This window comes from Antennarius striatus, chromosome 11 (genome assembly GCF_040054535.1).
Source record: "Antennarius striatus isolate MH-2024 chromosome 11, ASM4005453v1, whole genome shotgun sequence".
Lineage (NCBI taxonomy): Eukaryota > Metazoa > Chordata > Actinopteri > Lophiiformes > Antennariidae > Antennarius > Antennarius striatus.
Genome location: NC_090786.1, coordinates 9,930,951 through 10,053,963, shown reverse-complemented (window position 1 = coordinate 10,053,963; position 123,013 = coordinate 9,930,951). Strand labels below are relative to the sequence as shown.

At 39.2% G+C, this 123,013-nt stretch overlaps 8 protein-coding genes across 16 annotated transcripts; 4 read left to right on the top strand and 4 right to left on the bottom strand.

Moving 5' to 3' along the window:
• Positions 1-15,922: 15,922 nt before the first annotated feature.
• fas (Fas cell surface death receptor) lies at positions 15,923-21,737 on the top strand. Its single transcript, XM_068327109.1, has 9 exons — positions 15,923-16,102; positions 16,466-16,542; positions 16,993-17,127; positions 17,797-17,914; positions 18,080-18,150; positions 18,293-18,385; positions 18,529-18,581; positions 19,124-19,142; positions 19,992-21,737. Exons 1-9 carry the CDS (start codon positions 15,969-15,971, stop codon positions 20,273-20,275), a joined length of 984 nt encoding a protein of 327 aa, XP_068183210.1. The 5' UTR covers positions 15,923-15,968; the 3' UTR covers positions 20,276-21,737.
• Positions 21,738-22,013: 276 nt separating this feature from the next.
• Positions 22,014-25,270, top strand: itprip (inositol 1,4,5-trisphosphate receptor interacting protein). Of its 3 annotated transcripts, XM_068327108.1 has the most exons (4): positions 22,014-22,180; positions 23,472-23,499; positions 23,602-23,634; positions 23,737-25,270. In XM_068327108.1, the coding sequence occupies exon 4, from the start codon at positions 23,779-23,781 to the stop codon at positions 25,264-25,266; it is 1,488 nt and encodes a 495-aa protein (XP_068183209.1). In that variant the 5' UTR covers positions 22,014-22,180; positions 23,472-23,499; positions 23,602-23,634; positions 23,737-23,778; the 3' UTR covers positions 25,267-25,270. The 3 variants fall into 3 exon arrangements, with proteins under 3 accessions (XP_068183209.1, XP_068183208.1, XP_068183207.1); XM_068327107.1 differs by having other exon boundaries at positions 23,602-25,270; XM_068327106.1 differs by lacking the exon at positions 23,472-23,499 and having other exon boundaries at positions 23,602-25,270.
• Positions 25,271-25,347: 77 nt separating this feature from the next.
• Positions 25,348-30,322, bottom strand: LOC137603543 (glutathione S-transferase omega-1-like). The gene is made up of 6 exons (XM_068327110.1): positions 30,217-30,322; positions 27,634-27,742; positions 27,328-27,550; positions 27,127-27,228; positions 26,878-26,984; positions 25,348-25,966 (listed from the first exon to the last, which is right to left on the bottom strand). Exons 1-6 carry the CDS (start codon positions 30,242-30,244, stop codon positions 25,816-25,818), a joined length of 720 nt encoding a protein of 239 aa, XP_068183211.1. The 5' UTR covers positions 30,245-30,322; the 3' UTR covers positions 25,348-25,815.
• A 715-nt stretch (positions 30,323-31,037) lies between these two features.
• Positions 31,038-45,854, top strand: cfap43 (cilia and flagella associated protein 43). The gene is made up of 38 exons (XM_068327518.1): positions 31,038-31,117; positions 31,304-31,557; positions 32,013-32,109; positions 32,211-32,378; positions 32,527-32,671; positions 32,792-32,936; positions 33,063-33,145; positions 33,303-33,434; positions 33,548-33,664; positions 33,768-33,845; positions 33,950-34,098; positions 34,199-34,302; positions 34,546-34,695; positions 35,157-35,320; positions 35,487-35,657; positions 35,757-35,887; positions 36,496-36,652; positions 37,605-37,703; positions 38,589-38,666; positions 39,024-39,149; positions 39,241-39,345; positions 39,611-39,727; positions 39,847-40,035; positions 40,134-40,340; positions 40,445-40,528; positions 40,680-40,760; positions 41,082-41,210; positions 41,299-41,418; positions 41,658-41,765; positions 41,986-42,072; positions 42,153-42,241; positions 42,391-42,544; positions 42,834-42,946; positions 43,080-43,239; positions 43,362-43,526; positions 44,983-45,063; positions 45,162-45,315; positions 45,398-45,854. Exons 1-38 carry the CDS (start codon positions 31,089-31,091, stop codon positions 45,571-45,573), a joined length of 4,896 nt encoding a protein of 1,631 aa, XP_068183619.1. The 5' UTR covers positions 31,038-31,088; the 3' UTR covers positions 45,574-45,854.
• A 1,428-nt stretch (positions 45,855-47,282) lies between these two features.
• Positions 47,283-48,329, bottom strand: sfr1 (SWI5-dependent homologous recombination repair protein 1). The gene is made up of 3 exons (XM_068328186.1): positions 48,037-48,329; positions 47,585-47,920; positions 47,283-47,486 (listed from the first exon to the last, which is right to left on the bottom strand). Exons 1-3 carry the CDS (start codon positions 48,196-48,198, stop codon positions 47,298-47,300), a joined length of 687 nt encoding a protein of 228 aa, XP_068184287.1. The 5' UTR covers positions 48,199-48,329; the 3' UTR covers positions 47,283-47,297.
• A 1,228-nt stretch (positions 48,330-49,557) lies between these two features.
• Positions 49,558-69,280, bottom strand: LOC137604084 (cilia- and flagella-associated protein 43-like). The gene is given in 37 exon segments (XM_068328018.1): positions 49,558-49,861; positions 49,958-50,038; positions 50,616-50,780; positions 50,903-51,062; positions 51,251-51,363; positions 51,626-51,779; positions 52,318-52,406; positions 52,487-52,573; positions 52,792-52,899; positions 53,102-53,221; positions 53,315-53,443; positions 53,755-53,835; positions 53,974-54,060; positions 54,610-54,816; positions 54,925-55,046; positions 55,150-55,336; positions 55,432-55,536; positions 55,647-55,772; positions 57,010-57,087; positions 57,715-57,813; positions 58,000-58,165; positions 58,312-58,442; positions 59,092-59,262; positions 59,423-59,586; positions 61,004-61,153; positions 61,398-61,501; positions 61,602-61,750; positions 61,855-61,932; positions 62,036-62,152; positions 62,266-62,397; positions 62,641-62,723; positions 62,850-62,994; positions 63,115-63,259; positions 63,467-63,634; positions 63,752-63,848; positions 67,856-68,109; positions 69,147-69,280. Coding segments are annotated over 37 exon segments (4,845 nt in total). The 3' UTR covers positions 49,558-49,702.
• Positions 69,281-71,714: 2,434 nt separating this feature from the next.
• Positions 71,715-101,497, top strand: col17a1b (collagen, type XVII, alpha 1b). 5 transcript variants are annotated; one of them, XM_068327088.1, is made up of 52 exons: positions 71,715-72,251; positions 72,342-72,553; positions 73,719-73,783; positions 75,975-76,025; positions 76,173-76,280; positions 78,069-78,350; positions 78,473-78,529; positions 78,656-78,691; positions 78,813-78,863; positions 80,838-80,984; positions 81,560-82,120; positions 82,357-82,440; positions 82,526-82,597; positions 82,705-82,863; positions 83,208-83,300; positions 83,376-83,420; positions 83,498-83,641; positions 85,849-86,643; positions 86,781-86,831; positions 87,028-87,054; positions 87,151-87,213; positions 87,473-87,577; positions 87,997-88,023; positions 88,165-88,209; positions 89,917-89,979; positions 90,484-90,519; positions 91,469-91,540; positions 91,644-91,670; positions 91,781-91,816; positions 91,916-91,951; positions 92,042-92,122; positions 92,265-92,300; positions 92,379-92,471; positions 93,603-93,674; positions 93,808-93,849; positions 93,996-94,055; positions 94,143-94,202; positions 94,445-94,504; positions 94,603-94,689; positions 94,799-94,837; positions 94,963-95,070; positions 95,147-95,266; positions 95,348-95,458; positions 95,927-96,061; positions 97,734-97,844; positions 97,956-98,135; positions 99,466-99,606; positions 99,701-99,898; positions 100,086-100,250; positions 100,359-100,439; positions 100,515-100,598; positions 100,687-101,497. In XM_068327088.1, the coding sequence occupies exons 3-52, from the start codon at positions 73,729-73,731 to the stop codon at positions 100,734-100,736; spliced, it is 5,442 nt and encodes a 1,813-aa protein (XP_068183189.1). In that variant the 5' UTR covers positions 71,715-72,251; positions 72,342-72,553; positions 73,719-73,728; the 3' UTR covers positions 100,737-101,497. The 5 variants fall into 5 exon arrangements, with proteins under 5 accessions (XP_068183189.1, XP_068183188.1, XP_068183190.1 ...); XM_068327087.1 differs by having other exon boundaries at positions 72,147-72,553; XM_068327089.1 differs by having other exon boundaries at positions 72,147-72,553; positions 73,716-73,783.
• Positions 101,498-101,531: 34 nt separating this feature from the next.
• Positions 101,532-121,226, bottom strand: slka (STE20-like kinase a). Of its 3 annotated transcripts, none has more exons than XM_068327092.1 (19): positions 120,638-121,226; positions 117,779-117,943; positions 115,523-115,571; positions 114,822-114,971; positions 112,819-112,891; positions 112,222-112,416; positions 111,907-111,988; positions 111,554-111,688; positions 110,219-111,406; positions 109,998-110,128; positions 109,524-109,647; positions 109,040-109,219; positions 107,449-107,541; positions 105,242-105,371; positions 104,775-104,899; positions 104,487-104,681; positions 103,954-104,079; positions 103,537-103,650; positions 101,532-103,389 (listed from the first exon to the last, which is right to left on the bottom strand). In XM_068327092.1, exons 1-19 carry the CDS (start codon positions 120,785-120,787, stop codon positions 103,243-103,245), a joined length of 3,552 nt encoding a protein of 1,183 aa, XP_068183193.1. In that variant the 5' UTR covers positions 120,788-121,226; the 3' UTR covers positions 101,532-103,242. The 3 variants fall into 3 exon arrangements, with proteins under 3 accessions (XP_068183193.1, XP_068183194.1, XP_068183195.1); XM_068327093.1 differs by lacking the exon at positions 107,449-107,541 and adding an exon at positions 106,339-106,410; XM_068327094.1 differs by lacking the exon at positions 107,449-107,541.
• Between the last annotated feature and the right edge of the window lie 1,787 nt (positions 121,227-123,013).

Sequence of the window (123,013 nt, the reverse complement as noted above, 5' to 3'; positions counted from 1 at the left end):
ATGGGGAATTGTTTTAAGCCTTATGCAAAGCAGCAATTTCCAGAGCACAGAACTGATTAAAGAGAAAAAATAACATTTATGGCCTGAAAACAGCCAGCCACACAAGTTGTTGCTGCTGGTTGACCAAGGTGTCCCCAGTGTGTTGAGCAGAGGAGGAAAAGGTCAACAGTCAATGAGAAGAACTCAAAGCTTCGGTTTGATGGGTCTGCTCCACTTGCAGAATCATACAAATGAAAAAGTAATAGGATTAACTACCATACTACTGTTATATGAGTGGCTAGACCCTGGCTAACGAATGGCCCAGTCTCCTGATAAAAAAATAAAACATGAATTAAACATATCTTAAAAATCCCGCCCCATCTGGAAGTAGGCAGTCATATAATCCCCATCTGCTCCATTAAGACCCAGTTTGTTGATAGAGACATCAAAGCCAACCAGTGCAGTGTCAAACACGACAGGCAGCTTTTGCAAGGCCTGACAGTAAAGGGCTGAGGGGAGGGTTATTGGAGGGGGGTGGGGGTGTTTCCATCAATAATGAATGTGCTGTGCTGGGTTGAGACCATAAAGATACCTCAGCTCTCCAAAGGCAGGCGAGACTGAATCAAGCAACGGAGGCTGACTAGAGAGCAGCTCTGGAGTCGACGTTTTTGCTTTTAATCGCTCTCCCTATCATAAACACCAATAAAGAAGCGGCATCTCAAAATACAGCTTTATCTGGAACATCACTTCCTCAAAAAGATGTACTGTATATGTGCTCTGTTTGTTTTCTCATAACATTGAGACCACATTGGATTGGAGACACAAATGGAGAAATTGAGATTCTGGGGAATCGTTGCTGTATGAGGGTTGCCATACCTCATTTCCTGCCAAAAAAAAAAAAAAAACCTGGTACAGTATTAGCTTTTAAGTTGGGGAATAAATAGGATATGAGTCTAGTTCTATAAAACTTGCCCCAACACTTTTGCATAGAACAGAAACAAGCCATCCTGGTTATGTTGTATCACCAGGGAGGTGATGGAGGGCTTGAGAAGCCAAAATAGTATCTAAAGAAGATGAAACAAAAGAAACAAGCCCAATCACTTCTATTTTGAAGGTCCAGTGTGTACCTTCAAGAGGAAATAATTTCAGAAATATATTCCTGTTTGGATTTGACTCTAATCATCAGAGAGGAATTGTTTCATTACCTTTTAAGAGAGCCCTTAGTGGTAACAGCTTCTTTCTAATCTCCATACAGTAGCCCAGACCAGAAAAACCAAATCCTGGCTCTTTCATATTTTTGCCCACCATCATGAACCCTCCTGGAAAGGGAGGGGTAACATGTTCTAATGTTAACCTAGTATCTTCTAAAACTGACTAGTATTAGTGTTTAAGTTGTGCATGACTTTCATCTTTTTCATTGAAGTTTATACCCATCCAGTGGGCATGTATTGAGGTACTTGGGGGGGGGGGGGGGGGAGAGATTTAAGCATCTTAATATGACTAAATGTGGAGGTGGGGGAGTGTGATCAGGGGTCAGTCTGGCCTACTAAGAGAAGATAAACCCAAGCTGGTAACCCCATTTCCCTTCCATCTGTTGGTAGCAATTGTAGAGCATGACTGCACTCACCAGGACCTGGCAACCCATCCCCCAAACCCTCTTTCTCTGGCTCACTGCACAGCTGTGTTGCGTTTGGATTAGGCCAAGAATAAAACAGGAAGTAGAAATTAAACAAAAGCTTGAAAACACACACACACACACACACACACACACACACACACACACACACACACACACACACACACACACACACACACACACACACACAGGCAGTGTAAGTTACCAAGGCCTCTGCTGCAACACAAGTGATAGCCTGTGGAAAAAAATGCACACACCCACATGTGTAGACCATCGCACTTGCACTTAAATATACTACAGAATGAGCAAGGTCATACTTTGCCTCCCACAGGCTCACATAAGTCCAGGCAGGACTACTGGCGCAACATTTTTCTCCATGCCCACACTCATGCTCACACATATGGTCTTTTTACATGCAAAGAGCCTCTCCTTCCTTCTTCATGGTGGTCTGCTGATGAGGAAAACTAGCAAACGCTCATCAGTCTTGGAACATGCCAGTGTAATGATCTTAATATGGGAGTATTTTACTAATGGGAGTATGTGCAAACATAGTCATAAAGCATATGATTTTTGGATGAGATAAAGTTGCTCTGATTATTTTGTGTTCACTCTGATTATCAAGCTAGGTGGTTCAATAACACAGACATGTAAACACCTCCCCCCCCATCTTTTAAATGAATCCACTAAATTCAAGTTGGAAAAACACCCAGCGTTTGTTTGAACAAGATTAAGAGGAATAATAAAACAATTCCTGCTTTTATAAAGCTGGTTATTAAATTGGTTTGTGTTTCTATGATACAAAGATATTGGTTTATCTCTTGGGTAAAACTTAAAATACTTATAGTTAGCCTTTAAAAAAAAAAAAGCACCAACCCTATCCCTCGCCATGTGACGCTGCACAGGAACTATGAAGGCTGAAGTGGGAAGGAGAGGAGACGTGATTGAAAACATGCAACAGTTTATCTGGCGAGGTGCAGTTGGTGGAAATCCACTTTAGTGCTTCTCGTCATGACTTGGACCAACTTTTAATGAACATACTGTAAATGATTTCACATGTTACTCTACTGCGAAGCCCTGAGTCACCTCATGAGTCACACATACCCTGTGCGTGTGTGGATATGGATATGCCAGCATGCTCATCTGTGTGTGTGTGTTTATGTGTGTCTTCATGAATAACAGAAGCACATGGAAACATTTAGTGCTTTGCTGTCGCTACAGGCCCCTCCCCTTCCTAAACACACGCACCCACTCACACACGTACACACACACACATACACACACACACACACTGCTTGTTGCTGCTGTTGTGTGTGCCTGTTGTACTAAATTATTGTCAACATCAGGGGTAATGTACAAGGACCGAAGCATCTGCTTTATTATCAGACTCTTATATACGACAGGAATCTTAGCATGGCTGTCTGTGATTGTGAGCTGTGCTCCTGCTGAAGGGTTCTCATGTGAACTTATGCGCTTGTGAATATCTACATTCACACGCCAGAGTGTGTGCATTTATCAGACTTTACTCTGACAGGCTTTGTTCTCTACCTGACTTTTACCCTGAAATCTTAGAGCGGGCGTAATCCTCCTCCTCCTCTACCTTGCTCTCATCCCTTTCCATCTCGTGTCATCAGGAGGGTAATATGAGGCATATGGCTGCTGATGACAGTCCCTAATCCTCACGCCGATGACTGATAGTTACCCGCTCTCCCCTCATCTCCCGCTTCATCCTTGTAAACGAAGAGCAAGGGAGGGGAGATGCAAGCACATCAGCTGATTCTCTATGGTTAGCCTTCATGTCCTGTTGCTCTCTATCTGCCAGCTGAGAGTCGTCATCCGGAATGACTGATGTGAGAACGGCTGATGGACTGGACCCTTGTTAGTGTTTGTGTTGGAGAGAGTTAGGTAGAAACCCCCTCAGCTACAGTTACCCAGATTGTGCATCAGTGTCTTTACAGATGAGAATAAGGAAAGGAGTTGATGCTCATCTGTTTCCCAAGCTTCCATTCCCATCTGCAGAAGAGTACAATAATGTAAAGCTATTTTAAATTAAGATTAAATCCACTTTATTCATCCACACAATGGGGAAATTATGTTTTCCACTCCAGTTTTTTTTGTACATGCATATATATATGTGTTAGTCAGAGTACACACAAACATCATATACAGGCCCCTGAACACAATTCAGCAGTACGCAATGGACATTTCTGCTTTGTGTGTACATACTTGTACAAGCAAGTGACATATTTTCTGGGTGGGTGGTGTTAGGGTTGGTGGGGGGCTAATGGATGTCAGTCACAATGGTGGGTAAGTGTGGTCCATCTTTTCATTTAGGACCTGCCAGTCAACCAACAGTTCTACCAGCCAGAGCAGACAGAGCTTTTTAAAGTGCCTGTGATTTGACAGAATTCAGTGGGGGGAGATGGGAGGGGGGATTAGGATTAGCAGCTGTTTCCCTTCAAACACCGGGGTTGATACAGCACAGTTACACCATGCTGATGGCAAATTAATAGATGAATAGAATGAGCGTGTGCCGCTTTAGATAATGTGCTAAAGCTCCCCATTTCATAAAAAGTGAAGAAGGTGTCCTTCTCATGAACCCAGCTGTGAGGATCTCTTGTCACACACACATACTGAGTAGCAGAGAGGGGAGCAAAGGCATATTGCGGCCGTGAGAAAGGTTTAAAACATCATCGCTTTAATCTGGGAGCACAAAGCCAGATACAGATTACAGCTCTGTCTCTCAAGCGATTCCCCCACGGATCCGGTTTAGAAGACCCCGCTAACACCCTCAGAGACGAGCGCTTTTAACCCCAAACAAACACCAATAGCCATCAAATGAGAACGCACTGCAAGCACACACTTGTTATTCACATCCACTGCAACAGCAATGACCGTACCCATCCACAGCAACCAAAAACGCACATACACACACACACACACATACACAGAACCGTAGACAATCATAGATAAACACTCAGAGTTCTGTCGGTTCCACTTCAGGCAGAGACAGGAAATGGGGTTACACAGCTAACAGGTTTTGAGGAAGACATGACAATCGTTGGTGAGAGCACACAATCCCTCCATGGAACTGGGACAAGTTCTGGTTTTATTTAAGGGAGCAAATGCAGGTGTGATTAAAAAAAATCAAGGTTTTAATTGAGATCACTATTGAGATTATTATCATTATTATTATTATTATTAATATTATTATTATTATCATCATCATCCATCATGATTTAAACCATGTGCATGTTATACCTCTTGCACATGCATTTAATGTTTGTTTTATTCAGATAAAGTTTTAATTCTCAAAATTACCATGACCGGTCTTTATTGATAAAAACTTCAATCAGTAGAAAGAATTTCTACCTCTGGTATTTCCTGCATGTCTGTCTAATGCTAAACTTATTCAGTAACAAGATTGAAGTACGCTGTATAATTCACAGTATTTTCTTTAGAAATACACATCACTCATTTATATTTTAGTGGAAATATGCATTATTGAAAGCTGTCTACATTGAACAAGAACTTAACCTTAAAGTGAAACTGGAGCAAAGTGGACAGAAATGGAAAAATTGAAAAACAGGAGAATTAAAGGACATAAAATCGTAGCAGATTTGGCAGTGATTCACCCCAACAAGGACCTGAAGGGTGAGCCAGAGAGTGCATGTCCATGTCAAAGAAAATTGACAAAGACAAAAGAAAGGAAGAGGGGATAAAGCAACAGTATTGTGTTCCAACTTCAGTCTTCTTTTTGAAGTCAGAGAATAAAGATTTTTGGAAGTTCACCTTATCTAAATCGGCCTGTTCGACTCACCAACACTCAAAGTCATTCTCTGGTGTAACAGGCATGTTTTTTTATTTTGCCAAGTTTCACCCAACACTTTACCAAGGCCTCTGACTAATTAGTCTAAACCCCATTTGTGTCTTTATGTAAAGCTGATCTGTCAGAATCTTTTAACACACTTTACAATTGCCAAGCTCAACCACTCAAACCGCATGGAAAATGTCCCCACACCCTTAAATACCGGTTACATGGTCGCAAATGCATCTGTGTGTGTGTGTGTGTGTGTGTGTGGGTGTGTGTGCATGTGTCTGTGAGAGAAAGAGGCAAGTAGAGAAAGGGAGAGAGCACACCCTGATGTTTCCTGTCTCCAAATAATGACCAGTGGCTCCTATATGCATGTGTGCACTAATACAAGACAGCCTATGGTCAAGTTGCAAATCTTTACATCGCACACAACACAGAAACCTGCTGCGGGCTCCTGTGGCCCAGGTGTTAAAACACAAATGTGACACAATCAAATAAATGTCAGTAGGTCTGAGACGTGCACCACGTGTGACACTGAGCTGGAAGGGAGGAAGTTACAGTGTGAGCTAAAGTGAAAGTCGAATATATTGGACGGAGCTTAAAACTCCAGTTTTTTTGTATTCTGCATCCCTTGAAGACACTTGTGATTTAGGTTTCATCAGATTTGGGTTTTTTTTAACACAGTAATGGTTGTTTTCTGTGATGGAGAGGCATAACCGCACAATTTGAGCTTGAAAATTAACTCAGCATCACACCCTTTCCGAATGATACCGACCATGACAGAGACTTCCATCAGATAAAAGATGATAAAGTGCCTAGGTTTCCATTCATTTCCTCTGTGATTTCAAGAGAGTACATGCTCTATTATGCACCAACAATGCAAGAGTACAGGGTACAAACCAAATGCTTACAGCTCACATTACCAGGCTCTCCACCTGTCTGTGAACTACAGCTGGGGTCAAAACTGCACAAACCCTACTGTGCATTAGTGCAAAGACGCCATTTGAAGATTTATATTGGATCAAGCTCTTTAAACTGTTGTGTGATTTTGTCATTGCGAACAGTTAAATCTAAATTTAAATGTTACATTTTGCAATAAGGTTTAAAACATTTTGCCTCCAACTGTAAATGTGTAGTGTGTGTAGGTGTTCCTTAGTTGTATTTAAAGTTGATATTACGTGTAATTTGCATGTAAGTTAACTTTTGTGGTAAGTTTACACATACTCTTATATGTGTGCAAAGCCTCCAAGCACTTGCAAACATAACACACACACACACACACACACACACACACACACACACACACACACACACACACACACACACTATATATATATATATATATATATATATATATATATATATATATATATATATATATATATATATATATATATATATATATACACACACACTGTATATTGCTCACACACTGTAGGCTGTGTTGTACTGTTTGGGAGAGGGCCTGCTCTCGACCTCTGGTGCCATCTGCCAGTGACAGGGCAGAAATTCAAATCAGATGCAGTCAGATAATACACCATGTTCGCTCCATCCATTAGAGCAGCCTACAGAAATAAACTAGGTCAGACAGACCATCAGCCAGCTGTGTGTGTGTGTATGTGTGTGTGTGTGTGTGTGTGTGCGTGCGTGCGTGCGTGCGTGTGTGTGTGTGTGTGTGTAATAAGGCACATGCGCCTCTCTTTGTGTTGGGAGACAGCTATACATGTGTGGGGGATGGGTTTGGAGTTAGCAGCGAGGATTCACAACAGCCTTACTTGTGATGCTGAACACTGAACAGTCACAAGTAATGTGCAGACAAACGGTGGCTCACCCAGTCGGTGCTCCTTCATCAGTTTGAGACAGAGGAGTCACGTCTAGCTTGAAAGACAGGAGCCGGGTGACAAATAAAAGCTCTTACCCCAGGCTGAAATTAGCCACATCCAGAGTGCAACTGATAGGCAGCGTATTAAACTCCTGAAAACGAACCACCCAAGAGGGTGATGCAATGTAGAGGCAATGCTGGCGTAATATAGACAGATGCGTCCTCCTCTCTCATATCACTGCGACGCCTCTGAATTATGAATGAGGCCTGTGCAGTGCTTCCATGCAAAAGGCTTCTTCTCTTCATACTCACAACATGCTGTTGGTTTTTGTTAATGCCACAGTTTTTCATAGTCACTGTTGGTTTGAGCTAAAAATCTCAAATAAAGGTTCACACAGTATTTTCATGGTATTCTTAAATCCCCCTTGTCTGAGGGTGGAGTGAAGAGAGCAGATGGTGTTTAGGTGCTGATCTGAGACAATTAATTTGCTTGGTTTTGTATTTGAAGAAGTAATTTGTTAAAGGGAAAAATGATATTTTAATAATCCTGCATCTACTACAGTAGATGCTCCTGCATACGGTCAGCATGCTGATGCTGCAGGAGTCTCTGTTGTATTATTTCAAAGATTCAGGCTGCTTAAAAACCTGCCACAGTTAAATCAGAGTATATTTACTGACAAGATTAAGTAAACAGTGAAGCCTGTCGCTAGTTTTAAATGTGGTATTGCTAGAAAATTAATCTAAATTTAATTCACGCTTCTTTTACTCTTTACAAGTAATAAAAAAAGCAGTCATTTCAGCTGAATAATAAATGACTGCATGCCTTTCAGAATCATTTTCAAACGTGGGCCATCTATTTATAGACACTGAAACACTTCGTTCTCCAGCTAACTTTCCCTGTTTTCTCTCTTCCTCCAACTGATTTCAGACTCAGATTGTAAATTCGGTCACAAGGGAGGGTCAATGATTGTCATTTCCTGCAGTTTGGTTCCTCTTTGACCAAATGAGTCTCCACTCCCTGAATTCTCTCACGTTCCTCTGAGATATGTGGAGCCGCTTGAGCGACCGTGTTGTTAGCATGTAGGAATCTGTGTGTACTTACGCCAGTTTCTAATGTGACATGTGTCTGTAGGCATGTGATGGTGATGTACGAAGTTAGGCGAAAAGGTAACATGAGACGAAAAGGTTAATATTTTCCAGGCTAGTGAGTGGGCGGTGAAAGCTTTGTACGGTCATGAGTGTCAATGCTGTGTGTGTGTGTGTGTGTGTGTGTGTGTGTGTGTGTGTATGTGTGTGTTAGATAACACATTTATGTGTACTTTCTGCGTGGGTGAATGGGAGAAGTTTCTTCTACAATGTGTTTTCAGAAAATAGGTTTCAAATGACTAAAGTGAATGCATTGTATCCACCAGTGGGTTTGGTTTGTCTGTGTGCAAGAAAATGTGAAAATGCCAAATTTGTTGAGTTATTAGATATTTGTTGAGGATTTACCAATACATAAAGGACTTCTTATCACTATTAAATATGCACATGGACCTGATTTCCTGACAAAGCTGGAAAAATTAGTTGTAACAAACACAGAGGATCCCCTTCCACAGGTGCATTTAGTACAAGAACAAAGTTAGGGTGTGCCTGTTCTTGTTTCTTAAGCATGTCTAAAAAAAAGACATTTAAAAATAGCTAAATATATATAAGTTCATAGTATCAAAAGGCATGTCGAACAACTGTCGAAAAAGTTTCATGAATATCAATGGAATCTCTCTTCAGAGAGAAATCTCACAAAATGAGTCTTAATTTAAATTTCTGAATACAAGCTCCTATATAGGAAATTACATCACTTTAGGACTTCATTACTGTGTGTAAAAATCTTCTTGAAAAACATCCTGGACAGCTTTTAGCTATAAATCATGACAGATGGAGACATGGAAAGATGCGACAGGAGAGACGGCAAACCCATTCCTCTTTCCTCACTTTTTTTGAGAAGGATGGAAGTGGCGTACCCTTTTGTTCCGACAATACAAAATGTGTCGACCTTCACCTGCATTTTGTTGTAAAAGGAACAATAACAGTCAATCACATAGAATAACCCAGAACCAGGATCAAGATATTGACCTGATACACAATACAAACAGCTTCAAATCCACCATCAGTGCAGTGGCAGAGACCATTAGATATCCAGAGAAGACCTGCAGATGAAAAAACAAAAAACAAAAAAAAAATCATCTTAGACACGGCGTCCAGTTTCTGGATGTGATTCCACCACAGTTGCACCGGCCAGTGCTGAGGCAAGACCTAAATCCGTTAGAAATGGTAGGGTTGGTTGAGTGAGCAACAAAGTGAACCTCCTCCACCGACTCCTTTCGCAGAGGGATTACTGCTTTGATCAGTACGGATTAATATGAATGCAAATGATCATATCTAAAAACTATTCTTGCACGAAGCAGCTGTCAATCACTTATTAACTGTCATATGTCACTCATCAAGCTAGAATATTTTTTATTTGAGTAAGAAAGCACTTATATTGTGATTATGCAATTTTTTTTTTCAAATAATGCTTATTATAACTTTATGCTGATGCTGTCAGCGATGCCACAGCTCCAGGCGCCCAGGAGACTTTCTAATCAGTTAATGGATCCAGCTGGCTCCTCTTGACCAAACAGACCCTTGAGACTCTTCCCATGAGTTCTTAGCTGCTCACCCCAGCCCAGTCAACCTACAGAGGAAACTTACTTGGCCCATTCTAAGCTATCTGAGGCCAAAATGAGTCATGAGTCGTTATGATCATATAGGGAAAAGTGCTGACATTGTTGGAGACACTGCAGCAGCTACTCCTGCAGGCCTGCAACACAGAGATTTCAGTTGCTTAGCAAGAATTATTGCTTTGTGACTTTTACACCCCCAAAGAGTGGAGGAGTATAGCTAAAATGAACATCAATGGTAATAATTCAGGTAAACCAGTTAACTCCAATTGTGTAATGCTGGATATATGTTTTTACAGTTCCGTTTACATAAGCGGTTTACATATCTCTAAAAAGAGATGAATGAGTATGAATATATGGACTCATAACTCAGAGAATCAAGTAGTGGAACTGATCTTCGTCTGTAGGGTAGATGAGTCCAAATAGTGTGACAAAGTCAAGCATAAAGTGGAGGTTTGGAGTTTCTCCCTCGAAAGAGCCAGCTGTTTTAGACATTGTCTGCCTCCTATTTGTGTTATTTTCTCTTTTAGTCCCACCCTATTGTGTTTTGATGATGTGTGTTACATGCGACATTCTCACCTGGTGAGAGTTTACAATAATATTAGTTGACTTTCAAAAAAATGTGCATATAGATAAATAGATGCCTTATTAATCCCGGAGGAAATTGTATTGCATATATTATGCATATATTTGGCTTTTATTTGTCCTTTTATTTGCTGCTCTGTTCTGATCAACATCCTAACTGGATGTTTCCAATACTAAAAGTCCTAGTAAACATATATTGAAGGCAGGGGTGTCAAACTCATTTTCATCGAGGGCCACATCAGCATAATGGCTGTCCTCAAAGGGCCAGATGTAACTCATAAATGCAACTAAATTTAACTCAATGTAATGTAAAGTAAATGTAACTACTACTCAGTGTTACATAACTCTAAATGTATTACTTATTCAAGTTACAAACATTAAAGTTGCACAAAAATATGTTTGCTTGTTGGTCTGTTACATCATAAATCCGTTTAATTTGTCAGATTATGAAACCCAGGGAACTCCGTCAATCAAGGATCAAATTATCCAAGAGAATAAATAAAAATAACATAAACCACAACTTTAGGTCATTAATTTTGTTCAAAATGTTTTTGTCTGAGTTAATTACTGCATTGTGTATTTATTTTTAGACACTCTGACCTGTTCTGCTCTCGTTAACCACATAAAATGATGTGGCGGGCCACATTTGGCCCCCTGGTCTTGAGTTTGACACATGTGATCTAAGGGAAATTAAATAAGTATTTTCTTTGTGTGAAACAACAAATCTGCACTTTTCTCCATTGTCTCCACTGTCATTGTCTTGGGCAAATCTCACTCCATGTGAAGATACTGTATACAGATCCCCTTTGCCCACTGATATGCTGGGCTCAAAGTTATTTTTCTCACACGTTTTACAGACTGTACATGTCAGTAAGTGATGATGGGAGCGATAAAATACAGTGAGGATTTTGGTTTTGATGATTCTGAGCTGAACGCAATCCTTAATGTTAACGTGTAGCAAAAAGTACAACCCCGCCGCTCATGCCGTTGCAGGGTGTACAAAATGCAGCAGATCTAAAAAAACCTGCTGAGCATTCCCCCGAGACCTGCGTCATCAGCACAGAGGTTATTTCCTGTAGTTGAAGAGCAGCATGACTCTCTTCCTGTTCAGTGTGAGAAGAAGCATCAGTTCGTTTCTTCTGCTCTGGACAAAGGTTTCAATGCAGAAACACAGTTAGCGTCAGATGTTTTCACCCATCATTAGTTATTTCCGCCATGGCTTTTAATGCTTTCAAGATATCCTGAATGAATAAATATGTCCCTGTCTAAGTTATTCCTGACAGTATGGTTCCGACATTTGAAAACAACAGTCATTATTCTGTCTCCATTAACGGAGAATATTTGAGTATTTTGTTTAAAATTAAGAATACATTTCACTGTTTCTGTGCTTAAATGTCACAATCATAATTATATAGCTACTCTGAATTGGAAATATAGCTTTCACATTCACTCTGCATTTCTGGATTATGACTACCTGTAGGTCTAAAAGCTTTGCCTCTTTGAAAGAAGCTCAACCCCCTCAAAAGTGGAGACATTTTAAATTACTAACATGCTATGCTGTTTCTTTTGTTTTTAACTTTGCTGTAGCTCTGTTGTGACCCATTTTCTAAAATAAGCGAATGAGTATATATTGTGTCCATAGTTACTGTTCTATGGAACACCCTACAATGTTGTGCAACATTAATGAATTCAGCACAATTGATACAACCGCTGACGCCTCCTCTGTTTCTGGCACTTCTTTAAGAGAAGAGATGCTACCTTTCTCCTCTCCTACTCATCTCCTCTCTCTTCTTCTGTGTCCCTGGGGAAACTTTGTAACACTCTCCCTTAAAGCAGTCTCCTCCTAACAACAAAAACAATGTTTTATTGCATTTTATTTTTCCTCTCCTCCATCTCAGTAAAGCTATTGCTTTTCTGTATTCTACATACAACGCAGGGGCAATGGGAAGTGGAACACGACTGGCTTTGGGATGTTTTTCCATACAGCTGAAATGTATCAGCTTTAAGCTGCTTGGTTGTAGATTTTTAGATAGTTGGTTTTATTGCAGTGCATTAGAATGCGGCCTGTTGGTAAAGGTTTATTATAGTTTTATCACATATCATTAGCTTATTTGCCTACAGATCAACTACATACATTACTTGTGCCAAGAACATTGTAGCAAACTTATCTACTGTATATATGTATTTAGGATTGGATCGTCAGGTGTATTTCCCACCCTTGAATTCTATGAATGTCCAAATTACAACACTCCCCCTCATATTTTTAAATAAGATCTCTCTTTATACCACACTAAACCCATCTTATGAATATAAAGTTGTGCTACTTTTGTTGATTTTGAAATGTATTAATGGTAAAAAAGCTACAAAAGTTGATGTAACAACAGACTTGTTTGTCACTGATAATGTGTGATGTTCTTAATTTTCCAAGTTTCACATTTGTCATTAAATGTACTTTATGAAATGCTTCAATTCAGAATACAAGAAGAGAAGATTCACGGCTATGTCTCTGTGAAACAGTACTTCAGTGCAGTACTTACAGCCAAATGATAAAGCCTGCATGACAAGACACTCAGTTGTCCAGACTGAAGTCTTTTCCTACAAGTAAAGACTGACTTTATTCAACACAGAGATCTGCTGAAATGATATTTACCAAGCGTTATACTTACAATGTTCATTATCTATGTGTAATGTGTTGACATGTCAACATTTTGCTAATTCATAAAAAAAAACATATAAACACACATAAGAGAACTGGAATACATTTTGTCCATTTTTGATAAGATATTTAGAAAAAAGGATTTGACCTGATGATAGCACACTTAGTTATGGGATAACCACAGAGATTCGTCATCCTGAGGGAGAAATGAATGTGTCATGGCAATCTGTCTAACAGATGTGGAAACTTTTCACGTAAACGCACAAATGTCAACTTCATGGTGGCGCCACAACAAAAGTCAGAGAATAATGAAGGCCTAACTCATTTGCCTTTTTCCTCTGGGAACTGAAGATATATGAACAAACGTCACTGGCATGTCTTTTATAATTTTACTCTGGATCAAAAGGGTGGACAGAAAGTAACACATTGTCTTTGCATTAATTCACAATTTGTGTGTTTGTGTGCTTATTTTGCTGTCTAAGAGGACCAAATAAGCAGGCAGTACACTGATATGAATCTGACTTCGGTACTCAGTGGGATGACAAAGGGATTAAATTAGGTGAATGTTCAAAATGATCCAAATACCACAAGTGCTCTTCTTCAAATTGAAGCATCTATTCTTAAGCCAGATACTTTTTTCCTTACTTTTGTTCAAAGATAAATTTGCAGTTGACTACACTTGGCTAAGATGGAGCTATTTTTTAATTTTATGGATGTGGGGTGAGGGTGAAGCATTCATTTGTTGTCACAGACAGAAAGCTTTTTTTTTTTTTCTAAAAAGACTTATCTGGCAAATTAGAATGGATTAATGTATTCTACAACATTTTGATTTAGTCCACATTTTAAAGGTATTTTGTCATTCGACACTGGTGTCTGTGGGGCATCTATCCAGCTGTGCAACGAATTTTTAAAAAAAAAATATTCCTGAGCTTTTCCTCATTGTTTTCTGGCTGAAATTTTAAGAGACAAACATATGACAGTAATTGGTCAGAACGTCAGTGATTTAAACTTCACTTTCACAATTATTCCAGTAATCCAGTAGGAATTAATGTTGCAAATACAATTAAATTCTAATCACGATTTAATATTTGACCAGGAAACCTACAGCTTTGTAGTGATGAATAGTGTTTTCCGTTTATATTGTAGTTCGGAGTGGACTTATCAGTGTCAATTAAAAATGAAACAATGTTAGCAATTACAACAGAATCTGACTGAGACTTCCTCCCAGCAGGAAACCTCCCCCTATTCAGAGCAGCCATTCCCCCGAACAAGAGCAATACCGCCCTCTACCGGCGCCCTGTGGGTCAAGCATGGATGAGAAGAGGCGGAAGCAAAGCTGTGATTGTTTCATTGATCAAACGGAATAAAGGAAATATATTCTTAGAGTTTTTATCATGCATCAATATTTTTTCTGTGTCAATGAATCTAGTTTTCTTCATTGCACCCCCCCCACACACACACATTGTTTTCCAGTTATTTTAACCAGCAACCACTAATGCCATAACTACATATATTTGGAAGAGATGATACTCAACTGTCATTATGTATAAGGTTTACTGATACAATACAGCATTTCTCAGAATTTTTTGATAAAAAAAAATACTACAATAAAAATTCAAATATCTCATTGAAATTGTGTTTTTATACATTGAACATGGAATGCTTCTTTCAATGACCACTGCAGGATTTACTGAGTGAACAGTGGTGCAGAAAATATAAAATATGAACAACTTTTATTCAAACTTAAAAATGGTCTTGTATTCTTTTACTGCAGATAAACCATTTTACAACAGAAAAGTTGACAGATTAACGAATGCGGTGAAAGCATCTTTATTTTCATGATTACAAACCAGAAGATAGCATTTATGACTTTACACAAAATCCAGACACAAAGAAGAATGTGTAACAGTTTTTTGTCAAAACAGAACAATTGTATGGGGTTTTTAATTTAGTTCATAAAATATTTTTAAATGACAATAATATAATCTCACAAAATCTTTCTATGGGACAATTTATCATCCAACAAAAGTAGTTACCATGACAGGTCTCTATACAGTAAATGCATTTACAAATGTTTGACCCCTGTGTGGAATTTGACCCCGTTTGTGGCCCCTGGGTTAGAAAAGTCCAAGATCCACCCCTGCTGTGGTCAATTATTATTCTAGACTAGAGTAGCTTCCTTTTAAGAGTGCCCATCAGCAGATCAGATGTTTGTTTTTTTTAACTATGCCAACTTTCAGGGACTTAATTTAGTAATACAAATACAAAATCATTTTGCTCAGGCCTAAATTTATATGAACCCCGATACAAGGCTCTCCTGATTCAAACGTACAACAAAGGCACTGCCAGTAGCTCAGAACCACTTTGATAAGTGCACTGAAATAAATGCTAACTTATATGGCTTATAAATCAATGGAATTCACTAAATTTTATGCAAAAAACCTAAAACAACATTACCGACAAGGAAGCATGGTGGTGTCTCTGTGATGCTCGGGTTGCTTTGCTAGATTAGACACAGGATACCTGTTGCATATAAAGGGTGACATGGATTCCATTAAGCATCAAGAAAAATGTCCATTTGAATATAAATATCTGTACTTTCCATTTTTTTACATTTATAAAAACGGACTTGTTAATCTATTACTGTATTATTTGGTGTAATCATGTGCTTTCCTGACATTGAGGGGTTGACTCTTTATGAGACATGTGGTAGTCAGTGAGAGTATTTGCGCTATTGAATGTAGTATAAAGCGGCTCCCAGCAGGTCCTGCCCTGACGCAATGACAGTTTCTGTTGGGGATTTCCTTCCTGCCTGCGCAGACGGACGCGCTCACCGACACAGGAAGACGGATTCAAACATGTCACCTGCGTGGATTCTCACAGTAACTGTGTCGTTCTCTCTGCTTTTGTTTACGTAAGTAGGTTTAAGGAACTCTGGTGCTGTATGGTCATTTAGCTGGTTTAGATGCGGAGGATAACAAGACCTTGCCCTATGGGCTTTTCCTTAGTTTGTCTAAATGCGTTAATTTGCCTCACGATGCATTTATAATCTGACATCAGAGGTAGAATGTAAGACATGAACTGATATATAAATAATTATGAGTTGGGGTTAGGGCCAGAACTAAATAGACTGGTCGCAGAATTCGCCTTAACACGGGGTCAAGCTTAAATGTAGTGAACAAACGACAGATGGACATCTATGAACGTTTGACTATTATTTATACACATAAGTAGAAAGTAAATCATACTTTCACTTTCGTTTTCCGTCTTGTCTCAGGACCCCCTCTTCCTCATTCCTGTGTACAGATGGCAGCTACACGCACGACGGGAGGGAGTGTTGTCTGTGCGCTTCCGGTCAGTGTCCGCGCGTCTGACTTTAAATGATGTGTGAAAACAAGTCTTATTGATTTATTTGGGACGCATCGAACCAGGTTCGATTTTATTGTTAAACACATCTAATCTCAAAAGTGTATTTTTTAAGCGAAGTGAAGATATAATAATGTAAATGCACAACTTCTTAAAAAAATTTTTTTTTGAATGAACACCCTATCTGAAATCTTATCCAAGACACTGATTTTTAATTTAAGACCGTTTTGCATAATTGTTTTAATCACCATCATGTTTGTCACAGAGTCAACTTAATGTCGTCTGTGACTGCGGATCTGTTGTTCTGTGTTGAAAAGAACAACCAGCTACATTGACTGTGCAGTGCTATATGTTTTAGTAAACAGTAGGTGTGAATAACATCAGATGACCCAAACAAACTGAAACATCTGTCTTGTTTTTGTGTCCACATGTTTGCAGGGCTGCACCTGGTGCAGGACTGCATTAAAAGTCCACAGGACAGACAATGCCGGGAATGTCCACCTGAGCAGTACACCAGTCACCCCAACAACCAGAGATTCTGTGATCATTGCACATCCTGCTCACATCCAAATGGTATCAATGCACTGGGACAATACAGTTTTTTTTAGTAAAGCCTTAAACAAAACAAGACATTTCAGTGTAACACTTTTACTGTAAGAACATCATATAAATTGCAAGAATTTGATGTGACAAGTTTACATTGACAGAAGTGTAGTCACAGCCTCATTTTAACTACTTAGTGATTGCAGATATAGCATAATATTATTCCTTAGCAATACTCATTATTAATTATGAATTACGTATTAATTATTTATATGAAGTATAAGTAATACTTCAACCAATACTTCAATTCAGCTTCTTTAATGCCACACTTTTCTTGCTTTAGACATAATATGGGAATTGGGTGACAAGAAAAGTACATTTTAAAATGAGTGTGTACAGGTACTCTGTAAATGAGTTGTTTTACTGCATTCTGACATTTTCTCAACAAGACATCAAGCTATTGTCAGAAAAAGGTGGTCAGATTAATTGATAATCAAAATAATTATAAATTGCATCTTATATCCCAATCAATTCCACATAGTCAACAGGAATATGTTAAATCCTTACAATATAAAGCAACAACAGTATTATAAAGCAAAACTTCTGCACATGTAGAACTGAAACACAAAATGTGTCACTACCATTATGTGTTTTGTTCATCCCTGTAATATCATGTGTGTGATGTTAATATCTATTTAGATAATCTCGAGGAGGATCAACCCTGTACCCCTGCCAGGGACAGAAGGTGTCGATGTATAAAGGATCACTATTGCACCAGCAACACAGGAATATGTCATCTCTGCTACCCTTGTAAGAGGTCAGTTCTCTAAATATCTGTCAACCACAAGATGCACTCCTTCAAAGAAAATCTGGGGGAAAAAACTATTACCAATTTACTCATTTATCCTTTTTAAGGAAGATATTGACTTATGCTGTTATAATTTCATCCTTCACTCATTTGCACTTTTCTGTCATGTTCAAGATGTGGTGCTGAGGGCATCAAAGCAGCCTGTACAGCTAATAGCAACACAGTCTGCAATGAAGCAATAGAAGGTAAGGTTTAGTCTGTATTGTATTTGAATCATTTCATGATGGTTTAAAAGGAGTAGAATGCTCTATCTATAAAAGAAATAACATCACATTGTTTTGTTTGTTTGCAATTGAAATACAATGATCATAACCTTGTCTTTCACAGAAAATCAAACTGGAAAAATAGTTGGCATAGTCGTTGGTTCTTTCCTGGTATTTGTTGCTCTCTTGGGGGCTGTTGTTCTTTTTTGGAAGAAGAGTGAGTATTTGTTAAACCTACATGTGACCAGGAGAGAGCACTAGAGCCAATCTCAATTCAGTTCAATCGAAGTCCATTCAATACCTTTTTTTTTTTCTCCTTAATAATATTGTGTCCTGTTTCCTAAACATTCATTTAATAAGGGCAGAGACATCAGAATCTAGACCAAGAGACAAACAGAAGTGGAAATGATTTGGTAAGTTAATCTACAGTGTGATCTCTTTTGTTGTAGTTAGTCCTCTGACCTGCTTGGAGATGTTTAACCTTTGTGCTCGTGAGTCAAATGCTTTTCTGTGTCTTATCTAATGTCGGCAAAGCTACCCCTTTCTGTTGGAGGTCAAGGTTAGTTGGCCAAAGCTATTGTAGTCCTGGTTTGTGTGCTTGCTTTGTGCCAGTACTGTTGACCTTTCTGCTACTTTCACAACAGTGGGAGTATTTCAGCAATACCTAATGTGGTCGTTCCCACTTGGGTGCATACCAGTGCTTCTTCTTCAGTTGAGCCAATCCGCTGGCTCAACTAATCGGACTTCCTACTGGAAGACAAAGGGATTCTCATCAATTTGTTTTAGTTTTTCTAAGATATTTCTCATATAATCAGCTAAATTAGCTTCATCAACAAATCCCCATTGATTTTTAAATTGGGGTAAGGTCTTCTGAAAATTCAAACAGTGATGTTACATGTAAAGTTGTGTAAGCGGTCAAAGTCCAGTTTTAATTCATTCTGCATCTGTTTTTCAGGAGCTGCAGGCTCTTAAGAGTAAGTAAGAGAAGCCACAGAACATTGTAAATTATATCATATTACAGCATATCTGTCAGTTGAAATACACAATCAGTCAGATATTTGATTAACAGGTGAAGTGAGGAAAGGCTTTCATCTGTCTTCCTGTCTTCTTTCATTTCCAGAGCATAACTGAAATGGTTTAAAAAAAACCCATAACAATCACAAATCTTGTGACACACAAAAAACAAGTTTCAGCATTGAACTATTCATGGACTTTTTTGTTGCTTCTTTTTTTTTTTTTTACAAATGTTTATGTTCACATCTTGTGCCAGAGTGATTGGCTTTTGACATTGTAGCAATTTTAAATATTTTATTTATTTTCCATTCATTCATTAATTCATTTGTTCATTTATTCATTCATTTAAAATTGAAACTCAATGACAGATAAGCAGTAAACAAAAAATAAATAAACATCACCAATTTCAATAACTTTTATGTCTTTTTCAATCAGCTGCACCAGTATTAGGGGAAGATATGATACTATTATTACTGTACTGACTGTTAGGTTTTATCATATTTAATGATAGCTTATGTGAGCTGAAGTCTGTTGGGTTATAGTAAGTTTGGTTCCCATAACCCTTCAGAATACTTTTTGTTATGTTTCTGGAAGTGACAGTAAGCAGTGTTCACAACATTTTGAGATACACTATTTCATTTTCTGTTATTATTATCTACAATTTGCAAATACAGTTACATAAGCCTGTATATTACATGGCTTCATGCGATTTTTATGGAAAGTTTACTGTCAGTGGTTTTGTGGTTGTTTCTCTACCTGATGTGACAAAAATAAAGTTGTGAATTACCTGTCTTCCACATTGTTTTCAGATGTGGATTTCCAGCTGTACCTGCCTGATATTGCAGATGTTATTGGATGGAAGGATATGCAGGATATAGCGATGCGTAGCAACATGGGAAGTGCAACTATTGATTCGTTTAAACTGAACAGCCCTGGAGACAGTCGGGAGCAGACCCTCCAACTATTGAGAGCCTGGGTTGAGATTCAGGGCAGAGACGCAGGGAAGAACTTGATCAAAATTCTACATAATATTGCCAAAAAGAGCAAAGCTGAGAAAGTGTCAGCTATCCTGTCCTGTCCTGCTGTCCTGTGACAGATAGATGAAATATTCCTTCTTGAATATGCCTATTGTGAGCACTTTAAAAAAATATTTGCCATGCTGTACAAGTTGATATGTTTACATATAAAGCATAAATAATGTTTTAAAATTAAAGTGTTATACCGGTTTAAGTATGATGTACAATGATTTTACAGAGGAATAATTTTGTCTTAATGTATTTATTAGGGTTTTTTTTTTAGGATTTGAATGCTTGAATTGAATTATTACATCTCTCCTCTTAATCTGAAAATGTATTATATATTTGTGGAGATATAGTGTATGAGCTATTATTATGTTGTCTAGTCAACCTCAATAAATGAGGTTGACTATGTGTGTTTTTTAATGTTATATGCTATCAAATTTGCACTGGTCTAGATATAAATAACAATAATTCCCTTATTGTTATTTTGTTCAGCTATGTCTAATCTATGAATCACAATAATGCATATCTTTATTTTCCTTTAGAATAACTACAAGATAAAGGCTCGCTGCAGTAACTCACTCAACATGAGCCACTTTAAAGCATTCGCTACATTATAAATTGACCTACAGGTCTCTAAACTATTAACAGTTGTGTCCATGGCCTGATTTACTTTTAAAGGAGCGTTATCTCCTGCCTTAAATTTTTCATAATTGACTCACACAGACCCACCTATATGTCCATATATGCTTACTGATTCAAATTCCAACTGTGTTTCAAATTCAGTTGAATGCAAGAAAATGTTAAGCTCACTTGAAAAGTCTCACGCTGTCACACTGTCACCGACTCCACCCACTACCTGTCAATCACGACGCCCCAACCAATGAAAGCGCATCTGCCAGAAGGAATCACATGAACAGTGTGGCGTAAGTTATCTGCTATGTTAGGAGAAGAAATAACTATACATGGACTTCCCAGTTAACATAATTTTAGTGTTATAACTGTTCCAACAATTTTCATGTTTCTGAGCAGAAAGTCCAAACAGCAGGAACGACACAGAAAACGGCAGCGAATTCTTAGTGAAACTAGCTGGCGAGGACGAACAGTCTATCCAGCTATGGTTTCCATTTGGAATGGGGCAATCGATGTAGTATCCAAAATGCTCCTCGGTCATCTGACAAAAACACTCTTTAACTAACTACATACAGTTCTGTTCATGTAGTCAGTAACAGAACTATCACTTTTGTAACATTTATTTTCCATTTGCTCTTTTGACAGGTGACTTTTTCTTTAACGTTAGCACCTTTCCCAATCTCACCATTAGGTAGCTTTCTTTCTCCACTTAGCCTGCTAACATTCATCTATCATCGCAATCCCCTCCCAGCGCAATCCATGATTTACCAACACAAAGTTGTTACCTCACTACGATGATTTTTGAATACCTGGATGTGCTGGGTTTATGATACCTATACATTTGTTTTCATATGTTTGGTATGAAGTCTGATATTATTGTTTTATCGTGGAATTTCCACGGGTTCACGCCACTAATTTATAAAACATTTTTTTTACTAAAGATAATTTCCCTGTTGGGGGACAATAAAGTTTTTTTCTTTCTTTTCTTTTGTCAACGATCTCTTGCAGTTGAGCCAACATTCATCAAGTGGACATGACTAAAAGAGATTGTCATGTTTCACTGCGCAGCATCCATTAAAGGGGGGAATGTGCGCAATTGGCAAGTGTGGGGTGGGTTTTTTTGGGGGGGGGGGGGGTGACCGTGCCCCGTGTAGCTTCATGCGTAAATGCGGCCCTGATCGCAGAGGAAACAGGGCGGCGGGTCTTGAAATGGAGGCTGTTGCTATGAGGAAATGTGTTCTAAAACAGAAGTGAACTATCCTCCATTGCGCGCGTTAGTCTGATGGAGCTGGGATCCCAACACTGGACTCTGATCACGATGAGCTGGAAGACGTAACGACGTCCAGGTAGAAACACACGCATCGACACGGCGCGCGTAAAAAGAAGAACACTGAGGACTCACCGAGTCAGCGTGATCGTCGATAAGTTCTCCACAACACATAGCATTCACATTAATAATCACAGTTCAGATCGCTCTTATCACTGCTCATAACATTTTCGGGGACTCGCTGTTTAAAAGTTGCTGTTACTTCCAAACTTTACGCAGCGCCACATTTTGGGTGAGCAGGCTGTGACGTGATGTCCTCACTGGTGACTGTTTTGTCCGACAGCAACGGATGCAAACATCGGTTTAATGTAATGTAGGATTTATAGATTGTTTTATATCAGTAATATGACAAACGAATGTTGTCACTAAAGTTACGCAAATAAGGTGAAATATGTTTTTGTCGTTTGAAATGTGGTGGACTATAAAGAATTCCTCTAGTCAAGTACACGTAGCTATGAAGTATTAAGTTAGTGTCTTTCCATAATTGACTTTTGAGTGCTTTATGTATTAATAGGAAGTCAATGTATTGCTCATAATACATAAACACAATTTAAAAATTGTATACCATTATTTTTCCTGCTTACTAAAATAAAACTCCAGAGTACTTCCTCCGTGTCCATCAGCCTGTCTTTTACACTGCTTTGACTTCTGTAGATGCCATAAAGACTTAATGGGAGAATCAAGCAGTGAAGAATTCATTCTCCATGTTAACTGTACCCTCCATGTTCTTCCACTTTGATGAATCATAACACAAGTGGGCCTGTGCTGCTGCATGGATGGGCTGAGCAATGTAGGTGTTGGAAACGTCCCCGTTAGTAAGTCATGGGGTGTTCCCCTGGCTCTGTGACCTCACATCTCTGCCACGCCTGTGCTGCCATTTCAAAACTCAAAGTTAGACAGAGAGCAGACAACAATCTCACAATTTTACTGTTGAGATTGACTTCTCAATACTCATTCCTAGTTTAACAGGAGTGAGCGTGGCTTTGTCTCAAAGGTTCCAGGGATCCTCACCACATTCTTGAGCAGTTGTCTCTTTAAGGTCTATTTAAAGCTTGGAACAGAGGCAAAAAAATCGTACGTAATTTCCCCTTCTTTACTGCACTGTATATTATACAACATCCAGGAAAGACTATGTCTGCGTTTTCCACATTGTTGAGCATACACGCCTCAGTTGGACATTTTCCAGAAAGGGACAGATTTTTATCCTCTACAAATTGTTAACAGGATGCCAATGTTAAGGGGAACAATTTGAGTTATCAGAGAAGGATAAATTATCCTTCAGACCTTGACCTTCCTTCCTTTTGTTTCAGACTGCAGCAGACTAGTTTGTGTTTAAAGGTACAACCATTGCTTTCCTATTAGAATGGAGACAATCTTCGAAAAAAAATAACAATACTATGTATATCCAGTCTAAATGAACCATTTCTGCTCATGTTTCAGGTTCTGAGCTGCGCCTGTCTGAACGTCTTACATGTGAGTCTGAGAAACAAGCTGAAGATGCAGGGGGCCATTGCACGAGTGTGTGTGGTGGTTGCTGCTGCTTTATTGAACCATCCCATACTCTTTCCTCATGAGAACACCACCCACCCAGATGAGGATGAGGAGCTTGTGGCTCGCATGCGGGAGCATGAGGAACGGCTGGAAATGGAGCAGGCCAAGCTTGAGGAAGAACTCTCACAGCAGGAACAAACCGCCTCTGATGAGGGCTATAGTTGGTGTTTGTGGAGCACCGTGTCTTTCATCATATTCTTTACCATTGAGATGTACAGGGTGGATCTCCTTGATGCAGAAATACGTCCAGTAGAGGACGAAGACGTAATCTCGGAGAGTGGATCCGTCACCCCCGGTACGATGGTACTAGATAAAGATGTCCTGAGGAACTTCTGTGACAAATGCACGTATACATCATCCCACGAAATCTGGAGAGTGAGGGAGTTTGTTGAGGGTTTTGCTGATGACTTGTTGGAATCGCTAAGGAGCATTTGCAACAGGGAAACAGATGTGGAAGTCGGAGACTTTGTTGGGATTGGAAGCATGTTTGAGTCTTGGAAGGTAGGCAGGCCACTAATTTGCGACCTTATAGTGCCTTTCTCCCCTCCAGAAGAGTACTGCTTCCAGTTCCATCTGTGGTGCACTGCTTCTGGTGACATACCTCCCAACATGCAGGGCTGTGGCAGGATAAAGGTGATCAGGTGTGGGGACAATGAAGAGCACTGTCTCTGCGGCTCTGCTAACCTGGGAGACGACATGCTGTGTCTGCTTCATAGCAGGAATGACACCATCAAAGTGGACCACACTCTTGAAGAACTGCTGTGTTCCAAAAATACGCATTCCTTAGCCAAGGATCACGTCATGAAGTGGTTTCAGATCTCTGTAACCAAAGCTTGGGGACGCATTTCGCACAAATACGATTTTGAAGTCACTTTTCGTAACCTGGATACCGCCGGTGCTCTGAAGATCCGACTACGGTCAGGCAAAGTTGTCTTATTGAATCTCATTCCCGTGGTTCAGCTGGAGGATACAAACGCTTATTTTGTGTCACACTTTCCATCAGATTGTGACAGCTCTCCAGATCCATACTGGCCTCTTTCTTTTGCTGTCTATGAGCGTAATTTGTTGAGACATTTTGCTAAACGCCTACCACAAAATTCCTGCCATTTACGCTGTTTTCAAATTGTTACATTCCTGCACAGAAGACAGGGAGCGCTCACAGGAAAAAGTGCTCTTACTAACTACCACTTAAAGACGGTTCTGTTACACCTGCTGCTGACTAAAAGGCCCTCTGCGTGGGGGATTTCGAACATGGAGGACAGGCTTCGAGATGTGTTCAGTTTCTTACAGAGGAGCCTGCAGGAAAAGAGACTAAATCATGTTGTAACTGGAAACAGAAAAATACCAGAAGAAGTCAATGTTCCAGAGATATTTTGCAAGGCAGAGCCCATCAATCTGTTCCGGTCTATCGTGTTACACAAGGAGCTTTATGCAGCAACAGTCAGACATTTTCATGAGATGTTGCAAAATGCACCTGTGCTCATGCAAGAGTACTCATCTCGCTTTTCAAATGGAGGTTTACACCATAGCCTAGACGAGAATGTGTCCGGATAACAGTCAAGTGGTAGCAGATCTTGAAATGTCAGTGTGAAAATGGATGTTTGCACCAGATACACAAGCACTGAAATGCAATAGTTATTTGACTTGACTTTTATTGCAGATTTCGCTGAGAAGGCTACTTTTTTTATTCAATTGTTTAATTTATATTCAAGTAAATGGGCAGCATTTCATTTAAAAACTATTGCCAACATTTTATCATTTGGTCAATCAAGAGACAAAGTCACGCCTGTCACACAAGATTTGATCAATATAGAACGATTCTGCATTTTTCATTGAGAGGCTAAGGCATGAGGTTTCATAACCCCCTGCCGCTCAAAGAGTAAGCAATCTATTTGAAGGATTAGAGAATGATCAGTTCCATGACTGTATTTAAACTTTTAACCTAAATAAATCAGATTTTTATCAGATGTGGGGATATTTGAAGCTGCTCCTAAATGTCAAAAGTAATTTCATCTGTTTTCTTGTAATATCAATGTGTGAAAAACAGACTCTAGAATAACTGATCAAAAGTCAAAATTATTGGGATGGTTTATGAAGTCACGTTTACAGGCCGTAGTCAAACTCAGGTTTTCCATCAATATAACTTTTGTAGAAGGCCTTGTAGGTGTCCACACTGTACGTGTTGGCTTTGACAGCTGGATCCTCATACATGCGTTCTGTCCACTTCTTCAGCTCAGGTGTTTGGTCGTAGCAGCTGAAAAGGCAAAGGGAATACAGTGCGCCCTCGTTACTTGTGGTTACAGTGTTCCAGGAACCACACACGAATAACGAATTCCACGATAGAGCTACAAACTATTTCTTATTATTTAAGATAATTTAAACGTTTATCAACCCTCCCCATATTGATATTAAACCATCTTCTATCTGTATTACCTTTCCCCACACTCTTATAGACTGTTTAAATCACTTTTGTTTCTAATGGAAACGTTAGAAACAAAGTGGAACGTAGCGCACTTCTGCATGCAATCAGTCTATAGAATGCCTGTAGGGTGTCACATGACTTCTACCAAAAATCCACCATGAAGTGAAGTCGAGAGTGTTGATGCGCGAATGAGCGAGGGCACACTGTAGTTCATAAGGCTGTCCTCATGAAATACAACATGAGATATCATTCAGTAAATTCACAGTAAATGTTGATTTCAATTACTTTTCAGGCATAATTTAAAAATCCAATGTTTAATAGTTTGAGATTCAGATGAAACTCGTGCATGCTTACAACTGCCAAACTTTCCAGGTCATATGGCCCCCCCAAAAAATTGTACCATGACAACTACCATGGCAACAGCAGAGCCTATTTGCTGATTTTACATAATTAAAATAATTTCAGCTCTTGCACAAAACATTAATTTCTTGCTTTGCATCAAATTTAAAAATCCCCTCCAAATTACAAACTTGTCAGGTTTCCAGGACCTATTGAGACCTTTTGAAGGTGAAAATGTTTTGACTTATTTGTTCCTATGGGATTGCCAGCGCTCTCACATTTGTAATGCAGTATACCTCATGTTTGTTCTCTATTATGCTCTTCTCAACTTTTTTTGTAATTTTGGAATGCTTCCACTATTAAAATATATTCATTTATAAATCTTTTAGGAGATTATTACTTACTTTTTCAGATCCAGGACACCCAGCCTGTCAAACCACGGCCACATCATGTAGTCGATCATTGTGATGGAATCACCTCCAAAGAACTTGGTCTTTTTGTCAACCAAGTCCTGAACAATCAATACATTTTTCAGCATTTTTTTTTATAACAATTTATACAGAATTTGCTCTCTTTCCTGGAACAAGTTTGTCTTTACCAAGTTATATCAGGAGAATGCATTAAAGAACCAAAGAGCTTGACTTTGAACATACTTTGTTACATTTGGCCAACTTTTCCTTCAGTTCACCTTCCAGTCCTGAGACATCCTCACCCTTTTTTCTTCCCATTAAGATCTTAGAGAAATATGGAGGTATCTGCACAAAACAATTGGTTTAACTGAATTATTTACACGGTGGGAAAAGCAGTAAAAATAAAGCCCAGTATTTAGATGCAAGTGACGCAAATGAAGATACCTTGGAAAAATGCTCCAGCATCATCCTGTACTGAGCTTTACCATACGGAGTGGAAGGAAGCAGCTTACTGTTTGGGTAAACTTCATCCAGGTATTCACAGGTGATAGGAGACTCATATATCACCTCACCAGCAGGTGTCTCCAGTGTTGGGACAAGACCCAGTGGATTCCTCTCAAGGAACCAATCAGGCTTGTCTTTCAAGTTGATGTTGATGACCTCATGTCTGCAAGAACAAAATGGCAACTTAATTAAAAGAAAAAATCGTGTTTCATCGTTTATTTATTGTGTGATGAAATGTGTGTTTACTTGATCCCTTTGGCAGTCAGAACTAGTTTGGTCCTGAGGGCAAACGGGCAGAATCTCATACTATAGAATCTGATAAAGCCTCCAGAGACTGGACCAGGAGCAGGACTTCCTGAAAGAAATTTGACAAGTTGAGGTGACAAGTTGATATAATTTAACTGCCTGATTTATATTTACTTCTGTGACTTGAAGGAAAATATAATTAAATATGTTGTATGAACCCAGATCTGCTTAGAAATATTGTATAATAATAACTTTATTTATATAGCACCTTTAAAAACAAAAGTTTACAAAGTGCTTTGACAAACAAAGGCAAAAGCAGGATACATATGACAACAAAGAGCCAAAACAGTGAGGCCAAACATAAACAGGACAAAATTAAGCTAAAATTGAGGTAAAGTTAGGCAAAACACACCAGAACAGGAATTAAGACAGAATGGTAAAAGAGATAAGAACAATAAAAGCAATAAAACTATTCTTTTGTTTTTAATACTTAGAAACAAAAGAATAGAAGGATAAGAAGACAGCATTGCCTAATGACAATAGAAACAAGAATAAACGCTTAAAAGGAATAGAAAGACTAAAAGATTAAATAAAAATGAATAAAAAATAAATAAAAATAAAAGTAAAAGATGACATCACATAAAGGTAAGTATAAAAATGGGTTTTAAGAAGAGATTTAAAAGATGTCACTGATTCTGCATGCCTTATCTCCTCAGGCAGGTCATTCCAAAGTCGAGGGGCCCAGATGGAAAAGGCACGGTTGCCTTTAGATTTAAGCCTCGACTTTGGAATCGACAGGAGGGCCCCACCCAAGGATATAAGGCTGCGTACTTGCTCGTATGGGGTCAACATTTCCGCTATGTAACTCGGGGCCAGACCCAGACGGGCTTTAAAAGTGATCAGCAAAATCTTAAAATCAATTCTAAAATGCACAGGGAGCCAATGGAGGGAAGCCAGGATTGGGGTAATGTGATGCCGCCTGTTAAAACCAGTAAGAAGCCTAGCTGCTGAATTCTGGACCAGTTGGAGGCGGGAGAGTAATTTATGGTTGATGCCAGAGAGGAGTGAGTTACAATAATCGGGTCTGGAGAAGATGAAAGTGTGAATTACTTTTTCTAAGTCGGAATGTGGGAGCATGGGTTTGATTTTGGAGATTGTTCTTAAGCAGGACTGGACAACTTTATTGATATGAGATTTGAAGTTGAGGTCTGAATCGAATATTACTCCTAGATTTCTGGCAGCGGATTTAACGTTAACGGAGTTTGGAGGAGTGAACAGTATGATTTCAGATTTGGAGTTATTGAGCTGAAGAAAGTTTTGGGCCATCCAACAGTTGATATCGTTGAGACAGTCTAACAAAGCAGCCAGGCTTCTTGGGTCATCCGGTCTCATTGGGAGGTATATCTGTGTGTCGTCCGCATAGCAATGGAAAGACACGTTGTGACGGTGGATGATCTGACCGAGCGGAAGCATGTAAATAGAAAATAAAATGGGACCTAAAATTGAACCCTGCGGTACACCACAGGTAATCTGAGTTTTCAAGGATATGTAATTACCTATGGTGACCGCAAAGGTTCTATCTAAAAGGTAGGAATAAAACCAGCTAAGTGCAGTGTTCTTGATGCCAAGCCAGGTTTCAAGACGGTCAATTAAAATGGCATGGTCTACAGTGTCAAAGGCTGCACTTAAATCTAAAAGGATTAAAATTGTACTCTCTCCCCTGTTAGCTGCTAAAAGAAGATCATTGGTTACCTTGAGGAGGGCAGTTTCTGTACTGTGCAAAGCTCTAAAACCAGACTGAAATTTCTCAAAGACATTATTATGAGACATAAAAGCTAAAAGCTGGGTTGAAACCACTTTTTCTAGAATTTTTGATAAAAACGGAAGTTTAGAAATTGGCCTAAAATTGTTAAAATCAGAAGAATTAGGGTAAAAATACATACTTGATAAACGAGACGGTTTGTTTCTTGTTCTTCCTTTAGGTTTTGAACACGCACAACATCTCTGGGTGGACTTTGGGATAAAAGTTCGTTTACCTGACAGACTTTAAACTTATTGGATAAAGTACTGTCACTTGCAGTTCTAGTTTATTGGTTCTACTTTTGCTGGTGAAGAACGTGTAGTAGACTTTTTTTTTAAATTAAATTTGTACTTAAAATAAAACATAATTGAAGTCCCCAATCTTCTACGACTGATTCTGTCAGAAGTCACATTTTATTTCAACAAAGTAACATCAGTTAGATTTTAGCTTTATCAAAAACAAAAAACAGAACTAAGAAAGAAAAAAAAAACCGTGAATGTCGCTGAGGCAACCTGACGCACTGTACGTCTCCGATAATTTAATCTCCTTAAAAAACTAAACCATTCGTATATCCAAGAGGTCGCTCTGCTCATCCTGACGCGTATATACATTGATGTTCGATGCCTCTTCAAAAAACCTCCAATTGATGGCTGTTCACTTTCCCTCTGGAATCAATGAAACACGTCTTTTTTAAACGTAGACGAGCTTGCAAATTGCAACCATAATATAACCCTGCTAAGTGTTAGTAATTTAGTATTTTAATGTATTTAATGAATTCTTACCTTTGGCGTGACACTTCTCAGCAGACATGTTGGTGCAACGGTGTGGAGGACGGAGAGACGAGTGTCACAGCTCTGCCGCTAGCGGCGTCATCACTCCTAGCTATTGATTTTTTTTCAATAAACTTTATTAAAACCTGAATGGCGAACAAAAGCGTAGACAAAAGTAGCAGACGTTGTATTGAGTCAATACACGTTAACATAATAAAGTATATTGACAAAGCAATAGAATAACGATACCAAAAAAGAATAATAGATAGTAAAGCAAATTCATTACGGTTTTTTACATTTTAAATTTTAAATTGTGCAAACATTCACTGTGCATGTGGTGCTTGAAGTGAGTCAGGAAGGCAGTAAAAGTGTTTTTGGGTCAGAAATTTGCTGGTGTGAATGTGATATTTTGTTCATTAAAAGAAAAGGTTAATAATATACTTTCTTCGAGGTAACTTGTCTAAAATCTGACCAAATAAAATCCTCCCATTGTTCATTTTGAAATGGGCACGTAATATTATGTTTAAGAATAAATGAATATTTTCATTTCCATTGTTAATCATTGCAGTTTTCCAAATAAAATAGGATTCTTCTTACAAATAATACAGAAGGTATTGTAATTTTTTTTTTTTACTGCAACATCTTCCCTGTTGAAAATATTGATCGCTTCTGTTTCGCTTTTTCTTCTTATTCTCTTTACAGGATTTCTTATCCTGCATTTTTTAACGCCGTGAACACATCAGAGAGACACTCAGCCGATCTGCATAAGAGGGCGGTTCCTCTGAAGTTTGTGGTTGCCAGGGAACCGCGATACTTTGCCGATTAGTTTTACAGTCGTGAATATATTTTTAGTTTATTGTCTGACATTTTGGGCCTGTTTTGAAATGGATGACAAAATAATTTTAGAATCAAGGTATGTGGTCGCAACAAACTCAAGGACGTATTTTTCTTCAGTAAATGTAGTTTGTCTTATCGGCTGCTATAGAACTACTGATGTAGCTGTGGGTTAACCCCTGTGTCACCGTGGTTAGCACGTATACTAATGACCGAGATGTGCAGACTGGTGCTAATTAAAGTTTGTGTGGTTTATTCCCTCCAGGTGGAGCCAGGGTTTTACGAACAAATACGTCGAGTTTGTTGACAGCAATACAGTGTGCTACGCATGTGGGAATGATGTCTGTTTTTTGAACCTCGACAGTAACATACGTCGAGTGTTTCATAGTCCTTGCAGAGGCACTGGTGCGTTGACGGCCAGTGGCCAAAATGGAATTTTTGCCTTCTCTGACCAAAAGACATCCCCATCAATTTTTATACACACCTACCCCGACTTTCAGCTGAAGAATGAATTGAAAGGTAATGTTTATGTTCTGTATAACTCAATGTTTAGGATAATTGCACACATTGTTAATTTAAATCTAGGGGTCAATTGTATGTCTGGTGTAAAGTTCAGAAACATCTAAAGGAAACTACAACAGAGCAAACAGCTCTGTTGTAGTTGTTTTGTTCTGTACTGTTACATCATGATTTATTGTTATCACTAATATACAAAGTAAAAAAAAAGTGACAAACCCAGATAAAGGTATCAGAGGAGTAACAAGAACAGTATAAGAAATAGAATGGAATGAAGGTATTCTGTAAATCACATGAATTGGAATACTCTGGTCAGATTAGATTAGGTATTTGAGTAAGTATACTCAGTTAATTCTACACAGGTATCATGATTTTAATGTAATTTTTGCCTGGCATGTATTGTATTATTTATATTTGTTAACATGCTTCCCCAAATAGTTACCACTGATTCTTTTTAGGGACAGCACAATTGGGATACACATCCCTGACATTGAGTAATGATGCTCCTTATTTGGGCTGTTGTTCCTCTCTCCCAGATCACACAATAACAGTTTGGTGAGACAATGAAAGTAGTACACTGCATCGTATTGTTATTTTTTCCATCATGTTTGTTAAAGAAGATCTGCTCTGTTAATATAATCATAATTTCATGACAGGAACTGGGAAACCGCTGAGCCAATTTGTACACGACCTAAAGCTGGGTGTGATGTCACATCTTTGGTGTTCAACCCTCTGAATTGTCTCCAGCTTTGTGCTCTTGGCTCTACATCAATCACTTTGTGGAATATTGAGAAGAGTGACAGATTTCATCTCCTGAAAGCAAGGTAAAGCAGAAACCTAGATTGATATGTGGACATGTCATTTTCTGTGTTTTACTTGTATACATCCTCCCCAAGTGCAAAACATGCAGAACTAGACAACAATGTGAAGAAATATTGTGCATGTGTGTATCAATTTTTTTTTACATTTTAGGGTGATAGAGCTTCCAGCAAAAGATGGTTCCTGTGCTGATAGATTGCACTCCCCTCCTACTGACAGCAAACAGTCCTATTTGGGTCCAGTCATGCCTCCATCGGCCATCTCAGGGCTCAAAGAACACAATGCAGAAAAAATCTTGGTAACATCCCTCTGTCACCTTTACATCAATGTCAACGAATGTCATTCAGCATATTTACTATCTGGCAAAAAAATTATGACAAATTCTAACTGTTTTCTATCTCTACTCGTCTTTACTCAGTCTAAACTCTTCACCAAAGCCAGACTAACTCCTACTGCCATCTGCTGGAAAGATACATCAGAGCTCTATGTGGGCTGTGCAGAAGGCTTTCTACTTGTTGTGAACGCAGAGAGTCTGTCTGTCTCTATATCCTTCAACCCCACAAGTAAACACACACTGACACAATATAAAAGAAAAGAAAAAACACACAAATATGCAGAGATGCTCTCAATTGTAGCTCAAACAATATATAAAGTTAGTTAACATCTTTTTTTGCTCGCTCTATGTTCAGCTCCTGACGCCATCCCTGAACTCAGACAGATCAGCTTTCAAGGATTAACCTTTAAAAAAAATGGTTTGATCGCCGTTGGAAAGGTACAAACACACACACACACACACACACACACACACACACACGCACACACACACGCACACACACACACACACACACACACACACACACACACACACACACACACCACTAGACTCACTGACTGTAAGCGTAGCACTTGATAATGTTTGTGTTTTACAGGAGAATGTGGTTCACTGTCTACAAATTAACAAGGCTCAGATCAACATTACACGAACGTGGCAACTAGAAGGACCTGTCTCAGCAGTGATGTCATTCCCTGACAATGAAAGAGTAGCTTTAAGTTCTGATACGGTTAGTCCTTAAATCTACATTAGTGCCTCTGTTTCACATAAAACAAGATATTTCATCAAGAAATAAGATGATAAAGAAAACCTTCTTCATAGGAAGATTTTCTTGTTCTTTAGGGACAAATCTACATTTTGAATCCAACTCAGTCAGACCAGATCGTGAAGGTGTTGGATTACCTCAGGGGCAACTTTGTGGCAGCAACTTTGTTGCCCACCAACAAGAACATTTGTGTGGTAAATATTAGTGTCTTCAATAATTACAGTGTCTCGTGTTGGAGTGTATAATAAGATCATTGTCTTTCAGGAGATATGTGATGTTTTTTTGTTCTGGTTGCAGTCAGTGAAGGATTCTGGAGGACTGCAACTGTGGACCGCAGAGGGAATTTCCATCAGTTCCCTGTCGCTTCAAACTGAGGTCAGATTCTCAACATCTGAACACTCAGAAAGTATCAGTCGTGTCACAATAAGAACTTGAAGTCATGTGAAATCATAAACTTGAAGCTTGTGATCTTTGTTTAGGTGAAGAGTCTGGCCTGCTGTCCTGTTGCACAATATGCAGCAGTTGGAACAGCAACAGGAAATGTCCTCTTCGTTGACCTGAGTAATGAGCAGCAGCCTCGCCTGGTGCACCAGGTTCATCTCTACAACACGTCTGTGGATCACCTTGTGTAAGTGTTCTTTTCCTGTGACAAATTACCCCATAATAAATGTACAAGTACAGGTTTTGGATATCTCTACTAAGCTGTTTGTTCATTTGTGCTTCTCCAGGTTCGATCAAGAGGGACATTACCTTCTCTCCGGTGCGTCAGATTCACATATCTATGTCTTATATGCAAAGCCGTCAAAACAGTTTTCATGCATTGGATACACAGGTAAATACTCCTTTTAATAAAGACTAATGTGGTAAATAACAGATTTTCTTTACAAACATTATAAACATTAAAAAAAGTTTTTCAACACAAATTAAATATGTGGATATGTGGAAAATATTCACATTATTTCAACACTTTTGCCTAAAAAGAACAAGGTCTTTGTCAGCTCCATGATAAAATATTAAAGGATAGGGAGACACAAAGTTCCCTTTCATCCTGTACTCATTTAATTTTCTTTTCAAGTTGCTCCTGGACCCATCCTGTCACTTTCCACTCAATGTATCAGGAAAGACAAGGAAGTGAAAGTTCTTGCGCTGTGCAGCAGACAGAAGGACAAAAGTCCTGGCGGTAGCCTGCTTACAGTGCTCTCCCTGCCCAAGGCCAACCTCACAGGTACATCGCTGATTGATTATATTCTAATTCTATTAATAATTTTATCAGAACCAGGTCATTTTGTTAATTTTGTATGATTAAAATAATGGCCTGTAGCTTCTTTTTTTCTGTGGCTGCAGATACAAGCGATAAGTAATAAAGTTGTCTTTTACAGAACTTCAATTCTTGGAATCTTACAAAATAATATTAATCATTTTTAACAATAGACTTTAATCTTATTGTCAAGAGAAACCTCTTTCCATGAACATAAGAATCACTGATTAATATTTCCCAAGTGAACATTTTTATCCATGTGTTGAAACATGTTTTCATAACAATTAAGAGTAATTTTATTTAAAGTATTTAAAATAAACAAAGCCTTAATTTATGCACCAATGATAGCTGTTATTATAAAAATGAAAAGAACTGTTTCAAATGATTTATTCATGTTAAAATGTATTTATTGTATGTCTCTTTTGTAGGTCCAGACTGTGTTCATCAATATGGTTGCTTGTCTACAAGTGTCCTCCAAGAGTCCAGATTCGAGGTGCCTGATCCAGTTCAGTCCTGCATTCTGGGAGACAGTCAAGTCTTCGCCTGCTGCCAGAAACGGAAATCTCTTCAGACATTTAAGCTTCCTTCAGAGGTTTACTGTCTGATCCCTATTTTATTTATTCATTATCTCTTACTAATATTATAAAAAATAACTATAGAAAATTATAGAAGCGAGTCTTTGTGTTTTTGACATACAGTATGAGTTCATAAACTGTTTATTAACTTTTGAAACCATTATCTTGCTTCCTGATTTCTAGGTTCAGGATGCAGGGAGTGACTCTGCAGAGGAGGTGGTCCAGCTGAAACCACAGCAGGAAGTGAAGGGTCATCTTCTGGGCCCCGTCTCTCTTCTTTTGTCTCCTAACCAGTTATGGCTGGCTTCTGTCGGCCGTGATGGCTTTCTCCGCATACGAAAAGCTGCTTCCCTGGTAACAACTCATTTTATATGGTTAAATTTTTTTCCTCACAATGATTGAACCACATTTCTGTGTCCCTTGTGTGTTACAATGCTGTTGCTGCATTTACAGGAGAGCTACATTGAACTGCAATGTAACAGTCACCGTGACGTTGGAGCTGGGAGTGTATCATTCTCTGCAGACAGTCAGACACTCATCACCACTGGCTATAAAGATGGCTCTCTCCTGTGCAGTCGTGTCAGGTAAGACAATCCCCTGCCAACATGTCACATTTTCAAGCGTAGATAGAGCTGTTTTCCAGTGTTAAATACATTTCACAGCATAGTCTTATTTGGCATGCACCGGCACTCTCTTACTGTGAAGTTTAAATATCTTTTAGTTTTTATTCTTCCTCTTTGTTTTACTTTTTTCATCTATTGTTAGTACAGTATGTGTAGATCACTGGCTGTTGAAATCATTTATCAATAACCTGGTATTATTTTTTCTTTAAAAAGACAATAAATCCATAAAATACCAAACCAACAAGCAAATTTGATAATCTTACTATTCAGACTACAATACTCTGCTCTCATGCCAGCGCATCGCTGAACAAGAAATATTGACAAGAATATTATTGAGTGAGGTAATTATTTGTGTTTATAGATTTTTGTTGTATAAGTCAATCTTCTTAACAAAGTTTACTTAAGATCACATCTGCCACATTGACATTAATTATTTAAAGACCATCAAAATTACTATTTTTTTGTGGATGAATGGATCAATTGGCTACCTTCAGCCCTCCCTAACAAATCTATTCATCGCTCTTCTTTCCTATTCTGTATGTTGACATTGTTTACATGGCTTCTTACAGAATCAAAGGTATGGATGCTGCTAAGGTGGATGATGCTACTCAGTCTATGACTGATTTCCTGGAAAACCAGTTTAGCCCAGAGAATCCTGTCCTTACTGGCTTACCTGACTGGGGTCAGTGGTCTCCTGTTGGCAATGAAAAACAAAAAGAAAGTGAGGTAAATTCATTTCTATTCTGTTTAAAATGTAAATTACAACACACAGCTCTAAAACTAGCTGTGTTGGGGCTTTTTATTTTTCAAATATCAAATAATTTGATCGTACACATTTAAGAGGAATTCTCAACAGCATCAAGAATGCAACAAACAGTTGTAATTAAAGTAATGATGGTTTTGTTCAGCTATATAGGTTGTGTTGGTATAAAGTTGAATGTTAGACATGTTTAAAAAAAACTGTAGAAAAGATAGATATACAGTACAATTAGAGGGTCTAACAGAAATTTTTGTAATAACCTTTTTTAACGTTTGTTGATGGGATGGAAGCCACTAAGGTAATAATGTAAACTTCTACTACTGCCTTTTGATCCTTCATGTATTATTTTATTAACCGTATATACTTATTTTTATTTCTATCTATATTTTCTTTCATCTACATATTGTCTATTCATTTTCATCTATTCTCCTTATGGCTGTTGGATAATGGTATTATTGCATCCTATAGATCAGGGTTTATTTGTATGAGTGTCTGGTGCATATATGGGGTATAGGGAGCAGGGCTGGGGGGCTAGGTTGGGTTTAGGTTCTTTTCTGTTGAGTTGTTTGTTGGATTTGTATTGTAAAACGAGGAAATGAAAAAAAGACCTTGAAAAAAAGGAAGAAAAAAAACCTGTAGAATATAGTGGTAAACATGAAACATTGCTAAAAACAATAAGCTCCACGCTTGTTTCAACAAAATATATTTTTTATTCTTAATTAAGGGACTGTGGTCTTAATGCTGGTGAAAATATCATTTAATATAATTTAATTTATACTGAAGGGTGTAATTTTTTTCTGAAACAAGGCTTCATTTACTATATCAACTAACTGAAAAAACATTTTAGCTATGTGTCAAAACAAATGTTCTCATTGACACCTGTGTGTTCATTCTATTTGTGTGATTAACTCTCTGCAGGTTCATCCTGGAGTAGAGACTGTGGATATGACAGAACAGGATGACATTCTGTCGGCTCGACCTTCACACCCCACCTGGATACGGAGCAGGAGAGAGGCGGTCAGTGAATAACATACTGAAATGTTCGTGGTCATGAGATCACATAAACTATTTCTAAATACTGTTCTTCTGTCTCTACAATGTTGGAGGTGGAGGGGCATCAGGCTAACAATTTTTTGCATTTAACATCTGCTTGTTTGTATTTTACATTTATTTAATTCCATAAGGTTTAATGGTACTTGTGAAGGTGAAATCACACACATTTTCAAAATGATTCAATGTTCATTGACTGTAATATTTCACTTCTATTCACTTCATCTATTTATTTATATATCACTTCTTCCAGCGTGAAGCGTTTGAGTGGTTAGTAAAATCATTCATCTTCCCCTCCCTCTCTGGACCAACTTTTGTTTGCCTATAGGCCCAATAGCTCAACTAAAGACTCTGTTGTGACTATCAAAGCCAAATATAGTCACTTAAGCAGTGTTCTATCTGACATTTGGAGTCCAAGGATGAAACATGAAGCTATTGTTGCAGATGTGGATATTTATTTTAGCCTTTCAATAAAAAAAATACATTCTATGCAGATGGACTATGACTGGACTAGACTGAAATAAAATAAAAAATTTTAAAAAGCCTTTGCAGTCAGCAATAACATTGGCACCTCATGTTACCGTCTCTGTATCAGGCAAAACTACATTGTGCACCATTTGATTTATTTTGTTTTAGCTTTTCCTATTCCACTTTTGGGTTACAGTTAGGACTTATAATATTTAATACAAATTTTTGATTATTTATCATTACTTTTGGTATTACATAATTTTCTATGTATTTCATGCAGGAATCTGTCACCAAGAATTTTATAGATTTTATTGTTTATCTATGTGGATGTTGGGCGTATGATATTAAAAAAAGGCTGGATTGATTGATTGATATTTTGAACAGGTAATTAAACAAGACAATGAGCAATATTCTCAGGAAAAGCAGGAGCTGAAGAAAACCATGAAAGAAATACGTGGCACTGTAAGTGGGGTCTATTACATTTTATCTTATTAACTTCTCGAGCAAAAATAAATACCCTAAGAAATAGATGGTTTGCTCGGTGCTTTTAAATTCAAGAGGAGTTTTCAGTGTAATACAGTATATGCAGCTACACACATAAAGTAATTTAAAAACACTTGTCTTTTAAATATGAAGTTATATTTAGAAAGATAATAATGAGTACATTAATAAATACATACTATATGAAAAAAACAACCAGTGTGTAATCAAACTCATGGTAGTGTTGTTTTGAAAATTACGTATAAGGAACATTTAAGGAACATATAAGTGTTAAAACATTCACACACACACACTGAACTGTGTATTCTGTTTGGTCAGATCCTAGAGATGATACGAGACAATGACAGCTTCCCAGAAACTGAGCGTCTAGAGTTAAAGGAGTTTAACGTAGATGTTGATGAGCAGAAGAGACTGGATGCCATGGTGGAGCAGGGGGTCACACAGGTAATGCATCCATGGAAGCATGATTATGATTAAGCTTTAATTTTGTGCTGAGGTCACAATGGAATTTATGATTAATGCACTCAAATTGCAGGTGAAAAATGAAATAAAGAGTGGAATAGCAGAAAATTGTGACCTCCAAGATGTCCTAAGGAATGAATGCTGGGATTCTCTGATGGTCAAAAGCAAGACTATTAAGGTAAAATGTCTCATGAACAAGCATTAATGTAGCCACAAGAGAGCACAAGCCAGTTTCTTATTGTGCCAGTCCCAAGCCTGGATAAATATAGAGGGTTGTGTCAGGAAGGGCATCCGATGTAAAAACTTTGCCAAATCAAACATGCAAACCAAATCTATGACTTCCGTATCGGATCGGTCGAGGCCCGGGTTCACAACGACTGTTATCAGTGCCGGTGGAAATTGGACTACTGTACTTTAAAATCACTTTTGACTGTCTGTCGCAGGGCTTTCACTCTGATCATGAAGTGAAAAACTACCCTCTGAAAGAGCAAACAAAGAAAGAGTTGGAGGACCTTCACCAAGTCGAGAGGACGAGAAAGATTGAAATTGCAGCTTGCATGGTAAGCAAAACTGGTTCACAATAAACAACAGTAACTATTTATTTATTAATTCCATCCATTCATCCATCTATCCAGCCTCTTCATTTTAAGTCTGTTTCTCCACATTTCAATTCTGGCAGAGTGACCCAAAGAGAAGTTCCAGCCCATCGAGGGAGACAAAGGAAGGGCACGAGGATATCCTTGAAGCAGAGAGTCATGCTTTAACCGGAAGTATCACTGCTGAGTTAGGATATTCAAATCCTTACATCTATGACCAGCTCAGCTTGAAAACCACAGAACAAAAGATCAACCAGACAGTTCTGCTGCAGGTGGGAACCTGTTCAAAAACAGTACTATTTCAAGAACACTCCAGAAAGAAGTGATCTTACATGGTTTTTTTGTGCATTTCTCTAAACTCTGAATGCAGGATGTTATTTATCGTATCAAAGCAGCATTCAATGCTGACTTTGACAACTTGCACAAGCAGAAGATGCATGAACTCAGCCGTGTGACGGAGAGGAACAAACGCATCAGGGAAATCATGGTGGCACTGAAAATTGAGGAGAAGCTGTGGGAACCTACCCTCTCTGTTTGGGAGCAGCCTGAGAGATTTCTCACCGTGGACGACTCAGAGGTAACTGACCTCTGAACCAGTCAGCCAGCTGGCAAAGTTCAGAGAAACTCACAGCATATAACAGAAATTGCTATCTAAGAACTGCCATTTTTTTCCAACACTAGATAAAAGTGGAAAAGTACCTCACCGCAGAAGAGAAAGAGGAGGAGGAAAAGAAGAAATCTGAGCAGAAACTTCTAGCTGCAAATGTATGCTGCCACAAAGACATTGTTTTGTTCAATTCTTATTTGTTGCTAGTTTTTCTGCTAGTTAGTCAATGTAATTATTATCTCATATCAGGTTATCTATCAGGTTATCTCATATCTAATATCATATTTAGGATGTTTTTGTTTGTTTCAGGCTAATAACTCCAGAATAGAAGGTGTTAAAAAGATGATGGGTGGAGTGCTTGAAAAACAAAAAGAAGACATCTTAAAAGTGGTGGGTCACAGTATTCATATTTTTGTTAAAATGTACTGATATCACGTTATTTCAAAAATAATTTTATGAAATGGTAGACAGTTTTACAGTACAATAATATTTAGTAGTGTGTTTTTCAATTAATGTAAAGACTATTTTGAAATAATTTTAAAGTATTAAATTAGTTTGAATGACAGGAAGAAAAAAAGCAAAGGAAATTCTTTTGTCAGACTTGTCATCATTTCTCATGAGGACTCCACAACGCTTCATTACAAGGGAAACGTCTAATTGTTTGTTTCAAAGAAAATTCCATCTTATGTTTCTATTGATGTGACTCTGCAGGAAATACCTCCACCCAAGTTTACTTTGAATAAACCTCACACTGACTGGAGTGAGGAGGAGAAACGAGTCTACAAAGATTACGAAAACAAAAGAAAAGACCTGGATGAGGAGAAGGAGAAATACAAAAAGGTACAACAGTCAGTTCTAATTTGTTACAATCCGAAATGTCATTAACGTCTGATCAACAGAAATCACAAATTTAATTCTGTGACTGCAGTCCTTGGAAAATGAAATGGCAACACTTCAGACCTCCTCCAAAGATTCATCTGAAAGATTTGATGGAAAACTAAGACAGCTGTTTGAGAAGAAATTGCAATGTGAAACGGCAATAAAACAGGTGAGATAACACACACAGACACATGCGCATGCACGCACGCACGCACTCACACACACACACACACACACTATCTGTATCACTTTTCATTTTGCCTCACTTTATCTCATTTTCCTTTCATGACCTGAAGTTACCTGTCTCATTGTGTTTCCTGCTTTGAATAATATTATAAGATATTTTCTATATGTGTCAAATTTAAACCAGTTAATGCTTAATGTTTGCGTTTTTATGTCTTTTTACAGGAAGAGCTAAAGATTTTGCATCTCATCTATTCAGTCCAGATTGAACAGGAGATTCAAAACAGGGAGCTGGAACTCAAGATCAAGCTTGAAGAAGCAGTGATTCACAAGGTCAGAAAACATCATTTAACATTATGTTGAAGGAATTCATGAATGCCTAATTCACATTCTATTATCTGTTAGACACCTTTATTTATGGAATTGGATAACTAACAGGATACTAATCTTTCAGTTGCCCAGACTTGTTTTAAAGAGCTAACCTGCTCATTTGTTCATGCTTTAAGATTACATGTCACAGTTTTATCATCTTATTGACACATTTCTTCAACAGGATGGAATTTCAGAGGTAGTGAAGGAACATGCGAAAGAAGTTCAGTCATTTCATGACACCTATGAAGGAGCTGTAGCTGAGGACAAAGTACGACAGCTCGTACACTACTGGTCATTTTGTCTGTGTTTGCACTGAGTTAATATAATACTTGCTATATGTTTTCCGAGGTTCTTGACAAAGAGTTCAGGAAGGAGTTCTTTGATGTACCAAGCCATGTATTTGATCACCTTTTTAAATTATTCAAGCGTAGACCCAGGTTTGTTAATGCCAGCATTTACTTACAAACACCAAAATGTACCGATGCTGAATCATAACTTCATATTACATGTACAGAGTTGCACAATTTAATTTCCACATCATAAATTCTGAATGAGTAAACACTGACTCCTGTCTGTTATGACTCAGAGTTAAACGCTCTGTGCATTCTGATGCACTGGACAATTTGCTGAAGGCCATGGAGGAGCTGGATGCTCCAGAGAACATGCCAGAAGGACTGGATCCATTTGTCTGGGAGAGGTTTTGTCATGTCCGCAGAATAAAAGTAGAAAGTGAGCATAAGGTAAAAAGATTTATTTCAATCAATCATAAGGTAAAAATAGGGCAGACTGGAAATCCACATAATGGCTTTTGACAGTGTAAAGAAGCATTTAGCACATTTTATAATCCCTTACAATCATTCTTTTTATTCTTAATAAAAAGCCTTGTCTTTTTTTGAGATTTGCTTCTCTATCACTGCATTTTTATGTTCACACTTTCCAGTTCAACCAAACTGATGAAACTCATTTTGGAAACTTTACCAAATGATTATTCTCTATTTATGCACTCACAGTTTGACATGTCTTTTGTAGCTGAAACTAAAAGCTTTAGCTTTTGCTGAGATGAGGACGTTCCATCAGAAGAGGATTGATGAGGAAAGTGCTGCTCAACTGGAAATTCAGAACATCTCTGATGAACTTGAGAGGTATAACTGTAATGCTGTCAGACATTCTTATTACAAGGGTTCCCTTACTTCCCTTTAAATTAGTTTTTTTAAAAGTCAGTGTAATTTTGTGTTTCTTTATGGAGGAATAATCTTTTGTTCTGCTCCCTCCTAGCTTGCATAAGGAAAAGAACGATCTCCTGACTGACATCATGCTCCTGGTCATCCTCAAACAGGACCAGGTGGAGGTGACTCCTACAGACCTGACTGTGGACTACAGTGACTCAGTCCTTGTCCACAGGAAGGTGGTGGAGGACCTCAACAGCACCATCAAGGTAAATCATTACCACCAGACATTGAATACAGAACCTGGAAAAGTGGACTGTTTATGATATTGATAGATCTCTATACAAACATATTCTGAAACTGTCTTTCAATGGTTATGATGATCCGTCAGACGCTTGGAGACAAGCAGATTGCTTCAATGGTAAAGTACAAAGATTTCCGTAAGGCCATCGTCCAGCTACAGTGGGAGCACAAGAAGCTGAATATGCAGATAGAGGACCAAGAAGAGAAGGAGAGACAGATAAAAATGTTGAAACTCAATGAAGATCAACAGCATGTGAGTGTAACCAGGGTACTAAACACCCTACTTATAAGCAATCCAGGGACCTTTCATTCCAAGTTAAACACTGTTCAATAAGAATTCATCACTTTCTGTACAATTTTTTAATTAGAATGTCAACACAGTTTTCCCTGTGCACAACTTTGACATGTTTATTACAAGTGAAATGTTTTTAACTTCTGTGTCTATTTGAAATACTAACAAAACGGCTTTTTGGGGCTGGACCAACTGTGTTCGCATTTCTGGCCAAACTTCACTCAATGATGCCACGGCAGGTATTTTAGTTTTGGCAGCTTTGGCTGTTTTGAAATGAGAAATATATTGCAATCCATCTGTACGAAGTTTGTTAGGACAGATACACTTATTCATGGAGGTCACACACCCATTTATTTATTTTTTGTACCTTTCAAAATGCTTATCTAATAGGTGAAGATCGTTTGAAAACTCTACCTCCACTCCCTCAATCCCTGTTTGACTTTTTCAACTGTGTTCATGCCATGTTACATATTAGGATAAATGGAGGTGTTTCGATTTTCCTTTGACAGTTTTAAGAAATACAGTTCACTGAACTTGACAGGACGATACATGCAACCCATAAGCACACATGGAATTTCCTGAGTTAGCAAAATTCGAGGGTGCTGGTGGTTTGGCAAACAATAAATTGACATCAAGTGAGTCACCTGTCAACTTAATTTCAATGGTTGGATGAGCACAACTTGTTTCTAGGCTTGAATGTCTATTTCCTCTCACAAAAGATTCTGTTTGGATTTGTCAAGGTGTGGCACGCTTCTTCTTGCCCTTACTTAGGTCCTTAATTCCATGGGCAAAACTTAAAATCAAAACAAACCCATTCTCACAACATTTTAAAATAAGAGGGAGATGACACGTCGCATTAGTAACCCAACAAACTATAATAGAGCTCTTCCGTCTTTGCAGTCTTTTAAAGACAAATGTCAAAATTATTCTCATGAAAATTAAAAAGCTGTATATTTAATCTGTAAAAAAAATAACAACTCAGTAATGAAAGGCACCACTCCAGATCATGATTGATGTGTATACACAACCGTGAAGGTGATGCACTAGGTAGCATTGTTGACTCACAAGAAGCAGTTCCAGGTTTGAGTTCTTCCTGTGCAGAGATCCTCCATATCTGCGTAGGTTCTCTCTGGGTTCTCCAGTTTCCTCCCACCTCCAAAAACAAGCAGCTCTGGTAAATTGGTCACTCTAAATTGTCCATAGGTGTTAGTGTATGTCTTTGTTAGTATCTCGTGTGATCATGCAATAAGCTGGTACATCATCCGGGGTGTACCCCACCTTTCGCCCATAGCCAGGGATAGGCTCCAGCAGACTCGTGACCCACAAAGCCAATAAGCGAATGTAGAGGAGATGATTGCAGTTGATGGGAGGATGGAGGTATACACAGGATGTTGAAGTTTTTCTATTTTCTTTCCAGTATCTGAACAAGTCTGATCGACAAAGCTTTGTGTCCAAGCAAATTTCCATTCTGGAGGAAACAATAGCTTTCAAGGAAAAGGTAACAAAAAAGGACAGCAATCCCATCAATCATTTTTTGTATTTTGCATTTCCTATACCTGACTGTTGAAATTGGTTTTATTTCTACTGTACTTTTAGACTCATCTAAAGAGTATACATCATCACATTAAAAAGACTGAGCATCTTAAAATACAAGTAGCAAAGAAAACCAATGAAAATGCTCTTCTGGATCAGCAGCTATGTAAAATGGAGATGACTGTGGCAGAGATGAAAAACATCTATGAGGCAATGGGTAAAAACATAATTTAAGCTCTGATACAACACTACATATTTTAGAACTATTTGATTTATATCATCGCTTGTTTGATTTTTAGCTGCAGAGGAAAGTCAAGAAGCTCAAAAAAAGGAGCGCTACCAGGAAATGCTCCGGAGGAAAAAGCTGAAGGACCTCGCCAGAGCCCAGATGGAGGAATTGACTTTTCTCAGGGCAGAAGTTGAGCGTTTAAGGATGAAGAACTTTCCTTCTCTTGCTCACCTAAATCACAGCTGAGAAGTCATCTGTTCATCAGACATATCATTTTCCAAATGTTTAGCAATTTAACTTATTGAAACATTAACTAGCTGCTCTTTGAAACTTTACATCTTCATCTGTTCATGAGGTATTTTACTGTAAAATTCTTTCAAGAAGAGCAAATAGGAATGTCTGAATTTTCTTTAGGTTGCTTGGAAACATTTCATCTCTCATCCTAGAAGCTTCTTCAGTTGTCAAAAGTCGGAACTGAAATTGATTTATTTTTGTTCTTCTTTCATTCTTAAACAGTTAAGGAATAAACAACTTTTTGTTGTATTATGCGTCTCACTGAAACCCTGCTACATATTCGTCTGTTCATGAGATATTTTCAGGGAAAGGCAAGAGGGGGCAGCTCAGTTTGCAGGTTAATGACAGGTTGGGTGTACAGCACATGCTTGGAGGAAACTTACAAAACTAATGCAGAATTGGAATATGTGAGTCTCAAGCCGTTTCTACTTGCCCCAAAAGTTTGGTCAAACCCCCACCTTCTCTGTTTATCTTTGTCCCAGGGAGAAATCTGTAAAGGCTGCAGCGCAGCTGTACAGATTGTACAAGAAACTTAAAAGCTCCAATCTTCATCGTGGAAGGCTTGTCATTGCAACTTAAATGCTGCATTTCCAGGGTTTGCGGAATACATGAACTGTGTAATCAGGAAGAACCAGACTTTAGTGCTGATATAAAACATGCTTACACTGCCATAGCCAAGCCACCTGCCCGACGATAACATCCTCTTATATATTGAAACAGGTATCAAAATGGACAATGGACTGTAGGAAGAAAACATTTCAAGAGGAGCTGAACCAGAGGTTCAGTAAAGCCGAGAAACATAATAAAGAGAGGAAAATATTGAGCCACAGACTTAAAAAATAAAACAAAATCTATGGGACTTTATGAAATCAGTCACCAGTGTGAGACCCACTCAGAAATCCTTACCTTTTCTAGATGAACCGGCTCACTGCAATGAGATGAATGATGCTCGGCTGCTGTTTGCTATTTTACTTTCAGCCTTTAACAGATCCAATCTCGTACTCTCATGAACACAATAGCTGTTGAATATGAACATTTTTGCTACCAAATGGTTCCTCTGATTTCTTATTAACTACTCAGCGAGTCCAAGTGAACTGGGCTCTGTCAGAACCCCTATCAGAATTGACACCCCTGAGGGTGCCTCAGTTCATCAGTCCTGTTCAAACAATGTAAGAGTCAACAATTACATGACCAAATACTATGAAGACGCAGCAATCCTGGCTCTCATGCCAGACACATCTGACATAGCTACATACAAAACTGTGTCCAGTGGTTTGAAAAACTTCCTCATCCTCAAAGTTAGGAAAGTTTCATTGGTTTCTCAGTCTATCAAAACCCTAAATAAATAACTACCCAATACCGATCCCTTGTTGTGACTGCTGTTGTCCAGTGTGCAACTTGCCAATACAGTGAGAGTGTGTCAATATGCCGAGAGTAATCAATAAGCATGATATTCTATATTTTTAATAACAGTTACTGTATATGTCCATCCAAGACAAATTTTTTAGGGAAATTGGAGTCCATCTCAGTTTTTTCTCCTCTAAACATAACAGAAAAATAGTATAACAGCAAAAAAGAAAAACAGTAATAACAAAAATCCTAATAAATATGATTTTCACTTTTTACCATTTTTGTACATGGATGAAACAAGTATTACAGATTATAGAGATTATTTATTACGATGTGAAGTCATCCTCTGTGCGATCAAAGTGTAGATTGGCATCATCCAAACCAAAGAGGTCAATAAGTTCTGACAGGCTGGCCTTCCGTCCATGTATTGGAACTTCTGACTGGAGCTCATAAAGCGCTGCTTGAGCACAGCTCCGCCACTTGTCAACTAAGGTCTGAAGTTGTGTTAAATCATTCTAGAACGAGAGAGAGGGAGAGAGAAGGAAATTACTTCTTTCACTCAAGTGTAAGGAAATTACATTGTTCATTTTCAAGCAAAGGATGTGGATGATACCTTGCTTCTGTACATTTTAACCATCTTGAGTCTGCGTAGTGTCTCCGTCTTGTCTTTAACCTCCTTTCTCAGTTGATCTCGTTGGTGTACGGAGTCTGTTGAGGACTGGTTCTTTGGTTTGGCAATAGTTTCACAAACACATTCACTCACCGACCTTGTTTCATTTCTACTGACATTTACATCTCGAGTGATCACAGGGTTATTAACTGTCTCATGGGAATTTGCTGCAACTTGCTGGTCATCCTCCTCGACACAAAGGCGTTTGGCCACAGAGGAAGGTGCGATAAAGAAGCGTCTTGATCTCTTCAGCCTCGCCTTCAGAGAGGAGCTCAGTCTCTGGTGACGGAAATGAATGAATGAATGAATGTCAAGGCAAACATGACAACTACCCGCATCAAACATAAATAAAGCATTAAACAACTATCGCTACATTAAATTGAGCTTAAACTTACATTTTCCTCTTTATTCTCAAATGGACTTGACTCCATTGAATAGCGCAGAGAGGAGCACACGGAGTTTGATTTGCATTCTTTAGGAGTCAGCTCCATCGGTGAAACGTAACTTAGACTCGGGAACTTATGATGTGACGGTAAATAAAATAACGTACCAAACATTAAGTTGCATACCTTTTCCTAAACCAACAAACAGCGACCTTTAAAACACGTAAACGGACACGTAGAAGACTGACGGATACTCTCAGTTTTTCAAGAATACCCACACTAAAATACGAAAACTGTAATATCAATGTTTTAGTTCTACTTCCTTATTTTTGTATCTCCAGACACCCTCCAAAAGCAACCATTGGACAGAATTTGCGACGCTGTTGCCGAAGAGGATCTTGGGTAATGTAGTTAACGTCTAAACACTTCACAAACTTAGCACAGGGTTAAGTAAAGGTTTCCTCATATAGTACATAACACACAAATCATGTGCGAAAAGCTCCATTTTTCTTCTCATCATCAAATTGATTTTGACAGAATGTATATTTATATACTCTGTGACAGCGTTACCAACTGCTCCACCATGCCGCCCCTGATAAATAAATAGTTAAATAAAACTTTCAATTTTGACATTCTTCTAATAGGATGCTCTGGCCAATGAAATTAGCACATATTTGTGACTGGCTGTCAAGGTTGCTAAATATATTTCTTAGTCATTCACTGAGCGCACAGATCACAGAGTAGAGTTGCCGATAACTGCTGTAGCTGGAATAGTGTGTGATGAAGTAGCTATTGTATTGCATGCTTAGACAGAGTTTGCAGTGTTGACACTCTGGATGGTGTGGCAGTGAGTCCTGGGTAATACTCCTCATCACCAGCTTATGTATTCCTCTGCCAAGGACTGAACCCCGTGGAGGGGAGTCCAGTTTTCCCTTTCTGTCACCTGGAAAAGGTACAAATATGTGGGGATCTAATGACTGGCAAGCAAATACAACAGTCTGGACACCCAAACACCAGTTTGGCAGCATTTTCTTTTCAGGTGAAAATTGTATTACTGTCAAAGTGTGTATTTTGATCCCGCTTCCCTTAAAATCATCAAAGTATTATCGAACTATACAAGCCTGTTTCTTGCCCCCGTTACCAGCTAGGGACAATTTCCCAATTTGGAGAACAAAAGAATAGGCAACTCAAAATGCATGCATATAATCCAATTTATTTTCTAAAATCACATGAGTTAATAATGGGTAAATGTTTAAATAACTTAAATAACAATGTTTATGAAATTAATAAAACAACTTGAATAGCTAGGTTTATAAAGGGCACAGTAAATCCAACTACATACTTGTTTGTGTCCACATCTGATATTCTTATGAATTACAACATGGTCTAAAAACCAAAAGCTTCACATTCATTCCAACGGACAATTTGGAACTGACCAGTCCACTGGAAGTGCATGATTTTGGAGACAGGAGGAAACTGCAGAACCCAGAGAAAACCCACACAAGCACAAGGAGAACATCTATACCCCATACAGAAAGGACTCAAACCTCATTCTTGCTGTGAGGCGACAGCGCTACCCACTGCACCACCATGTCGCTCGTGACAGTACTTGAGTTGGTTTTGTCATTTGGGTTCCAGACAAGTGAAGGAGGAAAGTTCCTCAACATAAACACTCAATTTAATGAAAGGATCTAAAGATTTTTCTCAGCTCTTTCACTTTCTCCTCCAAGATCTGTGTCTTCTGAACTGCAGTGGCATTCTGAGCGATTTTCTTTGCTACTTCCCTTTTTATCTCCTCAATCTTTTTCATGCTCTGATGCTGCTGCTTAACATAAACCTGAAAGTTCAAAATAAAATTGATTTAGTACACTGTCATCGGAAATACACAATGCAAAGCTCATGGGATGGGAATACGTTGTCCCTTTTCCATTACCTTTCCTCGAGAAGCAATTCTTTCCTCCAGTATGGCGAGTTGCGTTGGCACAGAAATTTCTTGTTTGGTAGTGCTGAGATACTGCAAAGAAAAGCTTTCTTAAATTGTGTTCAGAGACAAAAAGAGTAATAATTTTAAGTCTGTCAGCAGGTTTCTCTATCAAATGTTCACAGTAGCTCTTTTGATGCTACAGCAGTTTTCATGCTGAAATAGTCACACATGTATAATTTTCAAATGATCTTTAACTATTATAACTATACAACCATTTTAAAAGAGTCACAAAAGCAAAAAAATAAGTGGATGAATTATGAATATGTGTGTACGTCATAGCAAACTTTCATCCAACTGCAAGGCAGATAGCAAGGTATTTCTAACTGCAAAACACCCAACTAAGAGTGAGTGAGATTTGGCCAGAAATGCGAACACGGTTGGCCTAGTCCAAAAACAACATTTTCTTTTTATTTCAAGCAGATGCAGAATTTTTTAATAATTATTTCACATATGTAACCTTGTTGATGAGTTGTACAGGAAAATCTGTGTTGACCATCCAGTTAGTGTTGTGCAGAAAGTGTAGTTCTTATTAACCTGTGTTTCAATTAGAATGAAAGGTCCCTGGATTGCTTATAAGTAGGGTGTTTAGTACCCTGGTTACACTCACTTGCTGTTGATCTTCATTGAGTTTTAATGTTTTTATCTGTCTATCCTTCTCATTTAGGTCCTCTATCTGCATATTCAGCTTCTTGTGCTCCCACTTCAGCTGGACGATGGCCTTACGGAAATCTTTGTACTTCACCATGGAAGCAATCTGCTTGTCTCCAAGCGTCTGACGGATCATCATAACCATTGAAAGACAGTTTCAGAATATGTTTGTATAGAGATCTATCAATATCATAAACAGTCCACTTTTCCAGGTTCTGTATTCAATGTCTGGTGGTATAGATTTACCTTGATGGTGCTGTTGAGGTCCTCCACCACCTTCCTGTGGTCAAGGACTGAGTCACTGTAGTCCACAGTCAGGTCTCTAGGAGCCACCTCCACCTGGTCCAGATTGAGGATGACTTGAAGCATGATGTTAGTCAGGAGATCGTTCTTTTCCTTTTGCAGGCTAGGAGGGAGCAGAACAAAAGAGTATTCTTCCGTAAAGAATCACAATAAATTCGGACTTTTTTAATACTAATTTAAAGGAAAGTGTGCAAAATTTCAAATTTAAGCCAAAGTACACTTCGTCAGGTCATCTACAGTATATTGTATTTTTACCCTTGTAATAACTGTCTGACAAAACTAAAGTTATACCTCTCAAGTTCATCAGAGATGCTCTGAATTTCCAGTTGAGCAGCACTTTCCTCATCAATCCTCTTCTGATGGAACGTCTTCATCTCAGCAAAAGCTAAAGCTTTTAGTTTCAGCTACAAAAGACATGTCAAACTGTGAGTGCATAAATAGAGAATAATCATTTGGTAAAGTTTTCAAAATGAGTTTCATCAGTTTGGTTGAACTGGAAAGTGTGAACATAAAAATACAGTGATAGAGAAGCAAATCTCAAAAAGAGGAAAGGCAAAAAAGAATTATTAAAAGCCTTCGATGTATTTTCATGGTTTAACAATATTTATGTGGATTTCCAGTCCGTCCTCTTTTTATCTTATGATTGATTGAAATAAATCTTTTTACCTTATGCTCACATGTTACTTTTATTCTGCGGACATGACAAAACCTCTCCCAGACAAATGGATCCAGTCCTTCTGGCATGTTCTCTGGAGCATCCAGCTCCTCCATGGCCTTCAGCAAGGTTTTCAATGCATTAGAATGCTGAGAACGTTTGACTCTAAGTCATAACAGACAGGAGCCACTGTTCAGTCATTCAGAACTTATGATGTGGAAATTAACTTGTGCAACTTTGTACATGTAATATGAAGTTATGATTCAGCATCGGTGCATTTTTACATCGCACTTCAAAGCGGTGATGTATTGTAATTGTCAGTGTTCGTCTGTCCGTCCGTCCGATAGTCCGCCAAATATCTTTGCAACCGTTGCAGATAGAAAGATGAAACTAAAAGCACATTACTCGGGCGGCAAAGAGGATGAAAATGAGATGATGACCTTGACCTCAAGAAAAGTAACAAATTTCAACTTTTGTACACTCAGGAACTGGATAAGATAGAAAGATGAGGGAGAAGCCAGTGTGAGTAAGATCATAGATCAAAGTTACTGCTTTGATCTATGAAAGTAGGTCAGAGCACTTAGTTCAATCTTTGACCTATGCAAGTAGGTCAGGGTAAAATATTGAATTCAGGGGTGTCGTGGGATGTTGCAGTCTGTGACTATCTTGTTGTGTCTATCAGTAAATGCTGACATTTACATACCTGGGCCTACGCTTGAATAACTTAAAAAGCTGTTTGATAACATCATCTGGTACAGTAGAAAACTCCTTCCTGAATTCTTTGTCAAGAGCCTAGGAAAACATATAGCAAGTGTTATATTAACTCAGTGCAAACACAGACAAAATGACCAGTAGTGTATGAGCTGTCGTACTTTGTCCTCAGCTACAGCTCCTTCATAGGTGTCATGAAATGACTGAAGTTCTTTCACATGTTTCTTCACTACCTCTGAAAATCCATCCTGTGGAAGAAAGGTGTCAATAAGATGAGAAACTGTGGCTTGTAATGTTGAAGCACGCGCTACACAGGTTAGCTCTTTAAAACAAGTCTGTGCAACTGACAGATTTTAATCCCAAATGCTGGAAGAACACCAATTCCATAAATAAAGGTGTCTGACAGATAATAGAATTTAAATGAGACATTCATGAATTCCTTCAATATTAAATTCTATTCTCTGACCTTGTGAATCACTGCTTTTTCAAGCTTGATCTTGAGTTCCAGCTCCCTATTTTGAATCTCCTGTTCAATCTGGACTGAATAGATGAGATACAAAATCTTCAGTTCTTCCTGTGAAACACATAAAAACCTAAACATTAAAAAAAGACTGGTTTAAGGTTGACACATACAGAAAATATCATATAATTATTCAAAGCAGGAAACACAATGAGAAAGGTTCCTTAATGTCATGGAAGGAAATGAGAAAAAGTGAAGCAAAATGAAAACAGATATACAGTACATACTGTGTGTATTTGCATCTCTTTTGTCTCACCTGTTTTATTGCCATATCACATTGTAATTTCTTCTCAAACAGCTGTCTTAGTTTTTCATCAAACCTTTCAGAGGACTCTTTTGAGGCCGTCTGAAGTGTTGCCATTTCCGCTTGCAATAACTGCAATCAGAATTAAACATGTGACTTATATTGATCACTGATCAGAAGTGAATGTCATTTCTGATGATCATAAATTTGACACGATTGTAATACTTTTATGGTTTTCTCCTTCTCTTCATTCAGTTCTTTTGTTTTCTTTTCATAATCTTCATAGGCAAGTTTCTCCTCCTCACTCCAGTCAGTGTTAGGCTTTTTGGAAGCAAACTCAGGCTCAGGTATTTCCTGTGTAGTAAATTATAAAATCTATCAGCTCTTCATACTAATTTGTTTAACTCAACTGACACAGTATACAATAAGAGGTCATCAGACTGCACAAGAGTTTTTGCATTTCCTTTTCTCATTTTCTTCCTCAGTCATTGAAAGAAAATTCACACTTAAAATAATCTCTACATTACTTAAAAAACATATTACAGTACTAGATATTATTTTACCAAACAAGCTACCATTACATGTAATTATGTTTGAAATAACATGTGATATAGGTTTATTACAGCACAGTACGCTTTAACAAAATCGTGAATACTGTTACCCACCACTTTTAAGATGTTTTCTATTTTTTTTTCAAGAACTCCACCCATCATCTTTGTCAGACCTTTTTTTCTGGAGGTTTTAACCTGAAACAAAGAAAAATATATGATATTAGATAACCTGACATGATATGCTTAATTTGCGTATGTCCATACCTAAATAATTAAATTAATTAAATAGTGGCAAATAAGATTTGAAAAAAGAACTTCTTTTTGGCAGCATACTTTTGCAGCTGTAAGCTCCTGCTGTTCAGATTTCTTGCTGTCATCCTTGTCTTCCTGTTTCACAGTGAGGTACTGTTCCACTTTTATCTAGTGTTGAAAAGAATACAAAAATCTTTTTTTAGTTCTAGGATGATTGAAATTTCCATTGTATGCTGTGTGTATGTACAGTGCGCCCTCGAGGATTTGCGCATTAACACTCGCTACTTCACCTAATCGCGGATTTTTAGTAGGTAGTCACGTGATACCGTAAGCTGACGGCATCCAGACGGCATCTGGAAGTCCATGAGTCTCGGAACACAGCGCACATCCGTTAGACACAAAAGTGCTTTAAACAGTCGAAAAGAGTGCGGGAAAAGGTAATAAAGATAGAAGGTGGTTTAATATCAGTATGGGGAGGGTTCATAAATGTTTAAATTGCCGTAAATAATAAGATAAATAGTTTTTCGCTATATCGTGGAATTCGTTGTTCGCGTGTGGTTCCTGGAACGCATTAACCGCGAGTAACGAGGGCGCACTGCATACAGTGTGTGTGTGTGTGTGTGTGTGTGTGTGTGTGTGTGTGTGTGTGTGTTTTAAAAGTTTATTTGAAACGCTCTGAACTTTGCCAACTGGCTGACTGGTTCAGAGGTCAGTTACCTCTGAGTCGTCCACGGTGAGAAATCTCTCAGGCTGCTCCCAAACAGAGAGCGTAGGTTCCCACAGCTTCTCATCAATTTTCAGCGCCACCATGATTTCCCTGATGCGTTTGTTCCTCTCCGTCACACGGCTGAGTTCGTGCATCTTCTGCTTGTGGAAGTTGTCAAAGTCAACATTGAACGCTTCCTTGATACGATGAATAATGTCCTGCATTCAGAGTTCAGAGAAACACACAAAAGAAACCATGTATGACTGTTTCATTCACTTCTTTCTGGAGCGTTCTTGATGTAGTACTCTTTTTGAACAGGTTCCCACCTGCAGCAGAACTGTCTGGTTGATCTTTTGTTCTGTGGTTTTCAAGCTGAGCTGGTCATAGATGTAAGAATTTGAATATCCTAACTCAGCAGTGATACTTCCAGTTAAAGCATGACTCTCTGCTTCAAGGGTATCCTTTAAATGAAGGAAATGAAATAAACATTGTTGACTTTCTCTTTAACAATAAAGAGTCCACATATGATCAAAACCATTCTAACTTATGACTTAGGCTTCTCTCTGCAATTTAAACAAAATTGTAAGCCACTGTTTTGACCTGTTGAACAGTTTTATTTACCGTGCAAGCTTCCTTTTCAGCCTCCCTTTTTGCCTGAAGTTGACGAAGGTCAGTCAACTCTTTCTTCGGTCGCTCCTTCAGAGGGTAATTCTTCACCTTTTGTTCGGAGTAAAATCCCTGTGGCAGACAGTCAAAAGTGGTTTAAAGTTCTTGATAACGTTCATACAGTATAACCTGCTGTCTTTTCAGTGCTTGTTCATCACCCGTCTTACCTCAATAGTCTTGCCCTTGAGTTTCAGAGAATTCCAGCAGTCATTCCTCAGGTCATCTTGGAGGTCACATTTTTCTGCTATCCCACTCCTGATTTCATTTTTCACCTAAAATTTCAGTGCATTAATATTTTTATTTCTTTTACATTTCAACTTCCATCATTATCCCCGAGCAAAAATGAGGCTTTATCACATTCATGCTTCTGTGGATGCATTACCTTCATGACTTCCTGCTCCACCATGGCATCCAGTTGCTGCTGTTTGTTAACATCTGCATTGTACTCATTTAATTCTAGACGCTCCTGTTCTGGGCTGTTTTCATTTTCTTGAATCATATTTAGCATCTGACAACACAAAGTACACACTTTAGCCACCATACCATTTGTTATGCCAGTATTACCAATGTTTCACACACTGGCATCATTTTTAATTACTGTACTTCTACTGGCTGCATATATTACAGGGATAAGGACACACTTCCCAAATATAAGAAGCGAACAATTGGGGACCCAAGTCCTCAAACTCACACCAGCTAAGATGTTGCCAGTGTGTCAGGTGAACCGCCTGTTGCTCAAGCTGTTGTGTGTATTTCTGTTGTTTTTCCCATTTTAAATGTACACTGCAGTGTCGTGCGATGAGGTTCACACATGAACGTGGTCACATGCTTGATCTGGTTTTATCCCATGGTTTGCCTGTTTTTAACCTGGAGATCTGTGATGCGTTTTTCTCATATTACAAACCCGTACTGTTTGAAGCTGCTGTTCACTTTCACACAGTTAAAACTCGCGCGTCTGCTCGCAGATGTCGAGTTATTATTTTGGAGAGGGGTGTGCAGTTCCGGATTCTGTGTATACGGAAGCTCTTAACTCCTGGTTTCTCGGCACCTGTCAGACTGCCATTGATGTTGCAGCTCATTTAAAGACCAAACGACATATAACTGTATCTGAGCCCTGGCTGAATGAAAAGACCCCTGCTGCCAGACAGGAGTACAGAAGAGTGGAGCAAAAATGGAAAAAAGACAAACTATAAGTGTCTTTTCAAATATTGAGGGATGGTTGGCGTAATCATCAAAAATCTGTGAAGGACGCCAAAAGACCATATTTCTCTGACCTTGTTGTTTCAAACTCACACACACCTTGTGTGTTGTTTAAAGTTATCAATTCCGCTCTGAATCTACCACCGACTGTTGAAACTGACGCCTTAAAATAGTCCAGAATGCTGCTGCACGTCTTTAAACAGGAACAAGAAAGTACAAGCACATCTCACCGATTTTAGCTTCACTGCACTGGCTGCCCATACATTTTATGATTCATTTTAAAATCCTTTCATTTGCTTTTAAAGTCATAAATAGCCTTGCTCCATCAAGTTATTTTATTGGATTTGTATTTGATATTTTATTTAACTGCATTATGTTCATGGTTTTATGGCACATCTGTTGTGTTTTTATCTATTGACTGTGCAGCACTTTGGAAACCTTGTGTTTACTTAAATTGTACTGTATAAGTAAACTGGACTGGATTGGATAAAACAATGAATAATAAATAAGATTAAGACCAAAAACATAAAACTCATTAAACTCACAGTTGTACGTATCTTCTTCATGGTTTCCTTGCGCTCTTCCCTTTGCTTAGCATATTTCTTATTGTCTTCTTTAGTTACCTGTTCAAAATATACAGATTGAAAAGAGGTGAGACATCCTAAAGTAAACGAGTGTTGAATGAACATAAAGCAGCTTTTTGCAAATGCTTATCTGCTTCGTTACAATTTATTCATTCATTTTCTCAACCTGCTTCATCCGTTTGATCAGGTCACATGGAGCTGGAGCCTATCCCAGCTTGTCTTAGGGTGTGAGGTGGGGAAACTCTGGGTGCAACGCCAGTGCACCGCGGAGCTACACACAGACACAAACATCCACACACACACACTCATTCCTATGGTCAATTTGGGACCAGCCAATTGACATGAAGCGCATGTTTTTGGATGTTGGGGGAAGCTGGAGAACCCGGAGGGAACCCAGGCAGACATGGGGAGAACATGCAAACACCGCATAGAGCGGGACTCAAACCTGGAACCACCTTGCTATGCGGCGACAGCGCTACCCACTATGCCGCTGTGCCGCCCTCATTGCAATGTTTTGCTTGATTTTCCCCCTAAGTTATGATAAAGTAAGATACAATAAGATATCACACACAGGTGCAAAAGGCACTTTAATAACCTCCACCTCCGACGTTGTAAAGATATGACTGTAGTTCATAACCACAAACACCCAGCATGTTAGTCACTGACCGCCTCTCTCCTGCTCTCTATCCAGGTGGGGTCTGAAGATGGAGCAGACAGAATGTCATCCTGCTCTGTCGGATCCACCGTCTCTGCTTCAGTGCAGACCTGCAGAGAGTTAATCACACAAATAAAAATCTTTTACATCAAGTTTTTTACCATCCATCTATCTTCTGCCACTCATTTGGGGTCAGGTTTTTTTTTAATGTATTCAAATAATTTCAAATAATCTCACAGTTACTACACTGTCGTGTGTTGCAATTTGCTCTTAAAACACAATAGAAATGAACTCACGCTAATTTCTTCTGCCTTTTCAGTGACAGCAGAAGTCTCTTGGCCCCAGTCAGGTAAGCCAATAAGGACAGGATTCTCAGTCCTGAATATGCTTTCCAGGAAATCACCAACAGACTGCATGTCCTGAGCAGCTTCTTTCAATTTATCAGCTTCTGCATCTTTGATACTGTATGAAGACACATTAAACAACAAAAATGTGAACAATAAGAGGAGTGATAGATATATTTGCTATGGAGGGATTTTGATGTCCAATTTTTTATAAATTTAAAAAGATGACATTCATGTTAGAGTTGTGTGTGCTGGTTGTCTTACCTGAGATGACTGCACAGGAGTGTACCATCTTTGTAGCCAGTGGTGATGAGTGTCTGACTGTCTGTGGAGAATGATACACTCCCAGTTCCACCGTCACGGTAACGGTTACATTGCAGCTCAGTGTAACTCTCCTGTAAGTGCAACAATAACATTCTTACACACAAGAGGGAGAAAGAAAATGTGGTTCAAGAAGAATAACAATACACTTCATTGTACCCTTGGGGAAATTATCCCCACTCTTACTATGTTTTTTTGAACATGCATATATATGTGTCTAATAATAATAATGGATCAGATTTATATAGCGCTTTTCTGGACACTCAAAGTCGCTTTTACATTGGAACCATCCAGCCCCTGAAAGAAACACACACACACACACACACACACACACACACACACACACACACACACACACACACACACACACACACACACACACACACACACACACACACACACACACACACACACACACACACACACACACACACACTCACGAGGGGCCTGAATGCATGCAATTATATACAGTGGGAGGAAAGGGTGACGGGCAGCTGCTTCGTGGTCTACACGGTGGGCTTGTGGGGGTAGGGGATGGTGTTTTGCTTGAGGGCACTTTGGTAGTGCTTTGGTAGTAAGCTAGCCCTTCCCACTGCCAGCTCACAGTCCTGGTGTTTTGGCCGACTCAGATCTCGAACCCCCGACATCCGGTCCCCAGTCCAAGACTTAGGGACTGAGCTACTGCCGCCCCAAAGAGTCTTACAGAATAAAATGAGTTGTTACCATGGAAGCAGCTTCTCGTACACGGAGAAAGCCATCTCGGCCAACAGAAGCCAGCCATAACTGGTTAGGAGACAAAAGAAGAGAGACGGGGCCCAGAAGATGACCCTTCACTTCCTGCTGTGGTTTCAGCTGGACCACCTCCTCTGCAGAGTCACTCCCTGCATCCTGAACCTAGTAATCAGGAAGCAAGATAATGGTTTTCGAAAGTTAATAGACAGTGTAGGAAGATGTATGTCAAAAACACAAAGACTTGCTTCTACAATTTTGTATAGCTGTTTTTCAAAATATCAGCTAGATAATGAATAAATAAAATAGGGATCAGACAGTAAACCTCTGAGTGAAGTTCAAATGTCTGGAGAGATTTCCGTATCTGGCAGCAGGTGAAGACTTGACTGACTCCCAGGATGCAGGACTGAACTGGATCAGGCACCTCGAATCTGGACTCTTGGAGCACACTTGTAGACAGGCAACCGTATTGATCCACGCAGTCTGGACCTACAGAAGAGACACACAATGAATATTTTTTAAGATGAATGAATCATTTAAAACAGCTGTTTATTTTTAAAAATACACTGCCCGGCCAAAAAAAAAGTCACCGTTTGTGTTTCAATAAGCAAATTGCAGTGCTATGGTTGTTGCTTCGTTGGTCAAGTCTAGGCTCAGCAATATTATTCAGCAAAAAAATTAAGTCAGCTGAGTATCTGAATGTACTGAATGACCAGGCAAATCCATAAATGGAGTTTTTCTCCCGGATGTCACGATCATATTCTAGGACAACAATGCCAAAATTTATGGTACTCTAATTGTGAAAGAGTGGTCCAGGGAGTGTGAGGAATCATTTTGACACATCAATTGCCCCCCCACAGTCCTGAGCTAAAAATTAATGCAATTCTGGACAGAAATAAATTCTGTGACGTTGTAAGAAGTTGTCGAAACAATGCCACGGCAAATACGCACCGCAATCAAAGCTACAGGCAGTCATACGAAATATTAGTGTGTGACTTTTTATTGGGCCGGAAAGTGTAGCTTTCCACAGAGAGTTTGCCAATGTTTCATATCCACGACTCTCATTAAAACCTTAAACAACTCCCACTGGGTAAAACATTTGGAACTCCCCACCAGCTGAGCTAAAAAAAAGCCTCTTGAAACTTCATCAAGCTTTTCTTACAAGTTGAGTTAACTTTATGTCTTTATCACTGATGGATTCTTCTGTAGTTGGTCCATAGGATGTCTTTGAATATGCTTTGATGTAGGATGCAAACTGTACTTAAACACACGCTGGGGAGTTTATTCTCAGTTTAATATTACCAGATATTGACAATGATGATTCATCCTGTGAATCTCAGAACACACTTATCATGTTTTATGGTGCAATCTGTGTGACACAAGTCTCATTTGAGTTCTGTCATGATTTCATATCAGCTCTAGTTATCATCTGTCTCTCAGTCTCCTGTTAGCACAATTAATATAACTGCATAAACCAAGGATCTGATGATTTTAAAAAACTTTAACTAAAATTACTATTTTAATTGTTTAAATTCTCATGACAACAACAGTCTTATAAATAATATTAATATTATTTATAAGGTTCCCAGCATTGAATTGAAGACCATTTGAAGTTCTTTTTTGAAGTTCATTTTTTGAAGTTCAATGTTTGTGTGTGTATGCCGACTAACACATATGTATATATGCATGTACAGAAAACTGGAGAGGAAAACATAATTTCCCCATTGTGTGGACTATTAAAGGTGGATTATTATTATTATTATTATTATTATTATTACTTGTCGCTTATATCTGCAGCCACAGAAATAAGAAGCTACACATTATTGTAATTATAAAAAATTAACAAACTGACCTCAATCTGATAAAATTATTCATAGAATAAGAATATAATATATCAGCGACGCACCTGTGAGGTTGGCCTTGGGCAGAGAGAGCACTGTAAGCAGGCTACCGCCATGACTTTTGTCCTCTTGTGTGCTGCACAGTGCAAGAACTTTCACTTTCTTGTCGTTCCTGATGCATTGAGTGGAAAGTGACAGGATGGGTCCGGGAGCAACTGGAAAAAAAATTAAATGAGTACAGGATGAATGGGAACTTTGTGTCTCCTTATCTTTTAATATTTAATCATGAAACTGACGAAGACATTGTTCTTTTTAGGCAAAAGTGTTGAAATAATGTGAATATTTTCCACATATCCACATGTTTAATTTGTGTTCGAAAACTTTTTTTTTAATGTCTGTAATGTTTGTAAAGAAAATCTGTTATTTACCACATTAGTCTTTATTAAAAGGAGTATTTACCTGTGTATCCAATGCATGAAAACTGTTTTGACGGCTTTGCATCTAAGACATAGATATGTGAATCTGACGCACCGGTGAGAAGGTAATGTCCCTCTTGATCGAACCTGGAGAAGCACAAATGAACAAACAGCTTAGTAGAGATATCCAAAACCTGTACTTGTACATTTATTATGAGGTAATTTGTCACAGGAAAAGAACACTTACACAAGGTGATCCACAGACGTGTTGTAGAGATGAACCTGGTGCACCAGGCGAGGCTGCTGCTCATTACTCAGGTCAACGAAGAGGACATTTCCTGTTGCTGTTCCAACTGCTGCATATTGGGCAACAGGACAGCAGGCCAGACTCTTCACCTAAACAAAGATCACAAGCTTCAAGTTTATGATTTCACATGACTTCAAGTTCTTATTGTGACACGACTGATACTTTCTGAATGTTCAGATGTTGAGAATCTGACCTCAGTTTGAAGCGACAGGAAACTGATGGAAATTCCCTCTGCGGTCCACAGTTGCAGTCCTCCAGAATCCTTCACTGACTGCAACCAGAACAAACAAACATCACATATCTCCTGAAAGACAATGATCTTATTATACACTCCAACACGAGACACTGTAATTATTGAAGACACTAATATTTACCACACAAATGTTCTTGTTGGTGGGCAACAAAGTTGCTGCCACAAAGTTGCCCCTGAGGTAATCCAACACCTTCACGATCTGGTCTGACTGAGTTGGATTCAAAATGTAGATTTGTCCCTAAAGAACAAGAAAATCTTCCTATGAAGAAGGTTTTCTTTATCATCTTATTTCTTGATGAAATATCTTGTTTTATGTGAAACAGACGCACTAATGTAGATTTAAGGACTAACCGTATCAGAACATAAAGCTACTCTTTCATTGTCAGGGAATGACATCACTGCTGAGACAGGTCCTTCTAGTCGCCACGTTCGTGTAATGTTGATCTGAGCCTTGTTAATTTGTAGACAGTGAACCACATTCTCCTGTAAAACACAAACTTTATCAAGTACTACGCTTACAGTCAGTGAGTCTAGCGATGTGTGTGTGTGTGTGTATGTGTGCGTGTGTGTGTGTGTGTGTGTGTGTGTGTTTGTGTGTGTGTGTGTGTGTGTGTGTGTGTGTGTGTGTGTGTGTGTGTGTGTCTGTGTGTGTGTGTGTGTGTGTGCGTGTGTGTGTGTTTGTGTTTGTGTTTGTGTGTGTGTGCATGCGTGCGTGTGTGTTTGTACCTTTCCCACGGCGATCAAACCATTTTTGTTAAAGGCTAATCCTTGAAAGCTGATCTGTCTGAGTTCAGGGATGGCGTCAGGAGCTGAACATAGAGCGAGCAAAAAAAGATGTTAACTAACTTTATATATTGTTTGAGCTACAATTGAGAGCATCTCTGCATATTTGTGTGTTTTTTCTTTTCTTTTATATTGTGTCAGTGTGTGTTTACTTGTGGGGTTGAAGGATATAGAGACAGACAGACTCTCTGTGTTCACAACAAGTAGAAAGCCTTCTGCACAGCCCACATAGAGCTCTGATGTATCTTTCCAGCAGATGGCAGTAGGAGTTAGTCTGGCTTTGGTGAAGAGTTTAGACTGAGTAAAGACGAGTAGAGATAGAAAACAGTTAGAATTTGTCATAATTTTTTTGCCAGATAGTAAATATGCTGAATGACATTCGTTGACATTGATGTAAATGTGACAGAGTGATGTTACCAAGATTTTTTCTGCATTGTGTTCTTTGAGCCCTGAGATGGCCGATGGAGGCATGACTGGACCCAAATAGGACTGTTTGCTGTCAGTAGGAGGGGAGTGCAATCTATCAGCACAGGAACCATCTTTTGCTGGAAGTTTTATCACCCTGCAATGTAACAAATACGATACACAAATTAAAAATATTGTTTGACATTGTTATCTAGTTCTGCATGTTTTGCACTTGGGGAGGATGTATAGTTATGTAACAACTATAAAGTTGAATATATGAGTTGAATTGAATTTAAACAGAAAATGACATGTCCACATGTCAATCTAGGTTCAGTCTTTTGTTTGCACAGCAGTTCTGCTTTACCTTGGTTTCAGGAGATGGAATCTGGCACTCTTCTCAATATTCCACAAAGTGATGGATGTAGAGCCAAGAGCACAAAGCTGGAGACAATTCAGAGGGTTAAACACCAAAGATGTGACATCACACCCAGCTTCAGGTTGTATACAAAGTGGCTCAGCGGTTTCCCAGTTCCTGTGTCATAAAATAATGATCATATTAACAGAGCTGCTCTTCCTTAATAAACATGATGGAAAATATGTAAGACACAATATTATGCAGTGCATTACTTTCATACTGTCATTGACTCACCAAACTGTTATGGTGTGGTCTGGGCGAGAGGAACAACAGCCCAAATAAGGAGCATCATTACTTAATGTCAGAGATGTGTATCCCAATTGTGCTGTTCCTAAAGAAGAATAAGTGGTTACTATTTTGGATGCATGTTAACAAATATAAATAATACAAAACATACCAGACAAAAATTATATTCATCCTGAAAACTGTGTCAGAACTAACACAGTACTTGTTTACAGTGTTGATGTATGCTATTTTGCCAAACGTATTCACTTGCCTGCCTTCAAATACATATTAAAATGATATCGGTCTACCTTTAAACTATTGTAGGAAGTCTTTGCACAAGGTTTACGAGTCTGTTAATCAAAATTTATGATTAGACTCTCAGAACACTATCTGTGAGGTCAGATATTGATGTTTGATGACAAGGCCTGGCTTGCAGTCTCCATCTAATTCATCCCAAAGGTTGTCTGTTGGGTTAAGGTCAGGACTCTGTGCAGGCCAGTCAAATTTTTCATCAACAAACTCGCCCATCGATGTCTTTAGCGACCTTTGTGCAATGTACATGTAGGAAAAGAAAGGGGCTGTCTACAAACACTTCCCAAAAAATTAGGGAAGTGTTTGTAGACACTCTGGACAATTTCATAGGTGCATGAAATTGTCCAGAGTGTCTTAGTATGCTGACATATTAAGAGTTTCTTGCACTGGAAGAGGATGAGCCCACCTCCCAAAAGACAATTCCACACCAATCCCCCCTACACTAAAATTTACACTTTGCACAATGCTCAGGGGAAGATGCCGGACAAATCCAGGAGGTGAAATGGACATGACGGTCAGTTGTAAATATCTGGCTGATGACCGAGTCAAGTTGTTCTACCACTCCTATCTTTGGCAAAGCCATGATCATGTGCGGGGGGTGGTGGGGTACAAGGAATCTGATTGGTCCATGTTCCGTGCTTCCAGTGTTTTGGCAGCTGTGTGAAGCTGTGGTGGCAAGACTTCCGGTGCTGGTTGTGCCAGTAATCCTCAAACCTGCTGATGGACACCAGATGTGGGGGACGACGACAGGCTGAAGGAGTCCTACAGGACGCTTAAATGCCTACCAGCAGGCAAAGCAATGCACAACTTCAGTCTTCAAGAAGGTAAAGACTCAATTGTGGGAAAGGGTTAGTGAGACAATGAATGAAGACTTTGAGTTGGCCCTGAAGGTATTCTGGCAAACCTTTTGATGACTCAAGAGGGTAAAGCACCCCTTTCTCTTCATCATTTACAGGATGGATGGGTACGTGCTGACCCTAATTCAGGGAGTTGGGCATTGGAACAAATACTTTGAGAAACCCCTAAATCCTACTGACATATTCCAGCGAGGAAAAAGAGGTGGGTCCACTCATCACTGAATAAAATCCGCCCTGAGTATGTCATGGTTCTGACTGTTGTAAGGTGGTCATGGGTGACATGTCTAATTCAACATTGTGTGGATTTGTGCTGTGCCTCTGGAGTGGAAGACTGGGGTGGAGACTGTTTTCTGGCTATAAGTGATGGCACTCTCCAGGAAAGTATACTGCGGGTTACTGGGGAGCAGAGTCCAGTTGTTATTTTAACCTCAGAGACGGGATTAACAGGGCAATCATTGCAGCGGTCACGGAACGCTGGACTAGCTCTATACTCTCTCAATGGTGCGCATGGGAGTTTGACCAACTAATCCACATGTACTCTGGGTAACTGGAGAAGGTTTTCGACCATGTCCATCTGGGTATCCTTCAGAAAGCAATTTGGGAGGGAGGGGTGGAAGGCTAATTTCTACTGTTGGATTACTCTTGGTCGAAGGAGAGGAGGAAAGTGCGTTTGCACGAAGAAAGAGAAGAGGAGCGCCAAGAGTATAGGACTATGGATGTTATGAGGGAGGACATGAAGGTAGTTGGTGTGCGAGAAGAGGATGCAACGGATAGGGCTAGATGGAGGCAATTGATTCGCTGTGGTGACCCCTGAAGGGAAAAGCCGAAAGGAAAAGAAGAAGAAGTGGAAGGCTAATTTCTACAGGTTCTATTGTCTCCGTATTCCTGGAATCAGAGAATGTTTCACATCGCCAGCAGTGAGTCAGACTCGTTTCCAGTTGCAGTTGGACTCCACTCGGGTTGCCTCCAGAATAAGGGTGGCATTTCCACCAGGAAGGAGAGATGTTCTTTCCTAAAGTGGAGGGAGTTGAAGTATCTCTTGAGTCTTATTCACAAGTGAGGACAAGTTGGAACAGAACATAGACAGGTGACAGATTGTAGCAGCATCCACAGTAAAGTGGTTGCTCTACTGGTCAGCAGTGGTGGAAAGGAAAAATATGAGCCTCAAGGGAAAGCTCTTTACTGATGTATGTTTTCACCCTCACCTATGGTCATGAGCTCTGGACAATGACCAAAAGGACAGAATCGCAAGTACAATCACTCTATTAATGGAATTTCTCCGCAGGGTGGGTGGGCTATGCCTCAGAGATAGGAGGAGGAGCTTATACATCCAGGAGAGGCTCAAGGGTGAGCTGCTACTCCTATGTGTTGAACATAGCCAGCTGAGGTGGCATGGGTATCTGATCAGGATGGCCCTCGACAACTTCCTAGGTAGGTACCAGGTGTTTAGTGATTACCTGAAATCATTGAAGTTTATGAACACAATTTAAATATCTGAAAATCGTTGTTTTGATTGCTAGTTTTACATAAAATAAATCAAGTTCTACGCATCCATTTTCTTTTGATTTTAATTTTGATCATCTTGTGTTCAGCTCCATATCCGCTTTGCGGGCCACGAGTCTGTTGGAGCTTATTGCAGCTGGCTGCTACAGGTGAACAGTATTATGCCCTGGAAATGCTAGCTCATCACACACAAAAGACAAACAACCTGTAACCTTCCTGCCATTACGCGACAAAGCTACCCACTGCACCACCCTGCCACCAGTATAAATCAATTTACATGAAAGTAATTTAAGAAATGTGAAGTAAATTACAGTGAATAATTCAAATTTAATTTACTTTCATTTCTTTTAAAAATATTTGTTTTGAGAAATAACTCAAACTCAAATCTCTGGGATCACTAGCGCCCCCTACCATGAGGCTGGAGAACTGTGTACAGTTGTTGAAAAAAACAACACTGTACATTATATACGTTAGCTAAATTATAGGAATTTAGTTCACAGAGCAAACGTGTTTGAACATTTTAATAGCGACATATGGAGATATAGCATTACGGTCTCACTGTATAGCATGCAAGCACAGCTAGTTGAGCCATTACTCAATCCATGGTGAGGATTGGCTGGCTGGAGCCTTAACTCAGGTCTCTTCTACCCTGACCTATAGGTCAGGGTAAATTAAAGCATAGGTAGATCAAAGCACTAGCTTAGATCTATGGCCTTACTCACATTGCCCTTGTCCTTTGTCTTTCTATCTTATGCGGTTCGTGAGTGTACAAAAGTTGAAATTTAACCTTGAACTAGTTTACTCAAGGTCAAGGTCATAATCTCATTTTCATACCCTTTGCCGCCTGAGTAATGTGCTTTTTGTTTCATCTTTCTATCTGCAATGGTTGTGAAGATATTTGGTGGAATAACGGACGGACGGACGGACGGACGGACGAATGGACGAACACACAAACACTGACAATTACAATACATCCCCCTTCGTAAGATGTAAAAAAGCCCCTAGATTAGCCTTTTCATCTGCCCCTTGACCGGCAGCTGTAAACTAGATGAATAACATTTTCAAACAATTCCTAATAATTGATAGATATTAATGGAGTTGATTGAAGGCATAGTTAGAGATTGCGTGTTTGCGTGAACATACAGTATGTTTTTACCATGTAGCATCGATGTCTGTGGCGATTTGGGAACCTGATAATAAGGAATGTGTGAAGGAGGGTGTTCTGATGTGTGCCTTTCTGAATTAAAATATTTTGTGATGATACTCTGTGACTTCTTAAAAAGTGGATTTGAAGTGCCATTTGTAAAAATACTGAAAACAGTTTAGAAGGAGCAATCACACACAGACATATCCTGAACTGTATGTGATTGCTACTTTTAAACTTTTTGAGTACTTTCACAAGTTCCGATTGTAATTGAAGCAGGAAGGTTATATATCGTACCTTTTAGTTCATTCTTCAGATTAAGCTTGGGGTAGGCGCACACAAAAATAAATGGGTTTGACTTTTGCTCAGAAAAAGCAAAAATCCCATTTTTGCTATTGGCTGTCAATGCGCCAATGCCCTGCCCAGGGTTCTGAAACACACAACGTTCTTGAGTCTGCAGGTCGAGGAAACAGACCTGATTCCCGCATGCATAACACACTGTTTTGCTTTCAACAAATTTGACTCCCTTGTTTGTAAAACCTTGGATCCACCTGGAGGGGAAAAAACAGGTTTTTAGTTGGCATTTAACTTATGTTTATTACTAACCATGATAATCACATAGGAAGACATGCACTAAATTATTTTTGATAACATAGATTATGTATTTTGCATATTATTGTAATTTCATTTTTAGTTGCACTTCTTTGTACCTAAATGCAATTTTTGCACTGTTTAGAAAATAGGTACTGGTGCAGTGTTGATCTCAACATTTTTATGGAGGCCTATGATGCAAACAATACATTAAGGCAGTTTACGTGTGTAAAACATAATCAATATTGTTGACAACATACTTGACTTCTAATCCCAAAATACTCTCAATTTCGGTTTTAGTGTTTTCTTCATGCTGTGACTCCATATTCAAAGGCTGCTGATCACAAGTTGAAGATATCCTAATAAATTCTCCAGAAGTGATTCCACAAAATCAATTTTATAACACACAAGTTAAAAAAAAATCTTTTGAGGTGCTCCTTTGAAAATAGTCTATGATCTATTTTCAAAAAACCTTAGATCAATGCACAAAGGGAGTGAATAAAGGAGATAGCACATGGTGAGATCAAAGAATAATAGGTTGGTGGGTAGGTTGGCAGGCTGGCAGGCTGGGAAGGAAGTAAAGACTTGGTAAGACGGCTGGAGTGATGATATAACCCTGGCAGAAGGTTGTTTTCCTGCAACCTCAGACTGGGATACAGGTTCTGTCTCCCTCAACTGGAGTCCTTGGGGACAGGTACCCAAGAGCATCCCTACAGGAGATTCCATTTTTCTACTGGGTGACTTCAATGCTCACGTTGGTAATGACTGTAACCTGGAGGGGTGGGACTGGAGGGATGGCCTGCCCAATCTGAACACAACTGGTGCTCATTTGTTAAATTTCGGTGCTAGTCACAGGGTGTCCATGACTAACACCACGTATGAACATAAGGGTGTTCACAAGTATATTTGGCACTATGACGCCCTAGGTCGTAAATCAAGACCAACTTTCTGATTGTATCAACCGATCTACGTTGATACGACCATATATTCTGGACACCTGGGAAAACAGAGCCGGAGGACTTGGAGGTGGCTCCACTCATCACTGGAGCTGGAGTTAAACATCTCTGTAGTGGCACAGCCACTGAGATCCACCCTGAGTATCTCAAGGCGCTGAATGTTGAAGACTGTCATGACTGACACTTTGTTGTGACAACATACCAGTACTCTTCTTTTAATCCCAAACTATTCATAATCTTGTTTTTAGTGTTAGCTTCTTCATACTGTGATATCATATGCAATTCAATACTCAAAATAACAATTATGATTATGGTCATCTCGTCTTACAAGAAAATGTATGGATAGGTGGATATATTTGATCCTCAAAAAAGGCCCCTCCTTAAAACATTTGTTTCCATTTCAGAGTCTGAAGTCCTTAACTGACCCATCAGCTTTCAGTCAAAAATGGAAGGAAATGAAATGAATGACATGTTTTCATCTCACATCTGAACGTTACAAAATAAAAGCACAATCATGACTTTCCGTTACCTTGTGGTTGTTTCAGTGTTGAAGCACTGTTGCTTGGTTACCTTTATTAACAAATAGAGTCATTTTCTGAGTCAGTCTTGCTCATCAGTTGATTCATCTAGATTTAAGGTTCATTAAAAACATCTTGTCATCTTAATTTTTTATGTGGCTGTGAGGAGAAAGGTATATTTGAAAAAAGAAACCTGTCTCAACATGACCATCAAGCCTGGACAGATTCGTACACCCTCAGGAATAGGGAGTTTTAACATTTTAAAAAGATGCATCTTTTGTGGTTGAGAGCTAAAGATAATTTCTCTGTGTGAGACAGGATACTAATTGTCCTTTTTTTTGTATTGTGGACACTATATTTTGTTTGCTACCCACTAATGTGCATAAAATACCTACAGCAGTATTGTGGAATATAGAGTCTATGTGAGACACCAAGTAAAAGTGTCAGATCACTCACCAAATACAAGGTGGATTCCTGAGCACATACCTGTATAAATACAGCCTTATGTTGTGCTTGCGTGGATAATGATTTTCCCCATTCACATATAAGTCAGACATATTGTGTACATGATTTAACTTGTTGGAACCATAAATTCTAATTTCAGTTTCAAAGCAGCTAAGCCTGAGGTGTCACTAATATGATTAATAATGAAAAGGTTCCAGTAAAGTCTTCCAGTTAGTCATGACAGCTTGACAGCGTGCCAACATATGCATACAAACATGCTGTCGTTGAAGCAGCCTAATGGAATGCAGCCATCAGAAATTTCATTATTTACATGTGTGCTTCCCTTCTGTGAAATGCCAGAATGCCTTCTGTTGAAAGGTCCTTTACAATAATAAAATGCTTTTTAAATGACAGAAGCTTCTGGTATTTTTTTCCAGTGGGCAGTTGTGGTTATTTGCACACCTGAGTAACTCCTCGGATTGAGACGTTTTCCATGCACGTGTTACTTCCAGGGTGACCCATGTGATTCCCTTTTTTCAGGCTGTGCCAATACATCTCCAAAAACTTTAAAACGCAAAAGTCCAGGTTGCATCAGCAAAGAAATCATATCTCTTCTGCATTAATCTCTCATTGGGCTCCCTGTAAAATCCAGAATTTCAGTTCTTCAGCTCACATAAAAAGCCCTCCAAAAGTTTGGTATCAACAACATCCATGTTACTGCAGGAATATAGTCTTAGTTTGAAATGAATTTTGAGGACTCTTCCATAAACCATCTTCAAAGTGCAACCTACCTCAAAACCTCAGGTCAGGAGGACTATCTTGTTTTCCATCTTCACCGGCAAAATGAGAACCTGAGAACAAGACCTGAGGCAAAAGCTGGTTTGCTTAACTATAGAATCAGGGAAGTTGACCTTGTATGCTCTCCATCCACAACAGGGTCTTATCCTGACAGCAGTTTGCCACCATAACTGACTTCAGTAGAAAAATGTTCACTAGCACAGATTGAAACAAACGATGAACAAAATGTGACTGTAAAAAGCCTTTTGTGTGCATAGACACTCTTAAAGCTTGTTTTTCAACTCATGAAATATGTAAATGAAATAGGTTTCCACTAATATGAATTTTTAAAAATGGTTTACCAGGAAAACTCAGTGCTGGTTACTCGAATCGGACCTAATTTGGTCACTTTTCAAAGCTGTGACCCATTGTTTCAATAAACTAATCTCAATGTGTCCTCAAGTGGAGACCTGGAAAGCTGTTATCCTCAACACACACATTAGTGTAGCCAAAGTGGCTGCAGCCAGTCAGCTCCTGTGCTACTCTCTCACCATTCTGGAATCTGTTATTTTAAACCAGGCTCTTCCCGCTAGATATGGCATTATTAAGGCTTGCACTTGGACGTGAGTAAAGCAGCTCCTCCTCTGCTATAATGTCCTTGGGGCCATTTGTTTTCCATCATTTAAGCAGATTGGAGTCATGCTCCATGTGAGTCATGCGGGGAGGGTGGATGTCTGCTCAGGGTGTGGTGGGTGAAGGATCCTACTGGGCTGGGTTTACAGGCTGCCAGCGGAGGAACGAAGCATCTACTTTGTCCAAAATTGCAGAAATGAAAATGAATGGATCGGGAACTTTAATTATGATCACAATTTTCAAAAGCGACTGTTCAGACTGCACGCATGTTGCTGGAGACAAGTCTGCGTCGTTGGTCTCACAACAACAATAATCCTGCAACCCCATAATAAACAGACGAGCTGATCTTTCAGCAGCTGCACAAACACGCTGACATGCTGAGGAAAAATTATTATTTTTTAAGTATCTGCGCATGATTTTACCTTTAGAACTGTTTGTGCGTACTGGCTGCAAAACTTATAGATTTAATGCTTCGCTTTCACAATATGCGCACCAGATGTGAACCAACCAGCTGCCCAGAACTGATCAGCAGACCCTGAGATGGCTGCACTCCAGAGTTCATGAAAAAAAGACAGAAAGAAAAGAAATCCCACCTCCCAAATCACTTCCATCCACTCCCCCACAAAAAAAAAAAAAAGAAAAAAGAAAAAGAAAAGTTTTGCCTGTGTCGGATAGTGGGGACTAAAGCAGCAGTAACAGCAGCAGGAGGAGGAGAAGGAGGAGGAGGAATTACTCTCTTTTCATTTCTACAGTCGTCTATCTGTCCCTGCAGAAGTGAGTGACAACTGAATCAGTCCCCCCAGGAGCTGTATTTGTGTGTTCCCTAAGGTCCCTTTTTTTTTTTTTTTTACACCTGCCTGCCAGGCTTCACCGCTGATGGGCGCGGCTGGGACCGGTGCCCACATCTCTGTTTTGACTTGCCTGAGAAAGTTGAACGAAAAGACACAAAAGAACTCAGGACTTTAAGAACATCCCGTGTTAACCTCCCGCAAACACATTAGAGCCTCTGTCGGATCAGCCGCTCCATCTCGATTGGAATCGGGATTTGATTGCTGGCTGCTCGGGTTGGCTTGAAGGTATGACTTTTTAACAACAGTGGAATAACCTGAAGTCTGTCTTTGGACATATATTTATATATAAAAAAAGAAAGTGTTCTTCTTGGTGGTGTGGGGGCTTCTTCCCACTTGGTTGATGAAACTGCTAACATTTGCATTTCTGGGACTTTGGTGATGGGCTGTCTTGCTCTTTTTTTGTATAAACTCCTCTCATACTATTTTTCAAAAAATCACATTCATTGTAACTTGCCTTTAAACTCCAGTAGGGGGTTTTTGGGACCATTTTTCTTTGGTGGTAACTATATAATTAGTCTGTAATGGTGATCCCAGGATAGTTTTACATGTATTTTTGCTGAGCTATTTGCATCTCACTAAATATACCTCAGGACCTGGACAAGCTGTTGCCAGGTTTAAGTGACATCAGTCTTTTATGTTTGCTTCTGAGCGGTCACAGGCTGGAAGAGCTTTGGAGAGACTTTGTTGAGAGTACTGAAAAAAAGGAGATGAGAAATATTAGTTTAGTTGAGCATTAATGGCATTTAATTTTTGAGGAGAATATGTGATAATGATTGGTTCAATTTTTAAGTTCTTTTTGATTTCTAAATATTTGGATCATAATGTAAACAACATAAAACACATGCTGTTAAATGGTCTTGGTTGGCAGGGTGTGGTGAGAGGATGGTCTTTCAGAGCTGTGCAGTGATCCGGTGGCCTCATTTGTTCTTTTGTCGGACTGGCCTTCAAAGACACAAAATGAATAGAAAGTTTATGCGGATGATGCCTTGCAGCTCCGTTCATTTTGTTTTTCACCATTCACATGAGATTTGAATGTACCTGGAAAGTTGTTTTTAAGTTCATTACAGGTGAGATGACCTCCAAAATATGATGTTTGTCATGGAAATAGGGTTGTTTCTTGTGATGTAATTAATTTTTTAAAATTAGATATTGCCTTGAGGCATGATTTGTTTGTCTCTAGAGCCATGATTTTTCAAATGATGCAGTAAACTTCAGCTACAAGCAGCCCAGTCCCAAATAAATCATTCCATACCTTGATGTTATTCCCATCGAATGTTTGCTAAAATGCCATTTGTCCAACAGTCACAAGTCAAGGGAAAAGCAAACTTTTAAGAACAGTTGGCACAGTATATGTATGACTGTGGTCAACATTTTATCATCGTCTCAGCAGATAAGATGAGATGGACGAGTTAGTGCGACAGATGGACTTCTCCAGAGGCATGTCAGGAGAGAAGGGTGAGATGTCTGACTTCATGATGTTTTTAATCAATTCCACCATAAAATCACGTATTAAGAGGCTGATTTACATAAATCTCTCAATCTCTCACTCTCTCTCTCTCTCTCTCTCTCTCTCTCTCGCTTTCTCTCTCTCTGGCTCTCTCTCTTTCTCTCTCTCTCTCTCACACACTCTCTCTCTCTCTCTCACTCTCTCTCTCTCTCTCTCTCTCACACACACACACACACACACACACACACACACACACACACACACACACACACACACACACACACACACACACACACACACACACACACACACACACACACACACACACACACAATAGATTTGAATTCTTAGCTGAAACAGATCTTGTGAAAAAGCAATGTCCCAATCCTGTTGATTTCATGACAACAGATTACAAGAAATGATTTTCTGATTTAAAGCTCCATAAATACTTACACTGTTATTTTCCTGGGTGATGCCTTTATCTCTCTTGGGGGGGATTACTATAACTAACATGATGGCATGCCTTCTCTGGTGTCAGGTTTCCATTTCTGCCCCTGTCTCTGGCCGTAAGTTGTCCCCTAGGTTTTTCTCCAGTAGTCATTGCCGAATACGAAAGTACAGCTCATCCTTGCCTCATTTTTTTGAACACAAGGTCAAGGAACGCCTGGTTATGTGTCTGACGCTAACTGAGATGAACATATAATCAGCTATGCATTCGTCCTCTGGTTTATTGACTTCTCTCATTATTCATCACTTTTAAAAGCTATTTTACAATGGAAGTAAATGAAAGATTTGAAAAACACAAGATAAGGTTGTTTGGATATAGTATGAAAAGCTTACAAAAGGCAAATTAAGAATTTCAAGATAAATTTTACTGATGATGGTAGCAATACTAAAATAACGGCTTTCTCTTAGCTGTGACCTGGAACAGAGAGAAGCCCCTAAAAGGAAGGAGAAGGAAGACAGTAGAAAAGAGGCAGGATTAATTGACATGGAATTTGTATTATGTCTAGGACTGAATTCATTTAAAAAAAAAAGAAGTCAACAGGCTGTGACTTGAGTCCAAACTGCTTCTTAGTGAGACAAGCATGGGTATTAGTGTTCATAATCTGAAGCCAGTTTGCTAAATTTGAATCCACTTGTACTCCTTGGTAACGACTACACCATATTCATCATAACTTTATCAGCTGCATTCTGAAGAAAGCTTAGAAATATTAAAAATTCGTGCAGAAAAAATTGACATCACATGTAGTTCTTTTTTTTTTTTTTTAAATTTTACCTCTCTAAGTAGTTCATGAGTTGGTTCCTTTTGTTTAGAGTTTACGCGATAAAGGAAAGAGTTCTATCAATGATTCATAAATACTTCACAGAGCCACTCTATTATGGCCCAAACATAAGTAGTTTTTAGATAGAATAAGTCAACATTCAAAGTTAGCTGTTAAACGGATCTTATAATAACAATGCATTAACAACTGCTTTTAAAAGTTGTCAACAAATATTGTGGTACGAGACATCTAGATCTCAATGCAGCTGTCCTGTAGGGGAAGGAAAAATACCAACTTGGTGACTTAAATGTTGTTCTCCTTAATGCTATTCACAGATAAGGTTAGAAGCGAAATCTTTCAAGTCCATTAGTTTCCTAGGTTTCTTTAAAAAATTTACTATTTTCATCTTTTTGCAGAATCCAAATCAAACAAGAATTATTTAAATAGCTCAGTGTAACAGATATAAAATGTGTTATTCTCAAAAAAAGTAAAAAAAATTCTGTCTATGCTAACTTGATGGATGGATAGCCTGACACTAGCTACAGCACAATCCTGAAGAATCTTATCCCATTCTTTGTGGACAAAGGCTTTCAGTTACATAATATTCCTGGATCTACAGGCTGCAACTGCCAACTTTAAATCCCACCAGAGATTTTCTAGAAATAAAAATTAAGCCATTAGTTATTGCTTGTAAAAGCTGCATAAGAAGGCGGCACTAAATTTCAGCACCGTAGTCTTAACTTCAACAATGTTTAGCAGTCAGTTATGGAGGCAGAAAAATCATCTCCGTGCCATTCACTCAACACACCAGTCAATAATTGCCACCTGGGATTAATCTAATAATGTTTGGATGATATAGTGTTTGCAGGTAATGTGTGGGAATCATACTATATACACAAAGTAATAACTGTCTTTTTCTTTGATGAACTGTCAGTTGTGACAGAAACGATCACCTCCACGACCATCCTGGCATCGCTGCCACCAAGTGAGAGTCTCCTTCTTGCATGCCTGCACGCCTTAATTATTGTCTGCAATCTAAATGCAAAATGTAATTATAGCTGAGCAGTTTGAAAGGAAGTCCCCGATGAGTAAGTGCGTCTTCTTGTTTGGCCGTGTGTCTTCTCGTTGCCAGAGGGAACCAGCGGATCAAATCACAGGAATATGACCAGCAGTGCTGGAGGGCTGGGCTTGGAGAAGAATGTCTTAACGCAGAACAGCAGCGGGACCTATTTCTCGTCATGTGAGAGCAAATTTCCACTTACGGTCCAAATGTGGAACATTGTGGTTGTACATTCAAACTTTACATGCTCATTTCAGCTTCTGGGTTTAGCATGTCATTTCACATCACCTGCGGCATTTTCCTGTCGTGACTGGTTGCGTTGGTTTGGAAAAACTTTATTTTACATTTTCCTGTGGCCAGAGGTGGATTGTAACTAGTATATTTACTTAAGCACTATGGTCAATCGCTTGAGATACTTGACTTGAATCTTTTCATTCAACCTTAAACTTACTTTACAAAAAGTATACCTGTCCTCTTTACAATGTGACCAGTATAGCTCCGGATGACTTTACAATTTAAGTCTTATATAATGTATGAACAGCTTAAAAATGTGATGATTCTTAAAAATTCAAATCCTGACACTGAAGCTTTATAAAACTAGAAGGGTAATCCATGGAGTGCATCTCTCCATCAAGGCCCAACGGTCTCTATTCATTACATTAAATACAAATTCCACCACCGAGTGCTCAATAAAAATGTCTGTTCTCAAGCTTCCCACAAACATTTTGAATCCACTCCTTTATCCAGGACAGTCTAAAAGTTGACAAGTTCTTCCACGGCAGACACCCCCCCCCCCCCTCCACCCATTTTCATGGAAATCTGTATTATCAGGAATGTCAACTAAAGTATTACAGTATAGAATATATAAGAGGAGAAAACATATGTATCTTCCTTCGCCTTCATCACGTGTCCAGAGAAACAGAAATATAAACAATTAGACAGACACACAGAGAGACACACAGACATGCAGATAGACACACAGGCAGACGGACAGACAGTCAGTCAGACAGACATACAGACAGACATGCAGGTGGACTGACAAACATATAAAAAATCAGACGAGCAGGGAGACAGACATACAAACAGTTAAACAATCAAAAAGACAGGCAGGCAGACAGTCAGACAGACTGACAAATAAAAAATCAGACAGACGGACAGAAATATAGACAGAGAGACAGAAAGATTAAAAAATCAGACAGACAAAAAGGCAGACAGACAGACAGACAGACAATAATACAGACAAGCAGACAGACATAAATAATCAGACAGACAGACACACAGTCAAACAAACAGACAGACAAATAATCAGACAGGGAGACAATCAGACAGGCAGACAGACTAACAATTAGACATATAGACAGGCAGATAAACAATCAGACAGACAGACAGGCAGATAAACAATCAGACACAGACAATCAGACACTAGAGTTTAATGTTGATACAGACAGAGAGGCATGATTTAAATTATTTGGTACTACTGTATTTAGAAGTTAAATAGATATAGAGTTCAATAATTCCAGATCACTAATAAGCTAGACAGTCTAATTGTAAATCCCAAGTAAGTTTAATGTTGATACAATTTATGTAAATAAATTAACTTTCATTGAGTTTAAGTGGAATGGGGTTTTTTTTTTGGCTGACACAACTAATTTAGTGCAAATTGCCAGACATTTTAACTATTCCAGTGCATCATATGAGATTCTCACTGTATGATCTGTGTAAAAATAGGTGAAGAAGGTACATCTTCAAAATGAATGCAGTGCTGTAAAACAGATAATATTCTTACTGACATGTAACAGAAAAACAAATGAGTTAGTATGAAAGTGAAATACTCATTTAAAGTACAAGTGAATGTGTTATCTCTGTGAAGACTCTCATTCAGTGATTACACATATTCCTGTTATTTATTGAGTCTTTATGCAAGACTGTTGCACAACTTGAGTGAAATCATAATTTTCATTTTTCCAGCGTCTGCTGGGGTGAACACCAACAGCTACAGCTCCTCAGGTGTTTACCTTGGAGGAGACTCCTCAGGAGGGGTGGATGGAGTGGGTGGCTACATTGACGCAGAAGGGTACGGAAGTAGAGCTGGGAGTGGAGGAGGAAGCAGCAGCAGTTATCATGTGACCTCGGTGTCAAAGGTCAAGTCCAGCTCGTCTGGAGGTGCCAGGAGAGCGCAGACTGCTGGCTCATCAGGAGGCTTGTCGCCAGCTTTCCGAGAAAGGAAGACTATATCAGCAGGTTATGATGGTGAGATCCTATTGATAAACAGATCCTCAAAATCTGCAGTGCCTAAAAGAGGAACTTGAAAATAGAATGAAACCTTTGTGCATGAGGGTGTTAACAGTTCTGCTGTTATTGTTTTATTCTAGGGAGTTCCAGTGCAAATTCCTCTCCAGAATTTTCTCGCAAAGACTATGGAGTCTATTGTAAGCGTGATTTACAGCTGCTTTTGATTGTTTGTTTCCTGATTAAAAAATATTATTGCAGCTTTATCCTCATGATGTGCCCTGCGTGTGTTTCCTCCCCCATTTTCCTGCTTGTTCTCTTTACAGGCTCCAACACCACAAGAGGAAGGAGCGAAAGCAGAGGTATTTTTAGTGTTTTTTCCTGCATCCCATCACTATTTCTGAATTATCCTCCTTTAAACTGTCATGTCTTCATTTTATTAAATCAGGATACTTTGTCCATTCTGTGTTGTGATTTTTCCAGAGAGTGAGATCAGAGCCAGATTACAAAGCGCCTCTCCCACGGCCTGCAGCTGTAAGACCACTTGAGGCACATTGATCCATTCACTGCTGGTTATGCAATTTCTCATAAAGCAACAACCCATCTTTGAATTTGTTCATTCAAAGATCCACATGGATAGTAAAATAATTTACTCCTAGGTAACTTTAGAGCAACATGTTTTTAAAAAAAAATGATGTTGCTTTCAAATGAGTTTATTTATTCTCAACTCTCTCATGCAGTTTTCAATTCGTAACACATCTGCAGCTCCTCCAGACAGGAATAATACAGCGCATCAGCAAATAGAATAAAGGAAGAAAGAGGGCGGAGTCTTAAACAATGAGAATCCAGGGTTTGTTTTCATTGAATTCATGTCGGGAGGAAATTAAGGGCCAGATTTGTGCTGGCAACAATGGCACACATGAGTCACTGTTTGCAGCTCCCTATATGGTGCAGAAGTGTTTTATAGAATCAGAATGCTCCCCCTGCTGACTTGGGTCTGTAACAGTCATCCTTTTATTCACATACTATCTACCTAATATGAAACGCTCTGCATTATTTTCCATAAACTAAACTCAACAGTATTGAGTAAACTAAACATCAGAAACTAAACATCATGACATTCAACATCTTCTGCTGTCTTTGATGTTTGCTGCATTGGAAGAGGAAATATTTCACTTTGGAGAAAACTTCCATGAACTTCAGAATAAAAGCATCCAACGTGAACGTTGTAATAATTAACGAATAGCAACAATGTCAAACAAAGATGATACCGTTCACATATTTGGTGTTAATATACTTAATAATGTTTTTTAAATACCGAGATCATTTACCAACAGTTTTAGATTTTAAGGCAGTCTGACAAAGATAAAACAGAAATAAAACAAGAAACCTGACGTTACAAATTTCATTACAGCTACACTAAACTGTACTGTAGTAGTGTACATCCACATTCTTAAGAGGAAACCATTTCCTCTTAAGAATGTGAATCAATTTCTAACAGTGAGTAAACAATGAATGTTTTTTTTTTCATAATGCGTGTTCATGTTGCAGATAAGATATTTCTTTCCACTATTTAATCCGAACATGCCTTGCATCACTTACCTTTAAAATTTTTTAAACAGTTGACCTTATGGATTGGCAAAGTTTGCTTAAATTTAAAATGAGTTTATGTCACTTATCATCACTACATTTTCACTAAAGACACAAATTTAAGGCCACTAATACAAAGGACAACTGAAGTGCGAAAACTATTGAAATCAAAAGTTAGCCCAAATAATAATGACTAATTGAAAGTATAATTCTTGATATGCGATTGAAAATAGATAAATATCTTTTTATACATTTTTGCTGATATATTTTTGATAGATAGATAGATAGATACTTTATTAATCCCGGAGGAAATTGCATATTTACAGGCTGTATTTACATAAATTTGCACAGATATACGGTAAATGTAGTTTAGTATAAGGAATACAAAATTAGACACTGATATTCAGTGAATGCAAAATTGGAGAATTTGAGAATCATTTGACTTGGTGTGAACTCATGCACTGACTTTCAGCCTGACCTCATATGCTGATTATTTTCACAATGGCTTTCAATATGGCTTTTGATGGCTATTGTTTCTCTCTTTCTCTCTCTCTCTCTTTTTAAGAATATTTTATTTTAAACTTATAAATAATACAAAATAGACCAAACAACCACCGAACCAACACGCGAACCAAAAAGAGCCCCACCAAAAACAGCAGCCTGATTAATCATCCATGAAAGAAAAAAGATAACAAGGAAAACAAACGAATGAATAAACACAAACAAAAAATAAGCAAATAAATACATTTAAAAAAATTACAAACACTGTAAATGATAAGACACAGTGCCCATCTTACTCAGTCGACAAGTGATGTGTTTAAGTTTGTTAATGCTGTTATAATAAATCCAATAAAGCATCCGGGCAATGTACAGAAGTGCCTATAAAACTTTATGGCCATTGTTTCTGTGATTTCACAGGGACAGAGCTGGATGATGTGAAGAAGCTGCTGAAGGGACGCTCCAACAGTGTCAGCCCCACTCGCTCCTCCACTGCTTCCAGCACCTTGCCTGTACCTAAAAGGGCCACCCTGGAAACCAAAACTATCTCTGTGGCCTCTCAGTCTGGTATATATCCTTACCAGGGTAACACATACTGCACTGGCACATACTGCGTATACATAGAAACCTTATGTACCTCCTGAGATATATGGTTTGACATGACCTCAGTGTGTGCTTCATATGTATTACATTACATGCCTGACAACACAGAGCATCTGGTTCATGAAATGGCATTCAGAAGAGCACATACCTTTGTCAAGGCCGAACAATCCTCCGTGTCTCTTTAGCATGCCCGGTCTATTCTCCACACCTCCTGCATAGTATCCACAGTTTTGTGAATATTTATCCAGTTGTCAAAATCTGCTAACAAACGAACAAGTAAATGACATAGTTGTAAACATTACCCCTTCATAATCACAATGACCCCTGCATGACTGTTACAGTATATTAAGTGTCTTAAAAGAATTTTGTAGGAAATATGAATCAAAATTGTTTTGTTTGTTTTGGTATTTCGCTATTGTTATACAAATTGAATATTAAGAAATGGTCAAATAAGAAAGAGTCCAAAAGGTTCTGTATCCTGCAATGGACAAACTATTTTGAGACATATATATTTATTTTGTTTCTTTTTCCTCCTGCAGGTTCAGCTTCATTTGATTCTGGCGCAAGACCAGTTGGCTTCCACACAATTGAATCATCAGGAATGTACGATACTGGTCTGCCAGCTGGTGTGTTTGATACTGGTGTGAAATCAGGCCATTATGAGATCACAATGAAATCAGGCCAATATGATACTGGGGTCACATCAAGCCAGTATGATAGTAGTGTGAAATCAGCACAGTTTGATGCAGTAAAATCAGGACAGTATGATACCAGTGTGAAATCAGGACAATATGATATCAGTATGAAATCAGGCCAATATGGTACTGGTGTAAAATCAGGCCAGTATGACACCGGTGTGAAATCAGGACAGTATGATATCAGTCTTAAATCAGGCCAGTATGACACCGGTGTGAGATCAGGCCAGTATGACACGCTGGACACCATGCTTCCATCTTTCCCCTGGCCTGTTACCACGCTGCCCTCCTCGCCGACCACGGCGGTTGCTGGGAACACCAGCTCATATACGTATCAGGTCAGCACCAACAACATGTCAGGAGGATCCTCACCAGTTGGCCTCACCTCGCCCTCATCCCTGTCGGGTGAGACCGAACGCCCTTCAATATTTATTGTCTTAGTTTTACCTGTAGTTGAAATTGGCCTTGTATTGCAGCAAGGAAAAGTTTTGACTGGTTGTAGAAATATACATTACATTTACATATAGTTGCATACAGATGCTTTGTATACATATAAATGATCAAAAACTGTTTTGTGAATATTTATGTATTTGACGTGTGTTTTTTATTATTTGAAAATGAAATAAAACTGTTTTTCACAGTTTATGGCTTTCAGAATAATCTGGCTCCCACTTCTGGCAGCGTCCTCACCACCAGCGGAGCCAATGTGAATGCTAATGTAGGAGGTACAGCAGATAGTTTCTACGACATCTGGATAGCATCAAATACTCTTTATTGTACTTTAAGCACAGTATGTATTTGTCTTTATAGGATATGGTGTTCAGAAGAACGTGTCAAGTGGCGGTGGCGGTGGTGGTGTTATCAGCACTGGTGTCTCTACAAGTCAGTCCAGAATTTTTAAAGTTCACCTCTATCTGATAGAATGTTATTGATCAGTCTACAGTCACAATCCTAGCAATTCAATTATTCCTTTCTGGGTTTTCTTTCAGCCACTAGATCCCAAACTGATGATGCTTATAAGAAAGACCATAAGCTCCTGGTCTCAGACAAGGAGAATACTCCAGTCAAGAGGGACACAGAGACACTGATTTTAGCTAAAGACAGTGGGAAGCAGTTCACCACCAGTGGAAGTGGTCTTATTGGAGGAGGTGAGTCAAATACTTACTGCTTCCCTCTGGACAAACACTGAATTATCTCTCATTTAATAACTATTCTGGGTTCTGGGCACACATTTGAATTTTGTAATACAACATAAGCCCCCACAATCCCCACCACCACCACCAAAATCTAAATCTAAATCTAAATCTTAATTTATTTTATATTATAACTACACTATCCATGGTCCAATCTGACTCAAATGTCATACCTGAAGACATATTCACGTCTAAATTCAGTTCTAATCACAGATTGACCATATAACTTCATCCCTTATTTTTTGACACTGTTCGTTGTTTCACTCAATGAATGAAATAACAGCCATAGACTTTTACAGGGTCACTATCAGGAGATTCCTTAAGGAAAGAGAAGCTTATTTCCAGCTACAGTGATACAATGCCACTCAAGGCGGAGACAGGCAACTCTTACTGTGAGTGATCAATTAAAAACTTGGTATCCGCAAAAAAAACTTTTATTCTGAAACAAATCGATAATCTTTCAACAGATGGCTCATCTGGGGTTGTGATGAAAGACAAAGCCACCTATGCAGGTATTTTGGAGTGCATGTGTCATTGTATTTCACATTTTAGGATGTGTAAGTGAGCACTTTTTTCACTTCACCTTCAGAACTTCACAGGGACAGCGGCATCTTTGGAGGTGGAGGGCTGTGCTGCTGCTCTGACACCTGCTGCTCCTGGTGGAAATGGCTGCTGGGTCTTCTCCTCCTCCTCCTTCTCCTGTTGGGACTCCTTTTTGGCCTCATCGCACTGGGTAGGGTTAACATATTCACACACATACAACTACTACAACAGCAAAACAATTATGTGACAGAGGAAACAGATCAATAAATACAGGTCAATGGAAAGAAAACAACATCGGTGTGGCAGAGTTGAAACAGTGGAATTTCTTTCTTTGGATTTTCATTTAAAATGACTCTTCTAATCAACAACCTAATGGGAGAAAGAACGGAAAGAACGAATAACTTTTGGTTCACTCTCCTAACCTGGTCTTGATAACACAGGCCTGAGAGCTTTGCAGTAAATTCTCTGGACAAAACTCCATTAAGTTGGCTGATAAATTCCATTTGCTTTTAGGATCTCTTGCTTCTCCCCAGAGAGCACATACAACAACAATTTGACATTAAATAGGGAGAAGATGTCTCCTCAAAGACTGAATCTTTTTTGCTGTCAGTTACTCGGCTGCTGCTGCTCAGTAATGAAACTCCAAGGAGTGCCTGTTTTTGAACTAATAAAACGTGTGTTTCAGCTTTTACAGGCTGGTGAGCATTATTTCACTGTGCTGCTAAGAGCCTTCAGCCAGTAAATGTATTCCTTTCCCTGGAAACGTGAGGTGTGGGTACTGACTCAGGGCCATGAGGTTGGACTGGCATTCACTGTGGCTTTTTGTAATAGTGAGAACCTGAAATACCATTTGCAGATCACTTCTGATCTGAGGTATATATTTCCTCTTTTCAAACATGAGCACAACAAATCCTGTTACTGAACAAGTAAGAGCACAGATCCTGTAAAGTATATATTTTAGACGCTGTGGATCTGAAAAGACATCACTGTATTTCTGTATGACATTATCAACCAATAAAAAAGTCATAGAAATAGAACCAGAATCTCACCAAAAATCTGGGGTACATAAATTGTTCAGGTGACAAAATAGGAATAAACAACATTTTATACATTCAGTAGTCAGTCTATCCCCCATCAGCATTGATCACAGCAGCAATCATGAGCCATGGACCTCCAGATGATGACAGCCTTTTGTGAATAATGTTCATACTATCACATTTCCTCACTCAACCAGCCTTACAGGTTTTCAATGGGGTTTAGGTTCATATTTACCTATTCCAGAAATGTGGGCATCCTGTCAGCAATGATTCCAAGTTCAGCGTGTCTCAGATTGTTTCTTATTGATTGCCATCTGTAGTTCTATCATGGGTACATGATGTGCAGTAGGCAGATATACTGTTTGGAATTCTGGTTAGTTTCACGAGGGGAATCAGGGTGGTCTGCCTGCTACATGACACTGAAATGAATGGACTGTTAAGAACTGGTGAGCATCATCACCTTGGCGACTTGGGTCAGTTGTTCCACCTCTGTCGTACAAATTCCACATGGATAATGGTGCCCCAGCTGCGGTTTTGTTACAGATGTCATTTTCTCCCCAGTGTTCGTGCCTTTTTCTTTTTGTAGCTGTGCAATAGGTTAATAAAAGAGTGATTTTTTTTGGGGGGGGGGGGGGGGGATTAGTTATATTATGGAAGTAGGAACTTTAAAATTGTGTTAAAAGATATGATATTGCTCACAAAAAGTCGATAATAATGAATGAAAAAAATCACCACAAGCCCTGCCCACATCAGACAAGGAGTTTAAAAACAGTAAAAGTTGTGTAATTTTTGTGTACAGTCTTGTTTTAAATTACTGTACAGTCAAACAATGTTAGAAGAAGTAATTTATAAATTATGAAATATTAAAATTAATTTTCTTTTATCTGATGATTATCTAAAATTAATTACAGATAAACAACTACGTCAAAACGACTAGGTTTCCATCATGTCTTCAATATTCATGACTAAGAACTGCTATCGTTTGTATTCATGATATATTGCAGTGGTTCACAAAGTTTTTTGGGGGTAAGTCTTTGGGTCATGGAAAATGTTTTTCTATTGTGTTCATTATAGTATTTGTCTTTGTATGTAGTTCTAATGGTGAATTTATGGTACACTCATTTAAATGGGAAAAGTGATTCTCCTTAGGACAGATACAGTCACATAAGAGTGATTTATAAAAAATTTTCCTACTAATGATTAAAAATACAGTGAAAGTAGTAAACTAAGGGTCAAATATAAGTAATGGATTCCCACCCACAGATGCATCTGTAAACACAATAGTTCTTCAGATTAACAACTGAGGATCATGCCTTATGCCCTGTATCTGAATCTCTATCATAATTTGTCACTTTCTCAGCTGAGGATGTCCGAAAACTGAAGAATCGAGTTGCCACCCTGGAGGCTGAATCCTCTGTCGCTGCAGCTCGTACCAGTCGGCTGTCAGGCTCTTCTAATAATGTCAACGTCTATTCGGGTGCTGGAGGCACCAGCCACACTGACAACACACTCCTCCTGGGCACCGGAGGTGGGGCTGCTGCAGGTGCTGGTGGCTCCAATGGTGGCAATGCAATTGACGTCAGCGTTGGAGGTGGGGCCGCTGGCACCAGTGGAGCCAATGTGGGAGGTGCTGGTACCAGTTTCAGTGGTGGTGCTGGCAGTGGAGTTTCTGGTGGGTCTGGTACCAGTTCAAGTGGAAGTTCCTCTGGAGCAGGCACCAGCTTCGGTGGTGGAGCTGGAAGTGGAAGTTCTGGCGGTGCTGGCACCAGTTTCAGTGGTGGTGCTAGCAGTGCTGGTGGAACCAGCTCCGGTGGAGGTTCTCGTCGTACTGGCATCATTTTAAGCGGTGGAACTGGCAGTGGAAGTTCTGGTGAAGCTGGCACCAGTTTCAGTGGTGGTACCGGCAGTTCTGATGGAACCAGTGTCAGCGGAGGTTCCGGGCGTACGAGTACCAGTTACAGCGGCAGTGCCAGCAGTGCTGGTGGAACCACTTTCAGCGGAAGCTCTGGCAGTGCTGGTACCAGTTATGGTGGTGGCTATGGCACTGCTGGTGGCACTGGTTCCGGGACCAGTGGAGGACATATGGATGCTGCTTTTCTTCAAATAATGATCCAACAAATGTTGAGAAATGAAATCCAGTCACAAGCATTCAGAGGTACTGCACACAAACACAAGTAATTAGTTGACACGCACACGCACACACACACACACATACACGCACGCATGCACGCACGCACACACACACACACATACTCACACTCAACTTCACTGAACAAGTACTTTCTGCCTCAGGTTTTCTAGCATCCTCAGTGCAGGGAGAAAGAGGACTGCCGGGACCTAAAGGTGAAATTCCAGCAATATCTCTTCAATTAAATGCAAACACAGACCTTAATCAGCTTGTACATAATCATATTAATACATGTTCCTGTGTCCCGGGGACACAGGAATTAAAGGTTGGGGAAGCTTTTTCTGTTCTGTTGTTCTTTGTGCTTGAAATCTACCATGGATTCTCATCAAATGTATGTTTTAATTTTCACAGGAGATCAAGGTTTCTCTGGACTTCCAGGTGAAGAAAATTTTCCTTGTGGCATTATGTACATAGTCTTACAACTATAATATGACTTCATGATTTAATATTACTGACTGTGAATTGCCATCTCAGGTTCTCCTGGTGTGACAGGTCCGGCAGGTGCTGAGGGACCAAAAGGCCAAAAAGGAAGTCAAGGTAAAGAGAACTCTTTGTTTCAAATTGCAGTACACTGAAAAGATTTAAAATTCCAGATTGTGTGAAAGTGTAACTATGTTGAGGTATCTCTTTGGAAATAACTCTCTGTGTCCATTACAGCTCAATAATGATACTAATTTTGATAAGTAATAAAAATAAAACGGCAGACCAAAAAAATAAGATCGGTAGAAATCATTTATTCCGGTGACACAACTGAAGTGTGTAACATTTTACACCATTTTGTAAACTATCTGTTCAGGTGATCATGGAGTGGATGGGATACCAGGTATCAGAGGTCGCGAGGGCCCGCTGGGCCCCAGAGGTGAGCCAGGACCTTCAGGCTTTGGACCAAAAGGTGACAGAGGTATGTGTCATTTTCCCAACAGTGAAAAAACTCCTGTGTTTGTTGGTGGTACTAATGTATGTCCCTTATGATTTACAGTATGATCTAGAAACAGCATATAGTGGAAAGAGTTGTGCTGTCCAATACAGCATTCACGTTGTAGTCAGCATGTCTTCTATGATGAAGAAATTTAAGTCAAACCAGAATAAAAAACACCCCCCCAAATCATTTAAAAATAAAATACATTTATTTTAGTATTATTTTCCTGTTGCCTATACTCAAATATTAGATTAAGTATAGATCAATATCCATCATAAATAAATTTAATTAATTTGTTTATTAATTTTGTTGGTGTTTTTTGTTTCTTTTTTTAGGTGTTCAATTGCTGTTTTAAATAATATTCTTTTTAAACAAAAATGTAATATTCATTTTTGTTTTAGGTGCGTCCGGACCCCCTGGCCAGCCAGGTCAGTTTGCCCCTGAACTTAAGAGTGATTCAACAAACATCTACCTTTGCAGTGAATTTAATGGCAGCACCTGAAGAATGTGATTAATTCATTGCCAACAGTCAATATATGTCTTTTCTTTTTTTTTGTCTGGTCAACCAGGCCCTCAGGGTTTCCGTGGCGAAACAGGGGCACCCGGGTCTAAAGGTAGGTAGATGGACTTTTCTTCGCTGCTAAATTAAGTAAACTCTTTCCCTTGTTCTTGTTTTCAACTGCTTTTCCGGGGACAGCAGTATGAGCAGGGAAGCCCAGACACTTCTCTCTACGGTCATTTGCACCTCTGGGGGGATCCCAAGTTGCTCCCTGGACAACCGAGAGATAATGTCTCCCCAGAGAGTCCTGGGTGTGCCTCTGGGTCTCCACCGAAGTGGACATGTATCTTTGCCTCCTAAACATCTAAAGCTGAGCATTGCTTTGCCTTCCTGGTACCTAGTGTCCTCGTGAATACCGTGTTAGCTGTGGACAAACTGTGATTAGCACAAACGTGCAACAACCGAACACCATTTGGATTCAGATTGGGCAGGTTGATCCTCCAAGTCACGCCCATCCAGGTTATGCTGTCATTGCTCATCTGAGCATTGAAGTCAATAACAGAGAACATGCATGTAAGCCCACACCAGCCCTCCAGCCATCACCTGGTGCAACTCCAGCAAGATAGAGGGTCCAGCCCCCATAGAGTACTAGGATCAGAGGTGTGTGTAGAGGTGAGGCCGACTATATCTAGTCGGAACTTCTCAACCTTTATAAGCTCAGTCTCATTACCCACCAGGGAGGTGACATTCCATGGCTCTGTCATGACATTCTGTAACCGGATATCGGACCATCAAGGCGCCTGCCTTTTAGTGCTGCCCAATCCACAGTGCAGCAAATCCCTGCAGCTCCTGTGGGTGGTGGGCCCAAGAGAGGATATAGTCATGTTTTGGGTTGGCCTGACCTCATTGGTGAAGGCCCAGCAACCAAACATTTACTGGTGGGCCCCTTCCCCAGCCTAACTCCAGAGTGGGGCCCTGGCACCCCCATTAATTTGAGTACAGGTATACCTCTTACGTTATTAATTGGTTCCAGGAGACGTAACGTAAATCGAAAAACAACAAAAGTAGAATTGATCTGTCTCCAAGCTAAATAACCATTCCAAACTCTATAAATGCATTTTCAATAATATTTTGTTAATACGGATCTATTTAATGCCTACAAATTTAAAAAAAAAAATATAGTGCAGAAAAAACCTCGTCATCTTGTACGTTGCCGTCTCGTCTTCAGCTGCTTCTTCTGCGTTGAAGGTGCTACGGGTTAATAATGTACAATACAGTAAAATGCTAAAAATAAAAAATAAAAAATAATATAAAAATTATTTTAAAAAATTCAGTAACATAACATTGTGGATTTTGAACAGTTTTATGGGTTTTTATGAGTCCAATATTTGTGGATTACAGCGAAGTAGATTTATATAAAGCAGATTTTTAATTTTCCTTGTATTTGTTTTGAAAACCAATGAATTCTCGAGGACGACATAATTCAAAATGACGTAAGCCGGTATACCTGTTCGTCATCAGAGATCTTTCCATCCGCACGTTGTTTGACCCTTAACCTAGAACCTGCCATGAGAGAGAGGCTCTACTAGGGCAAATTATAAATTTCCCCCAGACAGCAAAGCTCCGAGAATTATAAGGTACTCAAACCCCTCCTCCAGGTGGCAGCTGATGAAGGGGATTATGTAAATTGCATTGTTAATTTAGTTTTATTTATATTGCTTACAGTCATTCTGTAACACAGCACAGCTTTGTGGCTTGAACTACTTTAGAATCAGTTAACATATATCATGCAGTTTTTTAATTCACATGTCTGTCTTCTCAGGCGATGTTGGTTTGCCAGGTCTTCAAGGGTCACATGGAGAAAAAGGATCCAAAGGGTCAATGGGTGAGTCCGTCCGGGACCCTCCAGCTTCAGATGATTAACTATAAATAACTCAAATTCCTAGAACATAATATTCTGACTTCTGGACAGAGAGTTTCATATAAAGAGCAATACTGTACTTCTCTCAAATTTGTTCCTTAAAAATTAAAGTTCATTGTGCTTTTTCATTTCATTGTGGCAATAGCCAGAATTGCAAGACTAACAAACTCCACCAGAATGCAGTATAGAGATGTCCAGAAAAGTCAAAACATCAGTTCATTAAAGCACAGCTGTTTTTAAGTGACTTTCTGAAGGGACCTCTATGTTAATCAATAGTATTACTTTAAGAATTTTTCTGTTTGTAGCTCAACAGAACTGAAAGTCGTAATATATTCAAATTAGATATTAAAATTAAGGTGAGTGAGGGACTGGTATCAATTTCACTGATACTGTAAGGTTATTATAGGAAGGCTCAAGGTTAATTGTATATTATCATGATATTGTGGGGGTTTTTTTTTTCATTAACAGGTTTGTCTGGAACTGATGGTCAGAAAGGATCAAGAGGTAAAGTAGTCTTTATATAAGCATTGCATTTAAAACACAGGTACACACAGTATGTTTGTAAGTATATAGATGGATGGATGGATGAATGGATGGATAGATAGATAGATAGATAGATAGATAGATAGATAGATAGATAGATAGATAGATAGATAGATAGATAGATAGATAGATAGATAGATAGATAGATAGATAGATAGATAGATAGATAGATAGATAGATAGATAGATAGATAGATCGATCGATCGATCGATCGATCGATCGAGTGTGAGAACAGACAGACAAACAGACATGTTGATCTGTCTGTTCTCACAGTCTTTAGTGGCAGCCCTGCTGACCAGACCTTTTGCTTGATTCCTCTGGTGTTTTCATATATATTCCTTTCTGTACGTCACTCAAGTATTGAGACAAATGTTTATATCTGTTACTAGCCAAGATTTGGATAGGATGACTTCCATCTGGGGTACTTAAGATTAGTGGATGACCATTCGAGGCGGGTACTATCCCCTAGCAGCTGGTTCATCTGTGCTGCAAGGTGTTCATGGAGGTCAAATTTTGGCCAGTACATGTGGATAATGTCAGGGCCCAGTGCTGTCCAGCTGTTCGTTTTACATTATTGGATGCTTGCCATTGAGATGGTTAACGAGATGGTAATGTCTGTGAGAGATTGCTGTGGTGTGTAAATGATCTTCCTAAGGCACATGGCAACCAGCTGTATTTGTTTGGGACACCAGGTTTTGATTTTCATTTTAACCTTCATTCTCAGAGGTGCTATTGTTGTGTTTGTATTATGTCAGAAACTGAATTAATTAGAGGAAAAAAGCAATTTTCCTTTCATATTTAAAAAATGCAAGGTTTTCACTTCCAACACACGTAAAGAAACAACGGAATGAACAGAGAATAAATTAAATAGATACTCAAAAAGTTGTTGTTTTTTTACATTGACTCTCAGGTGATCAAGGATCTGCTGGGCCTCCTGGAATCAGAGGACCTGCTGGGCCTCCAGGGGATTCTGGAATTCCAGGTACAGTGAGATCAATGTCACCAATGTGGTTTGATGCTCAGCTACATTAAAATGTGATCAAATAATATGAAATCACGCATTCACAATATTTCCCCCTCTGTAGGAACACCTGGACTTCAAGGACCACCAGGTTATTAAATTAGCACAAATTGTAGTTTGTATAAAAATAATCTAGAACTTGCTGCAAAGAATTGGCTTTAATTCCTGTCAGCAGTACAAATGTATGTGTTTTACTTTTAGGAATACCAGGAAATCCAGGACAACCTGGTGCCAGAGGTACATCTGCAGTAAACTTAAGCTCCCCTTCTGCTTCTGAAGTATCATGTGTTTTGTTCTGTTACTCTGTACATCTCAGAGAACATGTGTTTGTTTTAGGGGAAACAGGTGAACCAGGAAGAATCATCAATACAGGTAAGAAATGATGAAAGTAGATCCAATAGATAATCTAATAGACTAGAATTAGATAGATTTAGGATGTCCAATCTTCACTTTTCTTTCCAGCTGGCTCCTCTGCTGTTGGTATCCCTGGACCACCTGGGCGTGCTGGTCCTCCTGGCCCTGCTGGACCTCCAGGATTATCAGGTCAGATCCTAAAAAGTATACAGATGATGTCCGTGATGCCCTACATATTTGACATCATTCTCTGAATAACTTTACCATATAAGCAGCAACAATTATTACATCAAATAAGTGGCAATCAAAAGTTCTCTATTAATGTCCTCAGGTCCTATTGGCCCTGCTGGTCACCCAGGCCCACCTGGTAGGTCTTTGCACATTTTTTCATCTTTAATACAATCCTCAAAGTCTTGTAGATGCTGCACTGTTTTTGTCTTCAAAGGTCCAAAAGGTGACAGGGGCTTTAAGGGAGAGCAGGGAGAACAAGGATTAACAGTGAGAACAAGTGAAAGTATAAGCTCAACCAGAGCTGAGAGTGAGTGGTTTTTTTATTGTTTTTCTAGAAGACATGCTCTGTGTGTACCATTATTTGCTGTTGATTATACTTTAAGTGAGACGATTTACTGTTTAGAAGAAAAACATAATGAGGCAATTTTCATTTTGCAAATAAAATGTAGGAATCATAAGATGCTCTGTTCAGTGCACTACAGTTGTTGTTAGTGGTGGAGGACATAATCACATCCTTACCTGTGTGCCACACTGTAAAGCTACTAAATTCAACTTAAGTAAAAGCACAAGTCCTCAATTAAAAAATGAATGAAGTGAAAGTATGTGAGTACAGTGGTATAAGTAAAATCTTAAAGCTGCTCTGACTGTGATATTGTAAGATATAATTTGACTATTACTACCCTTGTTCTAATGTTAAGGAGAGTTAATCAGCTAGTTGTAAAATATTGCTTTATTTGAATAACTCAAAGTAATAATGACTTAAGGTAAATGTAAATGTAATCAACTTTATTAATCCCGTAGGGAAATTATAATAATAATAATACAAATTCTATAGAGTTGGACTATGGACATAAATACTGTTCATATGGTGTTGTAAACTGAGCTGCCTTCCCTGGGATTTGCATTGCTTTAGTGCCATCCTATTTTTTTAACACTTTTTAGAGGACTGTCAAAATATTTCCTGGTTTACAATAAATAACTATGAGGCATACCATCACAAAGGGTACATATGGCTATCCTGTGAAACTACTGGAATTCCTTTGATCTACATAAATTAAATGTAAATAAAAAACAATAAATCCTCACATTTGCAAAGTTGGAAATATTAAATTTAGCATTTTTAAAAAATAAAATTTGCCAAAATTAAATTACTGTTTCTTTAAAATTGATTTGCAATAATTTAAATAAATGACAAGGCAATGAAATAAATGATTCTTCAGTACAGCTAAATCATGAGGTGATATTGAAACATAATGCTGAAAAGTAAAAACTCTTATTATTTTGTAGTTCATCAAAATCAAGCAATTTCCCCCAGTGGCCACAGGGGTTGCTGTTAAGTAACATCAAGCAGCATCCTTATCATTTAACATTCTTACCTCACTATGTCCTTTTTGTAGACTAAAATGTTGTTCATTGTTTAAATGATTTTTTGTTGTAGGGCAATTCGGCTCCAGTGCAGTTGCAGGAATACCTGGACCACCTGGCCCACCTGGTCCTCCTGGACGTCCAGGTAAAATAAAACAAAACACAACATAGCATTTTTCAGCATAATGAAAGACATCATATTTGATAGTTACTTTATAAATGATTGACCGCATCTTCTTCAAATGGTTTTGCTGATGATCTAAAACATTTTCATTAAGGTGATTCGAGACAAGGACCTCCCGGGCCACCTGGGCCTCCAGGTCAGCCAGCAAATTCATTAGATTCATAATCCAATAGATTAGAATTAGACATCCTGAAAAAGTATATTCAATCTGGATGGATCACATAGTGTAACTGAGTATTAGTAATGCTGGACCATTCTTCACATCGAACTTCTGCTTTTTAGGTTATGGAAGACCTGGACCCAAAGGAGAAAAAGGAGATTCAGGCTTTTCATCCAGCTCTGGTAAAATCTGCATCAGAATTTGGACCTTCTCTCAATATGGATTTCAAATTATTTCGAGCGGTAACATGAAACATTACCATTTTTCAGGAACATTTTACACCGGTCCACCGGGACCACCTGGGGCTCCTGGTCCTAAAGGATCAGCAGGTGATCAGATGTTGTGAAGACCTGTTACCATGACTGTTACCTAACAAATATCTCCAATTTTACCACAAGTAGTTCATTATGTAAACATGTCCATCATTGTTTTAGGTCATTATCTTTCTTTAATAATCTTCTTTTAAATAACTAAAACATGGACACTTGTGTGTTGCATGGCCATGGTTCTCAAATTTGTGAAACAAAGAGTGATGTGTTTTTGAAGACCTTGACATCTTTTTGTATCTCAGGAGAACAGGGCCAACCAGGGTTGCCCGGTACCCCAGGAAGATCAGGAAGCTCTGAGAGAAGTCAGTAAACACAAATCTCAGATGATAATATTACAAAGACATACTTTTAATGTTAGTAGACTTTGTTAATACTTATGTATTTTACATTTTATTTACAGTTACAACTATCACTGGGGGACAAGGGATCACTGGACCACCAGGTCCACCGGGTCCACCAGGACTTCCAGGACCACGAGGATTTAAAGGTAAACCAACATATTATAACTTATAAATACTGTCATCATTTATCATATTTGAAAGCAGTTCCCAGGTTTGTCTCACATGACTTATTTGTTGTTATTTAACATATCTAAGGGGATACTGGGGATCCTGGTATTCCTGGCTCTGCGCGAGGTAAAGAAAAAAAAAATCTAAATTATTAAAATACCAAAGTACAGTGTTTTATTTAAAGCAGTTCAGGATTGAGCTGAAGCTTCATCCCACATGTGCTCTCCTGGGTCTTTCTAATGTTTCCTCAGGCTCCATCTCAGTCACCTCAGGTCCACCTGGTCCCCCAGGTCCCCCTGGCCCTCCAGGCTCATTCACCTCTTCTTCTGAGATGCAGCAGTACATTGTTGACTATTTAGGTATGTTTTTCTGAATGATGGTTACTGGTGGGGGGCACAGAAGACACTATGAAAATGATTTTTTTCTTCCATGCAGGCAGACATAGGCTGACCGGAACACCTGGACCTCCAGGTCCACCTGGGCCTCCTGGCATCCCTGGAACTATCTCAGGCTCTATGGATGACATCTCTACTAGAATCATTGCATACATACAACGTAGGCTTGTGCTTTTTACCAAAGATTTTTGCGGAAATGGTTTAGAAGGGGGACAACCATTAATATGTGTTGCACCTTCAGGTTCAGGTTCAGGACTCAGCATTGGTGTTCAGGGTCCTCCAGGACCACCTGGTCCTCCAGGACCTGGCTCTGGATCCCTGACTGTCAGCAGTCTCATTGCCATGCTTCAGAGTAAGTGTAATACAGGGGTGGGCAATTAATTTTAACAGGCCATGTGAGAAACCTGAATTTTATCAGAGGACCACACTGGTGATAACTTAAATTTAATTCTGCTCAACATTCTTCCATTGTAAAAACCACTAAATAAAATATTTTGAGTAGTTGATACTGATAATAATAATAATAATAATAATACACTCTGTAATATTTACAGTAGGCTATGTGAAATTGTGGGGTTTAATTTATGTAATTTATGACTGGCCTCACTCGAAGTGCACAGGGATGTACAAAGGGCTAGATGTGACGCCCAAGCCACAGTTCGCCCAGGTCTTGTTTGATACATACTCTACCTGTTGTACACTGTCTATTATCAACATCATCTTTTATTATGAAGAAATTATGAAGAAATAAATGTCAGAGGACTTCCTCATTCACAAGGTGCACCAAACTGATTATGTCTCCCTGCTGTGACACATCCAGGAGATGATGTGAGGAGATATATTTCAGGACCACCAGGGCCACAAGGTCCACCAGGACCACCTGGATCATCAGTGGGAATTTCAGCCAGTTATAGTGTGGAGGAGATTGCAAGATATGTCTTCAACATCATGTCTGGTAAGTACAGGTCACATAAGGGATCTCAAAGTCAAACGCACAGAGGGCCATAAAAACAAATTGGCTTCAAGACGAGGGCCGGACTGGTTCAATGTTTATTAAAATGTATTGAAACGATTGCACATAGCCATCATTTCACACAGACACAATTCGCACATTGCACACAGACAAAAATGAACTTTCTTCAAAGAAAAATCACATCTTTGTATGTGTGTTTCTGAGACATTTGATGGTGCCTTTTTAGATTATATTCTTTCACAACCAAACTTTCTCCACACAGAATACACACAGGTTTGCCCTTTACTTGCGTGAATATGTATTCTGCTTCCCAGTGGGCTTGAAACCCCCACTGTTCTCAGCGTTGACCCTCCGTTTAGTCATTTCTGACTGCTGATAAATAATAAAGCAGAGGCCTGTATGAGGACTGTAAGACAGTGGTGAGGTGTGCTGTAGGTGTGACAGAGGAGTTTAAGGTGGCGGTGGGACTGTATCAGGGATCAGCTCTGAGCCCCTTCTTGTTCCCTATGGTGATGGACAGGCTGACAGACGAGGTTAGACAGGAATCTCCATGGACTATGATGTTTGCAGATGATATTGTGATCTGTAGTGAGAGCAGGGAACAGGTGGAGGAGAAGCTAGAGAGGAGGAGGTTTGTCCTGGGAAGGAGAGGAATGAAGGTTAGCCTCAGTAAGACAGAGTACATGTGTGTGAATGAGAGGGACCCAAGTGGAAGAGTGAGCTTACAGGGAGAAGAGATCAAGAAGGTGGAGGATTTTAAGTACTTAGGGTCAACAGTCCAGAGCAATGGAGAGTGTAGAAAAGAGGTGAAGAAGCTTGTACAGGCAGGATGAAACGGGTGGAGGAAAGTGTCAGGTATGATGTGTGATAGAAGAGTTTCAGCTAAAATGAAAGGAAAGGTGTACAAAACTGTGGTGAGACCAGCGATGTTGTTTGGTCTAGAGACAGTGTCACTGAGGAAAAGACAGGAGACAGAGCTGGAGGTAGCAGAGATGAAGATGCTGAGGTTCTCTTTGGGAGTGACCAGGATGGATAGGATCAGGAATGAGTACATCAGAGGGACAGCACATGTTAGAGGTTTTGGAGATAAAGTCAGAGAGGCCAGACTGAGATGGTTTGGACATGTCCAGAGGAGAGATAGTGAATATATTGGTAGAAGGATGCTGAGTTTTGAACTGCCAGGCAGGAGGCCTAGAGGAAGACCAAAGAGGAGGTTTATGGATGTAGTGAAAGAGGACATAAAGGTAGTTGGTGTGAGAGAAGAGGATGCAGAAGACGGGTAGATGGAGGCAACTGATTCGCTGTGGCAACCCCAGAAGGGAAAAGCCAAAGGAGAAGAGCCCCGCTTGCCGCAGTGACTACCGTTGAATTGTGGGGAAGGTAGTGTTAGTAAAACACCAGCAAAACACCAGCGAGTAGCTGTGGCTGGTTTTAATCGTAATTAAAGATCGTCCAGGAGGCCATAGATAATTCATTTGCGGGCCGGATCCAGCCCCCGGGCCTTGACTTTGACATATGTGAGTTCAACTAAATAAAGACCTGGAGATGAAGCCTGAATTCATTCAATCGATCGATCAATCGATCAATCGATCAAACCAACCAACCAACCATCTAACCAACAAATCAATCAAACTGCTTTCATTTTTGTTTCCAGACAGAGGGATTGCAAGAGGTCTACCTGGACCACCCGGTCCTCCTGGGCCTCCTGGTGCAGGAGGATCTGGCTTCAGCACTGCTACAATTGACTATTCTGCACTGATGAGAAGTAATTTTATTTACTGTATTAATTTTTTTCTAAAGGCAAACATTGACCATATCTCTCCTTGATAATTCAATGCAGTTGATCACTCATTTATGTGTCTTTATATCTACTAAGACACAGATTTCCGCTCTTGGATTAGCTCCACCATACAGCACGGTCCTCCTGGTCCTCCAGGTGTCCGAGGTTCACCTGGTCCTCCTGGCCCTCAGGGGCCACCGGGAGTCTCCACTGCCACTGTGCATGGCGTAGGAGGTCGCGGCTATAGCTTGGAGGAAATTCAGCGTTATCTCCAGAGTAAGTCTGACAAAGATGATGAATGTAATATATCTGTATGAAGAATCACTGTTCATAATCATTGTTTGAACAATAGTATTATTGGTGACTTCCATAAGGTACTGAATTTATAATAATAATAATAATAATAATAATAATAATAATAATAATAATAATGGACTAGATTTATATAGCACTTTCTTGTCTGGGCACTCAAAAGTCACTTACATTGGATCCGTTATTCATTCACTCGTCATTCATACTTGGTGGTGGTAAACTACGTACGTAGCCACAGCTGCCCTGGGGCAGACTGATGGAGGCGTGGCTGCCAATCTGCGCCTATGGCCCCTTCGACCACCACCGGAACAATCACACACATTCGCACACCAGCGAGTGCTTCACTGGAGGCAAGGAGGGTAAGGTGTCTTGCCCAAGGACACAATGACAAATGACTTGGCGGGAGCGGGAATCGAACCGCCGATCTTGAATCATTGGACAACCCGCTCTACCACTGAGCCACGGTAGCCCCAAATTTATACTGTAAAATAAATTTAAATTTAGCAAAGAAAACAATTAGGTGAACCGCAAAAAGACTAAAGATAAAAAATTCCGGATCAGTTCCTTTATCCCGATTTACACCCAAATGTAGTGGGGGCTTCCATTTCAAGGCCCAAGCTCCATGGAAAATGTCAGTGTAGGTTCTCAGTCATCCAGGTCATGGTTATCCAAAAGATAATCCACTGGACTTTCAAGAAAGTTTTGAAGATGTTTCATCTCTCATCCAAGAGACTTCTTCAGTTCAGAGGGTGGCTGATCATGTCCCAGCTTATCCCCCAGTCTTCAAGAACTTTCTTAAATGACCAGTGGATTGACTTAAACAGCTTTTGGATTCCATATAGAAAACAATTCAATGTTTTTTTTCTAAGCTCACTGACGAATAATCAATCAACTGCACAGCTGCAAACATAACCTGCCTAGCCCATTAAAAAGTATCCATATGCAAGTAAGAAATTTGTTGTACTGCCAGATGCATTTCTAATTGGTTTGTTTTAAAGGTCAATGGTGTTGGACTTAAGGGACTTACTGACATAAATTATTGTAATATCAGCATAAATGGAATATAATACTTATTCCTGGTTTACCTCCAAGTTATGTAGCTCACTTACATAATTACATGTGGTGTTTCATCCAATAGATCATTCATAGTAATCAGGTTACACCGTTGTAGAAAAAAATCCTTTTGAGATCTTTCTTTTGTCCACTCCTTATTTATTAGTTAAATACTGATCATCTTACTGTGAAATTGGAATGACAACAAAATGCCAATAATATTGAACTGAATGTCTTCCAGACTCTGGTTTCAGGGGTCTTCCTGGTCCTCAAGGTCCTCCAGGACCCCAAGGTCCGCCTGGTAGTTACACTGGATCAATTTCCTACAGTGGAAACCTCGCTCGGGAGAACATTCGCACTGAAGTCCAGGAGTACCTGTCCAGTGAGCTCCTATCAGATTAAAGACATGTGATCAGCATCTGCAGCGAAACATCGCCCCATTAAACTTGAACATAAAATGAATATTTCTATTTTAGGTGACAATGTTCGTCGTACAATTATCGGACCTCCGGGGCCTCCAGGACAGCAGGGTCCTAAAGGAGAGCGTGGAGAACCAGGTCATGTCCAGAGCTACTCACATGGCAGCTCTGATCGCAGGGAGATCGATGTCCGCAGGCTCACTGAATCGCTGGACTACTCCAGTGTCGCCTTGAAAGTTACAGACTACATCAAGAGTGAGTTCGTTGCAGCTGTCAAACAAAGATTTTACTTCCTAATTCCATTTAGTAAACATACCCTAATTACAGCTGGCACTGCTTTGGGGGATGTTACTGTGGATTCATTGGGCTATGACAGCCAACATCAATGTTTTTGTGATGACATGAGTGTCAACTGGATTCGGATATGACAATCTTCCTCTAGATCAAGGGCTCCTGCAGGGGTATCTGGTTGAGGGTCCTGAGAAGGTGAATGTAAGAGCCATTCAAGGCCCTCCTGGTCCACCTGGCCGTCCTGGACCACCTGGTTACAGCCGTGTCATTGGTGCCTATGGGAATGTCACAGCTGACCTTATGGAATTTTTCAGAAGTAAGCATGCACAGCTCTGACTTTCCACTCACTTCGTCACAACTTACAGAAATGTAAACCTAGCTAGAAATTTTTGTACATCACAACTGAATGCATGTTTTCGTGCAGCCTATGGCACTATCCCTGGCCCCCCAGGAGGACCTGGACCAAAGGGAGACAGGGGGTACCCAGGACCCAAAGGAGACAAGGGTATGTTTTAACAGAGCTGAATAAACACTTCATATACTCCACAGTGGTATCTGAATAGATGTTGTTCATTTACAGGTGATCCAGGACAACCGGGTTTACCAGGTCTACCAGGGTCCTACACTGTCCAGATTCCACATAGAGTACAGAAGAGGGATACAGGTAACCTCAGTCAACATCTCAATAAATCAGAAAGGCAATGCTCAAACTTACCTGCATTTAACTCATCACTTTTTTTATTCATCTGTTGCAGGCAATAAAAGTCATCATAAAAAGCATCGTCAAGCCAACGGAGGCTAAAGGGCTACCATACTACTGGGTCATCTCAGATGGAACTTTACACTTCTTTTTAAATTCAGCTGCAGTAATGCAAGTAATCCAAATGCTCCGTATTCTTGCCATTTCTAGAAAAGATAGAGCTTGATATGACAAAATAAAAAGTTGTCAAGATGGGTTTAGCTGCTGGTCAGTGTCTTTGTGACACAAACATGTTTTCTGTTGTTGTTTTTTTATGTATGGGTGTATAAAGTTTACTTTGCTCAGATAGCAGCTTGCTTTCAAACTTTACCAGGGGCAGATTTGTTCAAGGGAATATCAATATTACAGTAATATGTTGCTTTTAGTGTAATAGAAAGTTGTATTTCTCCCCATTGCTTGTATAATTTAAGTGTACTTTTTCGGTGTTTGTTCTTTTGAAACATGAAATAAAACAAATCCCAGCCATCAATATCGATGGAAGTTATCCATTTACCTGACAAAAAACATTTAAATATATGTAAGAAATCACTCAGGATGGGACCGTGGCATGCGTCACATACAGCGAGTGGTGGGAGATTCAAAAGTTTGATTTACTTGACAGTTCTGTTAGTAAATATAATAATTGCTAACAAATGACTGATTGGATTGTATATTTTTGTGCGCTGAAATTTATATATGTTCCTGATAACTTCAAGTGTCAGAAAAAATTTATTATAAAATGTTCCCAGATTGTGGTTTACATGATTGAATTTATCAACATTTGTTTGAAACACACAAATAAATCTATTTTTGGACTTGTTTGATATTTGCATGATTCATTGAACACAATTTCTCTCATCAAATTACCAGTCCATATTTTATTTACAACAAAAATGTCCATTTATAAAGATGTTTTAAATACATTTGATCTGAAATAAAAATGTATATAACAAGAATGTTCACTGTGGTAAAATGATGACTGATTGACACAATGAAATCCTGTAACTTAAAAAAATCATTAAAATCTACGGGTCTTCTACAAATAGTCTCCAACAGCCCCAAAAATCCAGCATTCAAACAAAACACTATTTAATGTTGATGCCAGCAAAAATAAATGAAATAAAACTAAAAAATAACAGACACTGATATGGCAAAAATAAACTATCAGGCTATCACCTTGGAATAGGAGTCTTTTTTTGAACTATTAATACTTGCTCATTAAGTCAAGTGAAGTACAGATTCTCAAGTTAACATTCCTACAGTTACACATACAGCACTTTACCTTTCATACAACACTGGTCTCAACAAGACCAAAAGCTCACCAAAAAGAGCAACTACAGCATTGATACTTAAGGAATACACGTTTAGATGACATCATAAAATAAGAGTGTATTTTAGGAGGAAGGTACAATAATTAGATTAAAAAAAACAGGCAGAAATGTTGAAACAATTCAGTCAGTTTGAATTTTGAATAGGCTTGGGTGAGACAAAAGGAGCTTCACTGTCAAAAACACATTGACAGTTTACTACTGCATATTTTTCCTTCAGCTCAAGTGGCAAAACAGTGCAAATCAATAGCATTACATTCCTTAACAGTTAACAACAAAGCATTCGTCTGTGAGGCTGCTGCTAATAAGTCCCAGGAGGTACAGCAATGTTTTTCTGTATAAAAAGTATTTCATCACACTGCACAAAGTAACAGTTCACCTCGATGTTTAACTAAACCAATAGGGTGAGGAGTGAAAATTGACCGTAACATATAGCAACAATTTTTAATCCTCCTCATGGGAAGCATAGTATCTGATCAAATGTCTTATGGGTGCACATGTAACAGTCTTACTCAGCACAACACTTACAACTCAGTACATTCTTTCTCATTTGAACTCTTTGTCTTATGTTTCCAACACGGTGTTGTTTTTGACTCTCAAACAAACAATAAAGACTGAATGTGAGGTTTAATATAGCTAGTCTTTCAACTCCAGACTGTTGACTCAGCAGATCCATCAGCATATTTCCGTAATACAAATACTGCTGAGGTCTATATGAACAAACAGATCTCAGATTCAACATCAATTCAATTGCTTATGTGAAAAAAAAAATCTGTATCATATCTTCACACCTTGTGATTGTGAGAGAAAGATAATTGGTTACACAAGTGCAAGACATCCATGAGGCTTTGTATGTACTGCAAGCTGTAGAAAACACAGGTCATAACCTAAATGCAGAAAAAGAAAACATATGAGGCACCGGAGATTGTTCACACTCTAGCAGGCTGTGTTTTTAAAAATGTAATCAGCATGGTTGGCCTTAGCAACAAACTGTAGAATATTGAAATTTTAACATGATCAAAAAAGGAGTTTGGATTTCTTCCTACCAGCTGTGAATGTTCGATTAACTGAGGGAACGGTGTATAGGCACGTCATGCTCACTATTAATAGAACCAAAGCAGTGAAGAGATTTTCATAATCATCAGTAACGGTTTGGGAAATAATGCCACTCTACCAGGAAGAGTATATGAGCACAGCTAAAATTGACTCAAGTCAATTTTGTCAAACAGTCAGAAAAACGGCTATAAACCAGAGTTGTGCAGGTTTGGTATGGGGTAGAATTTAGATACTCTGCTCTGGGTGGTGGGGTTAAGGCATTCCGATTCGCCACTCATTTTGAAGAAGACCTCCTGCTCCTGGAGCTTCCGCGTAAACTCCTCCTCCAGCGCCTGCAGGGGGCAGCAGAGACAAACAAGTGAGTCAAACACCACTACAACTACTGTTGAAAAGGCCTTTTTTTTGTGTGTGGCCATTCCATATTAAACGTGATAACACCATACAGAAAAGATTAAAGGTCAAATGCATGTTAAGTATACCTTCTTCCTGGGCCTTAGCTTCTCTCTCCACTCCTTTATTTCCTGGCAGTGCTCTTCATCCAGCTCTTTAAGTTTTTGGGTCTCATGTTCAATCAGTAGGTGACATTTCTCGTTCTGTGTGAAAAGGTAAGGATACCAAAGACATCAGAAGTTCTCTATATGTATCATCATATATCTCATTTTCATTTAAACTTTATTGACCCCTTTCTCCTTCACTTCACTTCTAAACCTCAGATCTTCTCAACTAATCCACAATCTAAGAGTTGGGTGTTGAAGATTGTTCCTTTTTATTACTCAAAACACAGAAAGGAAGCTCAATGAAGCAGCTCAATACTGAAAAATGTCAAGAGAGAGAGACAGACGGAAACAGAGAGAGAGAGAGAGTGTGTGTGTGTGTTTGTGTGTGCATTGTGGCACCTGAAGCTGCTGCAGCTCCCTGATGTTTGAGTCACACTGCAGCTGCAGGTCCCTCATCTGGTTCTCGTGTTTCTGGTGTTGATGCAGCCTCTCATTCTTCTGTCTCTTGTCTTCCTGAGCAGCAAACTGGATAACAAAACAAAGCAACAGTAATGAAATCCATAACAACTTACAAAACTGAGCTAAAAAATTATTTGTCAGTATCTGCTTTACATAATGTCTATGTTAAATGTACATATGAAGGGTCAGGAAACATCCTGTTTACATCAGTAACTTGCTGCGGAGATGTTTTAAGATGTTTAGCATTTCCTCCACAGCAGCGCATAGCTCTACAACAAACAGAGTGACGGAGCCAGAAGGCCTGAAATGATTAATGGAATGTTTCTGGGATAAGTTGGGCTCATTTCCAGTGCTGTGTTTGCATTGGATGGATAGTAGGTGTGACCATTAGATTGACTTTACATTACCAAAAGGACATGTGAGTTAATGTCTGCTTGTCCCGCAACCTCATCCTGACACCACGGTATCTGTACCTGCTTTATCCGGTCTCTCTCTTGCTCAGGGGTGATGGCTGCAGTGGCGGTGATGCGTAGGCTTTTCTTGAACATGGCCATGCGGGTCTTGGCCTCACTGCGCTGAATCTTAGGCAGACGAACCCTCTCTTGAGTCTGTTTGTTTTTCATCTCTTCTACCAATCTCTGGTTGTAGCGCTGCATCTGTTCCATCTCCTACAAAACACCCCCGCACACAGTTTATGATATCAGAGGTGTTATTTAAATAAGATACATTTTCTCTGCGTAGCTTTCCCTCCGAGCTCTTACTTTCTCATGCCTCTTGAGCAGCTGGTGTCTCTGCATGAAGTATTGGTCTTTCAGCTGTTGTTTCAGCTGCTGGTGCTTCTCCTGCAGGTGGCGCTCTTCCAATTCCCACATGGCTGCTTCTCTTGCTATAAGATAAATACACATCAACACACAAGTACAAATTACCAAGCATGCACATTCATGTTAGCCACTGACAAAGATGGGAACAAACAGGCAACACTGTCATCAAGTTCAGCAAGCTGCAACTTGTCCTCTAAAACAGACCATCTATATTCTAATTTGTCTGTATGCCACGCTCTATGTTCACTGACCTAAACCCTATTGTCAGTTGAGAATAAATCAAACACACCAAATGCTTCATATTATCTGCAAATGGCTGCAACAGCTTAAAATAAATTCTCTATTAACACTTATTAGTAGCTGTCTTTAAAAATTCACTTTCAGAAATTGTGATCTCCATCTCCCACCTCTCATCAGCTGCTGCTTGTGGTTGAGGCAATCTCTCTCAATGGTGGCAATCTCCAGTTTATGCTGTTGAATTATTTTCTTTAGAGCTCCATCCAGCTCCTGTTGTTGCTTCTGCAGGAACTCCTGCTCCTGAGCAGCCAGAGACAAAGAGCAGTGAGAAACAGCCAGAGGAAACGTTGTACAGAGCGACAGCAGAGAGAGAGAGAGTGCACCAAAACATATCAACTGCTTGAAATGAGATTATATTTGTTTAAACAAGTCAAATGCAGCATGTTCAGTATAACAAAGCACTGAGATTTCACATCATCAACTCGAATCAGGAGACACTCAAATCATGGACAACAACATTCCACAATGGAGGAGAAGAGAGTAAGAAAGAAAGAAAGTTAACAGTTCAGCAAAGAATAAGGTTCACAATTTTATGTGAGACAACATCAACAGTGATGTCGACACCGTCCAGGAACCAGCCTACAGTACGTATGACTCATTACATGAGTCAAATGATCTTAAATTTAAGACTAGATCTTGTTTTTACACATATAAACAAATGTTACACGGTTTCCTTTCATTTTCAAATACTCAGTTGGTGCAAAAAATTACAAACGTTATGCACTGCTTTTATTTCAATTTGTTGAAGGTGTAACTGATAACGTTACGCAGAATTCAGTGTATGAGATGGAATCCTGAGTAGAATTATAATTATTTTTTATTAGCAGGTTAAGATAAGATTATATACAAACCTCAGCTCACAGACATAGATGTGGACAAACTGGGATCAATGGCTAAACCTCCTCTGGGAACAAGCACCTGTATGTGTTTACTCCCAGTCCCAATATCATCTACAGTTTATAAAATACACAGATTGGATCTGTAGCGTTTGTGAACTGGTGGAGTAAATATACTGGACTGGACAGAAAGAGAACCACTGCACAAACACAGTGATGGCAACACACGCACAAAAAGAGCAGCGCCCATGCTTACATGTGTCATATTTTAAGTAATACTGAATCATCACAAACTACCCTTCCATTTATCTTTGCTCACACCAAAGTATGGGCCAAAGATGGAGAGGAAACATGGCAGATGGGGGACTTACATCCTGCATCTGAGCGTTGAAGAGTGCGCATGAGGACAACTGAAAAGACTGTATCATAACCTGGGCGACTGCCTGCGGAGGAGAGCACACAGCGCACTTGCCCTAATCAGGGACAAATAGCACACAGCAGGCTGAGGGTTTTACACACACGCACACACACAGTCACAGACACACACACACACACACACACACACACACACACACATAAACTTCTTCCTAAATAAACTTCTTCCTAAGAGATGGCGCTTTCCACCTTGGGAATATCAGCCAATTTAGAGCACATAGCAAAGTTCTGAGTAAATATTAGGAGGGAGCCAGTTAATTTGTTATTAATGTCATGCTTGAAAGCAAATCGTAATTCCAGCCCTTGAGTTTAGTTTAAGTGAGTTTAGTTTGCAAAGGATTTAGGTTATTTGAGTTACTTCCTACATTCCATGCAAAAGGCAGAACGAGTGTTAATAATCTGAAAGTAACCTTTTCAAAAACAGAATGCCTTTCCAGGATGACTCACTTATCATTTGAATAGGATGTGTGAGAGTAAGATAGATGTCAGATATTTGTGAAAAAGTCCAAACATAATCACAATTATTTGTGTAACAAATTGGCTAAAACAAAATACATTCACTTTCCTCATAAGATGAATTCATGACAACCAAAAGTTTAAGAAGTCATAAACATTAAATATCAGAACCAGACAACTTTTAAAAATAATCAATAAATCATTTATCAAAGTTTCTGGATGCCGACTAATAACACCTTTTGGTAAATGCCGAGACATGAATACATATTACATTGATTAGCCTTACACTGATGGAACAGTTCTGTAAATCCAGCACCATAAGATGATTCTACAAATTTATTGACATTTAAGGTGGTCACGTCTTAATACCATCACACTTTAATAGTCCCGTAACTCAGATGTATTTAAATATTACATAATGTGTCATAACCTTAAAATGCACTAACCCTCAAATAATGATCGATTATGGACACAGCAAGTCTTCATTATTGTGTTCATAGATACTAGATATAGATTTTATGGAAAAAAGGAGAAAGGAGGAAACAAAGGGTAGTCTTTGGCGAAAAAAATGACAGCAGGTGGCGGTTTACCTCTGCAGTCTTGAGGAGTGATAGGTCCTCCTTTAAGCGTTTCATGAGCTCTTTTCGCAAGTGTTTAGGAGACTGTCCAACTTCCTGTTTGACCTACAGTGTGTGCGCAGAAACTGATGGATGTCGTACATTCTTTGAAAACATCTAGAGAAGCTGGCTAAAAACAGTAGAACCCATGCACCGCCCACTTTGAGAGAATAGATACCGCATCCAGCCACCATCTGAAGTCAGCATGCTTAGATCCCATAACCTGAATTTAATGATCCTTTTAATGAGTCAATCAGAGTTATTGATTAACAACTTTTGAGAGCGTATCAGCACGGTTTGTTTGAATGGGACAAGTTTCTCAGTCAAGTCACGAGTTTCTCATCATAACAACTTGACTGGTATATTGCAGAAAATGTTAGCGTCAGAATCAGTTCCCGCAGGGTTTCATTGCATGGAATTGAGTATCACAGCCATGAAGATAAATACTTATCCTCACGAAATGTGGATGAGTAACCAAGTTGGAATCATCTCACAATTACTTTTTAGCATTAATTACTGGAAGTACAATATCTCCTTTTATTCAACGAAACCAGTGTTCAGCATGTTTGGGTATAACTCTGCAATATTGATAACATACTGAGTTTACGTGATTCTTTATACCTTTTATTGTAAAGAAATGCACTGGTGGCTTTTTAATGAAATGGACAAATATTTTGAATGTGCACATTAAAGGTGATTCCAGGTCAGTTACTCTGTTAATGTCTTCTGTTATTCCCCAAAGAAACACCTCCACCAACAGCAAGTCGGCCATCCCATGACCAAAGTCACCACACACACACACACTCACACAAGAGACACAGTTAGTTAAATACACAACAACAGTACATTTTGAGAGAATGAAACACTTCAAATAAAAGAAAATACACACTATTAGTAATAGACAACAGCTTACAGTTCTATAGCTAAATATCTACAAGACTACAAAGCTGATGACTGAAGCTAAAGCAACCACATGTAAAACCAGCTTGAAACTTTTTGCGCCGGCTTAACCCCAGCAACCAACTTGTACAGACTAACACAAAAGCAAAAAAACAGACCCAGTGGCAAATTTTGAGCTACACAACAATCACGGAGGGATTGTGACACGCAATTGAAAGCACACTCAAAATAATTATAAACCATGTCAAGCAAAGAAGAAGGAAAAGACAAAGTGTGTTTTAAGTACATTACATATGTTTAATATGTAGCATGAGACAGAAATTTCCAGTCCTCTAAAAGACTAAATAGCATGGAATTACTTAGAAGGAAATCAAAAGCCCCAAGGCTGATGAATTATGGATACGCCAACAACATGGAGCTACCAGCATCTAGTAGAGAGACAGCACAGCCTGTTTGTTGTTATCATTTACACACACGACACTAGACAGAGCCCAGTACGAAACAGCCAAGCGTAAATTCAGCTAAGCTGTTAAAAGCATGCATGAATGAACAGCGTATATCCATGGTACCTAAATGTTCATGACCCCAAGATTCCCTAATAAAGACCTAATGAATCAGCTCACAACAGGCAATTCCATGCAGAGACGAGCATGCATAACCATACCTCTTTCTTCCGGTTCTTCAGCATGTTTTGGAACTTGGAGAGCTCCTTGTCCTGATCCGCTTTGATGCGTTTGGCTTCATCTCGAAGACGACTGGTATGATCCTGTTCCAGTCGCTCGATGGTCTGCTTCTGCTTCTTCTCCAGATTTTCCACCTCTTGGTCATACTGACGCTTTTTAGCCTGCATTGAGAAAATAAAACCAATATGAATTAATGCTTTTTTATTTTGGTACAAACATCAGTCTGATGAGATGCAAGAAAATGTTATAAAATATATGAAGTGATACAACTTAATTTGTTACTGTTTCGAGGGGACCAGAAGAATAACTGAAAGAATTTTATGTGCTTTATTTTCAGGTGACAGACTGATGATAAATCATGTGTGATACCCACTTCATTTCAGCTCATCTTTCAGATTTAGCATCTTCATTGTAGTTGGCCAAAGGGAAGAAAAAAACCATTACAGTTGAAATAGGTTGACTCACAGCAGTTTCCTGTTCAAAGCGCCGATAGATGTGCTCTCTCTGCTGTTGCAACTTGTTGCTCAGCTGCTGCTGTGCCCTCTGCTCCTCCTTCTGCAGGAGACGCAGCTCTCTCAACTCTTGTCGTCTGTGGAAACCACAAACCATCACTATATTATCTCAAGTCACATGTTATTGATGAAATGGGATTTTATCCACAATATCAACAAATTGCAAATGGAGATTAAAATGATTTAATTGCCATTTTTAATGGCATGATGTCGTGAACTCAATTGGAAATAGACAGAGAACACTGCAAACATTCAAAGTATCATGTTTCATGTGTTTTAAAGACAACATGGGAGATCCAAGTAACATAATGCAGTATTCAAAACTGTAGATAACCCATCTAGCATATCTAAAAAGCTGTGCAGGTTAAATAGGTCATATCTCATAGTATGACCACCTGAATGGTAGGAAGACTGCAAGCAAACGTACCTCAGGAAGCGCATCTCTTCATTTTTAGTGTCATTATCAGTCACTATCTTTGAAGTGGTCACACTGACTTCCACACCATCCACCATGAACTTGCGCGTCTTCTTCAGTGTCTTCTTCTGACGTTTGGCCTCCTAAAATGGAATCACGATGATTTGGGTGCACAAAAGATCAGCAAACTATTGTACAAACAACTGTTGTAAGTGAGAAACATGCTGCATTACCTGCATAGACACAGAGACCCCTTCTTTGCTCTTGGACAGAAAACTAGAGATAGAAAGATTTAGGTCAAGACTGTTGCTGTCAGCAGCTGAACTGCTTCCAGAATCAGAATCCTTCTCCAAATCAGACTTGATCACAGCAGGGCTTCCATGCTCAGTCTTTCTTTCTGATTCCATTTCACTCTCTGGGACAGGAACCACATCTTGGGAAGTGTTCTCATCTGCACAGGTAGCTTTTTCTTCATCTTTCTTTAAAGAGACATCTTTACATGGAACCACTTCTGACTCCTCAGAAGTGTCTTTGACTTCATTACTAACTACCTCTATGGATTCAGCTGGTGGCTTTTCCTCCACTTCAACATTTTCTTTGAGGAGATGATCAGACTGTTCTGCCTCCTCAAGGGTCTCAGCCTGAGGCTTCTCCTCTTGCTGACTTTCTAAGGCCTCCTTCTTCAACAAAAGCTCAGGATGGGACTCATCTGCGCTTGACTTTGTGTCTGTATCTTCATTTCTGTTTGAGTCACTTAACTCTACGTTCTCTGTGTTTATATCAGTGCCACTAGCTGCTTCCTTGATTCTGGTCTCTGACACATCATATTGAGACATCTCTTGAACTGTTTCTTTGTTTTCTTCTTCATCTTGTACCACTTCTCCTGGTGTGGACTCAGGTTCTAGTGTTATTTCATGTTGCTCTTGTAATCCTTCTGTACCTTCTTCTTTCACTTCCTTGTCTTTCATCTCCTTCTGCTCTCTTGATTCTATTTCTTGGGCAGATTCATCTTCTCTCTTCTCCTCTTGAACATCTTTGTGTTCCTTCTCCATTTCTTGACCATCCGTTAGGAGTTTCTGAGACTCTGCTGTATCTGCAGGAATCTCTTTCAGTTGACCATCTTGTGGTTTAGATTCTTTAGGACCTTGAGCAATCAAATCCTTGGTGGGCTCCATTAGCCCAGATACAAGATCTTCATTACTGGCATCAGACACCTCTTCGTGTTTCTCCTCTTCAGTCTTGTCTATCTCACTTGTTCCAAATCCTTCATCAGAGAGCTTATCACTGGTCTGGTCCTCAGCAGGACTGACCTCTGTCTTATCTGTAACAGATTCCACGGTGGACGGAATTGGAAGGACCTTGCAATCCTCTGAGCTGGTCATACTGGCATCTGATGGTTCTCGATTGTGCCCAGGAGCAGCCTGAGTAAAACATAAAATACAGACATTATATTATACCCTTAGTACAGGATCAATTGGTGAACAGTTTAGTCTTACAGGAGATGTCAAAAAAACTTAGCGCTTCAAAAGAAATTATTGTGAATGAATTAAACCAGTAAAAATGCATACCACAGGTGTATCAGGCTCTTCTTCCTCCTCCTCCTCCTCTTTGCTATCCTCAATCTCCTCTGTGACTTCAGCTTTGGCCTCTGCAATCAGTTCTCTTAGAGGTTTGCTGTCAGTAACACTCGTGACGAAGGGGTGCTTATGTGGAAAGAAACACAAGTCATCAAAATGGAATGGAAACCTTGAACATTCACATATTTAAACAAACTCCAATTCAAGAATGCATAAAACAGGAATTTAGGACACTCAGGTTCCTTTATCTGTACTTACACTTTATTTGGGATACATTATGTACTGTATATGTATGTACTGTATATTTACTGTATATAAACTGTGAATGAAGTAAGGCAGCTGACCTGTAGAAGCTGAATGGAGCTCCACCTATTGTCCACATTCTTATCGAGTGCTTTCCGCAGAAAGTCACTGAATTCTGGTGACCTTTCAAAAATAAACAACAAAAATGTCATTGTGCTGAGAAAACACCAGAGTATATCCAAAGGAGCATTTTAGTGGAAGAAAATGAATACTTATCCATGGCCCCTTGGCCTTTAGGTTATGCAGTAACAACTAGCAAAGCTTTCACACATTAAACAGTCAACATAACTCTATCGCCAATTCAGAAACATTCCAACACCACCTCTCCTCTTGTTATCACCAAAACACCATCTCACCAGCGAGAGGGTTGCATGAGGGTCGGTGGCTCAGACTTGGCTATTTTCAGCAGCACTCTCATGGGATTCATCTCGTGGTTGGGTGGCTCAATCTGTGCCAGCTCTATTAGGGTTACCCCGAGGGACCAGATATCAGCCTTGTAGTCATACGGGCGATCCTTGGAAGTTTCACACATTACCACCTCCGGAGCCATCCTGCAAAAACGAGATATTAGGGGATTTGCAATTAGCAGGCCAATTTTGATTAGAATTTCATGTTTGCATTCAGGCAAGTTGCTGGAAATGTTTTTGATTCCTAAAGATCAAGTAAGAGAAAGTAGAGTACTTTGTGTATGTATTTTATTCTGGAATGTGAATGACAGGAAAGCTCTCGAGGATTTTACCCTGAAGTCATCGAATTTCAGAGGGCAGCAAAAACTGTTGAATGGAGTGTTTTTTTGTTAACCCATAGTCCATGACAGCTTTTGGCCCACACACGTACACACACGCACACACACACAGGGAGAGGGAGAGTGAGTGCGAGAGACAGAGAGAGCCAGTAATAAACATCCCCTACTTTGGGACACACACAAAGGGTTGTCGGCCTACAGGACTCACCAATATGGAGTGCCAATAAACGAGTCTCTTCTCTGTAACGTCTTCGTGTTTTTAGCGGACACCCCGAAATCCGCTGAAAATATAAAATGAATTACAGTGGTCACCAATTCATACAACTAAATTGCATTATCTTATGATATTTAACTCACTGGCTACCAATGACGTCTACAAAAGTAAATTATGTTTCATAACAGGGAGAGCTGGGGGACAGTCTGGAGGAGCTTGAAAGTCAAAATCAGGCTCCTAATCATGGAATTTAGTGCAATGACGACTGATCCAGTTACGAAACAGAGGATGGCGTATCAAAGGAAGACGGAAAAGTAGAGGCAGCTTAGGTGAGTCTTGGGTGAACACAGTGTCACTTTGAGCAAAGCGTCGCGAACAGTCAAGAGCAGAAAGAAAACACTGATAAATGTCCGGAGCGTCAGAGAAAATCTGCTGGCAGCAAATGAGTTAATGTAAAGTAATATAATAAAAAATATATTACATTTAAACAAATATAAAGCATTTCTTCAGCAGAATTCTGTCTGAAATAATGCTTCATGCTTTCAAATATGACACCCCTAACTGGAAAAAGTCCATGTTCTCTGCTAGCAATTCTGTCACCTATTCATCTATTTCAGCCTGCACGTTTTTTCACATAGTTGACAGTATGCACATATTAGTGGAAAAGAGAGCCATTATTATGTCCCTACTGACTGCTTAATAATTATTGTTGTACCAGGCTGTCTTGACATTCTGCTTACAGACCATGAATCATCAGTGAGCATACAGTGAGGGGATGGTGCAACAGCAACATGGATACTTTTACTTGTAGAATATTATGCAACCAATTCAATACATCACCAACTCCCGGCCATAAACAGAGTCCAAAAAAATAAATAAAATTAAATAAAATTAAATTTAAAAAAAGCAAAAAAACCCTTCTGTCTCAAGGCTTTTTTTTAACTTCCTGCATAAACTTCTCATTCTAGGTTCAGTCATATATAAAAGCTTGATACTTCTCACCACCACGGCTGTGTCAATAACCGCATTACCACAATACTAGAGCCATGTGACTTTCACCACGGGGTTGAACTCATTATGGTCATCACACTTTTGTGTGTGAGAGTGTGTTCTTTTACTCATGGAGAAAGCTATAACACCACATATGATTATCACAATAATTATTAATCAGTCATAGATATTTAACGTCTTCCATCTGTTGTTCCTGAGCTTCTGTAAAAAAAGCCTTATTTGCTAGTCATCCCGGGATTAATGCCAGATGGAAGAATGGTGTGTGTGTCTTCATAATAAATTCTTTCTAGACTTGACTGCTTGCGATACCTACACATAACTTTGAATTGATTTTATATACACAATACAACGTCATAAATAAATGCTTCATCCCTACATTTTGTTTTGAGCCTAATGGCAAGGAGCAGTAAGCTAACCTTGATGTGGAAGTAAGCCACATGTGGGGGGGGGAAATTGTGTTTATCCATGGTAAACAAAAATATGTCTCATGAACACATATTGGAATTTGTCACCTCCTTAAAGGTTGATGAAAAACAAAAAGCACTCCCCGAAGGTAGGTAAGCAGTGATCACAGAAATGCTCCTGGAAGACATAGTGGCAATGACCAAATAGTGGTCAGAGATGGTGCTGCTTTTCATGTCGAAACTGGAGATGCTGGAGCAAGTGCAACACTGCAGCTGCATTTACCACCACGGCCTAAATCACCACTATTTCTTAGCAACTTACCATATTAAGCAAAGGAATCCACAACTGACTTCATAAATTTGCTTTTTAAGGCTATTAGCCCCACAAGAAGGGTTAATCAAAGATGCATATTTAAAAGAGAAAATCCACAGTGAATAAGCCATTGTTCTGTACTGCACTCGTAAGTGAGTACCCTAAAGTGTGCTTAGCTGTAACATGACTGATCTTTCCTTGCTGAATAATCCTTCACATTCAGTCAAATATTATGGTGAGAAAAACAGCAGCACAAAAGGAGATTTTACCCAGTTTTACTTCTCCGTCCAAAGAGAGAAGAATGTTCCCAGCTTTCAAATCTCTGTGGATGATCTTATTCTCGTGGAGGTAAATCAAGGCCTCCAAGGTTTGCCTACACACCACACGGATCTGGGGCTCCGTGAGAGGTCTCTCCAGTTCTGTAAATAAACACATACACCATTAATAAGTGGAAGATCATTTGTTGTTGTTGCAGTTTTTGTGGGGCACTTTTAATACCCATACTGGGAAACTCTGTTCCCATCAGTAAGTATACAGTAGTGGTCTGACTCTATAAAATACTAAATGAAGGATAAAAATGAACCCTAACACCAGGCAGCAAATATGGAAAAATCTGAGGTAAAAATTTTATACTGGGTGAGTCAATTGAGTAGAATGTATCAACAGCACAGCAAAACAATTAGTGTCTTATTTGTCATAGTAATCCCTTCAGATGAAAATGCCGTGAGGTGTTTGAGGTCGAAAAAAACAATCTGCATGCGCTAGAAGTGGACTAACCACTCCTTGAAATCTGAGCTACAATAATTACACAGTTGGAATGGTTTCTTCAACGGGAGAAAGGAGGGGAAAAAATCCCACACAGGAGGCTTCTGAATGGAATAAAAACAGTTGGCACTTGAGGATGGAGCAGAGTAAAAAGCTCCAGCTCTTCATAATAACTTTCCGTTTCCTTCACGAAAGAGGGACTTACCCAGCATGATGGCATCAACAGCACCACCTGCACAGAACTCAATCAGAATCTGAAAGAGAGAACAAAGTGGAGAAATAACAAACGGTAGTGTAAACATATTCCTAATTAGCTTTAAGATCACTTACATGAAAAATACAGTAGGTTAACAACTAAACCTTTCAAGCAGTCATGGAAAATCCCATTATATTTTATAGCATAAGTTACTGATTATGCTGGGGAGACAGTCCAAGCAGCCACCTGATCAGACACCAGCTATTGACAGATCCGGTCTAATTACACACAGTATTTACATGTCTGTTAGATATAAACATCAGTAGGAACAGTGCCCAATTTTCTGGTCACCCAGTCGCTGCAGATATGTTGGCTGCTCATCTGTGACGTGAATCTCCTGTTACACCACATCCCAATGGTGGTCTATTGAATTGAGATCTGGTGACTCGATGGCCACTGGAGTACAGTGAGCTCATTGTCATGTTCCAAGAAACCAGTTTGAAACGATATGAGCTTTGGGCCCTGGTGCATTGTCCTGCTGGAAGTATCCATCAGAGGATGGACACACTGTGGTCATAAGGGGATGGACATGGTCAGCAACAATACTGCAGCATTTAAATTATGCTCAATTGGTACAAAGGGGCCCAATGTATGGCAAGAAAATACAATCCACACTCCACCACCACCATACTGAACCATTGATCCAAGGCAGAATGGATCAATGACTTCATGTTGGATGGACACACACACACACACACACACACACACACACACACACACACACACACACACACACACACACATATATATATATAATACACATATAATACACACACACAAAGTACAAGAAAACATCTGTGTCCATTTGAGACCTGCAAAATATATGTAATGTTTCACTAATGCCTTCAACTTCTTTGAGAAGCATATGACCATGGTATGGGTGAATATGTATCTTACAATAATAAACAACATATAGCCGTGGCGACTAGACCAGATCATTTTGACGTAAAGTTCAACAGAAGTGCTTCCAACAAATCCTCTGAGGAGATTAAAACAAATAACCTGCCGTCTGGTAGTAAGATTAATAACTATGGATTCACTGGTTATCTCTACAATGTATTAGAAGTAAAGAAGAAACTTCCTTCTTGCTGTTTCTGACATGTAACACTGAGCAGCTCCTAACCTAATTTATAATAACTGACGTAATGTATCCAACAATCACTTCATGTTTATTGGAAAGGGCAGAGCTGTAACTCATGGTATCAGATGATAGACAAAAATCAATCAAAGCTACAACTGAGCAATGATACCGAATCTGTTCAGCGACATAAAATAAAGAGGAACAATGAAGTTGCTGCTCTGTGCTTCATGACACCTTCTTTTGTTTAATTTACATCATTAGTATTCTAGCAGGTGTGACACATGTGCATAAATCAATTGTAATGTTGATTGTAATTCCAAGTTAAATGGACCAGAATTCAAGCAATTTAATATCATCCCTTTCCGGCATATTTTCCTTGATAAATCCTTTGCAGAAAAATAAGGAATAGATTAACTCAACCAAACACATGCAAAGCAGAGGCAATTATACATTCATCAAGTCCTTTAAGACAGGACCAAAGGGACAACCTGTCTGCAGCTCTGAATTATTCACAGGCACTTTCTCCGGCCACTAAAACCACTCCATTTTTATGCCGTAGATGTGGCCAGTCCACAAGGGACGGACACATGACACTACCTGCCTGAACCTAATTGTTCTGGGACCTTTTACTGCACACAGAATGAAAGCTACTGACTATGTATTATAACTTCACTGGGAGTCAACTGTCATCTCTGTGCTCACAGTAAAATAGTTAAATCTGAAAAATATGCTAGGATCCTTTTAAAATGGTACAGTTGTACATTTTTGCCACTATGGGAGAAATACATTCACTTTTTTAAGATTCATATGGGGCTCCGGTTGTTACAATGCCGAAACATAATTTACTTGACACAAATAATGTATTTTATCCACAATATTATTGATGAATACTAGGAAGTGAGGCAATCATGCAACAGTCAATGCAATCCTATTCTCTTACAAACATCAGGTCCCAGGGAGAAAATACACTGCTATTAGCCTCTGAGAAACATCATAAACACTGGTTTGTGGTGAACTGGTGTTTCCGTGCATGACTAGTTCATGGACTCTGTGCCTCCTTGGCTTAAAATCAACAGACACGCACACAAAGTCAGAGATCAGTTCTCCTCAGCAGGCTTACTTACCCAAAGTTTGCCTTCAAAATAAAAGGCATCCAGCAGTTTGACAATGTGATGGTGGTTGCATGATGCCAAAATTTCAATTTCGACCATGTAGTCTTCCAACTCATCCTCTGTCTTTGTGTCAATAACTTTGGCAGCAGCAAGGGTCCCATTCTGTTTGTTCTGGGCCTGAAAGCAACATAAACACAATACAAAGTATATTAAATATGAAACATATTGTACAAAGCGAAGGCTTGCATCAATTGGGTATCCTGTTAGATATAAATCTGAGCTTATTGGTTGGCTTTCAGAACAGTCAGCAGAACATATAACTGTGCCCAGAAACAATTGTGAAAGAACAGCTAACAACCTTCACAATTTCATATAAGACAAAAGACATTCAATATAGCAATAAACACTACAACATGCAATAGATTGACGTAGTTCATAACCTCTAAACGTGCATTCCATCAATACTGTGCCATAACACATTATATTACATTGAAAAGCAAAAAAAACAGTGCAGAAAATACACAGCAGCCTTTTTTTAAAATACAATACCCCCCCATACCACCTGACACACTTTAACAAACAATCATGCTTGCTCATTTCTTCCTCTCCTTTTTCATCTCTTCTTCTATCCTTTTATGTTTCTATACAGTATCTTATAAAAGTCAATCAAGAACGTTCAGTGGAAGTGAGGTTTCCCACTCTGATGATTATGTTAGGCTCCAGTATATTATTAGCATTTCCACCAACATTGTCACTCCCAATTCTGCTGCAATGAAGAAAACAATAGCACACACTCCATCAAACAAATAGCTGACAAGTTATTTAAAGCCAGTTTTGAGACTTAATGTTTACAAACACAGATCCATTCTTTGGTAGTTAAGAGAAAAGGGAGTGTTAGTACCAAATACTGCAAAAGGTGTCACACCCTTTAGTTATACAGTTCTGACCTGACAAACTCCCTCTGTTATGACTTTGTACCAGCCAATGCATATCTATCACAGGCCATCTCTAATACTGCATGTGTGCTTATTCAACATTAGCTTCCTGATGTAGATGGCAGTTTTATATTTCTGTCATTGGGCGCTGTGTGTGGTATGTGGCCTTTTGTTAAAATTCAATTTTTGACAAAACAGTGATTGGATTTGAGGGATTTCATGAGAACATTGGGGATGTGCAAATAACAATAATCTTGCAATTTAGAATATGAGCTACTAATCCTAGCAAATCATTTAATCTGTCTAACAATACACTTCTGACCATTCAAGATAGAATGCACAGACAGAGTATTTGACAGATGGACTGAATTATTTTGTCTTTCTTGTAATAAGATGCTTATTACAATCTAAAGCTGTGGTCTGACAAGGGGCGTGAGTTAAGAAGAGGGATTTTGATTTCTATAATGAATGATTTTATTTTATTTTTTAAAGACTCTCCGTTGCAATGATTAAGAGTTCAGGACTCCTTCACACCCTTAGCTGATTTATGCTATGCTTGCATTTTTTTTTGTCACCACACCCAATAGTGGTAGCCATCAAGAGCCTGTGAAATAAATGACTAAATATGTAATTTGAGTTGACAGCAATATGACCTGATGAAAGCCAACACCCTACCAGTCCCTCTGTTTTCATATACACACTGTACACCAAACTTTCCTCTGACTTTTGTTATTTAGATTTATATTCTGTACTTACTTATATTTCAAGAAATTTAATTTTGTAGCAATCTCCTGCATTATTGGGTCACAAGATTTACAGGAAGAGGAAATACATGTTACACACACACACACAGACACACAGACACACACACACAAAGAGAGAGGAAGAGTGAGACAGAGAGAAAGATGTTCAACTGTGGTTGCAGCAATAAAAAGAAACCTGTACTGAGGTGGGGCCATATTTGAAAATAATTTCAACTCAACCAATTTAGTGTCTGCTAATCGCTGTCTTCCATTTTTTACTTGTTTTTTGTATGTTCAAAATCACGTGATCAAAATTGACTGTTGTTCAGTTATTTATTGGCCTTTCAAAAGGGTGTTCTCAGGCTGATATAAATTTGCACAAAGGTAACCTGGCGAGGCGTGTCAACTGGCAGAGACTACAGGTGATGTTCACAAAGCAATGAATCGCTTTGTCATATGATAGTATCATATGATAGTATCAAATACCTCAAACTATCTTTGCGATCATTATGTGCAAAACAACCCAAAATATTGATAATAGGCTTTCTTTATATTCTAATTATACTGTACTGATGTAAAGATGGGCATAATATGCATGTATAGGTGAACAACACCTATAACACACCTGCTCAGGGCGTGTTCACATCATACCAACATGACGTGTTCACATCATACCAAATTTTACATTCCCCTATTCATCTGTGGATGGATGGCATGAACTAAACTAGTTTCTCTTGCCTTTTCTGGGTTTTTCATTTTTTTGGGGGGGGGGGGATCGGTGCATGTCTTCTTGTCTCTTTCTTGGACTATACACGGATAACTTCTTTAATATTCCTTAAACTCTTACTGACTCCAAACATATGGCAAAGCCATAACCTGATAATGCTGCTCCCTTTACTAAACACCCAGTTGCAAAATGCTTCTGATACCCTGAGCAGGTGTGTTATAGGTGTGACTTAAGTCAAGCTTCTTTCTTAATGTTACGTAGGAAAAGACTTAAAGCATTGTTTATAGACACAAATGCACTATTATAAGATGTACCTCAAAAGAGAAACCTAATTGTAGATTTTTTGGTCCCTGCCGTCATGCTCAACGTCACCTTTTAATCTTGTGACCCGAATGCAAATGACAACACAAGGGAAGCGTGTGTCTAAAGTCTCAGATAGAAAGCCGGATGTAATATTGTTACATACCTTGAACACTTTCCCAAAAGCTCCGTCTCCCAGTTCCCCGATGATTTCCCAAATTTCTTCGGGGTTAACGTCCCTATGTACATGTTCATACTGTTTTTTCTTCTTATCAGGCCCCAACTTGAATATCTTTCGGAAATTGAAGAAAGACATCTTGTCGGACGTGAACTACCACTGCGCTGTGGAAGAGCTTCTGTTCGGTTATTTCCGCTAGGGAAAAAATAGCGGTTCCTACCAATGTAGAGCTGAAAGGGCTGACAAAATACCAGCATGCGGGCGTAGAATTAAGGCAGACAATATGCTACTGGAGCCATTGAGCTATGCTAATGTCAATTATAACTTCACTCGACGGCTGTTATTCATAATAACATCGCAACTGGCAGTGCTCACAAGACGCTGGCCGGGGAGGTTGAGGGATAAATACGGAAAAGAGTTCGTCGTTCCACAAAGGCTGATGTTTTCAATATTAAAAATTATGCGACAAATTCCGACCATGTCATTACACCCGATTTAGCATTCCCATTAGTTAGCTAACGTTGGCGAGTAAAACACAGTCGATGTCCCCATGCTTCGGATGGCTGACCAAAGAGAAGTTAGCGGACGAGCGACAAGCTAGCGAACTTAAATACATGTATTTCCGCTAAAAAAAAATTCAGCATAAAACCAAGACTCGTGAATTGAGGCACATTTTCAATATTAGTCAAAGTATAAAGGATAAATTCAATTAGAATATTAATCTACTGTGATTTAAGATCTAAAATTAAAGGTAATATGTGCTACATTGTGATGGATTAATCTCCTAGCACATATGTCTGGGTAGTATTTGGTATGAAGTCATTGCTAGCCTAACAACAAACTTACATTAGCCTTGTGGAATGAAAACAATTATTTCCCAATGATTCTAATATTCCGTCATTACATATGCGTGTGGGTCTATTTATATTGTTATCGGTTGCCGTAACAATGCTTTTAGTTTGAAGGCGTTATTTCCGCTTTGATCTTGTCTACCACTGGTAGCTTGACTCACTTAGTGAGCCCTATCTGTTTCCTGAATCTTCTTAGCAGGACGTGCTAGGTGGTTCAGCCCCTCGGCCCTTCCGCGCATGCGTGTTAGGCTCCCGTTATGACGCGGGCAATGAACGGTCGAAGCTGTTTACCTCACACTGGCCCATATTAGTTACTTGTACAGCTACGGTGGGGAACTAACTCATCAGCCCATTTCATTCCAAATATACATTCACTGATCATGAATATCCCCAAAACCTGGTTTAACCTAACCGTAGAAATAAGTCTTGTTTTACTATTATTTTCAGAATTCATAGCAAAAGTGGGTCGTTATAAAAGCACCCGGGCATACTTCCAGCAGAAACACAGAGGTCAACAGAGTGTAAAACCAAGATTCCTTACAGTAATGCAGCTCCTGTCGAAGCATGAATTACTGCAAAATGCAATGGCCTCGTTGATCTGCACTGTACTTTCATATCTTCCATCTTCACCACGTTAGGTTGACAGTAAATTAATCACTATACTTTCAGAGCTGTTTCACATCTTAACGTAATTTTAGTTGTACATCGCAATATAAAAATAGCAATCTAAGATCAGAATGTCCGCAATAGTTACTTTAATAAAAGTTAAATCACACAAAAGTGGTATTAAGAAAACATAAGAATCACAAATTGTCAACAGTCCAGAGCAATGGAGAGTGTGGAAAAGAGGTGAAGAAGCGTGTACAGGCAGGATGGAACGGGTGGAGGAAAGTGTCAGGGGTGATGTGTGATAGAAGGGTTTCAGCTAAAATGAAAGGAAAGCTGTACAAAACTGGTGAGACCAGCGTTGTAGTTTGGTCTAGAGACAGTGTCACTGAGGAAAAGACAGGAGGCAGAGCTGGAGGTAGCAGAGATGAAGATACTGAGGTTCTCTCTGTGAGTGACCAGGAAGGATAGGATCAGGAATGAGTACATCAGAGGGACAGCACATGTTAGAGGTTATAAAAGCACATGTTAGAGGTTATAAAAGTCAGAGAGGCCAGACTGAGATGGTTTGGACATGTCCAGAGGAGAGATAGTGAATATATTGGTAGAAGGATGCTGAGTTTTGAACTGCCAGGCAGGAGGCCTAGAGGAAGACCAAAGAGGAGGTTTATGGATGTAGTGAAAGAGGACATGAAGGTAGTTGGTGTGAGAGAAGAGGATGCAGAAGACACGGTTAGATGGAGGCAACTGATTCGCTGTGGCGACCCCTGAAGGGAAAAGCCAAAAGCAGAAGAAGAAGAAACATCACAAAAATGTAGTGTGGCTAATTTAAAATTACTGCTTTTGCTAAGTACAGATAGTACTGGGTTGGAAGAAAAGTCCACTACTTAATTCATTAATAACATAT

What these genes read in the sequence shown, in the direction of transcription:
- fas (XM_068327109.1), top strand. Translation starts at nt 15,969, where the DNA reads ATGACAGTTTCTGTTGGGGATTTCCTTCCTGCCTGCGCAGACGGACGC. An exon ending in CTCTGCTACCCTTGTAAGAG is followed by an intron (nt 17,915 to 18,079) that starts GTCAGTTCTCTA and finishes GTCATGTTCAAG; the next exon opens with ATGTGGTGCTGAGGGCATCA. An exon ending in CTGCAATGAAGCAATAGAAG is followed by an intron (nt 18,151 to 18,292) that starts GTAAGGTTTAGT and finishes TGTCTTTCACAG; the next exon opens with AAAATCAAACTGGAAAAATA.
- itprip (XM_068327106.1), top strand. Translation starts at nt 23,659, where the DNA reads ATGCAGGGGGCCATTGCACGAGTGTGTGTGGTGGTTGCTGCTGCTTTA.
- LOC137603543 (XM_068327110.1), bottom strand. Translation starts at nt 30,244, where the DNA reads ATGTCTGCTGAGAAGTGTCACGCCAAAG. An exon ending in CTGACTGCCAAAGGGATCAA is followed by an intron (nt 27,551 to 27,633) that starts GTAAACACACAT and finishes TTGTTCTTGCAG; the next exon opens with ACATGAGGTCATCAACATCA. An exon ending in GGTGTCCTGGATCTGAAAAA is followed by an intron (nt 25,967 to 26,877) that starts GTAAGTAATAAT and finishes TTGCCTTTTCAG; the next exon opens with CTGCTACGACCAAACACCTG.
- cfap43 (XM_068327518.1), top strand. Translation starts at nt 31,089, where the DNA reads ATGGATGACAAAATAATTTTAGAATCAAG. An exon ending in GTTTGATCGCCGTTGGAAAG is followed by an intron (nt 33,146 to 33,302) that starts GTACAAACACAC and finishes TGTGTTTTACAG; the next exon opens with GAGAATGTGGTTCACTGTCT. An exon ending in CATTTAAGCTTCCTTCAGAG is followed by an intron (nt 35,321 to 35,486) that starts GTTTACTGTCTG and finishes CCTGATTTCTAG; the next exon opens with GTTCAGGATGCAGGGAGTGA.
- sfr1 (XM_068328186.1), bottom strand. Translation starts at nt 48,198, where the DNA reads ATGTTTGGTACGTTATTTTATTTACCGTCACATCATAAGTTCCCGAGT. An exon ending in TTGAGAATAAAGAGGAAAAT is followed by an intron (nt 47,921 to 48,036) that starts GTAAGTTTAAGC and finishes TTCCGTCACCAG; the next exon opens with AGACTGAGCTCCTCTCTGAA. An exon ending in TTAAAATGTACAGAAGCAAG is followed by an intron (nt 47,487 to 47,584) that starts GTATCATCCACA and finishes CTCTCGTTCTAG; the next exon opens with AATGATTTAACACAACTTCA.
- col17a1b (XM_068327088.1), top strand. Translation starts at nt 73,729, where the DNA reads ATGGACGAGTTAGTGCGACAGATGGACTTCTCCAGAGGCATGTCAGGA. An exon ending in TGGACCAAAAGGTGACAGAG is followed by an intron (nt 87,578 to 87,996) that starts GTATGTGTCATT and finishes TTTTTGTTTTAG; the next exon opens with GTGCGTCCGGACCCCCTGGC. An exon ending in AGGATCCAAAGGGTCAATGG is followed by an intron (nt 89,980 to 90,483) that starts GTGAGTCCGTCC and finishes TTTCATTAACAG; the next exon opens with GTTTGTCTGGAACTGATGGT.
- slka (XM_068327092.1), bottom strand. Translation starts at nt 120,787, where the DNA reads ATGTCTTTCTTCAATTTCCGAAAGATATTCAAGTTGGGGCCTGATAAG. An exon ending in CTTTTGGGAAAGTGTTCAAG is followed by an intron (nt 117,944 to 120,637) that starts GTATGTAACAAT and finishes TGTTGCTTTCAG; the next exon opens with GCCCAGAACAAACAGAATGG. An exon ending in AGCTAAGGCCCAGGAAGAAG is followed by an intron (nt 103,390 to 103,536) that starts GTATACTTAACA and finishes TGCCCCCTGCAG; the next exon opens with GCGCTGGAGGAGGAGTTTAC.